The sequence below is a fragment of the Salvelinus namaycush genome, chromosome 2 (genome assembly GCF_016432855.1).
Source record: "Salvelinus namaycush isolate Seneca chromosome 2, SaNama_1.0, whole genome shotgun sequence".
Lineage (NCBI taxonomy): Eukaryota > Metazoa > Chordata > Actinopteri > Salmoniformes > Salmonidae > Salvelinus > Salvelinus namaycush.
The window spans coordinates 69,757,290-69,901,468 of NC_052308.1; the positions used below are offsets into that span (position 1 = coordinate 69,757,290).

At 43.3% G+C, this 144,179-nt stretch overlaps 4 protein-coding genes across 7 annotated transcripts; 3 read left to right on the plus strand and 1 right to left on the minus strand.

Moving 5' to 3' along the window:
• Positions 1-3,874: 3,874 nt before the first annotated feature.
• On the plus strand, positions 3,875-64,950 carry LOC120023152 (sodium/potassium/calcium exchanger 3-like). Its single transcript, XM_038967156.1, has 18 exons — positions 3,875-4,073; positions 11,123-11,257; positions 11,420-11,427; positions 48,033-48,179; positions 52,494-52,568; positions 53,507-53,591; positions 54,269-54,372; positions 56,243-56,317; positions 59,892-59,917; positions 60,147-60,200; positions 60,426-60,559; positions 62,427-62,587; positions 62,874-63,156; positions 63,692-63,858; positions 64,043-64,157; positions 64,299-64,411; positions 64,511-64,576; positions 64,798-64,950. The coding sequence occupies exons 1-18, from the start codon at positions 3,875-3,877 to the stop codon at positions 64,948-64,950; spliced, it is 2,100 nt and encodes a 699-aa protein (XP_038823084.1).
• Positions 64,951-69,809: 4,859 nt separating this feature from the next.
• On the plus strand, positions 69,810-116,573 carry LOC120066899 (ras and Rab interactor 2-like). The gene is made up of 14 exons (XM_039018284.1): positions 69,810-69,976; positions 83,799-83,961; positions 85,054-85,146; positions 90,199-90,299; positions 90,609-90,807; positions 91,012-91,132; positions 93,789-93,861; positions 98,343-98,434; positions 102,870-104,282; positions 109,640-109,722; positions 110,151-110,376; positions 111,003-111,134; positions 112,114-112,277; positions 113,058-116,573. The coding sequence occupies exons 2-14, from the start codon at positions 83,878-83,880 to the stop codon at positions 113,403-113,405; spliced, it is 3,129 nt and encodes a 1,042-aa protein (XP_038874212.1). The 5' UTR covers positions 69,810-69,976; positions 83,799-83,877; the 3' UTR covers positions 113,406-116,573.
• Positions 116,574-125,301: 8,728 nt separating this feature from the next.
• LOC120066915 (NACHT, LRR and PYD domains-containing protein 12-like) lies at positions 125,302-137,025 on the minus strand. Of its 4 annotated transcripts, none has more exons than XM_039018286.1 (10): positions 136,902-137,025; positions 136,128-136,312; positions 133,884-135,533; positions 132,751-133,098; positions 128,204-128,371; positions 127,924-128,094; positions 127,472-127,615; positions 127,223-127,396; positions 126,789-126,962; positions 125,302-126,578 (listed from the first exon to the last, which is right to left on the minus strand). In XM_039018286.1, exons 2-10 carry the CDS (start codon positions 136,166-136,168, stop codon positions 126,566-126,568), a joined length of 2,883 nt encoding a protein of 960 aa, XP_038874214.1. In that variant the 5' UTR covers positions 136,169-136,312; positions 136,902-137,025; the 3' UTR covers positions 125,302-126,565. The 4 variants fall into 4 exon arrangements, 3 of the variants coding, with proteins under 3 accessions (XP_038874214.1, XP_038874215.1, XP_038874213.1); XM_039018287.1 differs by having other exon boundaries at positions 136,885-137,025; XM_039018285.1 differs by having other exon boundaries at positions 136,128-137,025.
• A 419-nt stretch (positions 137,026-137,444) lies between these two features.
• Positions 137,445-139,073, plus strand: LOC120027769 (piggyBac transposable element-derived protein 4-like). The gene is made up of 2 exons (XM_038972793.1): positions 137,445-138,601; positions 138,692-139,073. Exons 1-2 carry the CDS (start codon positions 137,963-137,965, stop codon positions 138,791-138,793), a joined length of 741 nt encoding a protein of 246 aa, XP_038828721.1. The 5' UTR covers positions 137,445-137,962; the 3' UTR covers positions 138,794-139,073.
• The last annotated feature ends 5,106 nt before the right edge of the window (positions 139,074-144,179 follow it).

The window sequence follows — 144,179 nt, forward strand, 5'->3', positions numbered from 1 at the left end:
CGCAACAGGGAAAGTGACTGCTGGATTATGGATGTAGATACCAACCAAGACAGTACAGCAGAAGTGATGAAAGTCATTTTGATTTTAATGGTGCATAGTTGAGACTGTGTGGTTCCAAGTGTGTATTGGGGTCCCTACTGGCAATGACTCATTGATGGTGGAGGGGTGTATTCTACAGTTTGTGTGTGGGTTGTTCCGTCTTTGATAATGTTTCATTGTGGATCTCAGTACTGTACTAGAAGTGTGCACTTCCGTGTGTGTATCAACTTCCAGGCCTTTGGAGCCGTGTCTGGGCGCGGTGTCAGTTCAGTTGGACATGGGAAAGTGGGTTAAATTCCAGGCATTCTGCTACATCTGAGACTGCTACAGCGTTTGGGGTTGTCTGTTTCTTTCGGAGGCTTTATCTTGCCTCTCATGTGTGAGCCAGTCTCTTGCCAAACCCCACTGGCTATGGAAAAACAATTTAACTGGATTTAATTTGTTGCCCCCCCACTTCCCTCCCTCCTCCCCCTCTTTCTTTTCTTTTGTGCACCTCTGAGACTTTGGGAATTCATCTTATTTAGTATACTAAATAACTCCATGCCCGGGTTGAGTGCAGGATTCCTCTCTACAGGTTATAGGCAATCATTCATTTCAGGGATGGTTTTATGCATAAAACCACATCTGGGTCGCAACCGACAATTTGGTTGTGTGTGATGTCTGGCTCTTATTTCTCATGTATTTTCTCATGACAGTACAATGGCATACTTCCTTCTGTGGTCAGGTAGCTTATATGATACTAGTGTGAGAGGACAAACCTGAGACATAAAGCACTATCTTGTTTGTTGCGTTATTATGCTACTTTTTTCCCTTACATTTCTCTCTCACACCACCTTTTGCCATCTCTTTTGACTTTTTATCTCTCTTTCTCTGGTTCTCTCTCTTGTTTTTGGTTCTTTCTCTCGCTCTCGTTCCTTGACTCAAAGGGTTAAAGGAGGCACAATGAAACCTAGTTGCTAAGAGCCCTAACCACTTTTTCCACTCTTGCTGGAAACTTTCCAGTGCTATTTATAAGAAAACTCAAACAATCAAACTCACAATCAAGAGTGACTGTCAGAATTAAGTTATTATCCTAAAATTATAAATATCCTAGAAACCTATTATTTTTTTCATAATTCATGTGAATAGTCTAATATAATTTGTTTGGAGGAAAAGTTGCCTCATTTCATATCATTTACATTATGTGAAGCCTTTCACTGGGCTAGGCCTGTTTATTCAATGTCTAATGATAGTAGATAACGTCAAGATAGTTATATTTCCCACTGTAAAGTAATCACAGTCCATCTTATTTGATGACATAGATATAAATTAATGTAAAATTCATGAGCAATGCATTCATTGATCTATTATGTAACGTATGCATAATAGCCTATAGTCTACTCAAATATTCTATAAAGTGGCCTGGGCACAAACAACTTCTGAAGATACAGTTGAAGTCGGAAGTTTACATACACTTAGATTGGAGTCATTAAAACTCGTTTTTCAACCACTCCACGCATTTCTTGTCAACAAACTATAGTTTTGGCAAGTCAGTTAGGACATCTGCTTTGTGCATGACACAAGTCATTTTTCCAACAATTGTTTACAGACAGATTATTTCACTTATAATTCACTGTATCACAATTCCAGTGGGTCAGAGGTTAATGCACTAAGTTGACTGTGCCTTTAAACAGCTTAGAAAATTCCCAGAAATGATGTCATGGCTTTAGAAGCTTCTGATAGGCTAATTGACATCATTTGAGTCAATTGAAGGTGTACCTGTGGATGTATTTCAAGGACTACCTTCAAACTCAGTGCCTCTTTGCTTGACATCATGGGAAAATCAAAAGAAATCAGCTGTCATACCGCTCAGGAAGGAGATGCGTTCTGTCTCGTAGAGACTAACATACTTTGGTGCAAAAAGTGCAAATCAATCCCAGAACAACAGCAAAGGACCTTGTGAAGATGCTGGAGGAAACAGGTACAAAAGTATCTATATCCACAGTAAAACGAGTCCTATATCGACATAACCTGAAAGGCCGCTCAGCAAGGAAGAAGCCACTGCTCCAAAACCGCCATAAAAAAGCCAGACTACGGTTTGCAACTGCACATTGGGACAAAGATCGTACTTTTTGGAGAAATGTCCTCTGGTCTGATGAAACAAAAATAATGACTATCGTTATGTTTGGAGGGAAAAGGGGGAGGCTTGCAAGCCGAAGAACACCATCCCAACTGTGAAGCACGGGGGTGGCAGCATCATGTTGTGGGGGTGCTTTGCTGCAGGTGGGACTGGTGCACTTCACAAAATAGATGGCATGATGAGGAAGGGGGAGGAAAAGTATGTGGATAAATTGAAGCAACATCTCAAGACATCAGTCAGGATGTTGAAGCTTGGTCGCAAATGGGTCTTCCAAATGGACCCCAAGCATACTTCCAAAGTTGTGGAAAAATGGCTTAAGGACAACAAAGTCAAAGTATTGGAGTGGCCATCACAAAGCCCTGACCTCAATCCTATAGAAAATTTGTGGGCAGAACTGAAAATGTGTGTGCGAGCAAGGAAGTCTACAAACCTGACTCAGTTACACCAGCTCTGTCAGGAGGAATGGGCCAAAATTCACCCAACGTATTGTGGGAAGCTTGTGGAAGGCTACCCAAAACGTTTGACCCAAGTTAAACAATTTAAAGGCAATGCTACCAAATACTAAATGAGTGTATGTAAACTTCTGACCCACTGGGAATGTGATGGGACCCACTGGGAATGTGATGGGGTGGTAGGTAGCCTAGTGGTTAGAGTGTTGGACTAGTAACCGAAAGGTTGCAAGATCGAATCCCTGAGCTGACAAGGTAATAATCTGTCGTTCTGCCCCTGAACAAGGCAGTTAACACTTTTCCTAGGCTGTCATTGAAATTAATTATTTGTTCTTAACCGTCTTGCCCAGTTAAATAAAGGAAATGGTCTATGGTCCCGTGTGGCTCAGTTGGTAGAGCATGGCGCTTGCAACGCCAGGGTTGTGGGTTCAATTCCCACGGGGGGACCAGGATGAATATGTATGAACTTTCCAATTTGTAAGTCGCTCTGGATAAGAGCGTCTGCTAAATGACTTAAATGTAAATGTAAAAATAATATAAATAAATAATTCTCTCTACTATTATTCTGACATTTCACATTCTTAAAATAAAGTGGTGATCCTAACTGACCTAAAACAGGTAATTTTTACTAGGATGAAATGTCAGGAATTGTGAAAAACGGAGTTTAAATGTATTTGGCTAAGGTGTATGTAAACTTCCGACTTCAACTGTGTATTGATGTAAATGTATGTAATTCAGCTATCATGTATTAATGCCAACATCATGCAAAAAAAACTTTCCAAGAAGAGGGTAGTGATAGGCAGTGTACCGAGCCTCGAAAAAAAATTATGTTATACTCTCACTGTCTCTAGGCAATTTCTACGTCAAACAGCTTGCACATTTGATCAATCGTTCTCTCTCGCTCTCTCTCTCTTGTCGGACACAGCATCCTACAATCACATCACCATACACATCAGTGAGCAATCTCGCGTTGCGCGCCCGAGCCGCCACAGTCGCATCTATGGAGCGCTCCTGCAGCCTGTCCTACTATTGCATGGAATAAAAATGTAATATGACATAGAAGCAAGAAGCCCTGGCACTTCAAAAGGAAAACAAACCTTGCCGTCCACACCTCAACACTCGCGACTTTCCAACGATACCGACTTGAAACTTTTACCAGACCCCCCCCCCCCCCCCCCCCCCCCCCTCACACCGTTCCCCCACTTTATATCCGTTCGTGTAAAATTCTTTCAGAGGGCTTTGCTGCTCATTTCACTCCAGCGGCTACATGGACGAGGAAGAAGCCGCGGAAAGGATGCCTCCAGCCGGCGTCCGACCCCGGAATCGCCCGCCGCAAGTGATGCTGAACCAGAAAAAGATCAAAGCGAGACGGAAAAAGCGAAAGGAGTTGGTTTTGATCCAGATATGCTTGATGGGAGGGATGCTTCTCTTCGTCAAGGGGTTCTCCTACCTAGCAGAACATTCAGGTGAGGGTAGGCCTATCAACTTACCCCCCTGTTGAGGGATGGAATGCTGAAGTGGGAGTTCCATAATGGCTGTTATGTAGCCCATAGAGTCCATTGTTTTGTTACCATGTTTTGTAATAATACAGTGTTACATTGATTTTGCACATCATGCAAATTGTGTTTTAATTGTAGGCTACTTTTGAGCTGTTCTCGTTTTGCACAGTTCTGAACTGGACTTGAGTGTGGTCAGGGGTGTCATGCACCTCAAAAATCTGAGGGGGCACAAAGTATGTGTGTGTGTGGTCATTTGTCAAACAGCTGAACAGTTTTTTTTCCTGCAATGTTGAGCACGAGTTGGAACCAAATATATTTTCCAATGGTTTCGTTCTGAACAGAACCATTCTTTATTTCGTTCCATTCCACTGTTCTGACCAGCATAATAAAGTTCTGAACCAGTTCGAACCAAAATAACGTTATAGTTTATGGCGTTCCTTTCTATTCCTTTTTAAACCTCTGAAATATATATATTTTTTTACATTTAGCTCTACAATAAATGACTTCACCAATCAATGTGCATAGAGCAGTTTGCTGTGGAGCGAGTAAGCGATTTAATCTGTATAGGAAAGTTATTAAGAGCAAATTGTATTTTGACGCAACAGTATGGTTTAATCATAATAACACACACTGTGCTGCCCATCACAGTGTAGAGCGCAATATGCAACTCAAATTCTGAGGAGGAAGCTTGGCTTGAAGCGGTGGGCTTGTTGGTTTAAAGTTGGACCACCGCAAACGTCAGCTAGCTAGCTAACAAGCTTGTGTGTGCAGAGCAGCACTAGAATAAAAACACGTCTTACCTTTTTTGTAGTTAATAAATCCAATGTGACAACTATAGTATCCTTAGCTAGCGTTGAAATGTCCATCCATTGTTCTCTAATTAACCATCTCTCCCTAATTTCTGAATTACGCTTGTAACGTTGTCAGTAGACTACAGTAACCTATGTAACGCCGTCAGTAGGCTACAGTAACCTATGTAACGTCGTCAGTAGACTACAGTAACCTATGTAACGCTGTCAGTAGGCTACAGTAACCTATGTAATGTCGTCAGTAGGCTACAGTAACCTATGTAATGTTGTCAGTAGGCTATAGTAACCTATGTAACGCCGTCAGTAGGCTACAGTAACCTATGTAACGTTGTCAGTAGACTACAGTAACCTATGTAATGTTGTCAGTAGGCTACAGTAACCTATGTAACGTTGTCAGTAGACTACAGTAACCTATGTAATGTTGTCAGTAGGCTACAGTAACCTATGTAATGTTCTCAGTCGGCTACAGTAACCTATGTAATGTTGTCAGTAGGCTACAGTAACCTATGTAATGTTGTCAGTAGACTACAGTAACCTATGTAACGTTGTCAGTAGGCTACAGTAACCTATGTAACGTCGTCAGTAGGCTACAGTAACCTATGTAATGTTGTCAGTAGGCTACAGTAACCTATGTAATGTTGTCAGTAGGCTACAGTAACCTATGTAATGTTGTCAGTAGGCTACAGTAACCTATGTAACGTTGTCAGTAGACTACAGTAACCTATGTAATGTTGTCAGTAGGCTACAGTAACCTATGTAATGTTGTCAGTAGGCTACAGTAACCTATGTAATGTTGTCAGTAGGCCACAGTAACCTATGTAATGTTGTCAGTAGGCTTCAGTAACCTATGTAATGTTGTCAGTAGGCCACAGTAACCTATGTAATGTTGTCAGTAGGCCACAGTAACCTATGTAATGTTGTCAGTAGGCTACAGTAATGTTGTCAGTAGGATACAGTGACCTATGTAATGTTGTCAGTAGGCTTCAGTAACCTATGTAACGTTGTCAGTAGGCTATAGTAACCTATGTAACGTTGTCAGTAGGCATCAGTAACCTATGTAACGTTGTCAGTAGGCTACAGTAACCTCTGTAACGTTGACAGTAGGCTACAGTAATGTTGTCAGTAGCGTACAGTAACCTATGTAACGTTGTCAGTAGGCTACAGTAATGTTGTCAGTAGGCTACAGTAACCTATGTAATGTTGTCAGTAGGCTACAGTAACCTATGTAACGTCGTCAGTAGGCTACAGTAACCTATGTAACATTGTCAGTAGGCTACAGTAACCTATGTAACGTCATCAGTAGACTACAGTAACCTATGTAACGTTGTCAGTAGGCTACAGTAACCTATGTAACGTTGTCAGTAGGCTACAGTAACCTATGTAACGTCATCAGTAGACTACAGTAACCTATGTAACGTTGTCAGTAGGCTACAGTAACCTATGTAACGTTGTCAGTAGGCTACAGTAACCTATGTAACATCGTCAGTAGGCTACAGTAACCTATGTAACGTTGTCAGTAGGCTACAGTAACCTATGTAACGTTGTCAGTAGGCTACAGTAATGTTGTCAGTAGACTACAGTAACCTATGTAATGTTGTCAGTAGACTACAGTAACCTATGTAACATTGTCAGTAGGCTACAGTAATGTTGTCAGTAGGCTACAGTAACCTATGTAACATTGTCAGTAGGCTACAGTAATGTTGTCAGTAGGCTACAGTAACCTATGTAATGTTGTCAGTAGACTACAGTAACATATGTAACGTCGTCAGCAGGCTACAGTAACCTATGTAATGTTGTCAGTAGACTACAGTAACCTATGTAACGTTGTCAGTAGGCTACAGTAACCTATGTAATGTTGTCAGTAGGAAACAGTAACCTATGTAATGTTGTCAGTAGGCCACAGTAACCTATGTAATGTCATCAGTAGGCTACAGTAACCTATGTAACGTCGTCAGTAGGCTACAGTAACATATGTAACATTGTCAGTAGGCTACAGTAATGGCTACAGTAACCTATGTAATGTTGTCAGTGGGCTACAGTAATGTTGTCAGTAGGCTACAGTAACCTATGTAACGTTGTCAGTAGGCTACAGTAATGTTGTCAGTAGGCTACAGTAACCTATGTAATGTTGTCAGTAGGCTACAGTAACCTATGTAACGTTGTCAGTAGGCTACAGTAACCTATGTAACGTTGTCAGTAGACTACAGTAACCTATGTAACGTCGTCAGTAGGCTACAGTAACCTATGTAATGTTGTCAGTAGACTACAGTAACCTATGTAACGTCGTCAGTAGACTACAGTAACCTATGTAATGTTGTCAGTAGGCTACAGTAACCTATGTAATGTTGTCAGTAGACTACAGTAACCTATGTAATGTTGTCAGTAGGCCACAGTAACCTATGTAACGTCGTCAGTAGACTACAGTAACCTATGTAACGTTGTCAGTAGGCTACAATAACCTATGTAACGTCGTCGGTGGACTACAGTAACCTATGTAACGTTGTCAGTAGGCTACAGTAACCTATGTAATGTTGTCAGTAGGCCACAGTAACCTATGTAACGTCGTCAGTAGGCTACAGTAACCTATGTAATGTTGTCAGTAGACTACAGTAACCTATGTAATGTTGTCAGTAGGCCACAGTAACCTATGTAACGTCGTCAGTAGACTACAGTAACCTATGTAACGTTGTCAGTAGGCTACAGTAACCTATGTAACGTCGTCGGTAGACTACAGTAACCTATGTAACATCGTCAGTAGGCTACAGTATCCTATGTAACGCTGTCAGTATGCTACAGTAATGTTGTCAGTAGGCTACAGTAACCTATGCTTCAGAAGGGAGGGGCAGGTAGCCTACATACACACGCACACCCACTGGAAAAGATTTCCAGCTGGCAGGCAGACACTAGAATATGTTTCTGAGTGACAGAGTGAGGGTTTTGCGTAGGCACTTTGTTTGTTTGTTTTTGTGGGACTGGAAAAAAATGTCCGGAACATTTAAAGAACGTTATTAATCGGTTCCCATGCTTTTAAAATAACGGTTCTGTTCCGGAACAGTATAGATTACTTTCGGTTCTGTTCCTCAAATCATTTCGTTTATTTTTCAGGTTTTGGTTCTGTTCCCTGAATCGTTTCCAACCCCTGATCTAGAGCCATAATCATTACGCTTAATTCCATTTTTTTTCTGCATATCAAAGCATAGGGTACCTCTTGATCTGTCTGTATCCTCCTGACTGGTGTTTTTTTTTAATAGAAACTAAATCTTTTTTTTATAGAAACTAAAATCTGGCTAAAAGATAGGAAGGAATGTGAGTCTTTTTCAGTACATTTAGCAATTGCTTGTCTTTTTCAAGTCTACCAACCTTGCCAGCATGGCATGCCAGCTAAGATAGTTTGACCAGGTAGCTACTCCAACATCATTGATTGCTGAAATGGCTTCTTGGTAGCTAGTTATGCAGTTGGGCTAGCTAAAGCCAACTTCATAAAATTGCTACTAGGTGGCTAGTAGTATTACAGAGAAACAACAAAACATTTAAAACATATATATATATATTTACAGTACCAGTCAAAGGTTTGGACACACCTATTCATTCTATTTATAATTTTTATTTTATTTTCTACATTGTAGAATAATAGTGAAGACATCATAACTATTAAAAATGACATATGGAATCATGTAGTAACCAAAAAAGTGTTAAACGAATTCTTCAAAGTAGCCACCTTTGCCTTGATGACAGCTTTGCATACTCTTGGCATTCTCTCAACCCTATTCACGAGGATGCATGGAATGGAATGCATTTCAATTAACAGGTGTGCCTTGTTAAAAGTTAATTTGTGGAATTTCTTTCCTTCTAAATGCATTTGAGCCAATCAGTTGTGTTCTGACAATTTAGGGGTGGTATACAGAAGATAGCCCTATTTGGTTAAATACCAAGTCCATATTATGGCAAGAACAGCTCAAATAAGTAAAGAGAAACAAGAGTCCGTCATTACTTTAAGACATGAAGGTCAGTCATTCTGGAACATTTCAAGAACTTTGAAAGTTTCTGTAAGTGCAGTTTTAAAAGCCATCAAGCTCTATGATGAAACTGTCTCTCATGAGGACCGCCACAAGAAAGACCCAGAGTTACCTCTGCTGCAGAGGATAAGTTCATTAGAGTTACCAGCCTCAGAAATTGCAGCCCAAATAAATGCTTCACAGAGTTCAAGTAACAGACACATCTCAACATCAACTGTTCAGAGGAGACTGTGTGAATCAGGCCTTCATGGTCGAATTGCTTCAAAGAAACCAATACTAAAGGACACCAATAATAAGACGAGACTTGATTGGGCCAAGAAACATGAGCAATGGACATTAGACCGGTGGAAATCTGTCCTTTGGTATGATGAGTCCAAATTTTAGATTTTTGGTTCCAACCGCGGTGTGTTTGTGAGACGCGGAGTAGGTGAAATTATGATCTCCGCGTGTGTGGTTCCCACCGTGAAGCATGGAGGTGTGTTGGTGTGGGGGTGCTTTGCTGGTGACAGTGTCTTTGATTTATTTAGAATTCAAGACACACTTAACCAGCATGGCTACTACAGCATTCTGCAGTGATACACCATCCCATCTGGTTTCCACTTTTTCAACAGGACAATGACCCAAAACACACCTCCAGGCTATGTAAGGGCTATTTGACCAGTGAGAGTGATGGAGTACTGCATCAGATGACCTGGTCTCCATAATCACCTGACCTTGAGATGGTTTGGGATGAGTTGGACCGCAGAGTGAAGGAAAAGCAGCCAACAAGTGCTCAGCATATGTGGGAACTCTTTCAAGACTGTTGGAAAAGCATTCCTCATGAAGCTCAGGTGTTTTATACTGCAGCTAAGCTGAAATCAGGGCAGAGTACCCAGGGGTATACTAAAAACACTTCTCCAGGTTACAGAGAGAGACAAAAGCTGTCCACTCCTACTCTCTTCCTCTACTACTCTATACAAAGCACTTTAACTTTAAAACACACAGCTTGCTATTCGAGGTCGACGTTTACTTTTCGTGAGCTGTCACTTATATCCCATTGAATCTTCATTACAGAACAGGGACAGAAGGCTTGGTGCTTGTATATGAATATTCATATTTCATACTCATGATTTGTGCATCACTGTTATGTCAGTGTGCACATCCTTGTAACGGAACGACGCAATGCAACAGGGATACACAATACTGTGTGTGTGTGTGTGTGTGTGTGTGTGTGTGTGTGTGTGTGTGTGTGTGTGTGTGTGTGTGTGTGTGTGTGTGTGTGTGTGTGTGTGTTCAAACCAACAATGACACTCCAGCTAATGCATTTCTCCACTTCCCATTGTGTGCCTCTGTGAAACTGTTAAACAATGTGCCAAATATATATATATTAATTATGTTGATTATTTATGATCCACTTCATGAAGTGCGTGCGTGCGTGTGTGTTATGTTCTCTGAGCTTAGTGGAGAAGCACTCAACGCCTTGCAGGCATTGACACATTAATCACCGGTGCGATATGCTTGTTATTTCTGTGTGTGTGCGTGTAAGTATGTGTGTGTATGGATGGCCTGTGTGTGTGTGTGTCTGTGAGAGGAGGTAAATACACATTGAATGTTGGCACGCAATGCCTTGTGCCCGCTGCCTGCCTTGTGAGTACAGAATCAAAGGTGATGATGCCAGGTGGAAAGTTCAGCCATACCTCTAGGTCTGACTATAGGACATTTCAATACCTCTGTTTCTGATTTTGATTCAAAGCATTTCTCTTTTGTGTTGTCAGCCAGCTGAAAAGGTTAGAGTGGGTTTAGGGTTGTCCAAAGAAGAACATGAATCCTATACCCTGTTTTTGCCTCTAGATGTGTTCTTTATTCAGAGTGCACTCATGATTCAAGTGGCATTTTGTGTGATTCAATACAATGTATTCTGCCCCCAGTTCTTTCCCTTCGTTTCATTTCTCAGTGCATAATAACTTGATAAATATAACTTCAACACTGACAAAATAATCCTCCTCAGACTTTTTGTTGATTTCAAAGTAGATCATGGTCGTGTTAAGTAGGGACTAAACAGAATAAAACAGAGAAACCGGGAGGTATTACTGAACTGGTCCAAAAACAAATGATCATTTTCATTTTGTGTTGCAAAGAATTTTGATCAATGAGCCCTAATGAACATGCCCTGGTTACCTCTTTTCAAGCCTCCTCTACCTGTGTCTCGTAGGTTTTGACACATCCAGCCCCACCACGTATGATGATGAGCGATGGGGAGGCAGGAAGCTACTGCAGGAGGTGGACACATTGGACAGTAATAGCAGCATGGAAGAGGATGGGGAAAAGAAAAACTGCACCGAACCAGGTAACAAAATGAAAGAAAGAAATGAAACATCTCATATCCCTTCCTCTCTTGCCCCCGCTCCAGGTAAGAGAGAAAGAAAGAAGAAAGAGAGCACCCCGTATTCTCCCTCCCTCCCTCCGTTATTCCCATCTCTCCTTGTCTTCCCAATCTGGGGTAAAACAGACTGTCGGGTCAGATAGGCTCCCGTGAGCCTACAGTACATCACTCACACACACACACGGTAGTGTTCTTTCTGGGTGTTTCAGCACTTTTCACACTTATTCTCGGTCACATTCTGGGACCCTGTAGCTTTTCTGACAAGTGAAAGTCCCCAGTTTCCATGGCGACCTCTTATCTGATCATCAACGAGAGACTTGGGCTTGACTGTTCAAGCCGGCACTGTCGATGGGTGAATGGTGTGTAAGAATGCTTGAGTTACATGTTACACACTGCTAGATGAAATGGTGCTGTATAGAACCACAAAGGGTTAAATCCTTCAAATAGATACAACTGTATATATATAGTACCAGTCAAAAGTTTGGACACACCTACTCATTCAAGGATTTTTCTTTATTTTATATTTTATATTTGATACTCTTCAAAGTAGCTACCCTTTGCCTTGATGACAGCTTTGCACACTCTTGACATTCTCTCAACCAGCTTCATGAGGTTGTTACCTGGAATGTATATAGATTTTCTTTCCTTCTTAATGTGTTTGAGCCAATCAGTTGTGTTGTGACAAGGTAGGGGTACACATTATGGCAAGAACAGCTCAAATAAGCAAAGAGAAACGACAGTCCATCATTACTTTAAGACATGAAGGTCAGTCAATCCAGAAAATTTGAAGAACTTTGAAAGTTTCTTCAAGTGCAGTCGCAAAAACCATCAAGCGCTATGATGAAACTGCCTCTCAAGAGGACCGGCACAGGAAAGGAAGACCCAGAGTTACCTCTGCTGCAGAGAATAAGTTCATTAAAGTTAACTGCACCTCAGAAATTGCAGTCCAAATAAATGGTTCACGGAGTCACAGAGTTCAAGTAACAGACACATCTCAACATCAACTGTCCAGAGATGACTGCGTGAATCAGGCCTTCATGGTCGAATTGCTGCAAAGAATAACACCAATAATAATAAGAGACTTACTTAAGACTTAAGAGACTTACTTAAGAGACTTGGGCCAAGGAACATGAACAATGGACATTAGACCGGTGGAAATCTGTCCTTTGGTCTGATGAGTCCAAATTTGAGATTTTTGGTTCAAACCGCCGTGTCTTTGTGAGATGCAGAGAAGGTGGACGGATGATGTCCGCATGTGTGGTTCCCACCGTGAAGCATGGAGGAGGAGGTGTGGGTGTGGGGGTGCTTTGCTGGTGACACTGTCTGTGATTTATTTAGAATTCATGGCACACTTAACCAGCTTGGCTACCACAGCATTCTGCAGCGATACGCCATCCCATCTGGCTTACGCTTAGTGGGACTATCATTTGTTTTTCAACAGGACAATGACCCAAAACACTTCCAGGCTGTGTAAGGGCTATTTGCACAATTTGCACTATTTGCCTGCACAATCACCCGTCCTCAACCCAATTGAGATGGTTTGGGATGAGTTCGACCGCAGAGTGAAGGAAAAGCAGCCAACAAGTGCTCAGCATATGTGGGAACTCCTTTAAGACTGTTGAAAAGCATTCCCCATGAAGCTGGTTGAGAATGCCAAGAGTGTGCAAAGCTGTCATCAAGGCAAAAGGTGGCTACGTTGAAGAATCTAAAATGTAGTTTAACTCTTTTTTTGGTTACAACATGATTCCATATGTGTTATTTCATAGTTGTGTATGTCTTCACTATTATTCTACAATGTAGAAAAACCTTTGAATGAGTAGGTGTGTCCAAACTTTTGACTTGTTCTGTATATATACAGTTGAAGTCGGAAGTTTACATACACTTAGGTCGGAGTCATTAAAACTTGTTTTTCAACCAGATGTTTACATACGCTAAATTGACTGTGCCTTTAAACAGCTTGGAAAATTCCAGAAAATGATGTCATGGCTTTAGAAGATTCTGATAGGCTAATTGACATCATTTGAGTCAACTGGAGGTGTACCTGTGGATGTATTTCAAGGCCTACCTTTCAACTCAGTGCCTCTTTGCTTGACATCATAGGAAAATCAAAAGAAATCAGCCAAGATCTCAGAAAAACAATTGTAGACCTCCACAAGTCTGGTTCATCCTTGGGAGCAATTTACAAACGCCCGAAGGTACCACGTTCATCTGTACAAACAATAGTACGTAAGTATAAACACCATGGGACCACACAGCCATCATACCGCTCAGGAAGGAGACGCGTTCTGTCTCCTAGAGATTAACATACTTTGGTGCAAAAAGTGCAAATCAATCCCAGAACAACAGCAAAGGACCTTGTGAAGATGCTGGAGGAAACGGGTACAAAAGTATCTATATCCACAGTTAAACGAGTCCTATATCGACATAACCTGAAAGGCCACTCAGCAAGGAAGAAGCCACTGCTCCAAAACCGCCATAAAAAAGCCAGACTACGGTTTGCAACGGCACATGGGGACAAAGATTGTATTTTTTGGAGAAATATCCTCTGGTCTGAAGAAACAAAAACAGAACTGTTTGGCCATAATGACCATTGTTATGTTTGGAGTTAAAAGGGGGAGGCATGCAAGCTGAAGAACACCATCCCAACCGTGAAGAACGGGAGTGGCAGCATCATGTTGTGGGGTGCTTGCTGCAGGAGGGACTGGTGCACTTCACAAAATAGATGGCATCAGGAGGGAGGAAAATTATGTGGATATATTGAAGCAACATCTCAAAACATCAGTCAGGATGTTAAAGCATGGTCGCAAATGAGTCTTCCAAATGTACAATGACCCCAAGCATACTTCCAAAGTTGTGGAAAAATGGCTTAAGGACAACAAAGTCAAGATATTGGAGTGGCCATCACAAAGCCCTGACCTCAATCAATAAGAACATTTGTGGGCAGAACTGAAAAGCGTGTGCGAGCATGGAAGCCTACAAACCTGACTCAGTTACACCAGCTCTGTCAGGAGGAATGGGCCAAAATTCACCCAACTTATTGTGGGAAGCTTGTGGAAGGCTACTTGAAACGTTTGACCCAAGAAAAACAATTTAAAGGCAATGCTACGAAATACTAATTGAGTGTCTGTAAACCTCTGACCCACTGGGAATGTGATGAAAGAAATAAAAGCTGAAATAAGTAATTCTCTACTATTATTCTGACATTTCACATTCTTGAAATAAAGTGGTGATCATAATTGACCTCAGATAGGGAATTTGTACTAGGATTAAATGTCAGGAATTGTGAAAAATGTAGTTTAAATGTATTTGGCTAAAGTGTATGTAAACTTCCGACTTCAACTGTAACTGCTAAGCACCATTATTCTTAGCAGTGTACTTGACAGATTCCCCTACAGAGTTAATAAAGTGATTAAAATCTTAGGCTTTTTCTGAGTGAATTTGAAGCAGGTCTCTTATATGTTTTTCATCTTCAAAATCCCACATCCTTCCCCATATGAACCACATCACCAGCATCATCTTCCAGACCGGCCTATCCTGCATCATCTAGCCCAGTGTCTATTTATAGTCCCATATGGATGGTGGAAATCTGACATTCAACTCTGTTGTAATGATGGGTTGAACTGAAGCTTGGGAGAAGAGTGGATGGAGCGGGTTTCACTGAAGGATTGCATTTGAGTTTTGTTTTCTTACCTTGAGCTATGAGATAATGATGACACACACACACTGTCATATCCCCCCCCCCCCCCCCCCCCCCAACCACACACACACCCTTCACCGTTTACCTTACCCACCACATTCCCCCTCATTTCCCCCACTCTCTGGTGTGCTAATTAAGCAAAATGGCCACAATCCATCTCCCATCTCATCCTTCTCCCTCAAGGTCACCCTTGTGGTCTATAAAAGGGAGATAGGGGTCGGAGGTCAAGTTATTCTCCTTTCCCTGCTTATTATAGTTCACCTCTCCTTCTCCTTGTTAAAATGAAAGCGAGCGTTTAAGAGGCCAGGACTCTGGGGTGACTCCAGTGACGCGTGGTGTAAAGGTAGAGGTTGGACTAAATGATAACCTCTCCTTTAAATATGTACGCACACACACACAGTTTGGACTAATAACCTCTCTTAAAAGTGTACCTTCTTTCACCCCTTTTCGTGTTCCTGGTAAAGATAGATGTAGTGTGTGTTCGTGTTAAGAGTGAGTCATGTGTTGATTTGACCTTTTGAGAAAGTGCTTTTTGGGAGGGGAGGGGGAGGGGGGTGTATGATTGCGTTTATTATTGCGTGTGTCTGTGGGTGTGTTAGTGTACATTTAGAGTGTGTGCAAATTTGTGTGTCTGTGAGTGCGTATTTTGTCGTCTGTCTGTGTGTGTTTTTGTCTGTCTGTGTGTGTTTTTGTCTGTGTGAGAGAGAGCACCCTGTATGCGTGTCTATGTCTGAGTACCGGTACCCCTGCTGCCCCAGCAGTAGAGACGGACATGTGTACAGTACAGTGCAGTACCAGTACCCCTGCTGCCCCAGCAGTGGAGATGGACATGTGTACAGTACAGTGCAGTACCAGTACCCCTGCTGCCCCAGCAGTAGAGACGGACATGTGTACAGTACAGTGCGGTACCAGTACCCCTGCTGCCCCAGCAGTGGAGACGGACATGTGTACAGTACAGTGCGGTACCAGTACCCCTGCTGCCCCAGCAGTAGAGACGGACATGTGTACAGTACAGTGCGGTACCAGTACCCCTGCTGCCCCAGCAGTAGAGACGGACATGTGTACAGTACAGTGCGGTACCAGTACCCCTGCTGCCCCAGCAGTAGAGACGGACATGTGTACAGTACAGTGCGGTACCAGTACCCCTGCTGCCCCAGCAGTAGAGACGGACATGTGTACAGTACAGTGCGGTACCAGTACCCCTGCTGCCCCAGCAGTGGAGATGGACATGTGTACAGTACAGTGCAGTACCAGTACCCCTGCTGCCCCAGCAGTGGAGACGGACATGTGTACAGTACAGTGCAGTACCAGTACCCCTGCTGCCCCAGCAGTGGAGATGGACATGTGTACAGTACAGTGCAGTACCAGTACCCCTGCTGCCCCAGCAGTGGAGACGGACATGTGTACAGTACAGTGCAGTACCAGTACCCCTGCTGCCCCAGCAGTGGAGACGGACATGTGTACAGTACAGTGCAGTACCAGTACCCCTGCTGCCCCAGCAGTGGAGATGGACATGTGTACAGTACAGTGCGGTACCAGTACCCCTGCTGCCCCAGCAGTAGAGACGGACATGTGTACAGTACAGTGCGGTACCGGTACCCCTGCTGCCCCAGCAGTGGAGACGGACATGTGTACAGTACAGTGCAGTACCGGTACCCCTGCTGCCCCAGCAGTGGAGACGGACATGTGTACAGTACAGTGCAGTACCGGTACCCCTGCTGCCCCAGCAGTGGAGACGGACATGTGTACAGTACAGTGCAGTACCGGTACCCCTGCTGCCCCAGCAGTAGAGACAGACATGTGTACAGTACAGTGCAGTACCAGTACCCCTGCTGCCCCAGCAGTAGAGACGGACATGTTTACAGTACAGTGCAGTACCAGTACCCCTGCTGCCCCAGCAGTGGAGATGGACATGTGTACAGTACAGTGCAGTACCAGTACCCCTGCTGCCCCAGCAGTGGAGATGGACATGTGTACAGTACAGTGCAGTACCGGTACCCCTGCTGCCCCAGCAGTGGAGACGGACATGTGCACAGTACAGTGCAGTACCGGTACCCCTGCTGCCCCAGCAGTGGAGATGGACATGTGTACAGTACAGTGCAGTACCGGTACCCCTGCTGCCCCAGCAGTGGAGATGGACATGTGTACAGTACAGTGCAGTACCGGTACCCCTGCTGCCCCAGCAGTGGAGACGGACATGTGTACAGTACAGTGCAGTACCGGTACCCCTGCTGCCCCAGCAGTGGAGACGGACATGTGCACAGTACAGTGCAGTACCGGTACCCCTGCTGCCCCAGCAGTAGAGACGGACATGTGTACAGTACAGTGCAGTACCGGTACCCCTGCTGCCCCAGCAGTGGAGACGGACATGTGTACAGTACAGTGCAGTACCGGTACCCCTGCTGCCCCAGCAGTGGAGACGGACATGTGTACAGTACAGTGCAGTACCGGTACCCCTGCTGCCCCAGCAGTGGAGACGGACATGTGTACAGTACAGTGCAGTACCGGTACCCCTGCTGCCCCAGCAGTGGAGACGGACATGTGTACAGTACAGTGCAGTACCGGTACCCCTGCTGCCCCAGCAGTGGAGATGGACATGTGTACAGTACAGTGCAGTACCGGTACCCCTGCTGCCCCAGCAGTGGAGATGGACATGTGTACAGTACAGTGCAGTACCAGTACCCCTGCTGCCCCAGCAGTGGAGACGGACATGTGTACAGTACAGTGCAGTACCAGTACCCCTGCTGCCCCAGCAGTAGAGACGGACATGTGTACAGTACAGTGCAGTACCAGTACCCCTGCTGCCCCAGCAGTAGAGATGGACATGTGTACAGTACAGTGCAGTACCAGTACCCCTGCTGCCCCAGCAGTGGAGACGGACATGTGTACAGTACAGTGCAGTACCGGTACCCCTGCTGCCCCAGCAGTAGAGACAGACATGTGTACAGTACAGTGCAGTACCGGTACCCCTGCTGCCCCAGCAGTGGAGATGGACATGTGTACAGTACAGTGCGGTACCAGTACCCCTGCTGCCCCAGCAGTGGAGATGGACATGTGTACAGTACAGTGCGGTACCGGTACCCCTGCTGCCCCAGCAGTGGAGATGGACATGTGTACAGTACAGTGCAGTACCGGTACCCCTGCTGCCCCAGCAGTAGAGACAGACATGTGTACAGTACAGTGCAGTACCGGTACCCCTGCTGCCCCAGCAGTAGAGACGGACATGTGTACAGTACAGTGCAGTACCAGTACCCCTGCTGCCCCAGCAGTGGAGATGGACATGTGTACAGTACAGTGCAGTACCAGTACCCCTGCTGCCCCAGCAGTAGAGACAGACATGTGTACAGTACAGTGCAGTACCAGTACCCCTGCTGCCCCAGCAGTGGAGACGGACATGTGTACAGTACAGTGCAGTACCAGTACCCCTGCTGCCCCAGCAGTGGAGATGGACATGTGTACAGTACAGTGCAGTACCAGTACCCCTGCTGCCCCAGCAGTGGAGATGGACATGTGTACAGTACAGTGCAGTACCAGTACCCCTGCTGCCCCAGCAGTGGAGATGGACATGTGTACAGTACAGTGCAGTACCGGTACCCCTGCTGCCCCAGCAGTAGAGACAGACATGTGTACAGTACAGTGCAGTACCAGTACCCCTGCTGCCCCAGCAGTAGAGACGGATATGTGTACAGTACAGTGCAGTACCAGTACCCCTGCTGCCCCAGCAGTGGAGATGGACATGTGTACAGTACAGTGCAGTACCAGTACCCCTGCTGCCCCAGCAGTAGAGACAGACATGTGTACAGTACAGTGCAGTACCAGTACCCCTGCTGCCCCAGCAGTGGAGACGGACATGTGTACAGTACAGTGCAGTACCAGTACCCCTGCTGCCCCAGCAGTGGAGATGGACATGTGTACAGTACAGTGCAGTACCAGTACCCCTGCTGCCCCAGCAGTGGAGATGGACATGTGTACAGTACAGTGCAGTACCAGTACCCCTGCTGCCCCAGCAGTGGAGATGGACATGTGTACAGTACAGTGCAGTACCGGTACCCCTGCTGCCCCAGCAGTAGAGACAGACATGTGTACAGTACAGTGCAGTACCAGTACCACTGCTGCCCCAGCAGTGGAGATGGACATGTGTACAGTACAGTGCAGGCCTTGATGACGCTCGGCGTGAGCTCTCCTGAAGTACCTGCAGAAGGCTTCTCTGATTGTTCTGTTCCTTCCACCAACGTCCTGCTGCTCCTCCACTTCAGACGGAACCCCTCATTTCACTAACACACACACAAGAACACACACATTACACACACAAACACAAACAAACACACACACGCTGCCAGAAAGACATGAAATTACCCATAACCCATCACACCCGTCATTACGCACACCTTCGATGATTTTAATTGCAGGGACCCCGCTGGGTGAGTTGATTTCTGATGCTTGTTTTGGGGAATGGGGAGAAGAGAGCAGAGGAGGGGAGAAGATAGGAGAGAGGAGGGGAGAGGGAGGGAGGAGAGGAAAGGAGAGGGGGGAGGGGAAAGGAGAGAGGATAGGAGGAGAAAGGGGGGGAGGGGAGGGGAAAGGAGAGAGGAGAGGAGAGGAAAGGAGAGAGGAGGAAAGGAAGGGAGGGGAAAGGAGAGAGGAGAGGAAAGATGAGGAGCGAAAGGAGAGAGGAAAGGAGGGGAGGGGAAAGAGAGAGAGAGGAGCAGAGGGGAGAAAAGAGCGGGGGAGAGGAAAGGAGGGGAGGGGAAAGGAGGAGAGGGGAAAGGAGAGAGGAGAGGAGGGGAGAGGAGAGGAGAGGAGAGGAAAGGAGGGGAGGGAAAGGAGGGAGAAAAGAGCAGAGGAGGGGAGAGGAGAGGAGAGGAAAGGTGGGGAGGGGAGGGAAAGGAGGGAGAAAAGAGCAGAGGAGGGGAGAGGAAAGGAGGGGATGGGAAATGAGAGAGGAGAGGAAAGGAGAGAGGAGAGAGGAGAGGAAAGATGAGGAAAGGAGAAAGGAGAGGAAAGGAGGGGAGGGGAAAGGAGAGGAGAGGGGAGAAAAGAGCGGGGGAGAGGAGAGGAAAGGAGGGGAGGGGAGAGGGGAAATGAGAGATGAGGGGAGGGGAGAAAAGAGCAGAGGAGGGGAGAGGAGAGGATAGGAGAGGAGGGAGAAAAGAGCAGAGGAGGGGAGAGGAAAGGAGGGGAGGGGAAAGGAGAGAGGAGAGGAAAGGAGAGAGGAGGGGAGCAGAGGAGGGGAGAAAAGAGCGGGGGAGAGGAGGGGAGGGGAAATGAGAGATGAGGGGAGGGGAGAAAAGAGCAGAGGAGGGGAAAGGAGAGGATAGGAGAGGAGGGAGAAAAGAGCAGAGGAGAGGAAAGGAGGGGAGGGGAAAGGAGAGAGGAGAGGAAAGGAGAGAGGAGTAGAGGAGGGGAGAAAAGAGCAGGGGAGAGGAGGGGAGGGGAAATGAGAGATGAGGGGAGGGGAGAAAAGAGCAGAAGAGGGGAGAGGAGAGGAAAGGAGGGGAGGGGAAAGGAGAGAGGAGAAGAAAGGAGAGAGGATAGGAAAGGAAGGGAGGGGAAAGGAGAGAGGAGAGGAAAGATGAGGAAAGGAGAAAGGAGAGGAAAGGAGGGGAGGGGAAAGGAGAGAGGGGAGGGGTGAGGAGAGGAAAGGAGGGGAGGGGAAAGAGAGAGGAGGGAGGGGAGGGGAGGAGAGGGGAGAAAAGAGCAGAGAAGGGGAGGAAAGGAGAGAATGTATGGATGAGACTAGATAAAGGTATAGAATATGCCAGAAAATAAGAGAGGGAACAAGCCACAGGTATGGCTTCAGAGGCTTCTGGTAGTGTAGATAGATGGGTGTTCTCACTCTTCTGGTAGTGTAGGTAGATGGGTGTTCTCACTCTTCTTCTGGTAGTGTAGGTAGATGGGTGTTATCACTCTTCTTCTGGTAGTGTAGGTAGATGGGTGTTATGGAATGGAACGGAGTGGTTTCCATATGTTTGATACCGTTTCATACATTCCATTCCAGCCTTTACAATGAGCCCGTCCTCCTATTGCGCCTCCCACCAGCCTCCTCTGCTATGTGGGCTATTTTCACTCTGCATCTGGCCAGAAAAGGGAAGAGAAGAGGAGTGTGAGATTGCTGATAGGGCTATGCGATTGAAAAATAGGTGACAGACAAAGAGAGAGCGACCCAAAGGGTGTGTGGGTTTATAAGACGCTTTCATGGCCTTTGATTTCCTGCTGTGAGACTATTGGACATCAGACTTGTACAGTTTGTCATAAAACAACACAAAGGATGTTCTTAGAACTAGACCTTGTTCCCGTCATCGAAGATCACTGTTTTCATTAGCACTTGCTTTTTCAACTCATCCGTCGATTCTAAACATATTTTAAACATGATATGATTGAAAACGGCTTCTTTTTTTATCACGAATCCTTGTGTTCCTTAAGTTCTCCTGTCCTTCAGTAGGATACTGTAGACAATTCCACATGCGTTATCCACAACGTCTAGACTTAACCGATAACGTTCTTGACAACTGCGTGCCCGTATGATACAGTATGCCACGATAAAAGGAGAACACACACAGACTGCTGCTGTAGATGGGACCCCAGCCCGTGTATGAGGCTGCGACAGTGCACTGCTCTCTCCAGGGGTTTCCTGCCTTCCCAGAGGCATTCAGTCTTCAGCACACACTATCTGTTTTGGCCTTGACTTAATCAGGGTTCCCTCTGAACAGTGTGTGTGTGCCCATTGTGCGTGTGTGTGTGTGTGTGTGTGTGTGATACCCTTAGGAAGCTAGAAGGACCAACTGATTAATTGTAGTATGATGCCCCAGATGTCTGTAGAGGTGGGTGATAGCTAAGTAGGTAGGTATGTGTGTTTTCCTGCGTGCGTGTGTTTGTTTACCTGTGTGTGTGTGTGTGTGTGTGTGTGTGTGTGTGTGTGTGTGTGTGTGTGTGTGTGTGTGTGTGTGTGTGTGTGTGTGTGTGTGTGTGTGTGTGTGTGTGTGTGTGTGTGTGTGTGTGTGCGTGCATGAGTGCGTGCGTGAGTGCGTGCGTGCGTGCGTACGTGTGCGCGCGGGATGAGGACTCCTAGCACTTTGCCCCGTAGGCTCACTAGAAGAGATGAAGCCTTGTCTAACTCAATATACAGTTGATGAAATAAAATGAAAAAATCTTATGACTTACAACTGTCAGCTTTTACATCGTGATAAACATCAGATCTGGGTTCAACTACTATTCCAAAGCCTTCAAGTACTTTAAGTTTTTCCTCTAGCCTGCCTTGAGTTGCTATAGCCTGCCAGATGGGTGGGGTGGGCGGTTGCAGTTTCAATTCTATTTGAATCCAGGTTTGCTAATCATATTCATATTGGTGATGACCCGTCTATACCGAGAGAGATTTCCTTTGAGAAATCAACTGCTGAGTATTGTGATCCTTGAGGGGGGGGGGGGGGGGGGGGGGGGGTTGGGGTTTTCATAATAACGTAACAACAACAGCTACAGATGGTGTGTGTGTACTTTAGTGTGCAGATTGCAGACGCCATATAGTTATTGCATGAGGAGGAGATCGTTCCTCGTGGGAATAAGACCAATCTATCTCCGCAATTAGCTTAGCAAGTCTCCCCGAAACTGTCACTGGGGTCACCACCTCTTTCTTTGCTTTTATATATATATATATATAAAAATCTCTCTCTCTCCTTCGTTCTCCTTCCCTCTCTTAGCAGCTCACCATTGAATTATAGAACCAGGGATGTTGTCCTCCAGCGGAAGTCACTCCACACACCTTTAAAGATTCATCTGAAAGTGAATGAGATGGGAGATTGGGGGGGATGTTCAGCAGTCTTCCTGACTGCTAGGAACATCCTATTCCTTTAACTGTTTCTCCAGAGAGGTTTAAAGAAACCTATGTCTTTTTACATTTTTACACAGTCACACATTCCTCTTGAGTAGGTAAGGTAGGCGTAATGCTGTGGCTCAGTGCAGTACAATGAGCGTCCCTGAGTTAGATAGATGAGGTGAGGCCAGGGATTTCAGTAGAAGATGCTGTGTCACATCAGCACATACCTTTCACTCTGTGGCGTCGATAGTGTTTCCCCTAGTGATAGTGATGAGTCCTATCTTAGGTTAGCTTATTTCAGTTTCGGTTAAGATGATGGGCATTTAAAGTGATACAGATGTAGGCTCTTAATTTGATCACTCTTTTGTTGCTGAGGATTTTCCATGCCACCGTAGGTAATGCAGATTAGCTTTGTGATTTACATAAATTCACTGAAAACCTGCACTAACACACAGTTATATTAAGTGTTGCACTTGTCATGTAGCCTACTTTTGGCCAGCTTATAGCCTAACCACCGATCATGCAACATTATGGTCTCTAAACGTTCAAATCCTCTTGCTGCAGGATTATTTTGCTGTGACAATACTGGTCAATTGAAGCTCCCACATCTGTAGGTTTATGATGGCCTTAATGGTATCACTCGCTGTATATCACCTTGAACATCCATAGCTCTATCTGTATATTGGAGAGTGGTTACATTTCCCAACAATATACCTTCCCAAACAAATGACCCGAAGAGGGTTCTTTTAAGTTATTTTTAGTCTTTCTCATTGTCTCCCCAGGCGTGTGTCCAGCTTGGCACGCCATCCTAGTGCCTAACTGACACTTTCAACTGAGAAAACTCCTCCAAACGGTACGCAATCACACTCACACACACTCACACACACACACGCACGCACGCACGCACGCACGCACGCACGCACGCACGCACGCACGCACGCACGCACGCACACACACACACACACACACACACACACACACACACCTCCCTGTATAGCACTCAGGTCAGTTGTCCCTTAATCTCTGTTAACCCAGAAGTAAACACTTGCGTAATTTGGTCAGCTGCGTGATTAACTTCTGTGTTCGTACCTGTTAAAATGTTTGTCTCCACCCTCGCAAAAGGAAACTCTCAGCCAAAGCCCCCTTGTGAAAGAGATGCTACTTTACTGTCTCTCACACCTAGCTGTGCTCTTACTGTAACTCAAGTCAAAGCAGTTTAAGCACTGCCTTCACCCAATCCTGAAACGTCCAAATAACCAGTGACGAAAAGCCAAAAACCACGCTGCTCGTTAGATCATGCATCCCATTCAGTCTCGGCAGATCGGTCTACACACAGAATCTGCCCACGGGAGATTAGTTGTCACTTAGTGTGAATTCACTCATATGTCATTCGCTAGGGTGGATGTGATATGTCAGTTCGGAAGCCCGCTTTGACTTGTCATTGGCTGGAGGGGATTGGAGGGGAGGGGCCGGATGTCATCTCGCGTTCAAAGATTGTTGGTGTTAAATCAAGCAGACAGGTAACAAATAACATCAAATACTTGTTTATATTATTACCTATTATAATCTGTTCACTTTTACACTGGGAATTGGCCTATATGGATAGTGCTAAATTGAAATGTTTCTTACAGAAGAAATATGAAAAGCACATGCATAACCATGGTAGCAATTGAAAGGGAACAGTTTGAAGATAAAGTGAAAGTGATTAGACCAAAGGTGAGCACACAACAGTTCACCTGACACAAGACTGAATCCAAACATTACACTGTTGATTTTATGTGCATTTTATATTTACTGTGCTTTTCACCGCATTTGTTGATAACGAAATCTGAAAATAGTCTGGATACATTCAGTAACATGATAACAGTATTCCTGTAAAATGTGAGGTAGGTGCAACATAAGACAAAGAAATTACAAGGGTTTGAGTGAGAGGACTAACTGGTGTCTCCAAGTGGCTGCTGTGTAGCTGCGCCGTTGAGGAACTAGAGCGAGCACACTTGTAGTTGTTTCGTTTGGAACACAACCCTGCATCCCCGCCATCACACAATTACTTTGATTGTTTACGCAATCCAAAAACTGCCCATTATAAATCGCTATCCGGGTCAGGTGGGTATGATTTGAAAGCTTGTTCACTTCCCGACATGACTAGCTAAGTTATAAAATATGATCTTACAGTGTTGGGCTTTCACAAGGCAATTCAGAGAAACAGATTGTAATTTTGGTACGCGTAGAAAGGAATCGAGAGTGCATTCAGGTGTGTGTGCTGCAGCAAATGATCTTCACAATAAACAAACATCGGCTCATTCTGTTCAGAACAACCAGGGTATGACGCCATGTCATCTTGTAACATTATCCAGTTAGTATTTTAAAGTAGATTTTGACAACGATATGCTTCCATAAGATCATAGTAGGCAGCCTATTACATTGAACATTTTAAAGAATGGTCCTCTTAAGATACAGCAAATGTAATAAATACATTACAAATGTATAGGATAGTATAGGATAGAATAGGATAGTATACAGTCGTGGCCAAAAGTTTTGAGAATGACACAAATATACATTTTCACAAAGTTTGCTGCTTCAGTGTCTTTAGATATTTTTTGTCCGTTACTATGGAATACTGAAGTATAATTACAAGCATTTCATAAGTGTCAAAGGCTTTTATTGACAATTACATGAAGTTGATGCAAAGAGTCAATATTTGCAGTGTTGACCCTTCTTTTTCAAGACCTCTGCAATCCGCCCTGGCATGCTGTCAATTAACTTCTGGGCCACATCCTGACTGATGACAGCCCATTCTTGCATAATCAATGCTTGGAGTTTGTCAGAATATGTGGGTTTTTGTCTGTCCACCCGCCTCTTGAGGATTGACGACAGGTTCTCAATGGGATTAAGGTCTGGGGAGTTCCCTGGCCATGGACCCAACAAATTGATGTTTTGTTCCCTGAGCAACTTAGTTATCACTTTGCCTTATGGCAAGGTGCTCCATCATGCTGGAAAGGGCATTATCCATCACCAAACTGTTCCTGGATGGTTGGGCGAAGTTGCTCTCAGAGGATGTGTTGGTACCATTCTTTATTCATGGCTGTGTTCTTAGGCAAAATTGTGAGTGAGCCCACTCTCTTGGCTGAGAAGCAACTCCACACATGAATGGTCTCAGGATGCTTTACTGTTGACATGACACAGGACTGATGGTCGCGCTCACCTTGTCTTCTCCGGACAAGCTTTTTTCCAGATGCCCCAAACAATCGGAAAGGGGATTCATCAGAGAAAATGACTTTACCCCAGTCCTCAGCAGTCCAATCCCTTTACCTTTTGCAGAATATCAGTCTGTCCCTGATGTTATTCCTGGAGAGAAGTGGCTTCTTTGCTGCCCTTCTTGACACCAGGCCATCCTCCAAAAGTCTTCGCCTCACTGTGCGTGCAGATGCACTCACTCCTGCCTGCTGCCATTCCTGAGCTAGCTCTGTACTGGTGGTGCCCCGATCCCGCAGCTGAATCAACTTTAGGAGACGGTCCTGGCGCTTGCTGGACTTTCTTGGGCGCCCTGAAGCCTTCTTCACAACAATTGAACCGCTCTCCTTGATGATCTTGATGATCTGATAAATGGTTGATTTTGGTGCAATCTTACTGGCAGCAATATCCTTGCCTGTGAAGCCCTTTTTGTGCAAATCAGTGATGACGGCACGTGTTTCCTTGCAGGTAACCATGGTTGACAGAGGAAGAACAATGATTCCAAGCACCACCCTCCTTTTGAAGCTTCCAGTCTGTTATTCGAACTCAATCAGCATGACAGAGTGATCTCCAGCCTTGTCCTCGTCAACACTCACACCTGTGTTAACGAAAGAATCACTGACATGATGTCAGCTGGTCCTTTTGTGGCAGGGCTGAAATGCAGTGGAAATGTTTTTGGGGGATTCAGTTAATTTGCATGGCAAAGTGGGACTTTGCAATTAATTGCAATTCATCTGATCACTCTTCATAAAATTCTGGAGTATATGCAAATTGCCATCATACAAACTGAGGCAGCAGACTTTGTGAAAATTAATATTTGTGTCAATCGCAAAACTTCTGGCCACGATTGTAGTATAGGATAGGATAGGATAGGATAGGATAGGATAGGATAGTGCTGAGTGATTAGTGCTTTTTGAATCGGTTTCGGTAATTTTTTAAAACATCAAATGCACTATGCATTATGTGGGTTAAATGCTGTAACACACAATAAAACAATAAATTAAAGTCCCATGATGGTAGTGACTGTCCACTACTGCTTATCACCTATTAACCTTCATCACATTACTTTACTTTAATCAATATTTCAGTTGTGTATATTACATTAGTTTTATTTGATGACTTTATTATTTAATTCCAAGTCATCATCTCTATAGAGCTGATGCCTATGCTGTCTGAAAAAAACACTATTTTGTAGTTCTTCAAAGTAAATAAGGCATACGTTTATGGCTGTTAAATACCAATACCTTACGAAGCAACTGCTCTCTATATATCCCCTTGTCACGCCCTGACCTTAGAGAGCCTTTTTATTTCTCTATTAGGTTAGGTCAGGGTGTGATTAGGGTGGGCATTCTAGTTTTTCTATTTCTTTAGTGGCCGGGATATGGTTCCCAATCAGAGGCAGCTGTCTATCGTTGTCTCTGATTGGGGATCATACTTAGGCAGCCTTTTCCCACCTTTAGTTTGTGGGATCTTGTTTTTTTGTATCTGCCTGTGAGCAGCCCAGAACATCGCGTTTAGTTTGTGCTTGTTTGGTGAGTTTCGATTTATTAAAATATGTGGAACTCTACGCACGCTGCGCCTTGGTCCATTCATTTCGACGAGCGTCACACCCCTCTTCCTCGCGCATTCTTCTGTCTCTTACGTAGCAGGCGTAAAAGAAAAACAGCCCGGAAAAGAGCCTCGCAATGGATTATGGTCATTGTAGCTAATTATCACGTTTTCTGCGCTAAACTATGTGGAACATTGGCCATGTTGGAAACTACAACTCCCTATTACATTGCACAGTTCGGGCATGATCTGATTTATCTCTAGAGAAACTGCAGCGCAATGTGCGTATTGAGTTTTAAAAAATCAAATAATTGAATGGACATAGGTCAATTAGTTGTTTAAAAAACAAACAATAACCGACATTTTGGTTAATCATTCAGCACTACAAATGTAACATACAACTGCAGGAAAGCATTACTATGAGAAATAGTAGAGGATATGTGTTCAGAAGTAGAGGTTTCATGCTGTAGACAAAATGCGGTTTGGCACACACACGCATCTTGTTTTGCTCAGCACAGATTGTGTGTGTGCGATGCACCACAGCGAGCGAAAGCAGGAGACCTTAAATGTCACATTACTCAGCAAGGTAGCTACACTCACGACACGCAATGTGTCACCACGCGTCAGCGTCTGCTGAGCATGTGTTGAGAGGAGGCCCCTAACCCTCCACATGCACAACCAGGATGCACACAAGAGCGTCCGTGCACGGTGCACATGCATGAGCCTGGCTCCGGAGAGCGTGAAATAACAAGGTTAAGCGTCATTTTAATCCAAAACTGAAAACTTCTGTACAGACCCTAATGATGTTTTTGTTTTGTCATTGTTGTCCTCAATGTCCTCAAACCATACTAAATGTCAGGTGATGAGTGTACACGGGTAGGGTACGATGACTTTTGTCATGACACAATTCCGTTAACCCTCCGTTTTGTCGACCTATGCATGAGAGAGATATTGCACTGTACGTGCTATTCTATCACTTTTCCCTTGTCCTTGTTTTAACACCATCTCTCTTCTACAATGTTCTAGTTCCCCCACGCGTCAAGTCAATTCCCCAGAATGCTTTGCAACGCAGCCATATGGTGCATGGGGCTGAAGTTCAGTGTCTATTTTTATCCCGGTGATGTATGTCACATTTTAAGCAGCAGTGCTTTCGGGATGTATTTCCGTTTCTTTCTTTCTTTGACAATAGAAGACACAGGATGTGTCCCAAATGGAACCCTATTCTATTTGTAGTGCACTTCTTTTGACTAGAGCCGTATGGGCTTCCGGATCTCATCATCATTTTTTTCTCTTCCACAATAAAAGACAGTTGAAAAGTTAAAGACATAGGCCGCGTCCAAAATAACGCCCTATTGCCTACATAGTGCACTACTTTTGACCAGGGCCATATAGCTCTGGTGAGAAGTAGTGCACTGTGAAGGGAATAGGCTGTCGTTTGGGACGTTGCCATAGACCTTGTGTAGGAGTGCTCAACATCCAATCACCAACACCGTTGCTGCTCTGCTGTGATCCTATGGGATTCCGCAACGACGGATTTGAACAGCATGCCAACTGATTCAAGATCTCTGTCTCTTCGCGCCAGTCCCAGTGAAATGGATTTGGTGTGTGTGCGTGTGTAGGATAACACGTGCTGGATGGTTGGGTTGGATGGTTGGCCTACTTCAGGGTTATTTGAGGCTATTGTTAATCTACCAGGTGTACAGGGATACAGTACTGTAGGCTGGGCAATGTGCATCTGTGTTTTATCCATAGTGTTAGAGGATTGGAAGGAACAAGTGGCCTGAATGGTCTAGCAGTTTAGACCACAGCCTCCTGCATACATATGTAGATGTGTCGGCATAGGTTTGAATCAAGACTACTGCCTTGGGTCTCATTCTCTCTCTACCCTCCATATCTCTGTCATCCTCTCTGTCTCTTCAATAAATAAGAAAAAAGGAACGGAAAGAATTAGCGAAACAATGAATTTCTGGAGCGACTAGTTTGGATCATGCTCCAATCAACATATTCCCTTTGTTGAGGTTAGACAGGAGTAGGCCTATAGATGCTATGATGCCATATCATTTTCATTGGTTAGATTTCTGTTTTGATGATAGTGAATATGTAAGTCTAGATTTTAACATCCCTTCAAAGGCCAGAAGATGAATTTGATAACATTTTCAATTCACCTCAGGGTCAACTTAGCACGATTGAAGATCTTTCAACCAAATCTCCCTCGTCTCAAGTTCCAAAAATCGGAATCTGTTCCTTTCGAAGACCTTCTTCAAACAGACAGGCCTCAACCGCTACTCCTTTAAAAACTCTTCCTCTCTTCCCTCTCTTCTCCATCTTCCTTCCACCGTTCTCGTCGATAACGAACTGTCTTAGCCAAGCAATTAGCCAGTAGGATTAAAGGAAGTGGCTACACCAACCTCGTCACTTAGGGGTTGTTTTTAGCGTACTTTGTGTGTTTTTCCTTTCACACACAAAAACAAAATCTCTCACCGTGCATAATTATCCTGCAGTGTGAGATGCCGAAACATGTAAACGCAGGCACACACACACACACACACAATTATTCAGGACTGTGAGATGCCGAAACGCACAACTCATAATTGGCTGGATCACCTCCAGCAGCTGATGATGGTTGATAGGAGTGTGTGTGTGTGTGTGTGTGTGTGTGTGTGTGTGTGTGTGTGTGTGTGTGTGTGTGTGTGTGTGTGTGTGTGTGTGTGTGTGTGTGTGTGTGTGTGTGTGTGTGTGTGTGTCTAGTAAATCTATAGTACTTGATGTCCTGTTAAGAAGAGCTAGTTAGCGAAGAATTCATTAGCTCGGTTATTTATCATTATTATTTATCATTGCCATGACACCTATACATTAATGAGGCTTTACCGCAACAACAACTAATTATGTTACAATTTGATGCAATTATAATTAATGATATGGAGACTCAGTTAACACATTATACAGATATAGTATATGCCCAAAATGGTAATCAAGCTCACAATCCTGGTGCTATAAGAAACTTCTACTGGTTATCTCCTATTCGCCCATAGTATAATGTTAACATGGACTTTCATAGTGTTTCCCATCCCTGAACAGTTAGATGCCAGATGGGAAACCCTTTGTTTTACAGAGGGGAATGGTCAACCCCTGTTAGTGTCTGCTTCCCTTCAAATCTGTCTCTTTACTTTAGCGGAAGAAGATTCTCTCTCTCTCTCCTCTCTTTCTCTCTCCTCTCTTTCTCTTTTTCTCTTTCTCTCTCTCTCTTTCTTTTTCTCTCTCTCTTTCTTTTTCTCTCTCTCTCTTTCTCTCTCTCTTTCTCTTTCTCTCTCTTTCTCTTTCTTTCTCTCACTTTCTCTCTGTTGCTTCTTGGGCGGTTAACAGTAACACAGATTTTGTATTAAACTTTTCATTGACAAACGACTTAATGAATCAAAAGTGTAAAACAACGGAAGGCGGTGATTATATCTGACAAATGGAGCTGGCTATTACTGGTTTGGTAGAAGAGAAATGAGACATGAAATTCACGGAACAGGCACGGACAGTACATCTTGTCGTCTTCCCAAATGTTTTTAAATGTCTTTCTCCTTCTTTCCATCTCTATCTTTGTTACTTATTCCTTATCTCCATTCTCCTCTCTCTTTCCTCCACCCAATCAAAATGACTACACATAATCCCCCCCTTCCCCCAGCAGCTTGTCCGTCCGTTTCCATGACAACGGCCTAAAATAATTATATAATTGTTAGAGACCAGAGGAGATGGGGGAGAGCGAGAGAGAAAGGAGGGGAGGAGGAGCGGTAGCCCCCTGGAGCACACACACACACACACACACACACGCGCGCGCGCGAACAGAGCGTTGCTCACGTTACGTAACAAACCCAGGCCTCGGCTCAGGAGAGATGACATCACCAGGAAGAAGAGAGGAAAAAAAGGAGATAGGAGGAATATTTGGGGATTGCTTTTTCTGCTGTAACTGCTGCTCTGTTGCTTACACAGAGGAATGGGTCCCCTCTCTTCTCTCTGTCTCTCTCTATTTCCCTCTGTTATTCAGATTTCAGAGTGTTTGCACCAGGTTTATGGTATTTAATATATAATAATATGCCCGGTGTATCTATTCATTCATTATCTGTTAAGGGAAGGACTGTGTGTGTGTGTGGATGGACCAAGATTGTATGAGTGTGGTTGCATGTTTGGGATGTTTGTGTTAATACATTTGACATTTGCTTTATTTAATATCCCAGTTAATGCAATCAGGGTAGAGTTCTAATCAAAACGATAAAGACAGAGAACTGGACTTGGGTGTCATGCATAGGCCCCCGAGTTTGTCCTGATCAGGTCACATGGCGAAGAAAAATTCCTATCCCGAATGTATGCATATTTTAAACAATTGTATGCTCTAACCACAAAGTTTTGCTTAAATAGGAGAGCCCCTGGATAAATTGTTTCAATAATACCTGACAACTCACGTACTTCCGCTTTGCATAATTGAAATTGAGAACCTCATCATCAACATCGTTAATCACTTAATGAACTTAATGGAACGTTTAACAAGCATGTAGCGGTTACCACGGTAATTATACACATCACGTCTTTCTTTTAACGAACCCGAGAGAGCGATACAGCGCCCTACTGTGCTCGTACACGTTCAGATTGCAGCTGGTTTCTCTTGCAGCCAGCTAACTTGCTGTGACACATTCATTTTAGTGAGTGATTGCACACACACACACACACACACACACACACACACACACACACACACACACACACACACACACACACACACACACACACACACACACACACACCCACCCTCTCTCATTAGGTCCTGTTTGATGTACATGTGGAGATATTAGTTGTGGTGAACAATATGAAATATGCAGTAGTGGCATTAGTTTCATTGTGTTTCGTCTTCTCATTGAAGCAAGAGCGGGAGGAAGAAGGGAGAGAGAGAAAGGATGGATGGAGCGCTCTATATTTAAACTGCAGAGATTGCAGGATGGATGGATCTCCCTAAAGACTCTCAGAACGTCGCTCTCTTGCTCTCCAACTTTTCATCCCCTCGCTCCAACTATAAATAAATGAAGCAGAGAAGGACAGGAGGGATGGAGAGAATATGAAAGAGGTAGAGAGAGAGAGAGAGAGAGAGAGACAGAGAGAGAGAGAGAGAGAGAGAGAGAGAGAGAGAGAGAGAGAGAGAGAGAGAGAGAGAGAGAGGGAAAGAGTAAGGGATGAGATCTCCAGTGGGACGTATGGACATGTGAAGCTGTGGGATACACTGAGCCAACTTAATATCTTACCCACACACACAGTACCCACACACACAGTACCCACACACACAGTACCCACACACACAGTACCCACACACACAGTACCCACACATGCAGTACCCACACAAATAGTACCCACACACGTAGTACCCACACACACAGTACTTACACACAGTACCCACACATGTAGTACCCACACACGTAGTACCCACACATACAGTACCCACACACACAGTACCCACACACACAGTACTCACACACACAGTACTCACACACACAGTACCCACACACGTAGTACCCACACATACAGTACCCGCACACACACAATACCCACAAATGTAGTTACCACACATGTAGTATCCACACACATTTTACCCACACACGTAGTACCCACACAAATAGTACCCACACATACAGCACCAACACATACAGTACCCACACATACAGTACCCACACATACAGTACCCACACATACGGTACCCACACATACAGTACCTACACATACAGTACCCACACACGTAGTACCCACACACATGCAGTACCCACACACAAACAGTACCCACACACACACACAGTACCCACACACACACACAGTACCCACACATACAGTACCCACACACGTAGTACCAACACACATACAGTACCCACACATGTAGTACCCACACACACAGTACCCACACATACAGTACCCACACACGTAGTACCCACACACACGCAGTACCCAAAACAAACAGTAGCCACACAAATAGTACCCACACAAATAGTACCCACACATACAGTACCCACACATACAGTACCCACACACACAGTACCCACACAAACACAGTACCCACACACACACAGTACCCACACACACACAGTACCCACACACGCAGTACCCACACATACAGTACCCACACATCCAGTACCCACACACACAGTACCCACACACACAGTACCCGCACATACAGTACCCACACATACTGTACCCACACACGCAGTACCCACACACGTAGTACCCACACATACAGTACCCACACAAATAGTACCCACACACACAGTACCCACACATACAGTACCCACACACGTAGTTCCCACACACATAGTACCCACACATACAGTACCCACACATACAGTACCCACACACGTAGTACCCACACACATGCAGTACCCACACAAACAGTACCCACACAAATAGTACCCACACACGTAGTACCCACACACACAGTACCCACACACAGAGTACCCACACACACAGTACCCACACATGTAGTACCCACACATGCAGTACCCACACACGCAGTACCCACACACGTAGTACCCACACATACAGTACCCACACAAATAGTACCCACACATGCAGTACCCACACAAATAGTACCCACACATACAGTACCCACACAAATAGTACCCACACATACAGTACCCACACACACAGTACCCACACATACAGTACCCACACACAGTACTCACACACACAGTACACACACACGTAGTACCCACACACACGTAGTAACCACACACACAATACCCACACACGTAGTACCCACACATGTAGTTACCACACATACAGTATCCACACACGTAGTACCCACACACACAGTTCCCACACACACAGTACCCACACATACCGTACCCACACATACAGTACCCACACACAGTACCCACACATACAGTACCCACACATACTGTACCCACACAAACAGTACCCACACAAACATTACCCACACACGTAGTACCCACACACGTAGTACCCACACACGTAGTACCCACACACACAGTACCCACACATACAGTACCCACACATACAGTACCCACACACGTAGTACCCACACACGTAGTACCCACACACACGTAGTACCCACATACGTAGTACCCACACACACAGTACCCACACACACAGTACCCACACATACAGTACCCACACACACAGTACCCACACACACAGTACACACACATACAGTACCCACACACGCAGTACCCACACACGTAGTACCCACACAAATAGTACCCACACAAATAGTACCCACACAAACAGTGCCCACACAAATAGTACCCGCACATGTAGTACCCACACAAATAGTACCCACACATACAGTACCCACACATACAGTACCCACACAAATAGTACCCACACACACAGTACCCACACATACAGTACTCACACACACAGTACCCACACACACAGTACCGACACACACAGTACCGACGCATACAGTACCCACACACACAGTACCCACACACACAGTACTCACACACACAGTACCCACACACACAGTACCCACACAAATAGTACCCACACACACAGTACCCACACACACAGTACCGACGCATACAGTACCCACACACACAGTACCCACACACACAGTACTCACACACACAGTACCCACACACACAATACCCACACACATAGTACCCACACATGTAATTACCACACATACAGTATCCACACACACAGTACCCACACACACAGTACCCAAACATACAGTACCCACACATACAGTACCCACACATACAGTACCCACACACACAGTACCCACAAATAGTACCCACACACGTAATACCCACACACATGTAGTACCCACACAAATAGTACCCACACATACAGTACCCACGCACACAGTACCCACACACACAGTACCCACACACACAGTACCCACACAAATAGTACCCACACACACAGTACCCACACACGCAGTACCCACACACGCAGTACCCACACACGCAGTACCCACACACGTAGTACCCACACACATGCAGTACCCACACAAATACTACCCACACAAATAGTACCCACACACACATTACCCACATACACAGTACCCATACACACAGTACACACACAAATAGTACCCACATATACAGTACCCACACATACAGTACCCACACACACATTACCCACACACGTAGTACCCACACATACAGTACCCACACACGCAGTACCCACACATGCAGCACCCACACATACAGTACCCACACATACAGTACCCACACATACAGTACCCACACATACAGTACCCACACATACAGTACCCACACACGTAGTACCCACACACGTAGTACCCACACACGCAGTACCCACACACGCAGTACCCACACATGTAGTACCCACACACGATGTACCCACACACACAGTACCCACACACGTAGTACCCACACATACAGTACCCACACATACAGTACCCACACATACAGTATCCACACACGTAGTACCCACACACGCAGTACCCACACACGTAGTACCCACACACGCAGTACCCACACACAGCACATGGCATGTTTCCCAAAGTGATGAACTGTCCCTTACAATCTGTTGACATCTGACACTGTACATCTCTTCAGAGAGGAGAAACCAATAGTCATGATACTTGCAGTCTGTACTGTAAGAGACAGTGAAAGAGAGAATGGCTGAAAGAGGAAGCGGCATGACACACTGTATTAATCAAGAGAGAGAAAGAGGCAGAGTGAGGGTGGGGGGGGCAGTTAGATTGAGGGGGAGAGAGAGAGACCATTAGAGTGAGAGAGGGAGGGAGGGAGACAGACCATTAGAGTGAGAGAGGGAGGGAGAGAGAGGGGGGGCGGGGACAGTTGAAGAGAGAGGCGGGAAAGGGAGAGAAAGGGAGAAAGTGGGAGAGAGAGAGACCATTATAGTGAGGGTGGGACAGAGAGAGAGAGAGAGAGAGAGAGAGAGCAGCAGAGTGAGGGTGAAAGAGAGAGAGAGAGAGAGAGAGAGAGAGAGAGAGAGAGAGACCATTATAGTGAGGGTGGGACAGAGAGAGAGAGAGAGAGAGAGAGAGAGAGAGAGAGACCATTATAGTGAGGGTGGGACAGAGAGAGAGAGAGAGAGAGAGAGAGAGAGAGAGCAGCAGCAGAGTGAGGGTGGGAGAGAGAGAGAGAGAGAGAGAGCAGCAGAGTGAGGGTGGGAGAGAGAGAGAGAGCAGCAGCAGAGTGAGGGTGGGAGAGAGAGAGAGAGAGAGAGAGAGAGCAGCAGCAGAGTGAGGGTGGGAGAGAGAGAGAGAGAGAGAGAGAGAGAGAGCAGCAGCAGAGTGAGGGTGGGAGAGAGAGAGAGAGAGAGAGAGCAGCAGCAGAGTGAGGGTGGGAGAGAGAGAGAGTACAAGCTCACTGAAGTCTGATTCCTGATTGATGCATTGACTTCCTCTGATTGAGCTTTAGTGAGAAGTGAACTGGGAGACTGGCTTATGATTGCAGAGAGAATTGAGTGGAGTGGTGGCAGTGTGTGTGCACGTGTGCGTGTGTGTGTGTCCACTTGTGCATACATATGGAGCCAGTGTTATCTACCAGCTCTCACAGTCTCGCGTCAGAATTAGTCGTTCATCCATGTTTCTCAAATCTAACATTTGTAAGTTGTTCCAAGCTTCAAATTTCGAGGTGTTTAAGGTTTAGTTTAGACATTAACTCAGAATGTTTCAGGTTAGGTTTAAGTTTGGGCATTAAGTCCAAATGGTTAAGATAAGGGTATAAGTTTGGGAAGGCTTTAAACAAAAATATAAAAAATGCTCTATCGCTGGATTCAAACTTGCAACCTTTGGAATCAGAGGCTTACCGTAACCTACTTGAAGGTAACAATGCGCACTGTTGCCCCTAGTGGCCGGTTTCCACGTCATCTCCCGACATCCTCAGACATGGATGGACGTCGAATACTGACTTGTATCACAAATGACCTGGCTGAGTGTTATAGCCAACACAGAGTGCGTGTGTGTACTTATTATAGCCAGTAGGCAATAGAAGTCTAGAGCCACCTCAGTAAACCCAGCTAACCTCGTGCTAATTACCATGGTGTTCCAGGCCAGGCTCAGACAGCCTGGAGGAGGAGCTCTCTTGTCCTTTCTTGCCCTCCTTTTCTCTATATCTCTTTCTCTCCTATCTCTTTGATGTACACACTCTTGATGTGCACATTCTCTGTCTGTCTGTCTGTCTGTCTGTCTGTCTGTCTGTCTGTCTGTCTGTCTGTCTGTCTGTCTGTCTGTCTGTCTGTCTGTCTGTCTGTCTGTCTGTCTGTCTGTCTGTCTGGCTGGCTGGCTGGCTGGCTGGCTGGCTGGCTGGCTGGCTGGCTTTCTTTCTTTCTTTCTTTCTTTCTTTCTTTCTTTCTTTCTTTCTTTCTTTCTTTCTTTCTTTCTTTCTTTCTTTCTTTCTTTCTTTCTTTCTTTCTTTCTTTCTTTCTTTCTTTCTTTCTTGTAAGGCCATTAGCAAAGTGGAGAAGGTAGCCTGGAGAGAGAGATACATAGAGAGCTATGTCCACTCTGGAAAGTCAATACTGTGGGGGTTTTCAGTTGGGACCATAACACATTATAGACCATAGCACATACAGTGCCTTGCAAAAGTATTCATCCCCCTTGGCACTTTTCCAATTTTTGTTGAATTACAACCTGTAATTTACATGGATTTTTATTTGGATTTCATGTAATGAACATACACAAAATAGTCCATATTGGTGAAGTGAAATGAAAAAAATTACTTGTTTAAAACATAACAAATATATCAAAATGGAAAATTGGTGCGTGCATATGTATTCTTTGCTATGAAGCCCCTAAATAATATCTGGTGCAACCAATTACCTTCAGAAGTCACATAATTAGATAAATAAAGTCCACCTGTGTGCAATCTAAGTGTCACATGATCTGTCACATGATCTCAATATTTATACACCTGTTCTGAAAGGCCCCAGAATCTGCAACACAACTAAGCAAGGGGCATCACCAAGCAAGCGGCACCATTAAGACCAAGGAGCTCTCCAACAGGTCTGGGACAAAGTTGTGGAGAAGTACAGATCAGGGTTGGGCTGCAAACCAAAACTCATGGATCAGGCAAGGAGGGCATTAACCAGAGAGGCAACAAAGAGACCAAAAATAACCCTGAAGGAGCTGCAAAGCTCCACAGTGGAGATTGGAGTATCTGTCCATAGGACCACTTTAAGCCGTACACTCCACAGAGCTGGGCTTTACGGAAGAGTGACCAGAAAAAAGCCATTGCTTAAATAAAAAATATAAGCAAACACGTTTGGTGTTCGCCAACAGGCATGTTGGAGACTCCCCAAACATATGGAAGAAGGTACTCTGGTCAGATGAAACTAAAATTGAGCTTTTTGGCCATCAAGGGAAACGCTATGTCTGGCGCCAACCCAACCCCTCTCATCACCCTGAGAACACCATCCCCACAGTGAAGCATGGTGGTGGCAGCATCATGCTGTGGGGATGTTTTTCATCGGCAGGGGCTGGGAAACTGGTCAGAATTGAAGGAATGATGGATGGCGCACAGGGAAATTCTTGAGGGAAACCTGTTTCAGTCTTCCAGAGATTTGAGACTGGGACGGAGGTTCACCTTCCAGCAGGAAATTGACCCCAAGCATACTGCTAAAACAACACTTGAGTGTTTAAGGGGAAACATTTAAATGTCTTGGAATGGCCTAGTCAAAGCCCAGACCTCAATCCAACTAAGAATCTGTGGTATGACTTAAAGATTGCTGTACTCCAGCGGAACCCATCCAACTTGAAGGAGCTGGAGCAGTTTTGCCTTGAAGAATGGGCAAAAATCCCAGGGGCTAGATGTGCCAAACTTATAGAGACATACACCAAGAAACTTGCAGCTGTAAATGCTGCAAAAGGTGGCTCTACAAAGTATTGACTTTTGGAGGTTGAATAGTTATCCACGCTCAAGTTTTCTGTTTTCTTGTTTGTTTCACAAGAGAAAATATTTTGCATCTTCAAAGTGGTAGGAATTTTGTATAAATCAAATTATACAAACCTCCCAAAAAAATAATTTTAATTCCAGATGGTAAGGCAACAAAATAGGAAAAATGCCAAGGGGGTGAATACTTTCGCAAGCCACTGTATGACCGTATGCATTTTCTTACTGACGTTCAGGCCTAAACGCTTGCAGTACCACATTTTTCAATGTATTGTATTCCTCCACCATTCCCTTGCCATAATATACATCTGGATCTAGTAAAAATGGTAAGTCGTATCAATACAGACACACACTCCGCCAACCTTGTATCTATAGAGCACGTCAATGCTAATGGTCAATGTACCGTATGCTAGTGAGAGTCTGCCCCCCAGGTTAAAATTGTTTTTGTGCACCTCTCTCCCTCTGCCACTTAAACCCACTCACTCTGAAGAAGACACGGTTGCTATGGAGTGGGTTGCTGCCTCGGCTTGCACTTGGCTACGTCGCCAGCTAGCACTCACTCCGACACAAGTAGTGGAGTTGATTATATCAAATAGGAATGAGTGAAGAGATGTGAACTCCATTCAAGGCAGATTGAAGGGTGGAAGATTCTGTCCCTTAAATATTACATAGATATAAAGTAGCATAATGCTATGGTAACTTTATTTGACATGGCATTATGACATTATACCAATATTATAATTAACATGACATGATATCTGTCATTTAGATCTTAATTTCTGTCATTTAGATGTTGTCTGTCATTTAGATCTTAATATCTGTCATTTAGATCTTAATATCTGTCATTTAGATGTTGTCTGTCATTTAGATCTTAATATCTGTCATTTAGATCTTAATATCTGTCATTAAGATCTTAAGATCTGTCATTTAGATCTTAAGATCTTAATATCTGTCATTTAGATGTTGTCTGTCATTTGGATCTTAATATCTGTCATTTAGATCTTAATATCTGTCATTTAGATCTTAATATCTGTCATTTAGATGTTGTCTGTCATTTAGATCTAATATCTGTCATTTAGATCTTAATATCTGTCATTTAGATCTTAATATCTGTCATTTAGATGTTGTCTGTCATTTAGATGTTAATATCTGTCATTTAGATCTTAATATCTGTCATTAAGATCTTAAAATCTGTCATTTAGATCTTAAGATCTTAATATCTGTCATTTAGATGTTGTCTGTCATTTGGATCTTAATATCTGTCATTTAGATCTTAATATCTGTCATTTAGATGTTGTCTGTCATTTAGATCTTAATATCTGTCATTTAGATCTTAATATCTGTCATTTAGATCTTAAGATCTTAATATCTGTCATTTAGATCTTAATATCTGTCATTTAGATCTTAATATCTGTCGTTTAGATGTTGTCTGTCATTTAGATCTTAATATCTGTCGTTTAGATGTCGTCTGTCATTTAGATCTTAATATCTGTTGTTTAGATGTTGTCTATGTGTGACAGGAGTGGTCATGTGTTACTTACCTCTTTAAAAGCCAGTGGTAGAATCGGTGTGTGTGTGTGTGTGTGTGTGTGCTCGCGCGCACCTGCCTGCCTGTCTACAGAAATGACATGCACATGAGTGAGTACAAAACAGTACAGTACAAGGCAGTACAAACTCGTTTCATGAGTCTACTATCATTAATCCACCACATTACTGTATCTTTGTTGAGAGGATAACCTTCCTACTGCAACATAACACTTTATTCACGTCCCATTTCTACCTTTCTTTCTCTCTTTCTCTCTGACCTCCTTTGTCCTTATACTGCTTTCTCCTGACAAAAAAAACGCACACACACAACACACACACACTCAGTACATTCACCCTGTTTATGGACTATGGAGAAGCCAGCTGTACATTTTTTCTTCTAAAGCACAGGCATCTTTTGTGCTCTTGAAATGGCCCTCCTATTGCCTCACCGTTGTACACTGACTGAATAGAATCAGGTGACTCATATCTCAAATGCAACAATTACATAAAAGTCAGGAGTTGTTAGGCAGTACAGATGGATTGGCATCTGGAGGGGGGGGTTATATTCACTTCCTGCTTTTTGTTTGTAGTCCATTCAGAGTCAGACAAAGATGATAACTTTAGAAGAGATAATGTACCGTCTCTACATTTAGTGGTGCATCAGGGTTTTTTAGATTCTATTGGATGTACTGTAAGGGTGAAACTCTCTGCTTATGCTTAATGCTTTAGAGTGTTTGTGCCATTGGCGGGAGTGTGTGTGTGCGTGCATACTTGCTTGATTGTGTGTGCACACATTTCTCATACCTTGTGTGTGTGTGTGTGCGTGCATGCGCGCCTGCATGTGTGTGGAAGGGTATGTACTTGGCTGTGAGTTGGTATCTGGCATCGTAGTACTGTTCACAGTAGAGAGGGCCAGGGTGGTGGAGTGTTGGACATGGCTGGGCGCATCTGCTGCCTGTATCCCTCTGGCAATGGGCATTAGTCTGGGCACACTGACTCCATTACACTCTGCCATGCTACACACACACACACAAACACACACACACTCCGTTGTAGCACCCACTGCTGGGTTTTCAGTTTCACGCATAGAGATGTAATGGCCTCCTCTGTGACAGCAGGGGCCCATGATAAAAACAGGATTTGGGACAAGTGCTCACCCTCTATACAACTCTATGGTTTGACATTATTTGATGTTAACTTCTTACGGCTGAAATCCCGTTAATGGGATCGATTTGACAACAGCCAGTGGAAGTGCAGGGCGCCAAATTCAAACAACAGAAATCTAATAATTAAAATTCCTCAAACATACAAGTATTATACACCATTTAAAGATAAACTTGTTGTTAATCCCACCACAGTGTCCGATTTCAAAAAGGCTTTACGATGAAAGCATACCATGCGATTATGTTAGGTCAGCGCCTAGTCACAAAAACACAGCCATTTTCCAGCCAAAGACAGGAGTCACAAAAAGCAGAAATAGAGATAAAATCAATCACTAACCTTTGATGATCTTCATCAGATGGCACTCATAGGACTTCATGTTACACAATACATGTATGTTTTGTTCGATAAAGTTCATATTTATATCCAAAAATCTCAGTTTACATTGTGTGTGTGTGTGTGTGGCTACATTGGCTATGTTCAGTAATGTTCTCCAAAACATCCGATGATTTTGCAGAGAGCCACATCAATTTACAGGAGTACTCATCATAAACGTTGATGAAAGATACAAGTGTTATGCATAGAATTAAAGATATACTTCTCCTTAATTCAACCGCTGTGTCAGATTTCAAAAAAGCTTTACGGCAAAAGCACACCATTCGATAATCTGAGTACAGCGCTCAGCCACCAAACAGATACCCGCCATATTGTGGAGTCAACAAAAGTCAGAAATAGCATTATAAATATTCACTTACCTTTGATGATCATCATCGGAATGCACTCCCAGGAATCCCACTTCCACAATAAATGTTCGTTTTGTTCGATAAAGTCCATCATTTATGTCCAAATACCTCCTTTTTGTTTGCGTGTTTAGTCCAGTAATCCAAATGCACAAGGCGCAGGTACTAGGTCCAGACGAAAAGTCAAAAAAGTTATATTACAGTTCGTAGAAATATGTCAAACTATGTATAGAATCAATCTTTAGGATGTTTTTATCATAAATCTTCAATAATGTTTCAACCGGACAATTCCTTTGTCTTTAGAAATGAAAAGGAACAGAGCTCGTGCTCACGGCCGTGCGAGTGACGAAACTAATGGCTTTCTGCCAGACCCCTGATTCAAACAGCTCTTATTTGCTCCCCTTCACAGTAGAAGCCTGAAACAACTTTCTAAAGACTGTTGACATCTAGTGGAAGCCTTAGGAAGTGCAATCGGACCAAATTTTACACTGTATATTGGATAGGCATTCACTTGAAAAAATACAAACCTCAGATTTCCCACTTCCTGGTTGGATTTTTCTCAGGTTTTCGCCTGCCATATACGTTCTGTTATACTCACAGACATCATTCAAACAGTTTTAGAAACTTTAGAGTGTTTTCTATCAAAATCTACTAATAATATGCATATCTTAGCTTCTGGGCCTGAGTAGCAGGCAGTTTACTCTGGGCACGCTTTTCATCCGAACGTGAAAATAGTGCCCCCAGCCATAAGAAGTTAAAGATGAATGGGGATGGTGGAATTTTAGTACTTCAGTAGTAATGTACTCATGCATGAACTTAATGTATGTGTAATGTTCTTGTGTGTGTGCTGCCTGTCCCTATGGGAATTCTACAATAGGAATGAACAACTCTTCTTCATCTGAACAGTCATTAGAAGGTTTTATCTTCTGTGTCTGTGAAGACCTTCTCTCTCTTTCTTCCTTTTCTTTTGTTTTCTGTCTGTCTGTCTCTCTCTCTCTTTCTCTCATTCTCTCTTTCTCTCTCCTCTCTCCATTTCTCTCCCTGGTTCCTAGAGCAGATCCCTTCATCCTCTCTATAATGTTTATTTCCCATCATAATAATGTGTTTTCCTCAGCAAACAGAACAGAAAAGGCGTAGGCAGGGCAGGCGTCTTGGTCTGTGTGCATGTGTGTGTGTGTGTGTATGTGTGTGTGTGTGTGTGTGTGTGTGTGTGTGTGTGTGTGTGTGTGTGTGTGTGTGTGTGTGTGTGTGTGTGTGTGTGTGTGTGTGTGTGTGTGTGTGTGTGTGTGTGTGTGTATATGTGTGCGGCCGTGCGTGTAGCACTTGTAGCTGTAAAATTAAACACATCCAGCTGCCGACACACACACACACACACACACACACACACACACACACACACACACACACACACACACACACACCATGAGATGTCCGTGCTCCTCCTGCTCTCTACTCTCTGTGTTGTTTTACTGTGAGTTCTGTGTTGTTTTACTGTGAGTTCTGTGTTGTTTTACTGTGAGTTCTGTGTTGTTTTACGGTGAGTTCTGTGTTGTTTTACTGTGAGTTCTGTGTTGTTTTACGGTGAGTTCTGTGTTGTTTTACGGTGAGTTCTGTGTTGTTTTACTGTGAGTTCTGTGTTGTTTTACTGTGAGTTCTGTGTTGTTTTACGGTGAGCTCTGCGTTGTGTTAGACAGGTTTCCTAATATAACATAGGGACAGACCTGTGTTCAATCAAACACATACAGAATGTACGGCACACGGGTCACCAGAGAACTAGGCCCCTTTCACACTACTGAGCTGAGCAACCGCTGAGCTGTACTGTGCTGGCCTGGTTACTCTTCCACCGTCGTTGCTGGAAAGGACAACATCTGAGCCAGCACAGTATGTCTCAGGTCAGCAGGAGAGTGTGAAAAAAATAATAGAGTGCGTCCACTCAGGAACATGGAGGTGTTGAGAGGTTGAGTTAGTTTGCGTGTGAATGAGTCAGGGAATGGTAGAAGCTGAAAGGTTGGGAAGAGGTGAACTAAGTTTATGCAGGTGAGGAGGAAAATACATTTTAGAGTGTTGGGATTCAGCTGCTGTAGCTAGCTTCCTGGCTGGGCTTTTTCAGTGGAAACGTGTTCAAATAAACACAGAATGCTAGCTTAAGTTAGCAATAGCATCACATTGATGTATTAACCACTATATAGTTAGCCTAACTCTCTGGCTGGCCTTTCCAGTGAAAAGTGGTGAAATCGCATTTTAGTTAGCAGTAGTTAGCACTATTAGCATTGTCCCCCCCCAACCCCGCTTTTATGCTGCTGCTGCTACTCTCTGTTTATCATATATGCATAGTCACTTTAACTATACTTTCAAGTACATACTACCTCAATTAGTCCGACTAACCGGTGCCCCCGCACATTGGCTACCCGGACTATCTGCATTGTGTCCCGCCACCCACCACCCGCCAAGCCCTCTTTTACGCTACTGCTACTCTCTGTTTATCATATATGCATAGTCACTTCAACCATATCTACATGTACATACTACCTCAATTAGCCCGACTAACTGGTGCCTGTACATAGCCTCGCTACTGTATATAGCCTTGCTACTGTTATTTTTCACTGTCTTTTTACTGTTGTTTTTATTTCGTTACTTATCTATTGTTCACCTAATACCTATTTTTTACTTAGAAATTGCACTGTTGGTTAGGGCTTGTAAGTAAGCATTTCACTGTAAGGTCTACACCTGTTGGCGAAATTTGGCGCATGTGACAAATACACTTTGATTTGATTTGGAATAGCATCACTGTATTGGCAGCTATTAGCATTGGTGAAAGCAGTGGTTGTGCTAGCTACTAGCTATAGCTACTAGCTAGCACAACGTTGACCGTCTGGCTGGCCTTTCCAGTGGAAACGTGGTGAAATCCGGAGCAGATGTTAGCGGTGAATAGACTGTTGATTGGTGGACGAGGTGGGATGATGAAGGGAGAAAAGGAAGAGAGGAGGAGAAAGGAGCCTGGAGAATGAATGGAGGGAGAGGGAAGGAGAATGAATGAATGGAGGGAGAGGGAAGGAGAATGAATGAATGAATGGAGGGAGAGGGAAGGAGAATGAATGAATGAATGGAGGGAGAGAGAAGGAGAATGAATGAATGGAGGGAGAGGGAAGGAGAATGAATGAATGGAGGGAGAGGGAAGGAGAATGAATGAATGGAGGGAGAGGGAAGGATAATGAATGAATGAATGGAGGGAGAGAGAGAGGAGAATGAATGAATGGAGGGAGAGGGAAGGAGAATGAATGAATGGAGGGAGAGAGAAGGAGAATGAATGAATGGAGGGAGAAGGAAGGAGAATGAATGAATGGAGGGAGAGAGAAGGAGAATGAATGAATGGAGGGAGAGGGAAGGAGAATGAATGAATGGAGGGAGAGGGAAGGAGAATGAATGAATGGAGGGAGAGGGAAGGATAATGAATGAAGGGAGGGAGAGGGAAGGAGAATGAATGAATGGACGGAGAGGGAAGGAGAATGAATGAATGGAGGGAGAGGGAAGGATAATGAATGAATGGAGGGAGAGGGAAGGAGAATGAATGAATGAATGGAGGGAGAGGGAAGGAGAATGAATGAATGAATGGAGGGAGAGGGAAGGAGAATGAATGAATGGAGGGAGAGGGAAGGAGAATGAAGGGAGGGAGAGGGAAGGAGAATGAATGAAGGGAGGGAGAGGGAAGGAGAATGAATGAATGGAGGGAGAGGGAAGGAGAATGAATGAATGGAGGGAGAGAGAAGGAGAATGAATGAAGGGAGGGAGAGGGAAGGAGAATGAATGAATGGAGGGAGAGGGAAGGAGAATGAATGAATGGAGGGAGAGAGAAGGAGAATGAATGAATGGAGGGAAAGGGATGGAGAATGAATGAATGGAGGGAGAGAGAAGGAGAATGAATGAAGGGAGGGAGAGGGAAGGAGAATGAATGAATGAAGGGAGAGAGAGAGAAGGAGAGTGAATGAAGGGAGGGAGAGGGAAGGAGAATGAATGAATGGAGGGAGAGGGATGGAGAATGAATGAATGGAGGGAGAGAGAAGGAGAATGAAAGAATGGAGGGAGAAGGAAGGAGAATGAATGAATGGAGGGAGAGGGATGGAGAATGAATGAATGGAGGGAGAGAGAAGGAGAATGAATGAATGGAGGGAGAAGGAAGGAAAATGAATGAATGGAGGGAGAGGGATGGAGAATGAATGAATGGAGGGAGAGGGAAGGAAGGAAGTGTGGAGTGAGAGGATAACATAGGTATTTAAGCTCTTTTTCTTTCTATCTCTTATTTTTCTCTCACTTTTTCTTACTCTCTCTTTCTCCCTCTCTCTTTTCCCCTCTCTCTGTCCCCCTCTCTCTTTCCCCTCTCTCTCTTTCCCCTCTCTCTTTCTCCTCTCTCTTTTCCCCTCTCTTTCCCCCTCTCTCTTTCCCCTCTCTCTTTTCCCCTCTCTTTCCCCCTCTCTCTTTTCCCCTCTCTCTTTTCCCCTCTCTCTTTCTCTCTCTTACACACATTTTTATGCACAATAAGGAGTGATAGCTTTTTGTGCTTCTTGTACCCTTTCCCCTTGTAGCCCAACTCTCTTTTCATGCATAATTTCCCCCTCTCCTCATCCCCCTCTCCTCTCTCTCTCTTCCCCATCCCTCTCTCCTCCTCACCCTACATATCCTAATCCTGAGCTCTATTTTTACTCTCTCTCTCTCCTCTCTGCCCTCTCTTTGTCCTCTTCTTCGCTCTCACTTTTTCCATCTCTTTTTCTCTTCTCCTCTGGTGGGTCTTTCAGTTCTCAGAGGAGGCGTGCACGCACACACACACACACACTCACACTCACACTCACACACACACACACACACACACACACACACACACACACACACACACACACACACACACACACACTCACACTCACACTCACACTCACACTCACACTCACACACACACACTCACACACACACACACACAATCCTTGGCAGGATGCTGCAGGACTGTCATACAGACACACACTCACAGATGGATGGACACAGGCATACACACACACAAACACACACAAATACACCTTTAGGCAAGGTGCTGCAGGGCCAGCCCTTGTCAGTTCATATGAGTTCTGTGTTCTCCATTAGCTTGCTAGTAGCATTGACCTCATAGGACAGACGTCAGAACACACACACACACACAATCTCTTGCTTGTGTAACCCGAAATCTCTGTCTCTTCCAGCTTTGCACGAGTTCCCTACAGATCTGTTTACCCACAGGGAGAGGACAGAAGGAGCTGTGGCCCTACACGTCCTGTGTGTGAGTTCAGTCTTCTTCACTTTGATCTCACTCTGTCTGTCTGTCTGTCTGTCTGTCTGTCTGTCTGTCTGTCTGTCTGTCTGTCTGTCTGTCTGTCTGTCTGTCTGTCTGTCTGTCTGTCTGTCTGTCTGTCTGTCTGTCTGTCTGTCTGTCTGTCTGTCTGTCAACTTGTAGGTGTCCCGGGGGGGTGGCAGGTGGCCTGGCGGTTAAGAGTGTTGGGCCGGTAACCGAAAGGTTGCAAAGAAAAATCTGCCTTTCTGCTCTTGAGCAAGGCAGTTGACCCCCAACAACAACTGGATGCTGATTAAGGCAGCTCCCCACACCTCTCTGATTCAGACGCGTTGGGTTAAATGCAGAAGACACATTTTGATTGAATGCATTCAGTTGTGCAACTAAGCATCCCCTTTTCCACTAGGTATCCCCTTTAACACTAGGTATCCCCTTTTCCACTAGGTGTTCCCTTTTCCACTAGGTATCCCCTTTAACACTAGGTATCCCCTTTTCCACTAGGTGTTCCCTTTTCCACTAGGTATCCCCTTTAACACTAGGTATCCCCTTTTCCACTAGGTATCCCCTTTAACACTAGGTATCCCCTTTTCCACTAGGTGTTCCCTTTTCCACTAGGTATCCCCTTTAACACTAGGTATCCCCTTTTCCACTAGGTGTTCCCTTTTCCACTAGGTATCCCCTTTAACACTAGGCATCCCCTTTTCCACTAGGTATCCCCTTTTCCACTAGGTGTTCCCTTTTCCACTAGGTATCCCCTTTAACACTAGGTATCCCCTTTTCCACTAGGTGTTCCCTTTTCCACTAGGTATCCCCTTTAACACTAGGTATCCCCTTTTCCACTAGGTATCCCCTTTTCCACTAGGTATCCCCTTTAACACTAGGTGTTCCCTTTTCCACTAGGTATCCCCTTTAACACTAGGTATCCCCTTTCCCACTAGGTATCCCCTTTTCCACTAGGTGTTCCCTTTTCCACTAGGTATCCCCTTTCCCACTAGGTATCCCCTTTTCCACTAGGTGTTCCCTTTTCCACTAGGTATCCCCTTTAACACTAGGTGTTCCCTTTTCCACTAGGTATCCCCTTTAACACTAGGTATCCCCTTTTCCACTAGGTATCCCCTTTTCCACTAGGTGTTCCCTTTTCCACTAGGTATCCCCTTTAACACTAGGTATCCCCTTTCCCACTAGGTATCCCCATTTCCACTAGGTATCCCCTTTCCCATGTCTCTGTGTGTGTCTTTAATCAACCTTTCACATTCACAACACCTCAATAAACTATTTTAAGTTCCCATTAAAAAAAAATCACAACACAGTGGAAAACTAACAACTTCTCAGTCAGTTCCCTGTATTTCTCGGCTGGCTGGGTGTTTGTGCATAGTGCGAACCATGGGATAATTGTTAGCGGGCCGCCGTCCAAGGCTAAACAAATGGCCCCCGAGTCCAAACTACCCCGCTTGGAGGAACAGAACAGAACAGAACACAGCATCTGGTACCGAATGAGGCCTGCCAACTGTGTGTGTGTGTCTGTGTGTCTGTGTGTGTGTGTGTGTGTGTGTGTGTGTGTGTGTGTGTGTGTGTGTGTGTGTGTGTGTGTGTGTGTGTGTGTGTGTGTGTGTGTGTGTGTGTGTGTGTGCGTGCTCCCCACTCTAGCTGGGGTCCTGTCAGCACAGCCGGCATTTTATTTATTGCCGGTTGGAAGTACACACCCAATTACAACCAGATTTAGGTGTAGACTCTGAGCAGAGTGAGTGAGTGAGTGAGTGAGTGAGTGAGTGAGTGAGTGAGTGAGTGAGTGAGTGAGTGAGTGAGTGAGTGAGTGAGTGAGTGAGTGAGTGAGTGAGGAGTGAGTGAGTGAGTGAGTGAGTGAGTGAGTGAGTGAGTGAGTGAGTGAGTGAGTGAGTGAGTGAGTGAGTGAGTGAGTGAGTGAGTGAGTGAGTAGTGTGAGTGAGTGAGTGTGGAGAACTTCCATTTAATATAGTGGACTAGTTCTGGATGGAGGCCAGTGCTAGTTGAGTAGGTAGAGTTGGGGAATGTGTATGTTTGTAATGGTGTGTGTGGTGGGAGGATGAAGCGGAAGGCTGGGCATTTCTGTAGGCTGGGTGTTAAAGGTAGGGTGAGCAGGCAGGATGTGTGGAGGTGTGTAAGGGCAGAGGGTTCAACTGAGGTGTAGACTACAGAGGTAGCAGGGATGTGGAGGTGGCGAAGATAGAGGTGATACAGAGGATGGGTAGATGAAGGGAAGGAGAGGAACAAGTATGAGGGGAATAGAGCACATGTACCATTTCCATTCAGCCAGTGTGCCTAATGGCATACAGTTATCTGTAAGGTCCCTCAGTCGAGCAGTGAATTTTAGACACAGATTCAACCCCAACTAGTGGCCTAGTTACAGTTACGACTTAAATCGGCTTGAAAATCTATGACAAGACTTGAAAATGGCTGTCTAGCAATGATCAACAACCGACTTGACAGAGCTTGAAGAATATTTCAAAGAATAATGTTTAAAAAAATATTGTACAATCCAGGTGTGGAAAGCTCTTAGAGACTTACCCAGAAAGACTCACAGCTGTAAAGGCTGCCAACGGTGATTCTAACATGTAATGATTCAGGGGTGTGAATACTTATGTAAATGAGATATTTCTGTATTTCATTTTCAATACATTTTCAAAATTCTAACAACAAAAAATGAACTGTGTAGATGGGTGAAGATTATAATTTGTTGCTGTAGCACAACAAAATGTGTAATACGTCAATGGGTATGAATACTTTCTGAAGGCACTGTATCGCTCTCCCTCCAAAACCGCTATTATGCCTTGATGACCCCATTCACTCATGTAAGCATGAGAGGACTAGTCCGCTGTCAAAACATCATGTCATTTCTTGGAATTCCCTTGTTCCCCCCCCAAAAAACTCAACCAATCAAAAACTCTTACTCAACCAACCGGCAATGGCAACAGTGTCGTAAAACAGAGACAACACAGAGACGATGCTGTGTCTAAAAACAGAGACGATGCTGTGTCTAAAAACAGAGACAACACAGAGACGATGCTGTGTCTAAAAACAGAGACAACACAGAGACGATGCTGTGTCTAAAAACAGAGACAACACAGAGACGATGCTGTGTCTAAAAACAGAGACAACACAGAGACGATGCTGTGTCTAAAAACAGAGACAACACAGAGACGATGCTGTGTCTAAAAACACACCCACCCACATACACACACACACACAAACACACCCTGCCCAGTCATAACAGGACTTCATAGCTGGATAGAGAGAGAGACGGCTGCTATACTTTCACAGTATTACAACTCTGTTAGCTGCCATCTGTTGTTGTCTCTAACCTCTCAGCCCCATGTGATTCCACACCCAGATTCAAATCTCTAACAGGGATTGTACTTTACCTCTGTCCCCTGATTCACCAAATTCATGAATCCACCCCACCCCTCCTACCTGGTCAGGCCCATTGATGGAGACAGAGGCTAATGGCACTATGACGTAGAAGGGTTTACTTTACCTGTGTTTCTATACAACCACGGTGGGGTGTCTATGATCTCTTTCCCTCTCTGCCTGTCTGTTTCTCTCTTTTGCTCTCTTTCCCTCTCTGCCTGTCTGTTTCTCTCTTTTGCTCTCTTTCCCTCTCTGCCTGTCTGTTTCTCTCTTTTGCTCTCTTTCCCTCTCTCCTGTATTACCTCTCTCTCTCTCTTTCTCCCCTCTTGCTCCCTCTTTCTCTTTTTCTTTCTCTCTTCTTCTTTCTCTCTCTCTCTCTCTCTCTCTCTCTCTCTCTCTCTCTCTCTCTCTCTCTCTCTCTCTCTCTCTCTCTCTCTCTCTCTCTCTCTCTCTCTCTCTCTCTCTCCCTCTCCCTCTCCCTCTCCCTCTGTGTGGCTGTGGGGGTAAACTAATTCTGTGTCTTTTTGTTTTGAAGGATATTAGTGTACCAGTGATTTTTGTATTATAGTAAACCAGATTTGGATATTATGATTTGGCGGGATTTGCAGTTAGGTTGTTGGCTAGCCATCACCATGTATAAAGCCATGTTTAGTCCAATATCACTGACACGTCATCTACAGTGTGTTCTTATGAAATTCAGATGGTGGTTTCCATCCATGTGTCTCTAACATATTTACTCGGGTCTGTTCAGGAGAGTATACTGTTTACAGAATGTTACGCAATATTACAGAATGTTCAGATGGAAATGCAGTGGGAATAGATACAAAAGTCAAGAAGAATAGGAAATTGTCCACCCCAATTATTACTCAATGAACACCCCCCCCCCTGTTTTCTTTCCTCTCTGTGTCTATTTCCTTTCAGGCCATGTATATGTTCATTGCCCTGGCCTTGGTTTGTGACGATTACTTTGTCCCTTCGCTGGAGAAGATATGTGAGGTATGTATGGACAAAGACAGAGTCTGCATCCCAAAAGGCAGCCTATTCCATATGTAGTTTACTAACCTATGGGCCCTGGTCAAAGGTAGTGCACTATATAGGGAATAGGGTGCCATTTGGGATGCAGATTAACAAGATGTGGATAAGATGTGCTTATGTTGCTGTTTGTCCTTCTGTGTGTTAGGGTCGCAGTTCAGTTCAGGGTCAAGGGTTAGGCTGTGGTATTCTTCTCAATGACATGTTGGATCCCGTGCCACTTCCATCTTATTACAGTGTTAACACTGATATACTGTGAAGCTTCTCGTTCTTTCTCTTTATCTCTCTCTCTCGCTATCCCTCTCTTTCTCTTTCTCTCGTTTCTTCTCTCTCTCCCTCTCATTCTCTTTCTCTCTCTCTTTTCTTCTCTCTCTATCTCCCCCTCGTTCTCTTTCTAACTCTCTCCCTCTCCCTCTCTTTCTCTTTCTCTCGTTTCTTCTCTCTCTCTCCCTCTCATTCTCTTTCTCTCTCTCTTTTCTTCTCTCTCTCTATCTCCCCCTCGTTCTCTTTCTAACTCTCTCCCTCTCATTCTCTCTCTCTCTCTCTCTCTTTTCTTCTCTCTCTCTCTCTCTCATTCTCTTTCTCTCTTTTCTTCTCTCTCTTTTCTTCTATCTCTCTCCCTCTCATTCTCATTCTCTCTTTCTCTCTCTCTTTTCTTCTATCTCTCTCCCTCTCAATCTCATTCTCTCTTTCTCTCTCTTTTCTTCTCTCTCTCTCCCTCTCATTCTCTTTCTCTCTCTCTTTTCTTCTATCTCTCTCCCTCTCATTCTCATTCTCTCTTTCTCTCTCTCTTTTCTTCTATCTCTCTCCCTCTCATTCTCATTCTCTCTTTCTCTCTCTTTTCTTCTCTCTCTCTCCCTCTCATTCTCTTTCTCTCTCTCTTTTCTTCTCTCTCTCTCTAGCGTCTTCATCTCAGTGAGGATGTAGCAGGGGCAACCTTTATGGCCGCTGGAAGCTCCGCCCCTGAACTCTTCACCTCTGTCATAGGTAACACAAACACACACACACACACATGCAATACACATTCTTACACACACACACACACACACACACACACACACACACACACACACACACACACACACACACACACACACACACACACACACACACACACACACACACACACACACACACACACACACACACACAACCCAGTAGAAGAGGAACCTGTATAGGGATTAACAACATATTACATGTTAATCCAATTAATAGAGTGTAAATGAACATTGATGAGAAGCAATGCGCTGACGTCAGTATTTTAGATTGGCGCTTTTGATAACACTGTAGATTAGAAGCAGACTGTTGTACTCACTGTAAACAGAGAAGGTTTTTAGAACAAGACTCTGTAGTTGGTTGAACCCTTTGACGTGGCCGAGCTGTTTATATGTGTTGTGACGGCCGGGGGGCAGTTGTTTGATCCCATTGTCAATGTATCACATCCAGTCATCCTGGGCCACTCCACACACACACACTCGACACACACACACACACACACACACACACACACACACACACACACACACACACACACACACACACACACACACACACACACAGCACCGCTAAGACTAGAGACGTCAGAATCTGTCGGAGTAGACTGCATGTTACACAAGGACAAAGTGCCGTGTCATACTGCGTGTACATGTGTGTCCTCGCCGCAGGGGTCTTCATCACTAAAGGAGATGTGGGTGTGGGGACCATTGTGGGGTCAGCAGTCTTCAACATCCTCTGCATCATCGGAGTGTGTGGAATCTTTGCTGGCCAGGTATCATGTCAAACTGTTATATCATATTAGAAAACCGTGGATCCTGAATGAGTTCTTGGTATTTTGACTTGCTTGTATATCTCAGTACAGCACATCACATACATACAGTGGGGAGAACAAGTATTTGATACACTGCTGATTTTGCAGGTTTTCCTACTTACAAAGCATGTAGAGGTCTGTAATTTTTATCGTAGGTACACTATGATAAAAAGTGTGTGGCCCGAAACCTGAAGGATCTGGAGAAGGTCTGTATGGAGGAGTGGGCCAAAATCCCTGCTGCAGTGTGTGCAAACCTGGTCAAGAACTACAGGAAACGTATGATCTCTGTAATTGCAAACAAAGGTTTCTGTTAATTAATTACTTAGAAATCATACAATGTGATTTTCTGGATTTTTGTTTTAGATTCCGTCTCTCACAGTTGAAGTGTACCTATGATAAAAATGACAGACCTCTACATGCTTTGTAAGTAGGAAAACCTGCAAAATCGGCAGTGTATCAAATACTTGTTCTCCCCACTGTATATCTACAGAATACAGATTTATAGATATACATTTAAATCGAATCAAATTGTATTTGTCACATGCTCCGAATACAACAACCTCACAGTGAAATGCTTACTTACGAGACCTTAACCAACAATGCAGTTTTAAGAAAATACTATTTATTTTTTATTTTTTAAGTAAGAGATAAGAAGCCTCTTGGACCTAATGTAGGCTACATACAGTGTCCATATCTATTGTCCATATCTATTGTCCAAGAATATCCATAACAACAACATGTGTTCTCCATACTGTGTACAAAGTGAGTACATGTACATTTGCACGTACAGTACACCATATATAATGATTATGAACTGACCACAGTTACGGTATCACATCTGTAGCCTGCCTTACACTGGCCTACTGTAATATGTTTTCTCCCTGTCCAGATCCCTGCACCATGCCGTGCCAAGCCTGAATCCAACATGATATATTCCCTGATGACATAACATTTACATGATAGGGTGCAGCCATAGTGATTTGATCTCAGATTGTCCATTATGTAAGGAAGTAAAGGCCTACTGCCTGGAAACAGTGTATTACTGTAAAGTCATCTTAATACTGCCAGGAATACAGTGTGTTACTGTAAAGTCATCTTAATACTGCCAGGAAACAGTGTATTTACTGTAAAGTCATCTTAATACTGCCAGGAAATAGTGTATTACTGTAAAGTCATCTTAATACTCCTCACTATTGTTGATCTAGTAGAGATCAGTTTGTACCATCTTGCTAGCTCGTACGGTCTATTCTGGCTATACAGCAAAAACAGATCTGGGACCAGACTTTGGCTACGTGTTTCTCATAGGAAGACATGATGTGCTTTACAGTTTGGATAGCCTGATCCGAGATCTGTTGGTGCTGTCTAGCGGGACATGACTGTAGGAGTTTTCTCTACAGCACAAACAGATCTGGGACCAGGCTAGGGCTTGACTGTGTTTCTCTAAGGAAGATATGTGTTTCACTGTAGTAGTGTGTGTGGGTTGATTTGCATGCTAAATACAGGCTCTATAACGCATTAGTCACTGTGTGGTAGGCTGCCTGTGCTGCATATCATTATGTAAAATCAATGAATACACCGACACCTTTTTGGAGTAGGTGAGCACTGCCTGCTTGTCCTTTGTAAGTAGCGGGATCTATTCAGGTCAACTCAAGAGCTCTTCGTGTATCTCGATATGCTTGTGAGGGAGCTGGAGCTATAATCGTTATTGTTGCGCCGAACCGCCGGCAATATAAAGCGCTATCATGAGGGTATGCTTGACTGCAGTTAATCAGTGTGATAATGCTGTGTCTTTTGTTTGTGTCCTGTTTGTCTTCTCTCCATCTGTCTCTAGGCTGTGAAGCTCTCCCATTGGACACTACTCAGAGACTCCGCCTACTACACGCTCTCTATCGCAGCCCTCATTGCAGTAAGTGGCCAAACACACACACACACGCGCGCACACACACACACACACACACACACACATGCACGGATACACACACAAGCAGCGTGCCAACACCTGAGTTCTCCCTGCGTTACAAAGAGCGAGAGAGAGAAAGAGACAGAGAGAGGAAGAGGAAGAAAGAGCGAGAGAGAGAGAGAGAGAGAGAGCGAGAGAGAGAGAGAGATAGACATACAGACGGGTAAAGACAAGAGAGAGAGAGAGGCAGATAGAGACAGAACATCAGCTGGACCAGTCTGTCTGATAGAGAGAGTTTAGCTCGAGACAGAACATCAGCTGGACCAGGCTGTCTGATAGAGAGAGTTTTGCTCGAGACAGAACATCAGCTGGACCAGTCTGTTTGATAGAGAGAGTTTAGCTCGAGACAGAACATCAGCTGGACCAGTCTGTCTGAGAACCCTGCTCTGATGTGCAGACAGACTCATCACGCATCACTCCTCCCAATTAAACAGAACACTGGGTCTGACTGACATAGATAAACGACAACTGCACTGAACTGACCCTCCATACACGGTATTATTATAATGCAGGTTGACGTTTTTTGTCATGAATTTTGCCCTGGAGGCAGAACTGAGCGATGTCCGCTAGGGACAGATGGACATTTACCGGGGGGATGGGTGGTCCAAAATCATTTAACTTTTCGGAGGGTAGTGTTTTTTTCCCCCTGGTTTACATTCCCTCTTCTGCTCGTATTTTCCCTATAAACAATGGCTTGAGGTACTTTTGACATTAACCTAATAAAGTTTAAAAGCATTTGTGAAGGTTTGGTGTGGCTATTATTAAGCTTTAGCTACTGCCGGCCTATGATATGAAGGCAGTGTGCCACATCACTACTAACTGACTTGAGCTGAGGAAGTCTGTTTCAGGCCTACCAGAGTTTCTCCTATAATCTAATGCTTATCTAATAGTCTGATCTAAAATGTACGAATTAGCCCCCTTCTGTACGCCTATATCTGAATAGCAGACGCAGTAGTCATCTGACATGAAGAAATGCAGGCTACGGCATATCTCTATCTCTCTGGGTCTAGGCCTAAGCTTCTCTTCCTTTATATAGGCTATATATATTTATTTATTAAGGTATTTATATCATACAGTGGACACCTAAGTCTAAAGGCCTATGCATGCAATGCCCTGATACATTTTGAGCTCAAATCTCTGACCATGAGGTGGACAATTATTCTTTTAGGAATTAGCCTAAAAACCAATAAATAAATAGGCTCTAAAGTTTTGCATAAGCTGCACATCGAAACACGAGGAATAGTGTTTTTTGTCATTTGTTATTGCTGTTTTTTTTGGCCAACATTCCTTGTTTATTGATGGCGCTGACGGCGCCAGGTCGGATCTGAAAATCTTCTCTGTCATGTTGTCCGGCGCCAAATTTTCCCAAAGGAAACTGAAATGGTGTATTGTTTTTATGAATATTTTAGAATATTTGCATGAAAATCTGTCACCAATTGGATGGAAACCTAGCTACAGACACCCACTGCATGGTGCAGGGATATGGACAGGGAGAATACATGTTACAGTAGGCCAGTGAGGCAGGCTATGGCTGTACAGATGTTCGCTAGTCCAGTGTCACTTTGATTATGCCTGCACATCATGGTTCACCAGCAGCCCCAAACATCTAAAGAATAAGCTAACAGCCAAACAAGCTTGTAAGAATTGTACTTAAACTCCCCCCTCATACTAATCTGGAGGTTGATCATTTTTCGTCTCTATCTATTTAATTGTATATGTATTTATGTAAAAATAGGGACCATAATGGAAATAAGTCCCCGACTTTATTGTGCAATCCCGCTCACTTTAAAAAATATTTGTGTATATACAGTTGAAGTCGGAAGTTTACATACACTTGGGTTGGAGTCATTAAAACTTGTTTTTCAAAGTTGTGGCAAAATGGCTTTAGGACAACAAAGTCAAGGTATTGGAGTGGCCATCACAAAGCCCTGACCTCAATCCTATAGAACATTTGTGGGCAGAACTGAAAAAGCGTGTGCGAGCAATGAGGCCTACAAACCTGACTCAGTTACACCAGCTTTGTCAGGCGGAATGGACCAAAATTCACCCGAACTTATTGTGGGAAGCTTGTGGAAGGGCTACTTTTTACGTTCATCTCTAGGAGACAGAAGGCGTCTCCTTCCTGAGCGGTATGACGTCTGCTTGGTCCCGTGGTGTTTATACTTGCGTACTATTGTTTGTTCAGATGAACGTGGTACCTTCAGGTGTTTGGAAATTGCTCCCAAGGATGAACCAGACTTGTGGAGGTTTACAATTTGTCTTGGTCTTGGCTGATTTCTTTTGATTTTCCCATGATGTCAAGCATTGAAATACATTAAAAGGTACACCTCCAATTGACTCAAATGATGTCAATTAGCCTATCAGAAGCTTCTAAAGCCATGACATCGTTTTCTGGAATTTCCCAAGCTGTTTAAAGGCACAGTCAATTTAGTGTATGTTAACTTCTGATCCACTGAAATTGTGATACAGTGAATTCTAAGTGAAATAATCTGTCTGTAAACAATTGTTGGAAAAATGACTTGTGTCATGCACAAAGTAGATGTCCTAACCGGCTTGCCATAACTATAGTTTGCTAACAAGAAATTTGTGGAGTGGTGGAAAAACAAGTTTTAATGACACCAACCTAAGTGTATGTAAACTTCCGACTTCAACTGTATTTATTTAATTATAAATATGGCATAAAAATGTTGAAAATCTGATTTCCCTTTAGCTGATCATTGTCTGCAGCCATCTCTGATCGTGGTGTAATGAAACAAGCAGGGAGAGTGAGCTCGTCTATGGTGGTCGGCGAACCCTCAACCTTCTGGCCCGTAGCCCTGCATGGCATTGACTGTGCCACAAAAGCTTAAGTGGCAAAGTCGATATCCAGGTTTATAAACACACGGCCGCTACAGTTATTGTTATCTTTGGTTGTACACATTATTTTGAGTTAATTCTATGAGGGGGGAGGGTGTTCAATTTATTTTACAGTACAATGAGAGGGTCTTAATTTAAGGTTAGGGATTAGCAATGTGGTTAGGGTTAGGTTTAAAATCAGATTTTATGACTTTGTGACTGTGCCAGCTAGTGACCACTCTGCATAGCTGCCTCCAGGGCAAGATTCATGACAATAAATGCCAACCTGGAATTATAACATGCCTTTGACTCTACAGACTGGATAATAGTAGTATGAAATGCCAATGACTCACTGGATAATCTTCAGTTCTGGGTATATGTTAGCCTTTTAGCATGAAGCATAATGGCACAGCACATACATCCACACGAGTCATTGCAGAAAGAGAAGTACTGTATTTTTCCACTTGACATTGGCTAAGTTAGACTGTAATGAATCAGATGTTGAATAACAGGTCTATTTGTCCTGGTTCTGTCATGGAGGAAAGTTCTGGAGTTGGCATACCCTCTGGTGGTCAAGATAGACATAGCATTGCTTTAATAATCAGCACTGGAAATGCAGGGAGATTGTGTTATTACCTCTCTCCCTTTACCTAAATATTATCAATCCCTCTTTTTCTCCTCACAGTTTATCTACGACGGGGAGGTTACATGGTATGTAAAAATGTGTTTCTCTTGATATTCAGTTTGTTGATAATCAGTTGATAAGTCTCTCCGCTGGTGTATTTTGAATAGATTCTCCCCTGCTCGTCTTAACTGTATGTGTGATGTGTGCTGGGGGTGGGGGGGGGGGGGGCTGCTCTGCCAACAGAGCGGAAGACACACTTCCGTTGTTCGCATGGACAATAAAGTTGGATTCATTCTATTCTATATTGTATTCAAGGTGGGAGTCTCTAGTCCTGAACGTGATGTACCTCTTCTACATTCTAATCATGAAGTAAGTATGAGCATCATCTGGCAGGTCACATCATCACACACCAGGAACACACACAATTCCCATCTGGACCAAGAGCTATTCAGTCATTTAGATACTGTACAGTCAGAGGCTAGTGTATTACACTGTTTACTCACAGGAAAGTCTGCATACTTCTGTAAACTCTTGTATACTTTCTACTCAATTCTCATTGTCTCTGAGCTGAGTTTTCATCACTTGTGTGTGTAGGTTTAACGGCAGAGCGAGGCGCTACTTTGACCGGCGGAAGAAGAGCTCCGTGAGTCTGGCCAACGGTCTGACGGGCAGCACTGACCTGGAGGACAATGTCACCTGTGACGCCACCGCCGTCCTGCTCAAGAAAGGTACCTACCCTGGTGGCACACAGATATGACATCACATTATCCGGCTTCTGTGGGGCAACACTTTATTTGGATAGTACATCTACAGACTATCACTAACTGTTCAACTAACTATCTACTAACCTTAACCCTTTACCCTAACTCTTATTCTAACCCTAACCCTAACCTTAGCAAGCGGCTGCTTATCAACAGATAGTTTGTTGATGGTATGAGTATCTGAACTATCCAAATAAACTGTGACCTTCTGTGGTACAATACAGAGAAATACAGTTTACCTCAAAATTATTATTATTATTTTGATAGTTGTGGTGGTTCCACTGAAAAGGAACTATTGTAGAATCTCAGTTTCAGTTACTTCGAGATTTTGGCGAGGCCCTTTATCTACTTCCCCTGAGTCAGGTGAATTCATGGATACCATTTTTATGTCTCTGTCCAGTTTGAAGGAAGTTGCTAACTACTGTTAGCTCATTGCACTAACGCTAGTTAGCATTGGCTCGTGAAACTACCTCCAACTTCTTTCATACTGGACACAGTTCATCTGACTCTGAATAAAGTGTCGATAAAGTGCTTCATTGCCCAAATCCTGAAGAATCCCTTTAAAACTTCTTGACGCACGGATCCCTTTAGCGGGATCATTTTCATCAACAACCGCTGAATTGCAGAGCGCCAAATTCAAAACAAATTTGCAAAAAATATTTATATTCATGAAATCACAAGTGCAATATAGCAAAACACAGCTTAGCTTGTTGTTAATCCACCTGTCGTGTCAGATTTTGAAAATATGCTTTACAGCGAAAGCAATCCAAGCGTTTGTGTGAGTTTATCGATCACTAGACAAAACATTACAAACACCTAGCAGCAATGTAGATTGGTCACGAAAGTCAGAACAGCAATAAAATGAATCGCTTACCTTTGATGATCTTTGGATGTTTGCACTCACGAGACTCCCAGTTACACAATAAATGTTCCTTTTGTTCGATAAAGATTATTTTTATATCAAAAAACCTCCATTTGTTTGGCGCGTTATGTTCAGTATTCCACAGCCTTAGGCAGGTCATCAAGGGTTGACGAAAATTCCAAATAGTATCCGTAAAGTTCGTAGAAACATGTCAAACGTTTTTAATAATCAATCCTCAGGTTGTTTTTAACATAAATAATCGATAATATTTCAACCGGACGGTAAACTATTCAATAACAGAGATAAAGAAAATGTTGAGCTACAACTTTCGCGCGCATGAACTAATGGAAGGACATTCAGCTATCCACAGACGCGATTTGATAAATCTCGCTAATTTTTCAGAATAAAAGCTTGAAACTATGTCTAAAGACTGTTCACACCCTGAGGAAGCCATAGGAAAAGGAATCTGGTTGATATCCCTCTAAATGGACGAAAGGCAGGCAATGGAACAATGATATTTCAAAATAAGAGGCACTTCCGGGTTGGATTCCTGCAAATTCAGTTCTGTAATACTCACAGACAATATTTTGACAGTTTTGGAAACTTTAGAGTGTTTTCTATCCTACTCTGTCAATGTTATGCATATTCTAGCATCTGGACCTGAGAAATAGGCAGCTTACATTGGGAACGTTATTTTTCCAAACATAAAAATTCTGCCCCCTAGCTTCAAGAGGTTGTTAAGGCACTCAGTGGAAGGTACACACGTGTATGTATGAGTTTCTTGTGTCACCAGTCTGTTATTGATAACAGTAGCCATTTTGTGACTGTACCCATAGCTAACTTCCAGTGTAAGCCAAGTGTGCTGATGGTGAATGAGCTACTGTCAGCCTACCCCCACCAGCTGTCCTTCTCTCATTGATAAACTATTGGAGAAGAAGTAACCAGGCGGCCATTTTGTGTCTGTCCCCATAGCTAACTTCCAGTGTAAGCCCAGTGTGCTGATGGTGGATGAGCTACTGTCAGCCTACCCCCACCAGCTGTCCTTCTCTGAGGCTGGCATGAGGATCATGATCACCAGTCACTTCTCCCCCAGGACACGATTAGCCATGGCTTCACGCATGCTCATCAATGAGGTAAGATTAGGGTAACACAGACACTCACACACACACGTACACATGTACTGTATGAATTTGACATTTACACCCCACCCTCCACACACACAAGTCTGTACACACACACACACACACACACACACACACACACACACACACACACACACAGACACACACACACACACACACACACACACACACACACACACACACACACACACACACACACACACACACACACACACACACACACACACACACACACTCTATCTCTCTCTGTGACTCAGTATTGTGTGTGTGTGTGCAGAGACAGAGGGTGATCAACACCAGTGAGACCAGGGTCAACCAACACATCACCAATGGAGACTCAGACTCTGCAGCTGCCAGGGCTCCAGAGAGGCGGGGTCTGGAGAACGGCAGGACGGGCGGGGCCGAGAGAGGGCTGAACGGGAGATGCCTAGGTCAGGGGGTCCTGGAGTCGGGGAATGAGACGGAAAACGAGAACGAGGATAATGAGAATAATGAGAACGACGGAGGAGAGGAGGAAGAGGACGAGAACGAAGGACCTCTGGTCCCTCACAGACCACCAGGTGTGAGATCATGTTATATGTCTATTTTCTTTATTCTATGTTTTACATATTTCAATTCACTGACGCTCATTTTCTCTCTTCCAATCCTTTTCTCTTTCTCTCTCTCTCTCTCTCTCTCTCTCTGTTTCTGTCTCGTTCTCTCTCTCTCAATTCAATGATAAAAAATATTTTTTTAATTATCTCTCTCTGTCCCTCTCCCTTTCTCCCTTTCTCTCTCTCTCTCTCTCTCTCTCTCTCTCTCTCTCTCTCTCTCTCTCTCTCTCTCTCTCTCTCTCTCTCTCTCTCTCTCTCTCTGACCCTCTCCCTTTCCCTCTCTCTCTCTCTCTCTCTCTCTCTCGCTCTCTCTCTCTCTCTCTCTCTCTCTCTCTCTCTCTCTCTCTCTCTCTCTCTCTCTCTCTCTCTCTCTCTCTCTCTCTCTCTGAACCTCTCCCTTTCCCTCTCTCTCTCTCTCTCTCTCTCTCTCGCTCTCTCTCTCTCTCTCTCTCTCTCTCTCTCTCTCTCTCTCTCTCTCTCTCTCTCTCTCTCTCTCCTCCAGCGGGTGTGTGTAACAAGATGAAGTGGCTGCTGTGCTGGCCTCTGTGCCTGCTCCTCTTCTTCACCATCCCTAACTGTGCCAAGCCACCCTGGGAGAGATGGTTCATGGTCTCCTTCGTCACCTCCACCATGTGGATAGCTGGCTTCTCCTACATTATGGTCTGGATGGTGAGTTCTTATTTAACCTTTATTTACTAAATGTCATATTAGCCTTGGCTCCAGCTGTCCTCTCAAACGGGAATACAGTGTTGAGGTCTGGTAATTGTCTTGCAGAAAAATGCTGTGTGACGGTTCCATTCTAGCCTTGGTTACTATTCTAATGGTACGACTGCCATGTTGTCATTGACTATAGGTGACTGTGATTGGGTACACGCTCGGCATCCCTGATGTCATCATGGGCATCACGTTCCTGGCGGCGGGGACTAGTGTTCCAGACTGCATGGCCAGCCTCATCGTGGCACGCCAAGGTACTGTAGGGAGAGAGACACACAGAGAGCACTCCATCAAAATCAACTCCACAACACAGAGCTGTTGAACTACGGTACTGCACACGCGAAGTACAGTGTTATAATACAATGTATTACGATAGATTTTTCTCTTCTGTCTAGGTCTGGGAGACATGGCCATCTCTAACTCTATTGGCAGCAATGTGTTTGATATTCTGGTGGGCCTTGGCCTGCCCTGGCTTTTACAGACCCTCTGCATTGACTATGGATCAACTGTGAGTATTCCTGCTATTACCCATGTTATTTTTTTCTTACTATTTCCCAACATTGTAGACAGGCTTAGAGCTGATCATGTGTTTCTGGGTCCTCTTCAGATCTCTCTGAACAGTAGAGGATTGATCTTCTCTGTTGCGCTGCTCTTGGCCTCAGTGTTCCTCACAGTGAGTACAGGGTGTACTCAGAGCAGCCTAACCCCAATACTAGCTTCAACTTTATTTTAAAACAACTGTCTATAAACCAGTGTGTTGTGCTAATGTTTTCACCTGTAACCTACCTAGAATACCTCCAACAACCTATCACTCTCTATGGTCTATCTATGAAACACACAGAAATGTAGTGTACTATGTTAACTCAAAATCTCAAACTCTTCCTCTGTCCTCAGGTGCTGGGCGTCCACTTAAACAAATGGACTCTGGACCGTCGACTGGGTCTGACCTGTCTCCTCATGTACGCAGTCTTCGTCTGTTTCTCCGTCCTCATCGAGTTCAACGTCTTCATCTTCGTCAACCTGCCCATGTGCCGCGAGATCCTCTGATCCTCGTACTCTTCCTCCTCCTCTTCCTCCTGCTTTCGCTCCCGGAGGATGTCTTTGCCACAGGTCTTTGCTCCCTGTCCGCTCGCCCCACCCTCGTGTGGATTTTTATCTTGAAATAATAGTTGTTTAATTTATCTTTGGTGCAATACAAGCGAAAGATGAACGGAGATTTTGTGTTGGTCTGGTTTTGGCTGGAGAAGAGAAGTCGTAAGAGAAAGTCCCATTGGAACATGGTCAAAGGTCAACCGAACAGGAAGTAGTAGTGACTGCTTCCTGTTAGCTTTCTGTTGCCAGGTAAACTGAAGACATTGGTTTGGATAAACTAAACTGTATTATCATCGACGTCGATGTATAAGCTGCTAACTGACTGAGAGAAAATGATTGGCTAACGGCGATTGATAGCCAATAGGATTGTGTTATTTTCTTACTCTTTGTACATGTTTGGATTTAAATATTATACATATTGTTTAAGGTGTTTTAAGTTAAGATGGATGTGCGACAGGATTCCATTTGTGCTGGCTGTAAATATTTGAAGAGAATATTGACATGGAGAAGTTTATTGACATATCGCTCTCACTTAGACTGGTCCGGTTCTTCAACCATTCGGTGAAGCGGCAAGAATCAAAGAAGAGGAGGAGGATATTTTTGTTTAAGCTGAGTGCACTGTAGTGACTTGCCCAAACAGTGATGCTCTCATGCCAGCCATTTCTTCTCGCAAAGTGTAAGATAGCATGACATGCTAATCGCGAGTCTATTCCTTTAGTTTTGTGCTGTCAGGGAGAGTTCATATTAATCTATTCTATTTGCAGTAAGAAATATTTATGTACAGTACAGTTTCTTTTGAGTTATTTTCTCTCCAAATATATGTGGGATATAGAGTACCAGTCAAAAGTTTGGACACAGCTGCTCGTTCCAGGGTTTTTCTTTATTTTTACTGTTTTATACATTGTAGAATAAAAGTGAAGACATCAAAACTATGAAAAAGCACATGTGGAATCATGTAGTAACCAAAACTAGTGTTAAACAAATCAAAATATATTTTATATTTGAGATACTTCAAATAGCCACCCTTTGCCTTAATGACAGCTTTGCACAGTCTTGGAATTCTCTCAACCAGCTTCATGAAGTAGTCAGCTGGAATGCATTACAATTAACAGTTGTGCCTTGTTAAAAGTTCATTTGTGGAATTTCTTTCCTTCCTAATGCGTTTGAGCCAATCAATTGTGTTGTGACAAGGTAGGAGTGGTATACAGAAGATAGCCTTATTTGGTAAAAGACCAAGTCCATATTATGGCAAGAGCAGCTCAAATAAGCAAAGAGAAACAACAGTCCATCATTACTTTAAGACATAAAGGTCAGTCAATCCGGAAAATGTCAAGAACTTTGAAAGTTTCTTCAAGTGCAGTCGCAACAACCGTCAAGCGCTATGATGAAACTGGCTCTCATGAGGACCGCCACAGGAAAGGAAGACCCAGAGTTACCTCTGCTGCAGAGGATAAGTTCATTAGAGTTACCAGCCTCAGAAATTGCAGCCCAAATAAATCCTTCACAGAGTTCAAGTAACAGATACGTCTCAACATCAACTGTTCAGAGAAGACTGCATGAATCAGGCCTTCATGGTCGAATTGCTGCAAAGAAACCACTAACTAAGGACACCAATAAGAAGAAGAGACTTGCTTGGGCCAAGAAACACAAGCAATGGACATCAGAACGGTAGAAATCTGTCCTTTGGTCTGATGAGTCCAAATTTTAGATTTTTGGTTCAAACCGCCGTGTCTTTGTGAGACGCAGAATAGGTGAACGGATGATCTCTGCATGTGTGGTTCCCACCCTGAAGCATGGAGGAGGAGGTGTGGGGGTGCTTTGCTGGTGACACTGTCTGTGATTTATTTAGAATTCAAGGCACACTTAACCAGCATGGCTACCACAACATCCTGCAGCGATACGCCATCCCATCTGGTTTACGCTTAGTGGGACTATAATTTGTTTTTCAACAGGACAATGACCGAAAACCCACCTCCAGGCTGTGTAAGGGCTATTTGACCAAGAAGGAGTGTGATGGAGTGCTGCATCAGATGATCTGGACTCCACAATCACCCGACCTCAAACCAATTGAGATGGTTTGGGATGAGTTGGACCGCAGAGTGAAGGAAAAGCAGCCAACAAGTGCTCAGCATATGTGGGAACACCTTCAAGGCTGTTGGAAAAGCATTCCTCATGAAGCTGGTTGAGAGAATGCCAAGCGTGTGCAAAGCCGTCATCAAGGCAAAGGGTGGCTACTTTGAAGAATCTAAAATATATTTTGGTTGCTACATGATTCCATATGTGTTATTTGATAGTTTTGATATCTTCACTATTATTCTACAATGTAGAAAATAGTGAAAATAAAGAAAAACCCTTGAATGAGTAGTTGTGTCCAAACCTTTGACTGGTACTGTATATTTTTCCTAATATTTCCCAAAATTATTGTAAATAAGGGATATCCCTGGAGTTGAAATCCAGCACCGTCACTTTATTGAACAGAGATACGTTATATAATACGTTATATAATATGTTTCTGTTGTACAGCATCTAGTTGTATGCAACTGTAACTACTGAACTTTAGGACCCTTTTAGGCTATAGAATCTTGTACAATAGCAGTATACCTTCTACGCAATAGTAGAATATGTTCTACCCAGTTGAGTACAACATTTCTACTTAAGGAAAATAAGTATTTTTAGAATAGTAGGTGATGTAAGAAAGTACACTGTTGAGTTAAAGATGGATTGAAGTGTGTGTGTGTGTGTGTTTGTGTCTGCACCACGCATGCGTGCAAGTATGTTTTTGTCTGTGTCTGTGGGTGGGGGTGGGGGAGGACCATGGAAATCTTGTTAATGAGCAGACATAATCATGATTTATTTATTTATGGATTCATTTATTCACAGATCGTGTCTGCTCTATCGGTATCAGAAAAGAATGTGGATCCAGTTGTAAGTGGAATGCTTTATGTTCTTCTTTCTATGTTATTGAGATTCAGTGTACCAATTATATAATCAAAATACTGGAAATCTGGCTATGTTGTTTATATTTAAGAATATAGAACTTTATCATTTATAAGTTTTGTATAGCTCTTATTTCAGATATAGTATATATTGCATCATTTGAATATTGTAAAAATGAACAGTTTGGCAGATGCAGTACATGGCACATTAACTAGACTGGTTTAGCCACCAGAGGGCGTTCAAGTAAGTTTCATTTGGGAGCCATTGAATTAGATTTGATATCTCGGTGTCAGTTTCTACAGTTTCTAGCAAGCAAACCTTTCGCACTCGCACAACACATGTATTCTCAAAACAGTGCTTCTTAAACTCTTGTAATATCCCAGGCCCCGTATTCACAGAGTCTCAGAGTAGAAGTGCTAATCTAGGATCAGGTTCCAGCTGTCCAAATAATCTTATTCATTATGAGCTAACAGACCCACCTGATCCTAGATCAGAACCCATGAAACATTTTATGAATACAGGTTCAGGTATTCAGTTAAGGCCTCAAACCAACAACAAGTGTGGATGTGTTAATGTATTTGAGCCAAAGCAGTAACATATTTTGTCAACAACAGTATTGCCACTTTGTATCAGTGCTTTGTATCCACAGCATGTGTTCAGACCAAAAGTGGAGATGTGCTAACAGCAATGTCTACTATGACTTACTTTTATAAGGATTACCATGGTTACCAGATTAAAGGACCAGTCCGCTATCTTTGTGATGCTTTGTAGCCACACGAATGGTCCTCAGACTCAGTGTGTTGTGTAAGTATTTGTACATTTTCAATTAGGGCCAGTAAAACAATAAGATTGTTGATTTTGGCACATAGAAAACAGTTTGGGTACGTTTAAGTGAATGGAAGAGGAATTTTGTGTTAGTCTGCATGTCTCTTCATAATAAGTCTGATTATTTTCCTGTGTACATTTGAATTAAGGTATTTCATGATCAAAAGGCTCTGTTTTGATTCTGTTATTATACTGTTCATACCAAAAGGGAATATAGGCTATTATAAACCATGGTTAAATAACTTATGACGAGCATATTTATTTGAAAAAAAATACAGTATTTAGAATGTAGGCCTACTTCCCTAATTGGTTTCAACAAGAACCAATGTCATTTTACAGTCATGTCTTTGGAATTGTTTGTAAATCCTCATTTTCTTTCCTGAGGGCCTCTGGTTAACGTAGCCTCTCTTAGTACTCTGTGTTTAGGAGGGATTCGGTCGTATTTGGCTCCCAGGGGCTTTCTTGCAATAAACAGATTTACATACAGTACAATAGTTTCTACATTGTTATTATTGTGATTATGTATTTTTTTATTTAAGCTTTATTTATCCAGGAAAGACCCATTGAGGTCAGACGACCTCTTTTACACCTGACAAGTGTTAATTGGAAAATCAGCAGGATGAGAACACCAAAGGAAGGAATTGACGTGGACAAAGGTTGAATAAGGTTTATGGACATAGGTTAGATGAGTTATAAATTGTACTGATTGTCATGTATTCGGCACAGTAGGCTACTTTTGATTGAAAGTCTTTGTTTGTTTCAGCATTTTACACCAATGTCCTGCAGATGTTCTAATCTCCTTATATTGAAAAATGAATCAGTCGAAACAACTGTTGAATAAGTGTATGTTTATAGGCCTACAGTACATGAAGAATAAAAAGTCGGTCTGAGAAATAGTCGTCCAACATCCCCATCAGCGCATGAAGACGTTCCAGAACTGGTCATGTGATCTAGAGGTTAGCACTCGCTCGAGCCTTGCACTCGCTCTGCTGTGTTTTGCCGGGAGAGGGTTGAGCCTGAGCGAGGTGTACAGAACTGAACTGGAGTTGTGCAATGGAGACGTTTTGGCAAGAATGAAACTTCAAAAGAATGAAACTATACAATATGATGCAAAACTATATGAAACAAAAGTAAAACTTTATGAGTTCGCGTTGCACCACGCATTAACCACTTGGAATTGTGTGGTTTCTGCCACAAGAAGACTGGACTTTGTCTTTAGGTAAGCACTTTACGCCTTCTTTATCCATAAGTGTTTACAAACATTGGTTTCTTACTAATGCAGTTTTAACAATATTGTCGTTATGGCCAATTGAGATATGAACTGTAAAAGAATGATTACTTATTATTTTGATATTGTCATAAATACAGGTTTTAGTTTACTTAAAAATATATAGTTTATCGGAGACTTGGTCTTTCTGGTTGAATAAAGTCTAACAAAAGAATGCACGTTAAAGGGGCAATCAGCTGTTGCTACATCCAATTTTGGACTTCAATTTCTGATATGTACCCATTGATACTTGAAGAATATAACTTGTAAATGCCTCATGAGCTGTCATACCACATCAGAACCCAAAATATACGCTTGTTTTACTCCAATGTTTGTAAACAAAGTAAAAGTAAACAAAAACTATACAGCCTAAAAACATGGTTAAAAGTATAATGTTTACATCCTGAATGGTCAGTCCTTGCATCCATAGCTCTGTCTATACATTTGGGAGTGATTTCATTTCTCCAGCCCCATCCCTCAGCTTTTTACCAAAACAGGGGCATGGATCACCTTTGTTATTATTTCAACAGCTGATTGCCACTTTAAATAGTGTTAAAATGATGAGGGTGTAACTCATAGCTGACAAAGTAATGTCCATATAGACAAACCCTTTCCACTCAGTGATATGCAAGTCTGGATGTGAGTTTTTATGGGGGGCCTGTAGTATCAAGTCAGACATACTTGGAAAGTCCAAAGTGAAGGATAATTCATATTAATTCATTTGTACACATCAAGCAGTAGTCTTAGTCTAATGCTTTTCCAGTCTAAGAGTAATAACACTTGCGCCAATTTCTCCTGGCACAAATAGGAATTCCTTCTGTCCAATGTGCTGTATTTGACGAGGTCTTATCTATAGACTTAACTCCACTTCTGAGTACAGTACACTTAGCCAACTTTAGTCATTCAGGGGTATGCTACTTGTTTGTCCAAGAGATTTGGAACAAGTTCAAAAGAAGCAGGAATATGTCTGGAACAGACATCAAAAGGGGATTTCAGACCATGTATTAGTCTGCTACGGTCATGTTCAGAGGTGTAGCTACTCTGACCGCGTTTGACCTGACCTGGTTCAGTTTGATGTGTTCAGATATGCAGTACTTGCCCCTATACAAACATATCATCATATATCACTATCATATCCTCAAGTAAAAGTATGGAGGCGGTGTGCTCTCTCTCTCTCTCTCTCTCTCTCTCTCTCTCTCTCTCTTTCTATCTCTTTCCCCTTGCTACTCTGTGAAGCGATAGTGGGCTTTCTTCCCATAGCTGTCCATTCAACTTTCCGTCTTTCCATCCAAGAATAGCGCATGGAAAACATTGGAGGACACATTGGCACAGACCTGTCTAGAGCTGAACATACAGAAAACATACCACAATCGACTGCATCCCCTGCAACCCCATTGGCCAGCAATTGTTACCAGATGTTTGTCAATAATCATTTTTGGATCTTTTTCCTGGGTAATGTTCAAGGGAGAGAGATTTTGGCGGCCGGTGGGTTACGAGGATATGAATCAGCAGACAGGATTTTTTTTTACAAATGGACAACAGGTTTTGACCATGGCTTGATTTTGTTACTATGGTAGGAGTCCCTTGTTTCCCATAGCCAGGCCCAGACCATGTCCTCATTGTAAGTTAAGCCAGATACTGTCTGTATCTCGTTCCAGGTGTTTTTTTCCTTTGGAGGGGAGCATGGAAGGTTATTTTAGTAGCCTGGAGTCTTTGTTTTCTACTGTATAAACTACCTTGAGGCTGAGACTTAAGTCTGATAACTGTTGGTCCAACAACCTCTAGCTCCCTGACCCAAACAGGGCCGGCTACTGTAGTGTACGAAGGGCCCTCAAATATGATGAGCCGCTGAGCGTGGGCCCCATACTAAATAAATTATATTTTTGCGAGCCGCCAATTAAGTTCCTGAAAGCCACATGCAGCTCTCAAGCTTCGCAGTGACTATCACTGGTGCAGAGTGAGACAGGCAGGTGCAAAGGCTATTTGCATATTGATGGAAAAATATAGGAAATACAGGATAGGAAAGAAAGAGAGACTGATCAAATTTTAACCCAACATGTTCTGTAGGTATAATAAAACCAATATTTAATTTAGTAAAAAATAAATGGGTAAAAATACAAATATCTATATATATTTTAAGGCTGACCCCATTTAGTTGTTTGGTCGATAGCCTGTTGGTCGACCAAGATTTTTTTAGTCGAGCAGATGGCAAATATATACAAAAAATGTATGGCACACAAGACACCTGTCTGATTCGTACCTGTCTGAGTGGACTAATCCATTGTGGAGGCAGCGGGGATGGCACACCAGTATCACCAGTAGTACATTTACAATGAATACCATAATATCTCATCTACAATGTGTGTTTGGTTACGGTAATTTCTGTTAATGCATTTAATATATCATTATTACTGTCTTACCGTTGTCATTGTAGGAGTGGACACGCTGTTTGCAGAGCACACAACCTAGGCTACACTTGTGAGAATGTTTGGGGGGTTCATTTCATTCCATTTACGAGTTGTCAATTTATTAATTGTCTTTTGTTTGGAATACTCCTGTCAATATTGAGTAAGGACGTGCACCTGATTACGCATATAGAAGTAGGCCTAGGCTACCTGGCCTGCGCACAAAATGAGGCTTATAAATGTGCCCATTTGGGGATCTGATAGTATTTAGAATTGTCTTAACTCACAACTCTCGGTCGACCAACAGCCTATCAACCAAACAATCGACCAGACGACTAAATAGGGTCAGCCCTAATATATATAAGGGCTATATAAGCTCTGCGCCTCAAACAGCAAGTAAACAAAGTCTGTTTTTACATCCATCCAAGATTTATTTTATTCAGGGACAGCCCTACTATATATATATTTTTTTCCCACTGCCCCATTGCGGACCACTGGGGGTCCCTGGACCTCAGTTTGAGAACCCCGGAACTAGAGCATTGGCTAAGTCAGAGGTTGCAAATGCGGTCTAGACACATTTCTCTGCCTTGTGAGGCGACACTGGAATATCCACGGTTTTGTAGTGGGTGATGTCATCAGGAAGCAGGCACTCAAGTTACAGCCGTGAGGATTGCACCGTTTTGTTCCCCAAAGACATATCCCACTGAACGCTTTCACAGGACCAGACTGTACCGGTGGCGTTACTCCTGCACGGCATAGAAACACACACACACACACACACACACACACACACACACTTTCTGTCTAGGTTCAAACATCTTCAATATCACTGGTTTTCCTATTATGGCTTGAGGAAATGATTCTGTAACTGTATATTTAAGATTTGTATAGCTGAATATACCCTGCCAGTTTTAAATTCAAATTTACTCTCACTGTAGCCTACATAACTTTATACCTTTTATTTGATTTACCGTTTATTTAACCAGGCAAGTCAATTAAGAACACATTCTTATTTACAATGACGGCCTGGCAAGAGGAAAAGTACCTTCCGTTCGGGACAGGCTGGGATACTACTGTGGATGTGTTGGTTCCACTTTTCTGGCCTTCGTTATTTACTTAACAAATAAGAAACACTCAAAATGTGCACTTATAAATCAGCACAATTTTAATCAAAATTATAGCTGTAGACAGAAGTCAAAGATCAAACATCAGACATACAACTGATGTCTCTCCTGAGTTATATACCTGAGATCACACCTTATCCTATGTCAAACCTTGCATGTGCAGCTAAAATAACAAGTTATTCTTAACACAAGGTTTCTGAGAACCTGTCTCAGCGGTATGCACATCTGCCCTTGTTTCAGAGAAAAACAGATGCTGTCTCTCTGCGTCTCGCTATCACCCTCAGTCCCTTTTCTCACTGACGCGGGGCTGCGAGTTTTGGCAGAGAGCTAGACACAGACCGAGGCCTCAATATTCAGCTATACAGTGAGCATGAGTACAATGGCACGTAAGCAAATGAATAACAACATCATCAATGGTGGGGGTCTTTAGAAGACCCCCAAAATCAACTTTAACCCTACAGATGTCCCAAAACTGGAGTTTTTGAATAATCTTTCCTTCATTTTCAAGCCGAACTAAAGTCATTGGAATTCAGAATATGCCAGACAGAGAGAGTATTGGAGCGCTCAGCAGACCCTGAACTACTGAAATGCTACTATATATTATGGCCTACTTTGGTTTCCTTTCAACACCACAGAGTGCTGGTGGGTTCAATTTGAGGCCTAGTGGAAGGGTTTGGGTGGAGTCGCCATAACTAACCAATAACCATCCCTCTTGGTTTCTTGGCCTTGCTCCCTCCTTTTGTCTTTATCCATCTCTCTTTCCTCTCCCTCCCCCCATCTCTCTTTCTCTGCCCCGTCCTTCCTGGTCTCCTAATATCTGCTTCCCAGTGGCTAAGACATCTGAAGAGAGAGAGAGACATTACACATACTTCTTCTAAGTGGAGAACTACATCCTCGGTCTTCACCCTTATTTCTGGTTCTCGTTTAGTGGGGAGTGGCCCAGTGCTTTGAGTCATGTGACTCAATTCAGAATGTGCTAAAACAACTCCCGACTTTTCCGCTTGGTCTTGACCATAGTGCAGAAATCACAGAGTGGAAAGTAAGTTTTGATAGGACGGTGGTGGCGGTGCCTGGTGCTTGCTGTAACAACAGATTAAGTTGAGGTGGTTGTGTTTATTTTGACCTTGTGTTCTCTCCATGCGTTTCTCTAGAGACCTCTGTTAATGCTGGTCATTGGAATTACAGAGTTTATCCTTCTAGTCACTGTAAACAACTACTACTATAACAAGCAACATGCCTACTTGGTGGGCTATGTACTGCTATGCAATGTTGATTATAGTGTTTCTATGATACCAATGTCGCGATACCAGGAAGTAAGGACGCAAAGGAAACAAAACATGAAGAGGAGTACATTTCCTGAGGAAAACAGTCCTCATGTTGGAATCAAACAGCTTTATGTTGTCACCCAGAGTCATATTTGTTTCTTCTCCAAGCTATAGCACACAATATTTCCTTTTTTTGCCAAGGAAAATCTGGTATCGTCATGGCGATACTGGTATCATGACAACACTAGTTCATGACTCTTTATAAGCTCCTATGCTCAGTCACTACATACCCCTCTGAGAGTAATATGGGTCTACAAAGCATCTCAGAGTAGGAACGCTGATCTAGGATCTGTCCATATAATCTAGGATCTGTCCATATAATGTGATTCATTATGATCTAAAGGAAAAAAGGGATCTTAGCTAGCGAACGTCTCAGCTGTCTTGGTGTAACTCAACATGTGTTCGGCGTTCGTCCAAACCCACCGCGTGTCTCCTTCAAGCAGAAAGTTGGCCGGCACAACAGAGTGACGACGCCTGGCGCTTAACGACACTTGTTTGTTTCCGTGGAAGACTGAAGTGTTTTTTTTTATGCAATTACTCAACTTCTTTTAAATAGTGCCAGGTTCTTCTTCCGTCCCCTTCAGGCCAAAGTCATCGTTCTTCTAGGTAGATTGTCTGGGTAGTTTATGGAACAAGTATCTCTTTCTTTTTGTCTTTGTCTCTCCTTTCGTTGTTCTCTCTCCATTACAAAGCAATGGAATGCTCTGTAGCTACGGTATCTGTTGTTTAGCTTCAGTGTCTGTGTTTCATCTTTCTCTTCCTCCCCAACGTACAGTCGGTGTTTTAGGTGGTTCGTGCTTGTCATAGCTGCACGTAAAGGTTCTATTAGGCTAAGTCTTCATAGTTCGTAAGGTGTGAACCTTCAAGCCATGTAGGGCCTCAAGCTTTTTCTTGGGACTACAGTTAGTTATATTACATAACCAACAGAGCTTGGGGACTTATAGGGCATCAACTAGGAACCTGTGACTCTAGTGTGAATCTCATTCCACTCTGATGCCTCCAGGTCTCTCACCCTATCCAGTATTACTCCTGGGTCATGTTCAGTAGGGAGAACATGTTGTGAAACGATAAATTCCCCCTCTGTCTCCCCTCTGTCCACCCAGATGATAAAGCACTGAAGTGCAAGGGCCTCTTGTTGCTGTGAGAGCAAGAGAGAGAAATATCAACAAAGAGAGACGGAACAGGGCAGATTCAGAGAGAGAAATATCAACAAAGAGAGGCGAAACAGGGCAGATTCAGAGAGAGAAATATCAACAAAGAGAAGCGGAACAGGGCGGATTCAGAGAGAGAAATATCAACAAAGAGAGGTGGAACAGGGCAGATTCAGAGAGAGAAATATCAACAAAGAGAGGCGGAACAGGGCAGATTCAGAGAGAGAAATATCAACAAAGAGAGGCGGAACAGGGCAGATTCAGAGAGAGAAATATCAACAAAGAGAGGCGGAACAGGGCAGATTCAGAGAGAGAAATATCAACAAAGAGAGGCGGAACAGGGCGGATTCAGAGAGAGAAATATCAACAAAGAGAGGAGGAACAGGGCAGATTCAGAGAGAGAAATATCAACAAAGAGAGGAGGAACAGGGCAGATTCAGAGAGAGAAATATCAACAAAGAGAGGCGGAACAGGGCGGATTCAGAGAGAAAAATATCAACAAAGAGAGGAGGAACAGGGCAGATTCAGAGAGAGAAATATCAACAAAGAGAGGCGGAACAGGGCAGATTCAGAGAGAGAAATATCAACAAAGAGAGGCGGAACAGGGCAGATTCAGAGAGAGAAATATCAACAAAGAGAGGCGGAACAGGGCAGATTCAGAGAGAGAAATATCAACAAAGAGAGGCGGAACAGGGCAGATTCAGAGAGAGAAATATCAACAAAGAGAGGCGGAACAGGGCAGATTCAGAGAGAGAAATATCAACAAAGAGAGGCGGAACAGGGCAGATTCAGAGAGAGAAATATCAACAAAGAGAGGCGGAACAGGGCGGATTCAGAGAGAGAAATATCAACAAAGAGAGGCGGAACAGGGCGGATTCAGAGAGAAAAATATCAACAAAGAGAGGAGGAACAGGGCAGATTCAGAGAGAGAAATATCAACAAAGAGAGGCGGAACAGGGCAGATTCAGAGAGAGAAATATCAACAAAGAGAGGCGGAACAGGGCAGATTCAGAGAGAGAAATATCAACAAAGAGAGGCGGAACAGGGCAGATTCAGAGAGAGAAATATCAACAAAGAGAGGCGGAACAGGGCAGATTCAGAGAGAGAAATATCAACAAAGAGAGGCGGAACAGGGCGGATTCAGAGAGAGAAGCAACATAAGAGGTGGTGCCTGTTGAACACCACCTCTTATGTTGTCACCCAGAGGGGGAATTTATCGTCTGTGACTAAGTAAGGCCTTGAAGGTTCTTGGTCAATCTGCTGTCTGAGTAGCAGAGTATGAATCAAAATAGGAGGAGAAGAAGGGGAAAGGTAATCTTCATGGTATGTCTCAGACAGCTCTGACATTTCCCAGATCTCCCTTTAATTGCACGCTAATGTTTCAGCACCAAACATATGGGTCGCTTAGCCTGATCCCAGATCTGTTTGAGCTGTCTTGTCGACCTATGGACATTGTAACACTAAAGAGGGTGCAGATCTGGGACCAGGCTATGGGCCGCTTGGTTCATCTGGTCCTGCAACAACTCCTCCTGAACCAGACACTGACCCACATACAGAACAGAAAAGCTATCGTGCCATACACAGACAGGATAGTCCGGATAGTTCTTCCTGCCCGTCTCTGCTATGGGATCAGCTCTGATTCAACTACTGTAACTGTACCTCTGCAGCTGAGGAATCCTCTTCAAGCTGCAGCCAAGCATGCCTTAAGTAAATAAACTCACTCTTATAATCTGTTGATCTTTGTCTCTCTCCCCCTCTCTCTCAAATGCACATACACACTGTCACACACACACTCCCTCCACTAAGGTTGCCTATTGTCTGAGCAATAACAGGACCCCACCCCCCACATGGGAGCTATGTTCTGTCAGTGTGTTTATCCAGCTGCCTGCTACCCCTCTTTATCTGTTATTACAGCAGGACCACTGCACAAGTCATTTCACGCAGGATTTCACCCAGGCAGTACGATGGGCTACTCGGTAAGGACACAAGCAGTTTTAAGCAGTACTCTGTGTGTGTGTGTGTGTGTGTGTGTGTGTGCGTGCGTGCGTGCTTTCACGTGCGTGTGCGTTATAAAGTTGAGGTGATAGCTTCAAAAGGTCCCCATAAACCACAGAAGTGTCTTGAGAGTGACAACAGATTGAGTCTAGACCTTAACAGAAGGGTTGTCCAAATGTGTTGTGTGAGGACTATTGTTTCTGTCTGTTTCTGTTGAGTTACTTTCTGCTTGGTATTGCTGCTATGTGCTGCTTGCTGTTGTCACGCACCCAATATGACATACTTTGTGCATTAGGCTGCCTGGGTTGGCTCTAATAAAAACAAGTTGTTTCCCCATAGGTCTTGGGCTGGCAATGATAGAGGATGGCAATTTTCTTTAAATTAGTGTAGGAGCTGGCAGATGTTGGCAGACGTTGTGTCATGCCAATCCTTTGTGATAATGTAAACCATGGCCTGCTACACATGCACACACACACACACACACACACACACACACACACACACACACACACACACACACACACACGGATAACATGTCATAATAATGACTGATTACGCTACTAGCTAGTCTTTAAACCTCTATGAAAATTACAGTTTTGTAGGAGGAACAGGGTATGTAGAAGGGAGTGCTTCTCTAGTTGTGCATTTCTACATTCTCAAACCTCAATTAATGAAAGGTTACTTGACACAGATGCGCACGCACAAACACACACAAACAGCCACAGACACACACACACACACAGAGAGAAAGAGAGATTGGTCCTGTCTGTGGAACAGTGTGTCTCTGTGTTGCTGGATTGCAGTGCCAGGGGCCTGTCTGTGTTCCTGTGTGGAGAAACTCAGTCAGATGGGTCTTTGTTAGTCTGCAGCTGAGGCGCACACACACTCACACACACACACTCACAGACACGGCCAATAACAACATTTCTCTGATTTGTGTGAATATCCTCTCTCTTTGATGACTATGATTATAAGCATGCATCACTTTGATATGCTCTCTCTGAACTGGATGTCAACATTCTTGCCATTGGATAGAGTAGAGGCGATAGTCTAATAGTTTCCATCACCTGGATTCTCTCTGTTATTACTGTGCTCCAAATGAAAGTATATCTCTGTTATTAACACTTCTGATGTGGTGAGGTTTTCTCTTCCAGAGCTGGGTGTTGCCAGGTACCTCACCATGAGATATTATCACGATACTTAGATGCCGATATGATATGTATTGCGTTTCTGTATGTATTGCGATTTACAACAATTCTATATGTGTTGCGATTCGATATTGCGTTGATCCAAACCAATTACTCATTACACTATCTGTCTGCTATAGAGGGACAAGAGAGAGCCATGATAAGAATGAGTACTGATCAGTCATGGAAATAAACGTGCTGAAAACATGTTGTCTCACCAGTTTAAAAAAAATAATATTGTGGCCAAGCTAAAGGAGGAGAAATACTTGTGGTGCAGGTACAGCCGACTAGTCCTAGCTAATGTTAATTACCTTTTTTTAGAGAATCGGTTCTTGGAGTCATAGAATCGATATAATATAGTCCAAATAATTTTGTGATACTCTACCGTATCGATTTTCCCCCCAACCCTATGGTCTTGTTTGTCTACACTCTCGTCTAGTCTCTACCAAACTGAGCCAGTGGAGTGAACATAATGACATTTCCACAGTTCATTCTGCCTGAGCTGAACTGCCACTGTACTCCGCACGGCTCCGGGGCTGTCTTCCTGTTAATCCCAATACCCAGCATGCACTGTGTGTCTCATGTTATGGTTTGTGACAGAGTGTTAACCCCAGATAGTTAGATTCAATGCATTTTAATGAGAGGTATGCGTACATAGTAGCCTACACACAGCAGTGCTACTGAGTTATTAGACTGTAGGAACACACATAAGAGGATATGAGAGTTGCTATAGGAACTAGAATCTTCATAAAATCAGACTGTTCCCAGAACAGGGAAAAGGGATATGTGGTGCAGTCATTTGTTAGAGATACAGTCAGAACAGAAAGGAGTGTTGTCCGGGAAATGTCCTCTGCAGCAGGTACTTAGTTGCTGCTTTGTTTCCTCTTCTGCTAGTCGACGGCTCTCATATCAAACCAGACTTCCCCCTTGTTAAAGACAGGATATATTTATATCGTACCTTTATTAAACCAGGTAGTCCCATTGAGGTCAGGAGACTTTTCTGCTGACAAGACAACAGATGGAACTTACGGTTACAACGTTTTCCCAGTTGGGTTTTACAACGCACCATGGTTGGATTTATAGAGTCATTTCCTGAGAAACTCCCATGACAATGACCTGGCAGGGTGAAGGAGCATGTGTTCCTCCGTTATCACTGTGTTCCCCAGCCAAAATAAAACAGCCATGCAGAACTGGAGATAACCCCAATGTCTCTGGGAGCCAGTCAGGAAACAGCAGGCCTGTACAACGACAGGCTTCCAGCCACAGACAGACGGACCAGCTGGGGATAGGGATGGACTGAAAGCGCCTTTCACTTCAGGTCCATGGTCAGGTTTCTTTAGAGTCTTTCACAATGGTAGCGATAATCTCTGTATTCTAGTGTGGGAGGCTCATTCGAGAACAAATAGAAGACATGGTTTCTGTTTGGAACGGGAGAACGCGGTGGAATGTTGAACGATGAGGACACACTTAAAAGCCTCCGTTACCCTGCACACAACACCGTGCTGAACTGATGAACAAGTCCCCAATTAATTCTGCTGAACTCCAGCTGAGAATGTCTTAGCACAGAGACTCCTGCCAGTACTGCGTTATCTGACAGGAAACTAGGCCGTTCCATTCCTCTCCTCTGTTTCTTTTATTCTCTTTTCTGGGGGATCACTTCCTTCCTGTTGGAGATGAAAGTGAATAGAACATCTCACTGAACTGCTGCCAGAGAGGGAAGAGAGAGGAGAGACAGGAGAGAGGGCAGGGGTCCTGCTATTGGCTTCAGCCTGGAATGGAGAGAGATCAGAGGAGAGAGAGGGGTGCACAACTGTCCCCTTTCATCTACAGCCTCCAATAACACCCCTCCACTATGCATACACATTTTGTGTGTACACATACATACTTTCATTCTCCCACATAAACAAACACACACACACACACACACACACACACACACACACACACACACACACACACACACACACACACACACACACACACACACACACACACACACACACACACACACACACACACACACACACACACACACACACACACACACACACACACAGAAGAATAGTGTCTTGCAGCCCTAGGTGTGAGCATGCCTGGGGATGCATTTATTAACATTTATTGGGAAGAATTTGATCCTGGAGGCAGAACTGGGCTATTTCCACTAGATGGGACAGCTGCAATGTCAAAATTGGCTATATTGTAAAAATTCTTAAATTAGCTTTTTGGTTTTCATTTTAGATTAGGGTTAAGCATTAAGGTTAGCAGTGGTGTACATCCATTTGAATTAAATCACTTTTTGACAGCACCCCTTTTGATTTGAACGAAACCTTCCATACATATTTGCCCATTGTGGAAGTGCTCAGAAAGTTTCGGTTGAGATTTATATAATTTAAATCATAGATTATGGGTGTCATGATCATTGTTGTCATTTCAATCATAGAAATATATTTAATAGAATGGACCTATCCCTTCAGACCACTGCAGTTTAGCTGGTACACCATTGACATTTAAATTTAATTGACATTTGAACTTCTAATTCAAATCAAATGTTATTTGTCACATACACATGGTTAGCAGATGTATATACGAGTGTAGTGAAATGCTTGTGCTTCTAGTACCGACAGTGCAGTAATATCGAATAAGTAAACTAACAATTCCCCAACAACAACCTAATACACACAAATCTAAAGGGGTGAATGAGAATATGTACATATAAGTATATGGATGAGCGATGGCCGAACGGCATAGGCAAGGTGCAATAGATGCTATAAAATACAGTATATACATGTGATATGAGTAATGTAAGATATGTAAACATTATTAAAGTGCCATTATTTAGAGTGGCATTGTATAAAGTGACTAATGATTATTAAAGTGGCCAGTGATTGGTTCTCAAAGTAGGCAGCAGCCTTTCTGAGTTAGTGATTGCTGTTTAACAGTCTGATGGCCTTGAGATAGAAGCTGTTTTTCAGTCTCTCGGTCCCAGCTTTGATGCACCTGTACTGACCTCGCCTTCTGGATGGTAGCGGGGTGAACAGGTAGTGGCTCGGGTGGTTGATGTCCTTGATGATCTTTTTGTCCTTCCTGTGACATCAGGTGCTGTAGCCGTCATGGAGGGCAGGTAGTTTGTCCCGGTGATGCGTTGTGCAGACCGCACCACCCTCTGGAGAGCCTTGCAGTTGAGGGAGGTGTAGTTGCTGTACCAGGCCGTGATACAGTCCGACAGGATGCTTTCGATTGTGCATCTGTAAAAATTTGTCAGGGTTTTGGGTGACAAGACAAATTTCTTCAGACTCCTGGGGTTGAAGAGGCGCTGTTGCGCCTTCTTCACCACACTGTCTGTGTGGGTGGATCATTTCAGTTTGTCTATGATGTGTGCGCCTAGGAACTTAAAACTTTCCACCTTCTCCACTGCTGTCCCTTCGATGTGGATAGGGGGGTGCTCCCTCTGCTGTTTCCTGAAGTCCACAATCATCTCCTTTGTTTTGTTGACGTTGATTGAGAGGTTGTTTTCCTGACACCACACTCCGAGTGCCCTCACCTCCTCCCTGTAGGCTGTCCTGTTGGTAATAAAGCCCACTACTGTTCTGTCGTCTGCTAACTTGATGATTGAGTTACTAATTACTACCACAAAGATGACCGCCGGTCCACCCACTGTCAAATGTCAACTTAAATGGTCATATCTATTCTATTGTCTATATTTCTATGATTTCAAAAGGTTTCCTATGGAATATTTACAGTATAATAATAATAGCAGATATTCCCTTTCAAGACAACATTACCTGATGTGTGGACCTCCAACCATCTTTGTGGTACTATTTGAAAGGTGAGATTTTTATTTTAATCCCATTTTAATACATTTATCAGCCAAAATGTGACACCATCCCTGTATTAAAGAGCATGTTGTGTCTCAACTGATGGCAGGCATGACACAAAAACCTCAGATGGTGTAAAATACGGTCTAAGCTACAACATATGCGAATATGAAAAAAATCGGAGTTAACAAATATTTTGATAATTGAGGTAAAACAAAATGACATACAAAGTTTAGTTTAAATCAAAAGGCATGCTGTCAAAAAGTGATTGAATTCAAATGTCTTTACCCAGTGTGGTTAAGTGCAGGGTTAAGGTTAAGTTTAAAATCAGACTTTATGACTTTATAGCTGTGCCAGCTAGTGACCATTCTGCAGAGCTGCCTCCAGAACAAGATTCATGACAAAACGCTAACCTGCGCAGATAAAATTGTTGATGAATGCCCTTGTTTGGTCTATGGGAGAGGAAATTAAAAGTTATTGTAACATCAAGGGTACATCAAGGTTCACTGGAAGACTGAAACAGGCCAAACAGCCTGTATTAACTTACTATGGGAAAAAGGAGAGGAATAACAATGTTGGAACCATGGCTGTAATTGCTGGAAAATAGATTAAATGAAAGGACATGGGAAAGAAGCTAGCTAGAGGGACAGAGAGAGGGAAGGAGTTTGATACTATCCTACTAGCCTCTGCAATTTGTTGACTTGCTGTGGCCATAGATGGAATTTTCTCCAGTCTCGCCACAGCTAATCTGTCTGTCTGTTTGACCCCATAGGACTCCGGCCAACGTCAACACAGACGTCTAGACCTAAACACAGACGTCTAGACCTAAACACAGACGTCTAGAACAAGGCATGGCTGCTACGCTGCCATCTACACTGCACTCTACGCTGCCCAGACCAGACTGTCATATGGACAGGAGCTGGAGTTTCTTTAAGGTAAGTTAAGCTTACTCTTGTTAGAGAGAGTACAAAGACGAGAGAGAAAGGGACGAGATAAGACGAGGGGATGTAGGTGATGATATTACATTAGAGACAGAGAGAGTTTCATACTGTCCTCGTAGAGCCTATAAGAAGAACAACAACGACAATTCCCTGTCTGCTCTCTCAATGTGGCCAGACATTTCCATCAGCCACACCACCAACTGTATGTGTTTGTGTTTGACTCCATATACTCTCTCAGGAAAAAAAAGTATTGAATTGTACTTAAAGTGTACAAACGCTTGTCACTGTAGTGGTACCCTGTAAGGTATGTCCATTGTTCCATTATTTGTAGGTATGTAATTGTAGTCTTGTAGTTTGTATCTTAAAAGAGCCAAAATATACAAATCTGCCTTTTTAGGGTACCACCACAGTGGCAAAGCCGTTTGTTCCTTTTAAGTGGCAAAAATGTACCACTTCTCTATACTAAGGCCCTCATGTGTACACGCCTCTCCGCCATCCTACTTCTGACACCAATTTAGCGAATTCGGTGGGTTGTTCCGACCGGGATTCAAACCTGCGTCCAGCAACTGCAAAGCCAACACCTTAACCAGTACGCCAAGAGGGACCTATTGACAAGGTCGCTCAGTGTTTGGTTAAGGTTGCTACAAAATTAATTACAGCTCTTTATTGTCGCATGCGTTTATGTTGCCTTTATAAAGACTTCAGAACTGGCAGCGGACATGATCACACTTGAACTAACATACCCACAGACCACTTAAACTGGTACAACATTTCCAATCACGGGTGGCCAAAAATAACTAACTGAAAGCCACGCCCCCACTAAGACATACCTCCGATGATTGATTAAAATGTACCATTATACTAGATTATCCACACATGTACTCTAAAAGGTACCACTAGACTATATTATCCACACATGTACCCTAAAAATGTACCATTATACTAGATTATCCACACATTATCCACCCATTATCCACACATGTACACATGTGAGCTCATATGTGTACCTCTGAAGGTACATTGTGTATTTTTGTACCCCAGTGAAAATACTGTACCCTAACCGTACCCTTTTCTCCGAGAGTGTAGGTCTCAGATGGACTCACAGACTCAGACCTAAGCATGTCTGCTACGCTGCCCAGACCAGACTGTCATACGGACAGGAGAGGAAGCTTCTTTAAGGTAAGTTAGGTTTACTCTTCAGTTTATTCGTTAGCTTACTTTTGTTCCAAGGTTTATCTTATGTTGCCACATAGTGTAATAGCGCTCAAGTTGAGGACAGATGGAGAGTGTGAGGATGGAACAATGCCTGCTGCAGTCATTGGAATCATGACAAATGCACACACAGCAACCATAAAATACAAAGACGCACGCACGCACGCACGCACGCACGCACGCACGCACGCACGCACGCACGCACGCACACACACACACACACACACACACACACCATGGAGTAGTTGTCAGCCCTTTATGCAGCCTCTGGTTAAACCCTTTCATGACGTTGTGTTAGGAACACGGTCTATTCCTAGAGACGTAATGAGCACGGTCCGTTCCGCTGTGTCTTAGTTTCATGCTGCTGTTTCTTCCATCAGTATCCTCTCCCTTCATCTCCCCCTCTTTAGTCAGACCACACTAACTGCCTCTGAGAGTTATCCAATCGTCCTGTCATAATCGTTCTGTTATCCAATCTTCATGACTGCAGTGTGCTATCCGCTATATATCCGGTAATAGAAGGACGCCTTCTACTGTAACTGTTGTATATTTAGCCATATACTGTTGCTTAAGTTGATAACGTTTACACAAGGTGTCTACAGTAAATAGAGAATTGAGACGAGGTTATGGATGTGTGCAATGTAAAGCGTTACGGAGGCTTACGGAGTGAATGGATAAACTGACAGAGAGACGTGAGATTGTACTGTCTCTTCTTATCTCTTTTCTCCCTCTGTCTCTCCATCCCCTCTCTCTCTCTCTCTTTCTCCCTCTGTCTCTCCATCCCCTCTCTCTCTCTCTCTCTCTCTTTCTCCCTCTGTCTCTCCATCCCCTCTCTCTCTCTCTTTCTCCCTCTGTCTCTCCATCCCCTCTCTCTCTCTCTTTCTCCCTCTCTCTCCATCCCCTCTCTCTCTCTCTTTCTCCCTCTGTCTCTCCATCCCCTCTCTCTCTCTCTCTCTTTCTCCCTCTGTCTCTCCATCCCCTCTCTCTCTCTCTCTTTCTCCCTCTGTCTCTCCATCCCCTCTCTCTCTCTCTCTCTCTTTCTCCCTCTCTCCACTCTCCCTAGCCCCAGTGAAAGCGCTCTCTGTAGGTCAAAACCGCATAGTTTCCCATTGACTCCATCATCATGGCTTTAACTTCAGCCCATGCAGAGAATCGCTTCCCTCCGAACCTGCACTCATTAAAGAGCTAGAATTCATGACGACATTGTTGTTGGACACAGCCCTCCTGAGAGAGAGGAAGACGGTGTGGAGAGAGAGAGAGAGAGAGGTGGAAAGAGAGAGCGAGTGAGAGAGGGGAAAAAGCATTGTATCCAATGTGATGTGATTGGGGGAAAAAAGAGAAAGGAAGAGGTGGGTGAAGGGTAAGAGAGAAAGATAGAATAAAGAGAGATAAGAAAGGATATGTGTTATTTCTCCTCAGCCTTTTCCACCAGTAGTTTCAACCTCCCCAGGAAGGAGTGGTCCACCCTCAACAGGTTCAGGACTGTCCAATGCCCATGCCTCGCCAAATCAAATCAAATGTTATTAGTCACATGCGCCGAATACAACAGGTGTAGACCTTACATTGAAATGCTTGCTTATAAGCCCTTAACCAACAATGCAGTTTAAAAAATATGAATAAGAATGAAAAGGAACAAGTAACTAAAGAGCAGCAGTAATATAACAATAGCAAGACTATATAAAGGGCGTACTGGTACAGAGTCAATGTGCGGGGGCACTGGTTAGTCGAGGTAGTTGAGGTAATATGTACATGTAGGTAGAGTTATTAAAGTGACTATGCAGAGATAATGACAGAGAGTAGCAGCGGTGTAAAAGAGGGGGCGGGAGGGGGGGGGGCAATGCAAATAGTCTGGGTAGCCATTTGATTAGATGTTCAGGAGTCTTATGGCTTGGGGGTAGAAGCTGTTTAGAAGCCTCTTGGACCTAGACTTGGAGCTCCGGTACCGCTTACCGTGTGGTAGCAGAGAGAACAGTCTATGACTAGGGTGGCTGGAGTCTTTGAAAATGTTTAGGTCCTTCCTCTGTCACCGCCTGATATAGAGGTCCTGGATGGCAGGAAGCTTGGCCCCAGTGATGTACTGGGCCGTTCGCACTACCCTCTGTAGAGCCTTGCGGTCGGAGGCCGAGCAGTTGCCATACCAGGCAGTGATGCAACCCGTCAGGATGCTCTAGATGGTGCAGCTGTAGAAACTTTTGAGGATCTGAGGACCCATGGCAAATCTTTTTAGTTTCCTGAGGGGGAATAGGCTTTGTCATGCCCTCTTCACGACTGTCTTGGTTTGCTTGGACCATGTTAGTTTGTTGGTGATGTGGACACCATGGAACTTGAAGCTCTCAACCTGCTCCACTACAGCCCCGTTGATGAGAATGGGGGCGTGCTCTGTCCTCCTTTTCCTGTAGTCCACAATCATCTCCTTTGTCTTGATCACGTTGAGGGAGAGGTTTTTGTTCTGGCACCACATGGCCAGGTCTCTGACCTCCTCCATATAGGCTTTCTCATCGTTGTCGGTGATCAGGCCTACCACTGTTGTGTCATCGGCAAATGTAATGATTGTGTTGGAGTCGTGCCTGGCCGTGCAGTCATGGGTGAACAGGGAGTACAGGAGGTGACTGAGTACGCACCCTTGATGGGCCCCCGTGTTGAGGATCAGCATGGCAGATGTGTTGTTACCTACCCTTACCACCTGGGGGCGGCCCGTCAGGAAGTTCAGGATCCAGTTGCAGAGGGAGGTGTTTAGTCCCAGGATCCTTAGCTTATTGATGAGCTTTGAGGGCACTATGGTGTTGTACGCTGAGCTGTAGTCAATGAATAGCATTCTCACATAGATGTTCCTTGTGTCCAAGTGGGAAAGGGCAGTGTGGAGTGCAATAGAGATTGCATCATCTGTGGATCTGTTAGGGCGGTATGCAAATTGTAGTGGGTCTAGGGTTTCTGGGATAATGGTATTGATGTGAGCCATGAAAGCACTTGATGGCTACAGGGGCATTAAAACTAGCCCCCATGTGCCTGTGGGGTGGAGCAAAACATGCACCACATTTTTGAAGTCTGTCCAATCTACAAACTCAGTGGAGGCCTACTCACCCTCAACACAGCAGGACCGGAAGCAATCGCTTGGCTAAATAAAATATATAAGTGGTTCCTCTATAAAACTCATTGGGCTGAAACAGGGCCTGTATTTATGCTGCCATTTAGTTCCATAGCAGGGCACTATGCCCAGAGTAGACAATTGAAGACCTTTCATAATAAATGTGTTAATTTTACCTCATTTTCTCTCACCCTCTCTCCCTGTTTAATTTTCTTTCAGACTCTCTTGTTCTTTCTCTGTCTCTCTCTCTTTCCCTCTTTCTTTTTCTCTCCCTCTCTCTTTCTCTCTTTCTTTTTCTCTCCTTCTCTCTTTCTCTCTTTCTTTTTCTCTCCCTTTCTCTGTCTCTCTCTCTTTCAGACACTGTCATTCTTTGTCTTTCTTTGTTTCTCTCGCTCTCTGTTTGTCTCTCTTCAGTTTAGAACTATACTGAGCTCTGTCTTTGCCGACTAACGTTTTAAAAGAAGTCAGACCACCAGAGACAGAGACAGAGCTGGCTCCACATAGTCCCTGTTGTAGTGTAGTAACAGCGGGAACCAGTGGTCTGTGGTTAGTGGTTACAGTGGTCTGGACTGTGCAGCAATGGGGAGTGCAATAGATTAGCTGATCTAAGGTCAGTTTTGTGTTTTCCCCACCAATCGTTCATGATAGGATTGGGAAACAGTAAGCTGATCCTAGATCTGTGACTATTGGCGACTTCTACTCAGAACAAACGATTAGGGGGTCTGGGGTGTGGGGGAAAAATCCACCTAGTGGTCAGATTATGTAACACAGTCGGTAAGAACCTACAGGCTTCTCTTCTTTCCTTGTCTCCTTACCTTTATATTCACTAATGTAGAAACACAAACTAGTGAGAGAAACACCTTAAAAGCCTACTTGTCCTGAAAGAGGAATTGAGACAAGGAGAGAAAGCCTCTTAAGACTATTGATATGCACCCATGGTGTTAAACCCTAGAAATATATTTTGACAAGCAACAACATATTTACTTTTGATATCATCGTAGTCCAATGCGGGGGGGGGGGGGGGGGGGGGGGGGGGGGCAGATTTATCTTCACTATGGAAATAGCCTGTCAGATAAGATGGAGGTTTATCCATCAAACACTGTTGGCCTGAGTCACTTCCTCCTTCCTCTTTGTCCCTCTCCTTGATTACATCCCAAATGGCACCCTATTCCCTATGTAGTGGGAAAAAGAGTCCATAGGACTCTGGTCAAAAGTAGTACACTACATAGGGAATAGGGTGTCAATTTGGGATGCACATTGTGTTAGCATAGCTAGCTATCATCCAGATGTTTACGCTTCCCTAGATAAGAATTAGATTAGGAGACGTTTAGCCTTGTTAACTAACGTGTTTATTGTATCTGTGAGAGATAGAGAGATGTGTGTGTGTGTGTGTGTGTGTGTGTGTGTGTGTGTGTGTGTGTGTGTGTGTGTGTGTGTGTGTGTGCTCGTGTGTGTGTGTGTGTGCTCGTGTGTGTGTGTGTGTGCGCGCGCGTGTGTGCGAGTGCGCGTGTTTACTGTCAGTAGTATGCGTGTGTGTGTGTGTGTGTGGGGGGGGGGGGGTTGTCGCTGTGTTTCCTGCCCCAAGGAGGGAAGTGAGGTATACACAGGAAAAGTGACTAACCATTTCCCTGCTCCTGGCTTTTTCATGTTGTGCCTCCCTATCTGTTTGTGAGGGACACTTCTCCATTTGCTCTCTCTCTCTCTACCTCTCTCTTTTCCTTCTACTTTCAACCTTTCTCAATATCTGTTTTCATTCTTTACCTTTACTTTGATCACTCTCTATCTCTCTCTCCATCTTACTCACAAAATCTGTTTCGTTTGCTCTCACTTTCTCACCCTCTCCTCCTTCTCTCCCTTTGTCTCTGACCTAGTCCCTCTCTCCTTCTCTCCCATGTACACTCGTTCACTCCCTCTCTTTCTCTCCTCCTCTGTAGCTGATAGACACGTTTGCGTTGGAGATAGGGGAGCTGAAGCAAGAGATGGTCCAGACCTCCCCAATAGAGGACAGAGACCCATACCCTATGGTTCTACAGGGGTAAGTCCAATCCTCCTCTCCTCCTTTCTTCCTCTTCTTCTTGCTTATTTATCTTATTAGGACTCTTAGTACACATTTTTGTCAATGTTTGAATATAAGACAGTTAGTGATGGGGAGCCTTGAGTGAGGCAAATGAAAGGGATAGTAGACTACATGTTATTTGCGTCACTATTCACATCCTAGATGGTTCTTTGTGGGACACTGCATCATGTACTCTTTCACCAGAAGATGGAGACAGTGCCTTATTTTCTCTTCTCTCTCTCTCTCACACACATATTCTCTCTCTCTCTCTCTTTCTTTCTCTATCAGGTTGGAGGGGGAGGTGAGCGGGGTTTACCTCCAGTCCTCGCCCTGCGCTGGCGCCAGTGGTGAAAGGGATTCTGGGTACGACTCCCTGCGTAGGAGGATGAGCGTGCTGGACAGACTGAGGCATACGCACCCTGTGTGGCTACTGCTCACGCTCAGTGACACGGAGGCCACACGTATACTGCTGCAGCAGCCTCCAGGGGTGAGAGGGTCAAGGTTCAAGAGTCATGAGGTCACAGTATGACCTTTGTTATTGTCGGGCTTGTATATTTTCATTTTCGAATACGAACAGAAAAGGTGATTAAAGCTGGTGGACAGGTGTGAACATGTGGATTAGGGATGTCACTGATGTGACTCTTTGAAGGTCAACCCTTAATGAACCTGTCTGTCTCTCTCTTCTGTCCAGGTATTCCTGGTGAGGAAGTCATGCACTCTTCAGAGGAAAGTTCTGTCTCTAAGGGTCAGGGATGATGACGCCTCTGGAGGAGCCAGCATCTGTGACTTTCCTGTCAGAGAGAGTCAGTACAGTGAGTGTCATAATGGAACAGCGCGCAGACTATTTATTTTGTTTACTAAACCTCTATTCATCCAGCAGTGACGTCCCAAAGCTCAGCTAACACTCCTGATTGGCTATAGTACAACACACAGCCTAGTCAATAAATTCAATTAATTTAACCTTTATTTATGCTAACATTTCAGTTAAGAAAAAAATCTTATTTACAATGACGACCCAGGCTAGTACCTAAACCAAATGATGAATTGTCTTTTGCAAAAGGAGCGTTTACTTATAGCACATTCAGCTACTGTGCATAGTTTATCAACAGATGCATGACTCAGCATGATTTCAATTCACCCAGCTGTGCATTTCTCAGACAACAAGCAGCCTATACAATGAATCATACCATGACTGTACTCATAGGTCACCTACACTACCGTTCAAAAGTTTGGGGTCACTTAGAAATGTCCTTGTTTTTGAAAGAAAAGCACATTTTTTGTCCATTAAAATAACATCAAATTGATCAGAAATACAGTGTAGACATTGTTAATGTTGTAAATTACTATTCTAGCTGGAAACGGCTGATTTTTTATGAAATATCTACATAGGCGTACAGAGCCCCATTATCAGCAACCATCACTCCTGTGTTCCAATGGCACGTTGTGTTAGCTAATCCAAGTTTATCATTTTAAAAGGCTAATTGATCATTAGAAAACCCTTTTGCAATTATGTTAGCACAGCTGAAAACTGTCGTTCTTATTAAAGAAGCAATAAAACTGGCCTTCTTTAGACTAGTTGAGTATCTGGAGCATCAGCATTTGTGGGTTCGATTACAGGCTCAAAATGGCCAGAAACAAAAAACTTTCTTCTGAAACTCGTCAGTCTATTCTTGTTCTGAGAAATGAAGGCTATTCCTTGCGAGAAATTGCCAAGAAACTGAAGATCTCGTACAACGCTGTGTACTACTCCCTTCACAGAACAGCGCAAACTGTCTCTAACCAGAATAGAAAGAGGAGTGGGAGGCCCCGGTGCACAACTGAGTAAGAGGACAAGTACATTAGAGTGTCTAGTTTGAGAAACAGATGCCTCACAAGTCATCAACTGGCAGCTTCATTAAATATTACCCGCAAAACACCAGTCTCAATGTCAACAGTGAAGAGGCGACTCCGGGATGCTGGCCTTCTAGGCCTCAGACTGGCCAATAAAAATAAAAGATTAAGATGGGCAAAAGAACACAGACACTGGACAGAGGAAGATTGGATAAAAGTGTTATGGACATACCAGTCTAAGTTTGAGGTGTTCGGATCACAAAGAAGAACATTCATGAGATGCACAAAAAATTTAAAGATGCTGGAGGAGTGCTTGACACCATCTGTCAAGCATGGTGGAGGCAATGTGATGGTCTGGGGGTGCTTTGGTTGTGTTAAAGTGGAAGATTTGTACAGGGTAAAAGGGATCTTGAAGAAGGAAGGCTATCACTCCATTTTGCAACGCCATGCCATACCCTGTGGACGGCGCATAATTGGAGCCAATTTCCTCCTACAACAGGACAATGACCCAAAGCACAGCTCCAAACTATGCAATAACTATTTAGGGAAGAAGCAGTCAGCTGGTATTCTGTCTATAATGGAGTGGCAGAGCAGTCACCGGATCTCAACCCTATTGAGCTGTTGTTGGAGCAGCTTGACCGTATGGTACGTAAGAAGTGCCCATCAAGCCAATCCAATGTGTGGGAGGTGCTTCAGGAAGCATGGGGTGAAATCTCTTCAGATTACCTCAATAAATTGACAACAAGAACGCCAAAGGCCTGCAGGGCTGTAATTGCTGCAAATGGACGATTCTTTGACGAAAGCAAAGTTTGAAGGACACAATTATTATTTCAATTAAAAATAATTATTTATAACCTTGTCAACGTCTTGACTATATTTCCTATTCATTTTGCAACTCATTTCATATATTTATTTTATGGAAAACAAGGACATTTCTAAGTGAACTCAAACTTTTGAACGGTAGTGTACCTTTAACCATGTCACATCCTGCCTTTACCCTCAAAACTCACACACACACACACACACACACAAACACACACACACACACACACACACACACACACACACACACACACACACACACACACACACACACACACACACACACACACACACACACACACACTGTATTTATTGCATGGAAAATGTAGCATTTGGCTATTATCTATTGGGTGTGTTCTCTTTCGAGAGACATGTACAGTTCTGGTACTTTACTGTGCCGTTGGGGTTACAACTAAACAACTTCATGAGTAATGGGATAGTAATAGTGCCAGGGAATGATGACATTCCAGATGAATGATGACATACCAGATGTGCAAGTTGGATGTCTAGGAATTTTCCCCTTTTGAATGTCAACATAAAGTGTCTTCCCTGGCCTGGTTTGGCCTTTTGAATGTGGGTTGGATTTCGCCTCAAATGTTTCAATGTCCAAACTAGCATATCCAACTACTTAGAATGAAATGTAATGGGCGTGCCTGCTAAGTAGTATAATAGAATGGACATTAACCTAACAGAACTATTGGGAGAAATTCCTCATATATTTCAAGATGGAAGCTAACCAAGACTAGATGTGGCTCTACCTCGTAATAAAGTCTGAACAGTTTTGATGTATTCTTTGTGTTTTTCCTCTGGTTGCAGCCTTTTCTCTGGAAGGATCTGGGATCAGTTTTGCAGACCTGTTTCGCCTGGTGGCCTTCTACTGTATCAGCAGGTACAGTCATGTTCTCAAAGTTCTCTCTCTCTCTCTCTCTCTCTCTCTCTGTCTTTCTCTCTCTCTCCCTTTCTCTCTTTCTTTCTCTCTCTCCTCCCTCCGTCCCCCTCTCCCTCCGTCGCACCCTATCCCCACTCCCTCCGTCCCTCCGTCATTCCTCCCTCTGTTGCCATTCCACTGCAGTGACAGCTACAGTAACTGCATGGAAATGGATGGAAATAACATTGTGTTTAATTTTTTTATTTTGATCTCTTTTAGTCCTCATTTGGACGAATCTTCCAAGAGTCCTTAAACATTAAAATACAATTTATATTACGAACACATTTTCACATATAATACACTGTTACAAACAGACATAATACACTAACATATTGACCCAATAAATACTCAGTCTAAAAAGATATATTGATTCTTCATCTACCACAGTCCAGCACAACTTTCCTATGTATGATATTTAAATGGTTTTAAAGTATTGTTAAAATGTATATATTGAAAGGTTTCTGGTTTGCTCAGTTAAATTGTTCAATTTCTTTATTGCTCTAAATCGAAATGTTATTTTGCCTATTTCTCTTTTCTGTCTGGATAACACATAGATGGTGGACAATCTATTTCTAGTATTTACTGAATGTCTGTCTCTTACCAACTGAAAACTGTTGTGAATAGAGTTTGGCCGTTTTAAATGGTGTGTATTATGAAATAAAATAAGCATGTTTTTTTCAATTATCTTGTTGATTAATGACCAACCAAGAGCATTGCGCATGACAACAACAGAAGAACCATATCTCCACCTTAAAACACCTCTTTGGGCTAGGTGTCCCGCTAGCGTCCCACCACGACAACATCCGGTGAAATTGCAGAGCTCGAAATTCAAAATACAAAAATTGTAATATTAAACATTCATGAATATACAAGTGTCTTACATCGTTTAAAAGCTTAACTTCTTGTTAATCCAACCACATTGTGAGATTTCAAAAAGGCTTTACGGCAAACGCATACCATGTGATTATCTGAGGACAGTGCCCCACATCAAAATACTTTTCCAAACCAGCACAGATGTCACAAGAATCACAAATAGCGATAAAATAAATCACTTACCTTTGAAGATCTTCCTCTGTTTGTAATCCCAAGGGTCCCAGCTACACAACAAATGGTTGTTTTGTTCGATAAAGTCCTTCTTTATATCCCAAAAATGTCAGTTTAGTTGGCGCGCTTGATTCAGTAATCCACTCATTCAACATGCATAGAAACGAATCCAAAAAGTTACCGGTAAAGTTCGTCCAAACAAGTCAAACGATGTTTCTAATTAATCCTCAGTTATTCTAATATCTAAATAAACGATAACATTTAAGACAGAGAATAGTATGTTCAATAGGGAAGATAAATAACGAAGAGCGCAAACCTCATTCACGCGCGCAACAAGACTACTTTTCTAATGAGAAACACCTTGGAAAAACTACAACTACTCGTTCTTTAAAAAAAAAACAAGCCTGAAACCATTTCTAAAGACTGTTGACATCTAGTGGAAGCCATAGGAACTGCAATCTGGGAGAGATGTATTTGTATATCCCATAGACTAGCATTGAAATGGCCTGTGACCTCAAAAATACATTTTCCGGATGGATATTCCTCAGGTTTTTGCCTGCCATATCAGTTCTGTTATACTCACAGACATTGTTCTAACAGTTTTAGAAACTTCAGTGTGTTTCCTATCCAATGCTACCAATTATATGCATATCCTAGCTTCTGGGCCTGAGTAACAGGCAGTTTACTTTGGGCACATCGTTCATCCGAATTTCCAAATACTGCCCCCTAGCCCTAAAGAAGTTAAAACAATCCTTGATGCTTTGTTATGTGCAATCTGCAGCCTCCTAATTTCACTTGCTGATGCATTTCCCCAGACCACAGAACAGCAGTTCACCTGACTCTCAATTAATGCTTGTGTTATTTGCTTAAGAATCTTTCCTGGTAAATATTTAGCTATCCTTCTGATCATGCTTGCTGTTTTAATATTTTTTTTTTTACATAGATTAGTTATTTGAGACGACCATGATAAGCAGTTGTCTAGCTGCACTCCCAGTAGTTTGGTTTCTGCTACTTCCTCAATTTGTACTCCCTTTTCCTAGTGGAACAGACCAACATAACTTGGTGTTGAAAACAAGTTTGTTCCGGCAAACCCACTCCCTGATATTCTCCAAATCTCCTTGTAAAGCTCGCTGTACCTGTTGAACAGATTGTCTTGCTGCATAAATTGTAGTATCATCTGCAAATATAGTAGCTTGAGTTTCAGATAAGGCATAAGGAAGGTCGTTGGTATATATTAAATAAAGAAGTGCCCCAAGGCAGCTGCCCTGCGGTATTCCACAGTTTAAAGCATGGGGGGAAGAAAATGAACCATTGATATAAGTGGACTGTTTCCTGTCAGTTAGATATTACTATAGCCAATTCAATGCTACCTCCTTAAAACAATAATGCATTAATTTTGTCAAAGTTATTTCATGATCCACTAAATTAAAGGCTGCACTAAAATCTAAAAATAGTACACCCACAAACCTGCCATTATCCATAGCATTGAGCCACTGGTCAGTCATGTCAACCAATGCAGTGGTAGTGGAATGGTTTTTGCGATAAGCATGCTGATTGGCTGTAATCAGATCATTCTTTTCCATGTACTCCCATATTTGTCTACTCACAATACCCTCCAATATCTTACAGAGTGAAGGGAGTAGACTAATTGGTCAACTATTGGCAGGAATAATGGGTTCTTTACTGTCTTTCGGAATAGGACACAGTTTAGCATGCTTCCATACATTTGCAAACATTCCTTCTTCCAGTGACAAATTAAATATGTATTTCAGTGGAGCTGCAATCTGGAGAGCAGCATAGCGAAGTAAAAAATTGTCCATAAGATCATAACCTGTAGATTTACTATCGGGTACCATGTGTTAAGTAAGCAGTAAGCACTCAGGACATAGCTTGTCTCAACTGCCGACTTCTCACTTCTGGTTTTAGACCAGCTTCATGCCAGCTGGGCAGACAGACAGCTCAGAGCGAAAGACACGTCAGAACTTTGTTTCAACTGAGAAATAGAAACCGAAACATTAAACAACTGTAATGTCAGTAATGTCCAATAATGACAAAACACCAACTTACAGTAAACATACAACAATACCCCACAAGTGGAATGACGTAAAACCCCTGTGGTCAGGGAAGTAGATGAAAGGAAAGTAGTGCCACTGTGCCACTGTGCCAGTAATGTCCAGTAATATCCAGTAATGTCCAGTAATATCCAGTAATATCCAGTAATGTCCAGTAATGTCCAGTAATATCCAGTAATGTCCAGTAATATCCAGTAATATCCAGTAATGTCCAGTAATGTCCAGTAATATCCAGTAATGTCCAGTAATATCCAGTAATATCCAGTAATGTCCAGTAATATCCAGTAATATCCAGTAATGTCCAGTAATGTCCAGTAATGTCCAGTAATATCCAGTAATATCCAGTAATGTCCAGTAATATCCAGTAATGTCCAGTAATGTCCAGTAATGTCCAGTAATGTCCAGTAATATCCAGTAATATCCAGTAATGTCCAGTAATGTCCAGTAATGTCCAGTAATGTCCAGTAATATCCAGTAATGTCCAGTAATATCCAGTAATATCCAGTAATGTCCAGTAATGTCCAGTAATATCCAGTAATATCCAGTAATATCCAGTAATCTCCAGTAATGCCCAGTAATATCCAGTAATTTCCAGTAATATCCAGTAATATCCAGTAATTTCCAGTAATGTCCAGTAATGCCCAGTAATGCCCAGTAATGCCCAGTAATATCCAGTAATCTCCAGTAATCTCCAGTAATATCCAGTAATATCCAGTAATATCCAGTAATTTCCAGTAATCTCCAGTAATATCCAGTAATATCCAGTAATATCCAGTAATCTCCAGTAATGCCCAACACAGCACAACACAGTTTCAATCTTGGAAAAATACAGAATATAATGATATACTTTACTATCATTAGCGGCAGGAGTTTTTCTTATTCACTTGACGTGACTAGGAAAAAACTCCAGGCCCGAGTTAAAGTTCATTAATAACAAGGGACCTAGTAGGGAAAATATCCTCAATAACTTGCATATTAAATTTGACAGTAAAAGGAATGTTTTAGTCAGCATATTGTGATTGCTAGTGAAGAGATTCACCAGCTGAGGCCTCAAGGCTCTGTTAGTTGGCATTGAGTTGACTGTAACAACACAGTGATGTCATTCTCTTCATCATCTCTCTGCTCCGGTCGCTCTGGTGTTCAGGCTGTTGTGTTTGCTTTGACAAACCACTTCTATTACCCTGTGACATCACCCACCCTGAGGACAGAACACAGGTCCAGCTAGCAGGAGGAGATACAGACTGGGAAAGTCCACTCTCGTAACCTCCAGATTATCTGTTGGACATTATAGACATAGTTGGATCATTCTCTCTCTTCTCTTTTCAGGGACGTCCTTCCCTTCACCCTGAATCTCCCAGAAGCCATTGCAGCTTCCAAGACTCAGAAAGACCTGGAGGAGGTGGCCCAACTAGGAGCAGGTACTACAGTAATAGATGGGTAGAATGTGATCAACTCTATTTTCTTCTCTGCTTAAAGGGATAGTTTGGGATTCTGGCAATGAGGCTCTTTATCTACTTCCCCAGAGTCAGATTAACTTGTGGATACCATTTATATGTATCTGCGTCCGGTATCAAGGAAGTTAGAGGTAGTTTCGCAAGCCAATGCTAACTAGCGTTAGCACAATAACTGGAAGTCTAGAAAAACAGCTAGCATGCTGTTCCCATAGACTTCCAGTCATTGCGCTAATTCTAGTTAGCAATTGCGTTAACTCTAATTAGCATTAGCTAGTGAAACTACCTCTTCCTTCATACTGGACACAGAGACATACAAATGGTATCCACGAGTTCATCTGACTCTGGGGAAGTCCCAGACTAAACTATCCCTTTAAACCCCTTTAAACCTGGCGCTGGAGATAATGAATATGATGTTGAAAAGTGGAGAATGTCCCCAAAAGGGGGCTATAAGCCAATGAATTATCCGATAGTAAATTGATATGGAAGGAAACAGCATAATTGTATTTATTTATAAATGTATTTCATATTGTTGAAGGCAGTATATCCAAATGGGCTGTGTCTCCTTGAGTACATACATGCATAATGTAAAAAAGCCCCTCATTCCACAGAGTGACACTTCTATGTGTACAGGTGCTGCGGCTACTGATACCGTCTATTAGTTTTATATGTTAGTTAGCTCATGCTGACCGGTGTGGTCTGGTTTCATGGCAGGTTTAGTTAGTCACTCTGTCATGATATTCTTAGTTTCCCTCTGTTGTAACTCCAGTGTGTGAGTCAGTTTCCTCCAGGCAGGCTGCATAACTCAGGGCTGAGGAGGAGGAGGAGGGTGTGGTGACTGGAGTATTATACACACAGGCACGAACACACACACAGGCACACACACCAGTCACAGGCTTACTCTGACCCCTCGTGTATGCATGGTTACACTAGGAGAGGGAGAGAGAGAGAGACAGAGAGAGAGACAGAGAGACAGAGAGACAGAGAGACAGAGACAGAGAGAGAGAGAGAGAGAGAGAGAGAGAGAGAGAGAGAGAGAGAGAGAGAGAGAGAGAGAGAGAGAGAGAAAAAAAAATACAAAATAAATTTAGGACAAAAAATGTAGGACAAAAATAAGTATCAGTACCAATAATTACAGGAGTTTACTTGAATATTGAACAAAATAAAGCACTGTTACATAACTGAATTATCTGATGTGCAAACTTGACTCAATCAAAAAGGCCTTAAAGAGAATAAGGCTCCCACTGAGCACAAACGTCACTTCATCGTCTACTGTTGTTTTTATTTACATGTGGTTGAATTGTCAAGGTGAATTCAATGTGAAATCAACAAAAAATGTCACAATGTCATTAGATTTAGGTAAAAAATTGTGTGAAAAAAACCCGAAATGCTCTGGCTTTGCAAATCCAATCAGTTTTCCATGTTGATTCACATTTTTGGTGTTGAAATAATGTGGAAACAACTTTGATTCAACCCGTCTTTGCCTAGTAGGCTCACTTATCTGCCTCTCCTCTGTAGCAGTACAGTCAAGTACCGCTATCCTGGTTTTCTTTCGCTTATGGCTACATGTTGGAGTGCGAGCTGTCAAACGTAACCCCGGCGGCTGAACGACGACGGGTAAAACCCAAGCGCTCGGCGCTGTCAACACTTCTGTTTGTTTACCGTCAGAGTGCCCCCGTTATAAATTGACAAGTGACGTGCTAAATAAGAAAAGAGCATTGCGGAGTAGCAGCGCAGTATGTAGCGTGATTCTACATGAGGATCTTTTCTTAGTATGCTGACACAATCATTTAGGGAAACTCTCTTCTCCAATGGACAGGTTCTATTTCAAATGGATATTTGTGTCTATGTTATGGAATCTTTGCAGACACGTCTCAGGACATCTATGTTATTGTGTGAAACACGTGAATGAAATACATGCTGTCCGTCTAGGGTACCAAGAAAGCAAATCATATCATCTTGAAGCCTCTCAAATATGACTTTTCTGGTGCCGCATCTCCATGGAGACTTAAACCCACACCAGTGTGTCGCCAGTGTTTTACAAAAAAGGCTGAGCTAAAACAGTCTGTAGCTAAAACACTGGGGTAAATCCTGTACAGAAATGCATAATGGGTATTTTCTCTCTCAGGGGGCACAAAGGATATTGTTTTGCGGCACCAAGATTTTTATCAAAGGTTTTTCCAAGGGCAGCAGACTTTGGCTCGGCTAAGTCATTTCAACGTAGTTCATTAATTATTCATATTAACTTCGAGGTCATGAAGGGAATAGCGGACATGGTTCCCCCTACTGAATTGAGTTTGTTCACTCACTACAGACACACTTTGTTGCAGTATACTCCATTACTGAAGGTTATGAATACATTATTGACATGCAATTTAGCTCTGGGTACAGTCTGTCCAAGGCTCAGAAAGTAGTGGAGGAAGAAATGTCCTTTGAACTATCAGTAAAGCTCTCTGCAGGAGATCCATCCAGACTATTCCCCGAGAGGGGGGGGGGGGTCACTGCTAAACCCAGCCCAGGATGAGTGCACTCTGGGTAGGGTAAAGAGCAGGGAGAAGTTGCCTGTCTCAGTCTAGCTCCAGAGGTCATGTTTCTCAAGTGGGCATTTCATCAATAGCACCGAGTTTTTTCCATCCCTAGACTAGAGAGGTGTGAAAAGACCTTTGAAGCGGTGCCCGACATAGCTCCGTCGCTCTCTACCGTCCCAGGTGCGTTGCTGTGCAGAGGGTGTGTGTGTGCTTGTGGAATTCAATGCATACAGAACGTCCTTCGCAGTCCTCTAAAGTAACTTATGGAATCATTTATAACAGTCTGTAGATTCTATTACATGAATGCCATTATTCTGTAAAAGTATTTCTTAGTGTGTGATTGTTTGTCTGGATGAGTTAGCACAGAGACTTGTGTACCAAATGCCAGCAAACAATAGACTGATTCAGTCGATACAAGTGAAAAAACAGAAGAGACGATCGTAACGGAAACCAATGTCCTGCATTGCAGCAGGAAACTCGGTCAAAGAGAAGGGAGGTAGAGGGCGATCAGGAAAGAGGAGGGCCTATACACTACTGTAGGCCTGTCCAGTGTATAGACTCCTCCCACCACCCCTGTGGAATTTGCATGTGTGACTCCCTGTCCGTCTCGCTGTCTCTCTGGGTGTGTGTCTGTCAGGACAGCATTCTTGAATCAGTGCTGGGCGATGCAGGGCTGAGCTCACCACGTTCTCCGCTGCCTCAGAAGAGCGTAGGATCACAGAGGAAAAGAGAGAAAGAAAGAGAGGGATATTAAAAGGTTGACTGCCTAACTACAGTGCTACTTGCACTATATTGTGGATGTGTCAGTGAACTGGAGGATAAAGTAAGTGGGAAAGGGGTGTTGATGGTAGTTCCTGTGGGTGTTTATGCATTTTTTGTGTGTGTTTGGGTCAAGGTTAGGGCTAGGAGGTTTGTAGGTTTCTGTGTATGAAGGTATCTATGTGTCTGTGTATGAGGGTATGTATGTGTCTGTGTATGAGGGGAAATATCTGTCTGTTTATGAGGGTAAATATGTGTCTGTTTATGAGGGGAAATATGTGTCTGTTTATGAGGGTATGTATGTCTGTGTATGAAGGTATGCATGTGTCTGTTTTTGAGGGTATGTATGTCTGTTTATGAGGGTATGTATGTCTGTGTATGAGGGTATGTATGTGTCTGTTTATGAGGGTATGTATGTCTGTGTATGAGGGTATGTATGTCTGTGTATGAGGGTATGTATGTCTGTGTATGAAGGTATGTGTCTGTTTATGAGGGTATGTATGTCTGTGTATGCAGGTATGTATGTGTCTGTTTTTGAGGGTATGTCTGTATGAGGGTATGTGTCTGTGTATGAAGGTATGTATGTGTCTGTGTATGAGGGTATGTATGTGTCTGTGTATGAGGGTATGTGTCTGTGTATGAGGGTATGTATGTGTCTGTGTATGAGGGTATGTATGTGTCTGTGTATGAAGGTATGTATGTCTGTGTATGAGGGTATGTATGTGTCTGTTTATGAGGGTATGTGTCTGTGTATGAGGGTATGTATGTGTCTGTTTATGAGGGTATGTATGTCTGTGTATGAGGGTATGTATGTGTCTGTGTATGAGGGTATGTATGTGTCTGTGTATGAAGGTATGTATGTGTCTGTGTATGAGGGTATGTATGTGTCTGTTTATGAGGGTATGTATGTCTGTGTATGAGGGTATGTATGTGTCTGTGTATGAGGGTATGTGTCTGTGCATGAAGGTATGAAGGTGTCTGTCTGTCTGTTTGAATGATTATCATGACGTTGAGTGTTATTGGGTCAGGTTGTGGTTAGGCAGCTCTTGGAGGTTTTTCAATGTATACAGTGTGTGGACTCTGTTAATGATTCCTAATCTCTTCTCTCCTGTTAGGATTCTGGCACTCTGCTCTAGGCAGCCTGCGAAGGACAACCTCTCCCTCTCGCCCTCCACCACAGCGCCCTGACAGAGACGGTGACAACCAGGGTGCAGAGAGGACACAAGAGAAACAGAGTGTGACTCGCCACAGCAGCATTCCTCCAGCTCTTCCCCCTTCCTCCTCCTCCTCTCGCCTGGAGAGAAGCCAGTCCAACGGGGCTCTTTGCTTCGTCAACCCCCTCTTCCTCCAGACTCACCGGCGGCTTGAGGAAGACCCTCCATCCTCATCCTCCTCTCCTTCCCCCTACGTCACACACTCCACCCCCAGCCCAGGAACTACCGGTGGGACGTCTTCGGCCCCTGTCACGGACCCCAACGTGAACAGGAAGTCACGCCCACCTCGGCCCCCGCCTCCCCATTCCCTCTTATTCCCGCCCCCCCGTTCCCTCTCCCAGCGCCGCCAAGCTCCCCCTCCCCCCACCCCTCTATCCCAGAAGCCCAAGAGCAGCATGCCCGAAACACCTGCAGCCATTGTTGTCACCAGGCAACCACTGCAGCCTTCATCCAATCAGAACCTTCGCCCCACCCCTCGCCCTCCCATGGGTGCCAGGCACAGCAGCCATTCCAAAAAGATGACGAGCAGCACCGCCATCCCTGTGCCCCACCATCACCCTCAACACCCTCCTCCCCCACACTCCAAAAAACCTGACATCGACGCCCACCGGTGCCACATCGCTCTTGATGACGAGACTATCGCCAAGGCTCTGTCCCGTGCCAAGCTTCCCTCGTGCCAGGCACCGGCCATACCCGCTCCCTCCATAGTGGGAAATGGTGCTGGTAGCCCCCCCAGCCCTCCGGGTAAGACCCCCAGGCGAGAGGGACAAGAGGGGAGGCTGAGCGACATGTCAATCTCCACCTCTTCCTCAGATTCTCTGGACTACTCCCACCCTCCCCTCTCCCTCCCCGCCAGCCCCCCTCTTAGATTACGGCATCACCTTGGCAACAACAAGGACAGCAGCGACGACGAAGACCTCTGTGACGAAGAAGAGGAAGACTACGGCGTCAGCCTGGAGAACGACCTGGACCAGGGCCTCCGTCCTCCCTTCAAAGCCCACCGGAGAGGGGTCGGAGTCGGGGTCAAAGTTGCGCTGAGCTTCCGAAAAGTTTCTGGAGTCTTCAGCACGTTCATGACCCCAGAAAGGCGAGCCGTGAGGAGGATAGCAGAGCTCTCCAGGGACAAGAGTTCCTACTTTGGATGCCTGGTTCAGGATTATATCAGTTTTGTACAGGAGAATAAGGGGTGTCATACGTCAGGCTTAGACCTCCTGCAGACCCTCAGACAGTTCATGACCCAGATGAAGGCCTACCTGACGCAGAGCTCCGAACTGGACCCACCCATCGAATCACTCATACCCGAGGATCAGATAGGTGAGTGTGTGTGTGTGTGTGTGTGTGTGTGTGTGTGTGTGTGTGGGGTAGGGGGGCAGTTGTCCTTATAGCCTCCTGTACATATCATTGAAACTCAGCCTACAAGGAAGCTGGTGTGTGCGTAGATACATATGTACTTCACATGAACGTCTGTATGAGTGTGTGGGTGTTTCTCATATCACAATTATGTGCTCATTTTGGCTCTCTCTCCGACCACTTCAGCTCTAATAGGGAAGTAACACCTAAAAACTAGTTTCACAGTGACCTAATCCACTTACAACATATTTACAGTGATAAACTGTCAAGACTTAACCTATATACATGATGAAAATTAGCCCAGCTATTCGAAGAGCTCCCTATTAGTCCATGTTAAGACAGACTGGTTATAGAAACCAGTGTTGGATTACGGAGATGCCAGTGAGATGCCAGTGAGATGCCAGTGTACCCTCCCTTCCCTACAGTCAACTATTCCTGGCCTCTCCAGCTTGGCACAAATTCACACAGTTCTGCCAAATGCCAAGCTTCTTTCGTGGTTCAATTGGAATGGCAAAAATGACAATTATCTCCCAACCAAAATCCCTAAATGTCAGGGATTCTTTTAATGTGGGACCAAATATGGTATGAACTTACTAATGACAGACAATAGGCCTAGTTAGAGGAGGCTACAAAATCCTCATTTTGACAACACGGAGCTGAAGCAAGCAAGTGCTAATGTTTGATAGTGAAATTGTGATGGAGGCTGACTTAGCCAATGTTGTCAAAGAGGGTTTTCATTGAGTTTGTGCTGAATAAGTATTTGCATGAATATGTAGCCATAATTTTACACTCGTCTCTTTTCCCTTGTTCTTTGTAAACAACAACAGCCAAGCATTGTTCAGAGAAGAAGTGGTTGTTGGAGTGGTAGCTGACTAGTAACACAAATGGGATTCCTGTATAGACAGACAGACTGACGTAATGGTAAAAGCCGCAGGCTATGGAAGGCTTTCAGGAATAGAGAAGTGAAGTTTGGACTGTGCTCTCCTACACTCACTGTTGACATAGTATGTCAGTGTAGACTGTATGTATAAGATGCATTAGGGAGAAATGGGTGTAGATCCTCGTAATGTCACTTAAAAGCCCAAACTGGATCAATTTACTAGTAATTGAGGTAAGGGGGGGGCGGGTAAAATTGATAGTTTTACTGGTAATTGAGGTAAAGAGTGAGCATGGAGGTAGAGTAACCAAGTGTGTGTTTATAAAGGGAACCAGAGGACTGTCAACACACACAGACACCCACCGACACACATACACATACACACACAGGTTGGTTTTACTATCCAAGTGGGGACCAAAAAATGTATTCACATTCAAAATCCTATTTTCCCTAACCTTAACCCCAAACCCCTAACCCTAAAACCAAACCTAACCCTAAAACCAAACCTAACCCTAAAACCAAACCTAAACCTAAAACCAAACCTAACCCTAATTCTATAGCCAGTTTGCGCTGTTCTGTGAAGAGAGTAGTACACAGCATTGTACCAGATCTTCAGTTTCTTGGCAATTTCTCACATGGAATAGCCTTCATTTCTCAGAACAAGAATAGACTGACGAGATTCAGAAGAAAGTTCTTTGTTTCCGGCCATTTTGAGCCTGTAATCGAACCCACAAATGCTGATGCTCCAGATACTCAACTAGTCTAAAGAAGGCCAGTTTTATTGCTTCTTTAATCAGTACAACAGTTTTCAGCTGTGCTAACATAATTTCAAAAGGGTTTTCTAATGATCAATTAGCCTTTCAAAATTATAAACTTGGATTAGCTAACACAACGTGCCATTCGAACACAGGAGTGATGGTTGCTGATAATGGGCCTCTATACACCTATGTAGATATTTGTTTAATAAATCAGCCGTTTCCAGCTTCAATAGACATTTACAACATTAACAATGTCTACACTGTATTTCTGATCAATTTGATGTTATTTTAATGGACAAAAAATGTGCTTTTCTTTCAAAACAAGGACATTTCTAAGTGATCCCAAACTTTTGAACGGTAGTGTAGGTGACCTATGAGTAGTCATGGTATGATTCATTGTATAGGCTGATCCCAAACTTTTGAACGGTAGTGTATATCATAAGGCCTTTCCACAAATAGAACAATGAGTCAGATATTTCACCGGATGTATAAATGTGAAGCATCCGGTTGCCGTTTCCACTCACTACCAAATATGGTGATCAGAGGAAGCCCAGTGGCCGGCAGTGGGAGAAGATAAAGCGAGATGGATTTTGGCCGACATTCTGCAAATTTTCTCATTGATGAAACATTTGATCTCCATACAGTTTTCTGTTTCCAAAACTGGAATCTGGAACGAACAGAGTGGACTGCATTTTGTAGACTTTACCATTTGCTAAAGTTGTAAAATATGTTGTTGTTTAGAAGGAGTGCAAAGGTGAATGGCGTTATTGCACACACGCACTTCACGGAGTAGGCGTTCCCTAACGGAAATATGCAAATGAATGCTAGAACGCACCAATAGGATCTCACTAGCTCATGCTTGGCTCTGCCCACCTCCTTGCTTGTTTCTGCCCATTATGATTAATTTGCTCCTATTGGAAACGACAGTCTCTAGTCTATCTTGGGTTAGTTCTAGAAGTCTTTGGCTTTTCTTTGAGGGCCTAGTTATACCCTAACACAGTGGTGTTAATAATCACCTGGTTCACAGGCCTGCAAGTCACATTATGCTGACTTGCAAAGTGATCTTTAATTTCTATTGGAATCCAGTCAGAGTTAGGATATCCAACAAGTGGAATGATTAATCCCCAGTGACCTGCATTCAGAATGACTGCTAGGGTAGGGAAGATTGAATACGGAGAGTACCAAAATCATCTAAACTGGAACAACCATCTCAGTATCGGGTACAGTTTGGATGTTTAAAAAACGATATGTTATTTATCTTTGTGTAGCATAAAATGTATCAACCAATCATTGTACATGCAAAAACACAGATATTACAGTAAAACGAACTATTCTGAAAATCTCCCTGCAATAGAGCATGCTGGGAAATAGTATATTATTATTTATTGTATTTTTTGTATTTGTTTTTACCTTTATTTTGACAGTCAATGCTGAGACCAAGGTCTCTTTTCCAGATGAGCCATGTAGAGCACCACAATACACATCAAAATACAATAAACACATTAAACCACATATTCATATACACAATAATATATGCGTTATTATACACGACAATACACCAAAAGCAAATCATAAAAAACTAGACACATTCTTCAGTATAAAGGTCCCCTAACAGTGATGAAGGACGGCTGGTTCTATGAAGAACCCTTCTTGCCTTCCAAAGAAACATCAAAGAACCCTTTCTTCCAAAAACAATTTAGGATGTTAAAGGTTGTAGGTAGAACCATTTGGCTTACAAAGGACCCTTGTCTTCCAAAAATGGTTCTTCTGATCAAACTGGTTCTTGGTAGAACCCTATCTCTCCATAAAGAACCCTTTTGGAACCCTTTTTTCTAAGGAGTGTAGCCCATTGTAGCCCAAGGCTTACAGTGTAGCCCAAGGCTTACAGTGTAGCCCAAGGCTTACAGTGTAGCCCAAGGCTTACAGAGGAGGTATAGCAACATAACAAACATTGCCCAACATACCAAGGAGCCAATGCCAGTCCTGAGAGGAGACAGGAAACCAGCAGTAAGGAAGTGTAGAGGGACGTGTGTGTGTGTTTACTTCATGTGTATGAACTATTAACCAGTGTGTGTTTATCCAGCTCTCGAGTCCATGTTAATAATCTACCGACCTCTCCATGTATTCAGAATCAGATTTATTTTATTAGAGGTAGCCGACAGTAAAACGCTACACAGTTTTTACCTTGGTTGACATTGCTTTGCTAAACTGGCTCCTTTACGTATAAGAATACAGTGCTGTGTAGTCTGTAGGGAGTGGGGAGTTTTCTAACCTTACACTTCCCCAAACCTCCCTCTTTTCTTTTTCTTTTTTTTTTCTTTCTTTCTTTCTTTCTTTCTTTCTTTCTTTCTTTCTTTCTTTCTTTCTTTCTTTCTTTCTTTCTTTCTTTCTTTCTTTCTTTCTTTCTTTCTTTCTTTCTTTCTTTCTTTCTTTCTCTCTCTCTGTACACCCTCTCTCTCTCTCTCTCTGTACACTCCCCCTCTCTCTCTCTCTGTACACCCTCTCTCTCTCTCTGTACACTCCCCCTCTCTCTCTGTACACTCCCCCCCTCTCTCTCTCTCTCTCTCTCTCTCAAGCTCTCTCTCTCTCTCAAGCTCTCTGTACCTCTCTCTGTACTCCCCTCTCTCTCTCTCTTTCTCTCAAGCTCTCTCTCTCTCTCAAGCTCTCTGTGCCTCTCTCTCTCTCTCTTTCTCTTTCTCTTTCTCTTTCTCTTTCTCCCAGCTCTGTTTTCCTGGAAAACCCAGCATTGCTCATGTCAAACACCATAAAGCAGTCCTTCTGTCTAGACTTCTGCTACTCTCAGGCTTTCCACACAACAGGCCACTAGATTAATTTGGATGAAGGCTTTGCATGATAAAGTGGCGTGAACAAATGCAAATGTATACACACGTTAATGAGGTTATAACATAAGAATAGCCTGTTGAAATAATCGATAAAAACTATGGTTCAGTTCCCAGCTGCCGGCTACGGTTCATGGGCTCTGTCACCGCTAGTTAATCAGCAGCAATGAACGAGAAACAGTTATTTGCTTGAAAACAGGCTGCACCGCTTCGCTGACACTGATTTTATACAGTTTGAGGTCAGATGAAAAATAATAGAATAGCCTACGTGATGGATGTAGGCTATTGTTTTATCAAACGGTGTGGTTTGTGTTCAAGGACGTATTCTTTATTCTCCTGAGGATCTTGAGGCTTTTGATGTCTGTTAGTGTGCAAGTTCAGCTATGTTTATGGCTGGGTTATGTTTTAGGGCACGGCAGTGGAAGTAGCTCTTCACAGCGTACGCTCCATTGCACAATAAAATGCCATTGCACGGTCAAACTGCATCTGGGTCAGTTGAGGTTAATGGTTATGGATGGTATTTATTTTACTGCATGACGTTTTGCAGCGTTCACGTTTACCGTTTTATTGCGGAAACGCGTTTGCAGATGCATGAGATTTATCCCTGTAAAACGTTTAAATGTGAAGCTCTTATGTAACGGGGAGTTTTACCACATCCTCCTAATTGTGTGAAACATTGATTGAACTCCAGAAAGAAGAAGAAAGCCCTGCACACAGCAGTGTGTCTTGATCCAGTTTAGATTGATTGAACTCAGTTGACTACACAATATGGGCTAGTGGGTGCACTTGCAAGCCAGTGTGGGGAAGCGGTCACTAACTCCCAATGTGTCTGTGTTTTATCTCTAGACACTGTCCTGGAGAAGGCCATGCACAAATGTGTGTTGAAGCCGCTGAAGGGCGTAGTGGAGGTGGCCCTGCACGACTTCCAGGTGAGCTTGGTTTTCCATTGCAGCACCTGTTAGAATCATGGTTGATTCTGAAAGTTAGTAGAACGTTAGTCAAGGAGCTCATGTCTTTTAACAGGATATATTTTATATGCAGTGTTTACACTGAGGAGAATCCTGAAGTTGATGTCATCGTAACCACAGGTCTGAGAGGTTTTCTCCCCTTCTAGTAATTACATTTCTATGATAGAAATAGAATAAATAGAAGGAACAATGATCATATAAATATAATTAATAGATGACGATCATGACCATGATGATGATTCATAACCTTGTTTGTCTAGTAATTCTATATCTATAACCATAACCTTGACCTTCCTCTCTCTCCTCTCCCATTTAAGCATTGCGGCTTTGTCACTTCTAATAGCTAAATATCTACGCTCAAAACCTTCTCCTCCTTCCTCTCCTCCTAGGTGAGCAGTGGAGGCTGGCAGCAGCTGAGGGAGAACCTGGCCCTGGCTAAGACCCGGAGGCCCCAGGACCTGGGTGTGGACGGGGCCGTGCCCCCTGACCCCATGGCCATCGAGAAGATCCGCCACAAGTTCCACAACATGAGGAAGATGTACTCCCCGGATAAGAAGGTGTCGCTGCTGCTCCGAGTGTGTAAACTCATCTACACCATCATGCAGGATAACTCAGGTAGGTGGGATTGGGGGGAGGATGTGTTTTGGGAGGGAGGGTGCATGTGCAGAGAGTGTGAATAAGTTCTACATATTTGTCTATAGTGTACCTGGTTGTCTATTACGCAAGATTGGGATCAATTCCATTTAAATTCAGTAAATTTAGGAAGGAAACTAAAAAGCACTTTTTCTTAATTCTTCTGTTTGATAAAACATTTTTTTTATATTGAAATTCTATTGTGTGTTTGTGTGTTCATGTGTGTGTTTGTGTGTTCATGTGTGTGTTTGTGTGTTCATGTGTGTGTTTTCATCTGACCACACCTTTCCTATACCACACCTTGCCTTTCCCCGCTGTGTAACTCTCTCTCAGGCAGGATGTACAGGGAGGATGACTTCCAGCCCATGCTGGCCTACGTCCTGGCCCATTGTGACATGCCTCTCTCTCTCTCTCTCTCTCTCTCTCTCTCTCTCTTTCTCTCGCTCTCTCTTCTCTCTCTCCTCTCTCTCCACTCTCTCTCTCTCAATTCCCTTCAATTCAATTTGCTTTATTGGCATGACGTAAGAATGTACATATTGCCAAAGCTTACTTTGGAGATGTACAATATTAACATAAAAATAATAATAATCTCTCTCTCTCTCTCTCAGGGAGGATGTACGGAGCAGATGACTTCCTACCGATGCTGACCTATGTCCTGGCCCAGTGTGACATGCCTCAGCTGGACACTGAGATCCTCTACATGATGGAGCTGCTGGACCCCTCACTGCTGCATGGAGAGGGTAGGTCTACCATCACATAATGACACTGGATTCAATGCCACGGTATACAGTTTACCTGGACTGATCATTGAAGAGGGGAGGTCTACCTGTCTGTCTCGCCTCCAACTGATCTATCTCTACATTGATCTATCAGAATGAGTCAAGCTCGTGTTGTGTCGTGCTGCTAAGCGACCCAGTGAACTAGCCGTCTTGCAAGGTTTTGTGGTGACAGATTTCACCTTCACACAAGCACAGGAGGCAGTGTCTGGACTGACAATAGATCTGCCTGGCCCAATCATAGTCCAACTTCAGGAACTTGGGTCAGGACAACACAATCTTGTCAGTTCTCCTGTGTGTCCGTATCATAAACCACAGTAAAAACGCAGCCCTACCTCACTTTAACTCACAGTAATATTAGATCTAGACAGGTCTATAATAAATGAAATCTAGAATCTTGGTACACTCTACCTAACATCGTTGTTTTCTGCAATAAACAGGCAATTTATCTCAAAATCAAGTTCATAACCATGCATATGTGTTAGTTCAGGTCGTGCAGGGTGACTACAGGTCAAGTTCAAGCCCAGACTGGAAGGCAGGCTTGGTAGGAAACAAGTTTGTTCCACAGGAAGACAATGTGAATTGGAATGTTCATAAGGTGTGGGTGGGTTCCCTTGGAAAAGGTATTGTCCCTCTAGTTAGTGGCTTCCTGATGATTATCTTACCAGGGCACTTCCTCTAGTCCAGTGTCCTGTTCTCAGTCCCAAACCCACTGTAGGAGTGCAATGCGATATACTCACGTATACACCAGAATGTATTCTTCACCAACATATAAACCGTATATGTCATTTTCCACCTCGTATAGCCTCGTTGACACATTAACACGTCCACAGTCAAACTACAGCATGCCCATATTGACATGTATTATATTTTTCTTCCTGGGTCTCCTCCTTCCCTGCCTGCTTTCCCCTTCTCCCCTTCTCCCCAACCTTCCCTCTCCCAGGTGGCTACTACCTGACCAGTGCGTACGGGGCCATGGCTCTCATCAAGAACTTCCAGGAGGAACAGGCAGCCAGGGTCCTCAGCTCCGAGGCCAGAGACACCCTGCACCAGTGGCACCGCCGACGCACCGCCCAGCGCACGGCACCCTCCGTGGACGACTTCCAGGTATCGCCCTGAACCCCATCTGACCCCCAGGCAGTGAGTTTTAAAGAACGCCCCCCTAAAACGCCGGGGGAGACTGAATCTGCATGGCTCCGATGTGAAGTTTCCCTTAAGTACAGATCTAGGATCAGCTTTCTTTCCCCCAATCCTAACCTTAACCATTAGTGGGGGGAAATGCAAAACTGACCCAAGATTAGCGTCAAGGGGCAACTTCACTCAACACCAATCTGCATGAGAAGCGCCGGTGGTGACATGCGGAGACTATCCCTCTGTATCTGGATCTGTATTCAAAAATGATCTGGAACTCTGAAGACAATTTTGGAAGAAAAATATGTGTTTGACTTCCGGGTTAGGGATGGTCAAGAAGGGAGTGATATTGAGAAGGAAGCTGATAGGTAGATGAGATAGGACTAATCTAATGCATGTGATTGTGCACTAATGACATGTTGTCTTGGTTTTCTCTGTTCGCTCTGAAATGGCTGTGTCTTTCTGTAAACGCCATACAAATAATAGAGGCTATAGAGTTGTATTAGAGCTATTTCATCTTTCTCCCTGTGTGTCTTACAAAAAAAAACATTCCTGTGTATTTGTGTCTCAGTTCTGATCCTGCATGAGCACCTGCATATAACTGATATCCGTGTTATGTTCTCTGTCTCTCTTTGTGTCATTTTCTACGATGTATTTTTGCATATGTATATTTTATATCTGTTTTGCATGTTTGCATACATGTATATTTGTATCAATGATACCTGTATCACATTCCTTGTATCCCTTCTCCTTCAGAACTACCTGCGAGTCGCCTTACAAGAAGTCAACAGTGGCTGCACAGCCAAAACCCTCCTAGTCCACCCGTACTCCACCACCGAAGAAGTATGCTCGCTCTGCGCCTACAAGTTCAAAGTTCATGACCCCGAGAACCACGCCCTCTTTCTCATCACTGAGGCAACCAGTCAGCAGCTTGCCCCGGACACACACCCCCAGCGAATCAAAGCAGAGATACACAGCCACCCAAACTCGCAACCCTTCCATTTTGTCTACCGCAGAGTGCCCAACCTTAACCTGTGTATACCAGCTATCCCAGCTAACCAGCACAATGGCAACTGCCTACTGCCTAGCCAATTGGATGAATGAAACTTAATTGAAATTAAATTAAACGTTATTGATCCCTAGAGGGGACATTGGATTTTTCACTAGTGTACAAATACATACAGGGACAATTCAGACTCATACATCAGAACACATAGACCTGAGAGAACACTGATGGATGATGGAACAAGTACAATAGCTGACTGCTGAGACTGAGGCAGTCCTAATATGGACACCACACGGTTATGATGGAATGATATTGAATGGTGATACTGAGGATGTCCTAATATGGACAACGCACACGTGTATCCATAGAATGGTAGTGAATGGCGGAAATTGAAAAAATGCACTGTATATTTCAACTATAGGGTCAGAGAATGTTGCTGTGTGTTGTGAAGGGATCCTAGACTACTCAATGGAAAAAGTAGTTCCTATTCTTCTAAAAGTAGACAGAAAGAGGAAGCAGGTGTGGAGAGAAGTGTCTGGTGTCTGCATTGCATTTCACTCTCTTTTTAGGGATACGGCACGTGAGTGTCAGGAGTTGGTTGGTCAAGTCCAGTGTCGGGTCAGCTTGGACTTTGTGTTTCCTAAAGAAGGAGCACAAAATGGCCGCCGCAGAGCCCTCCATACTCTGATACGTGTGCTCTGAGAACTGACGGAAGTTTCTAGTAGTATGACTGGGGCCTGAAGTCTACTTTTTAAGAAACACCCTTGTCCAGACTCTTTTGTGAGGTCATCGGACCAGGAAGTTCTCTTACATCACATCCTCACTGTCTGTTTTCGTTATAAGGACAAATGTACATGCATGCTCCTCTTGCAGAAGTCAATGTATCTGACTGTGTCTTCTTCTAACACTATGACCTGGTTAGAGAACGCAGAACTTCTGCTCCTTTGCGGTGCTTGACTTGGGCAGGAGCTCATCGGAGCTGAGTACCGGCACCTCAAATGTTCTGCTGCTTGAGCTCCTGTTCCTCTTATAGAATATTAGCTCAAAGGTATTGTGGAGCCCCTGCACCAGAATTTAAACAGTACCGGCACCTAGAATCAAATCCAGAGCTACTTCTTTCTATCTATGTCAACACATAGAATGGGATGTCTTTTACATTACTTCAGTTGTCTTTTACATTACTTCTGGGGCTCGATTCAATCCGTATCGCTGAAATTCAGCGCTATAGCGGAAGGTTGACGTTTATTGTCATGAGTCTTGCCCTGGGGGCAGCAGTGAGTGATTTCCGATAGATGGGCCAGCTGCAAAGCCAAAATTGTCTATTTCGTAAAAATTCATGAAAACTAAATGTAGCTTTTTGGTCTTAATTTAAGGTTAGGGTTAGGCATTCGTATTAGCAGTGTGTTTAAATTTAGAGGTAAGGTTAGGGTTAGGTTTTTATGACTTTGTGGCTGTGCCAGCTAGTGACCACTCTGCAGAGCTGACTCCATGGCAAGATTCATGACAATAAATGCCAACCTGCATTTAGCATGCTTGAAATTTAAAGGCAATTTCTGATTGAACCGACAAATGCAGTTTACCATGAATGCAGTCTCCATAAACGTGGGAACATTAAATGTAAATCGCGCTATAACTTTGAACTACAGCGATATGGATTGAATCGAGCCACCCCACTGGTCACAAACTGGTTGAATCAACGTTGTTTCCACGTCATTTAAAAAAAAAAATACGTTGAAGCAACGTGGATAGACATTGAATTGACGTCTGTGCCCAGTTGTCCTGGTGTGATGTGTGAAGAAGCTAAACAGATGCTTTGCGATGGTTGGCTGGACCTTCATGTGGATTTGGCGACCCCTATAAGATAATTGAAGAATGGCTTGCAGCAGTATGGACATCATATCAACATGCATACTCTTGCGTCTACAACCTAACTGCCATTTGCAATGCCATTATATTCAAACAAAAGAGAAACCCGCACACTGCTCTTGCTGGTATTACTTATTTTGAAATATTATGCTTTAATAAGAGCAAGAGCAATGTGCAGGTTTCTCTTTTCTTTGAGGTTATCATATTCCCTCGCACCTGCAACCAGATAACTCAGATGTGCGAGTGCTTTTTTGAAATAAGAAATACAATTATATCAAATTATATAAGTGAATATATTTTTATGTAGCATTTTGTATTATTATTTTGCTGCAGTTGCTGGTCAACTGTAGACAATGTAAAAGTGTAGATTGTGTTTTTAAAGGAAAACTCTATTTTATTTGGATTGAAAACGTAACCAGTGTGTTCCTGAGATCATTTCCCCCACATGCCGTTCGATTTCATGTCAATAAATTAAGCCAATAAATATTTTGGAGACAGAATCTGAATTGACTCAACTAAACGTTTGTTTATACCAACTGCCTCAGCAAATGGAAAAGACTGTATTCAAAGTTGTACTAGAAAGTTGATATTGTATTGGTTGACGAGAATATACTATTTTTGTTTCTGTCTGTTATCTATAGGGGTCACTGGCTGATTCCTTATCAGCTATTGAGAAGAGATTACAATCCAAACTAATTTCCCCTTGAGGATGAATAAAGTACAATCTCATCTCAGTCAGTATTAGTGTGTACTCTAAGGTTGGTTGGCGATCTCTAAGAAGAGAACGGTCAACAGTTTTATAGAGAAGTATTGTACAGTCAGTTGATATAATGGTAATCATTCGGTTATGACATAACCATTTCTAACCATTTCAATACTGCACATACTGAAATTCTCCTCACACTCTGTGATTGCTAACACCTGTATGATTTTTTTTCCATCACTGTTTTGCTGTATTCAAATCTGACAAGTAGAAACGGATAAGTAGTGTGTTCGATGAATATTATGACACTTAATGCAATGTTTAAAACACTACTGCTAAACCAACCAAACTGTATATTTGATCTTCTATATGTTCTGGGGGATTTTTTTATTTATTTTCCGAATTGTAATGCAAAGAAAGTTGATGAAATGGGGGGGGGGGGGGTTAACATATGCGAGATGGTATTTGGGTGTCCTCTCCCAAAAGCCCTGTAGCCTTTCTTTGACTGTTGCACCCATTAAAACTAAAACTCCCTATTATGTTGTTCTTTTGTTGACCTCAGTGACCATTTCCTGCCATGTTGGACTAAAGTAGGAAGGAATATACTTTAATAAGAAATACAATGCATTTTCAAATGTTACTCCAGGAAACAGTTACTGTCGTTTGTCTTTGAATAAAAACACCACAATGTAATCCATTTGAACAGTTTTGTTTGTCGATTACATTTAGCAAATCACAAATGTGAAACATGAAATGCAGAAATTAGTATTTGTGAAAATATATCCATGATATAAAATAGAGTCGTTAAAGCTAGATCGGACACAGTGTTATCCTCCTCGGTGCATTCAGTGGGGTATGCGCCTTTACGCATGAATCAATCTCTTCTTATCCCCTCTCCTTTCTTTTGCATGTTTTTGATCTGCCGTTGTTTGCCATAAGAATGTGGTGGCCAAAACTTCAACTGTCTCTTGACTTTAGACTGGAGCCTTTTCACACTCCAATGTGTGATTACAGTTTTTTTCTGAATGCTTAAACACTAACAGCGATTCTTGAAGCACTATCTCTGAAACCATTAACACGTGTAGCCGATGCATTTACCAAGTATGCCAAACTGAATGCACGTTCTCTGCTTTACACTGAGTTTGTAATTTTATAACACACTTTTTGCAAAATTGTTAACACCACCCACTGCTTTACACTCAGTTTGCAATTTAATAACACACTTCTAGCAAAACTGTAAACATTGGTCTCTACATTGTTACACTATTTCGCCAATTGCCTTTCCACGTTGACACATGGGAAAACACTTTTAGATAATGAGTTCACACAAATCAGAGCTTGAGCACTATAAATAGGCCACAGGTAAACATTTGGTTTGGACAACAATGGAGGCCAATATTTCACAGAGAGTAAGAGGGGTGAGAACTGGAGGAGTACGAGGAGGACGAGGAGGTGAAGAAGTAAGAGGAGGAGGAGGAGGAAGAGGTGAAGGAGAGGACGGGGAAGGGGAAGAGGAAGGGGAGTCAGGAACACAATAACTGATGAAATCATGTTGTCAGCCATGGGATGAGCATGGGGGAGCCTGGGCAACGGGTTCAACCAAATCTGAGTCGCTATACTGTTGCAGGTATCATCCGGGTATTTCGAAAGGAGAACCGGTCAGTAACTGTAAGTGCTGTAATCTTACTGGTACAGTAATATGTACTGAACTTTCATAATGAGAAGGATCTATCACTAAAACCACTCAATTGTTTTTACAGAACTGCAAGAAAACCAGTATCTGGTGGAAGAGGTGGACTGTTCACCCCAGAGCAGGAGACCCACATTGTGGTCATTGCAAATAACTGCATCAGACTCAGAGACCTGCAGGACCACATAATGGTAGATAACACCATATTCCAAAACGTCAACAGAGTGAATCTCTCTGCACTGTCTTCTACTGAAACGCAATAGAATTAGGATGAAGCAGTCCCTTTCGAAATAAACTCAGACCATGTAAAAGAGATATGAAACTAAGATATGAATATGTGCAGGTAGACTATACTATCCTATCATTGGTACTGGATCTGGAAGTGTATGGTGCTACATCATATTGACTGATCCCTGTCTTTTCATACTGTGCTACATTGTCTTGTCTTGTCTCTTTCAGAGAGTCACGGAGCTAGAAGCAGATGCAGTGCATCATGAGCTAATACATGTGGATGAGGCAGGTTTCAACCTTGCAAAAACAAGGGGCCGCGACAGAAATATAATCGGACACAGTGCCATCATCCACGTATCGGGACAACGTGGTGGCAACATAACAATGTGTGCGGCTATTAGTCAAAACGGCGTCCTTCACCATCATGTAATCATAGGCACATACAACACTGCACACATTATCACATTTCTGGAAACCCTCCACAACAGACTAATCCCTAATGGCCAGGGGCCAGAGTAGCCCAGGTAAGTTATCATCTGGGACAATGTTAGTTTCCACTGGGCTGTCGTGGTCCGCAATTGGTTCACAGGTCACCCACCCACTTTTCATCGCACTCAATACTCTCCGTTCTTGAATCCTATTGGAGAATTGTTCTCTGCATGGCGTTGGAAAGTGTATGATCGCCAGCCGCACCAACGCATAGCCCTTCTACAGGCATTGGAGGAGGCTTGTGGAGACATGGATCAGGGGTCACGCCAGGCCTGGGTACGGCACTCCAGGCGATACTTTCCATGCGGCCTAGCTCAAGACAACATCGCGTGTGATGTGGATGAAGTCTCATGGCCCGACCCACAAAGAAGGCGAGATGTAGCCTCATATTTTTATGTTCTTTTTTTCCCTAGCACAAATGTTTTTGTTTTCTTCTACTGCGCTTTTGTTGTTTGAGGACCGTTAGAATATTTAGAGAACATTTTTTAAACATTTTCCTCCTTATTTGTATTGATAGTTATGTTCGGAATACACATCCATACTTTACACATTTGGATACCTGTGTGTGTGTTTACAACATGTATGACAAAACGTTATTGCAAACTGCTATACCCTGCACACAGAAAAAGCAAAAGCCACAAGTGTTTTTCATTTATACCATCAGTGCGTAGTTGGTGCTTCGTGTGCTTCTTGAAATGATGGTTTGTGTGTACTGTATTGATGCAAAAACACATTTCTTTTAAAGAGTTTGAAGAGTTTTGCAAGAATTGTTTGCTTTTGCAAAAGATTTATAACGTCTTGCTGGTTTGGTGTAAGGTTTTGTGGTTAGTGTGTAGAGTTCAGCAAAAATAGCCTATGGTTTCAAAGATGGTGCCTAAGCAATCAGAAAAAACTGCAATGCGATAGCCTGGCAAACTCCATCGCAAGTGATCCATATAAAAGCCCTCTCGCATGAGTTCATCGAAATCCTTTATTTAACTAAGCAAGTAAGTTAAGATTTTTATTTTTTTACAATGACGGCCTACTCCGGTCAAACCCTCCCCTAACCCGGACGACGGCGGGCCAATTGTGCGCCGCCTTATGGGACTCCCGATCACGGCCGCTTGTGATACAGTTCGGGATCGAACCAGGGTCTGTAGTGCTGCATCTAACACTGAGATGCAGTGCCTTAGACTGCTGCATCACTCGGGAGCAGCGGTCTAAGATGTGTTGGCTTTCCAACTCCTCATGGATGTCCTCAGTGGCTATATCGAGGGATCTCTGGTCTGAGTAAATGGCCGGTCAGCGCACTGACGTCCAAGTGTATATAGCAAATCATTAAATCGTATCTCGATTAAAAATAGGGTGCAAGGTGGGCGTTTCTTCCCTGTGAGAAGGACCACAGTGATCCCGGCATGATGTCATAGCCGCGGGAGGTAGGGATGTTGAGGGTGTTGCATCACCAGTATTAATAATGCTCAAACATACAAAAAATATAAATACCTGTGTTTGGTTTGCTAGACATGTTTGATGTAGCAATGTAAGTTGATTTTTGTATTATGAATAAAATACATTTATTTTATTTTTAAATTAAAAAGAGGGTGTTGCATCACCCCCTGGCAAATTAGAATGTTTTTTGTATTAATAAACAACAATTATTTTCACAAAAGTAGTGCAGTGGGCCTTTACTAGTCCTGTATTAGTGGACTGATATGGCCATCTGAAGCACACGCAACATTTTCATTTGATGAGTGATAATTTACCATGGATTGATTATTCAACGTTGCTCATATCTCTCACCCATAATCGTCCATCAAACTACGTGACACGAGTTTCGATGTGTTGTTATCAGCTGGGGGAAGACAGGCCGATGTGTGCAGGGGGGAATGAAAAATAGACCGACCAACATCAGAAAGCTGTCCTTGGTGTAAGAGTAATGGTGTCATTTTATTTCCCGTTTGTGATATTGAAGTTCGTGTGTTAAACACATAGGTCTATTTAGATAAAGGAAAATATGTTTCCAAATGGCTAGTTCATATTTTTTTTTCATTAGTTAATTATATTCACTATAGGGTAGATGGCTCATTCATTCAATCAATCCCACTAACGATGACACTTCCCAAACTGTGGCAAAGTCAATGCCACATGTCTAACCTATGCAGAGTTCTTCCCCCTGACACTAATGTCATCACTGTACAATTGAACCGTGATGTCAACATATAGGCCTGTTTAAAACGTCAAGCAGCTCCTGCATCAGTGGTTTGGTTATACTTCTATTATTTAGAGATTGATGTTCCTCGTGGAGCGTCATAAGGAAATGTTCGAACTTAGTATGCCCTCAGACTTCTAGGACCTATGAGATAAAGTAATATATAACCTGCACTACTAAAGGAGTTATTGATATGTTAGTGTTCTTGCAATAAGATTTATATTGGGAAAGTATCTTTGGAGAACATTAAACCACTATTAGACATCAGGATACAGTATCACCTCGTCAGTGGCGAGACACTTTATACAACAAAATCATTTTATTAGTTAATTGCGTTGCGATCAAAGAAGTTAATCCACCAAGCAGAGTAGGAGACTACGACAACAAATTACTCAAAAGAGATGCCATGTGGATATATGCATTAAATTCTGTTTCTACACACGGTTTAAACTAATAATTATATTTCACCTCCTTCCTATTGGCCAAATTTAGACTGTTACAAGAACACTGAACTTACAGATTTTGCATATCGTTTATGAGTTAGCCCCACATATTTATGGACGGCTGAGCTTGATATCCTTTGTGGAAAGGTATCTCGTGAATTGATATCATGTATTCAACTGAGCAGACACCTACGGCAATTGAATTGTCCTTGGTGCCCGCTCTCATACCTTATAATTCTGTATTTCTTTGTGACTAACTTGTTAATATACAGGTAGACCAGAAAAGACACATCCCTGATTAAAAGCACCTGCTACTCATCAGTTGTTCCCTGAAAAAAAGCTGTTTTGAATTCAAATAAAACTGTACCTACACACTGAAGAAGGCTGTAAAGCAAAAAGTCTGTGTACGCTATTCTTAATGCAGTTAAAATAATAAAAAAAAATATTAAGAGGCCTAATCTTTATGCTACACCTTTTTGTTTGTCTGAATTCACGGCGTTTACGCACCAGCCAAGCTTCTGGGACAGCGCGATGGTTCCCTTTAGATTCATATTATTCCAACCTCATTGGTTATAAATATATATAAAACACAGGAAAATTACATGTTGACTGCACTGGCTCTTTAAATTCTTAGTGGCCTGGCCTCTTGCTTTCTGTCTGATACTTTTAGTTAAATTCACAAATACAATTGATTAAATTGTGCGGGGTTAATAAATAATGTCTAGGATTGGAAAAGCATGAGTAAAACAAAAATAACCATAGAGGACCAGATCAATGATAAGAATGATACGATTAAGGTTTTCCCCTACTAGTAATGTTTGGTGTGACAAAACATTTTGTGACTATTTTACATGAACTCTCAATAGACCTATTCAGTCTTTAGACTGGAACAAATTTAACGCCGTAGAGCTAGAGGAACTCACACATTTTTTTTTTTTTTAAATCTTTATTTTAACAGGGAAAACAGACTGAGACCTGGATCTCTTTTACGGCTGTGCCCTGTGTAAACATGTTGACATGTACAGTTTTAGACATACAGACAAGAACATTTCAAAACATACACAATTCAACAGAAACAATCACAGACAACATCATATTGATCCTCCATAAACATTTTAAAATGGGCAAGGGACACCAGAGTGTCTAACTTAAGTTGGATCTGCAGTTTGTTCCATAAATAAGGTGCAAAGGAACTGAAGGCAGTCCTACCCAACTCTGTGGAGACCGCAGGAGTCTCTAATGTAATCCACATCTGTGATCTGGTTTTAAAATTAGTACATCTTGTGGAAATTAATGATGATATATATGGAGGTAGTTTTAAAAGAAGTGCTTTATAAATAAACAAGAGAGCATGTTGCTCTCGCCTCACAGATAGAGAGACCCAACCCACATGTTGATATAGGATACAGTGATGAGTTCTGTAACTATCACCCGTGATAAACCTGAGTGCACAATGGTAAATAGCATCCAGTGGTTTTAATGTGTTTGCTGATGCATGCATATAGATAATATCACCATAATCTAAAACGGACATAAAAGTAGCCTGCACAATTTTTTTCCTATTTACAGAGGACAGACAAGCCCTGTTTCTGTAAAGGAATCCTATCTTGAATTTGAGCTTTTTTCCCAATTCAGTAACATGTTTTTTAAAAGAAAGCCTATCATCTAACCATACCCCTAAGTATTTATATGCAGAGACCTTATTGATTTGAGTACCATCCAAGCTAGTGATTACAAATTACAACACATAGGGGGTAAAACTAAAGTAAAGTCATTTTACCTAACTTTTTCTATTGTGAATATCATTTACCTACCCCAGATAGTAAGCCTGTGTTAAGGTTCACCTACCCATTACTACTACATGCATAATTCCACAGGCCTCTAAAACATATTTGTGTTTTTCTTGGAATAAAAACACAGCATTTAACCAACTTTATTTGCATAGTAGATTGAGCTAAAAGTATCACAGAGAAATAATCAAATGATCTCCCTCAGGACAAGCACGGTCAACTGATTTGTATTTAACTAGGCAAGTCAGTTAAGAGCAAATTCTTATTTACAATGACAGCCTACCCCAACCAAATCCGGACAACGCTGGGCCAATTGTGGTGCCTTAGACCGCTGTGCCACTCGGGATGTATGTATTCACAGAAGCGCCAATTTATATAAAGAGTGCAAAACACACGTGAACCATTAAATACATATGGTAATATTCGTTGAAAATATCCATGACATGAAACAAGTCATTTGTTCATTAGATTGGAGTTGAACACGGTATTGTGCCCTCGCCTTCAGTGGGATGCCTTTTATGCATTAATCAGTCTCTTCCTCCTCTCCTCTACTGCTCTGACCCACAGTCCACGCACAGCTTCAGACCTTTGTGGGTGCAAGACCCACAAACAAATCGGTGGCACTGTGCACAGCTTTCATGGGCCTGGTTCCGTGCACACTGCGGCTTCACCTGGCACTGTGTTCTGTTCCCAGCTGGGAGCTGGATGGGTGCCCGGGAAGGAGGCGGTGCGGCCTTGGCTGCTTCCTTGGCGCTTGCAGCTGCCTTCGTCTTGGCTCTCATGTGGTTCTCACGAAGATCCCATGCCAGATCCATGATGAAATCTCGCCGCGGCGTTGTCTTGCCGGTACACAGGGTGAACAAAACGTGCGCGTTGATAGCAGCCAGCTCGAGCAGGTTGTAGAATATGACAACAGGCCAGCGGAGAGTACCCCCTTTCCCCGTGAACTGTCTGGCCATCTTATCCACACCAACCTGCAATAAAAAGTATTAAACATTAGCAAATAGGACAAAAATACAATTTGTTACAGAAGAGCACAGTGCATGAAATATGGCAAGGTGCCTCTAAATGTGTAGCCTAAATGTATAGGACTAATAGCCTACATTTCTTCTGTTATAGTGCGTCAGGGTCTCTGGTTTTCTCTTTGTGTCACCGCCAATGGCAACCGTCAGATGCATAGTACTCAGGATACAGACGCTTTTTCTAGGCTTCTTTCTGTAAACCGTAAGTGTTGCTTTGTCGTGTTTCAGCACTGGTGTGGAGAACAGCTCTACTTGTGACTGGTTACATGCAGATGGAGGCAGGTCTCGTCTTATTCACCGCACCGACCAGGCTTGTGTTCTTGTCAATCAACTTGTTAACAAATGGCAGTGAGGTGAAGACATCGTCCATGTTGACATTTCTCCCCTCACCGAGGTAAGGTTCGACGAGTCGTATAACCACATGTTCAGGCTGCTGAGATTCACCTTTCCCCAAATACGGAAAGACATTCAGCACGTACTTGCTGTCGATGTCAGCTGCCAACCGAAACTTCATGCCCCACTTGTCTTGCTTGTAGGGGATGTACTGCGTAAAGCGACATTTCGTTTTCGTGGGGAACCATTCCTCCTCGACGGTGACGTTCACTCCTGGCTTGTAAGAGGTAACACATCTCTGTACAAACGCGTTCCAAACTTCTGATACTAAGGCGAATTTGTCAGTTTCCAGTCGCATGCGTCTGGTCTCTCTTGCATCAAAACGCAGGTATCGCATGATTTCTCTGAAGCGGTTCCGTGGCATGGTTTCTCGGAAGAAAGTGATCCCATACCTGTCTGACTAGAGGCTCTCCAAACGCGTGTTCCTTCCTCCGTACAGTCCTCGGACATACAGGAGCGCAATGAACGCTTCCAGCTCATTCACGTTTAGTCTCCCTTTGCTCTATGCGCCTCGGCTACAGTTCAGTGCCTGTTTTGCTGCAACATCTCCATGTCACATAAACAATGGAAGCTGTCGAACGCTCTGTCGATTCTGTATTTTGCTAAGGCGAGGGCCTGACTACACTGGGATTCCATTATGTGCTGATAATCGACTCGGAGCATTGTCAGCAGGCTCTTTTATCCAAACCGCGCCGTCCTTCCCCGTCTCCTCTCTCTCCATCTCAGTTAGTGACGCCTGCACAGTGGGCATCATTCGGGCTCTCTTGCGCCAAGGCAGATCAGGCTCCTAATCAGAATCGCAGTCAGAATCAGAATGTAATGAAGAATTCCCCTATTGGTCATCTGAGTCGATCTCAGCATCAAGTTCCTCCCCTCCACCGGACTCCATCTCATTCAAATCTCAGAGTTATCAGCGCTTCTCGCACCTCCATTCTCGGTCTTGCTATCGTATGAACGACTTCCGCTTCCAGGCCACCCCTCTCTCGTTTCTCCATCTTCTTCTTCTATGATAATGGCGGTCAACAAACAAACGTTAAAGGTGCATGCCACCACCTACTGTGCAGGAGTTTGTGGACAATCACGGTTTACAACATCACATTTCTAAATCCTCCTACCCATCTCAGTATTTCTGAGTAAATGAAAGAGCCCTACTAACTTCTAACAGTAAAGTTTATTTTAATGAATTTTACATTTTTCTTGTGAACGTTTTAATACTTATTCATCAGCAATACATGTACAATATATAAAATAAACATTTTATTAATGCATGTTTTCATTAATTTTAGAACGTTTTAATGAGTTTAAAAAACACAAAACGCCCCAAAAAACTGTCCCCTGTGCTTGTAGTGGTATATACAGTAACTTATAACATTTGTTGAATCGTGCAAGGCTGATATTCAGTGATGTGGTGGTAAATGCATAAATCACTAACGCAAAAAATAAAAAATCGTGTTTTTACTTATCTGGAGTTAAAGTTGGTCAACCCTATTCACTAAATACAAAAGGTAGGGAAGATGATTTAGATGTTTTTTTTTAAAGTATTTTTTATTTAACCAGGCAGGTCAGTTAAGAACAAATTCTTATTTACAATGACTACCTACGCCGGCCAAACCCGGACGACGCTGGGCCAATCACGGCCGGTTGTGATACAGCCTGGAATCGAACCAGGGTGCCTGTAGTGATGCCTCAAACACTGAGATGCACTGACGCTTTGCACTGTAGACCGCTGCGCCAATCAGGAGCCCATAGATTTAACCATAGAGATCCTCATTTTATTAAGTTAAACCCTTCTATATGGACTTTTGTCTAAATGTATATATGCTGTCTGGAATAGAATTCTGTTCATTAGCATGTTCATACCACACCAATCTAAGGGTTCTATTCAACCTGTATCGTTGAAGACTGAGCGAGTAGTCTGGGGGGGATTGGTAAAGGTGAAAATGTCTTCAAGTGGATTATTCATTTATTCAGTCCCACTATAGGCCCCCAATGATGACACATCCTTGGTTAAACAAGAAAACACAATAAGGTCATTATGTAAAACATAGCATCACCCGTCTCTTCAGTAAAGGCTACATCGTATACTGCAACGTCTTGACTTGACATTGATGTGCAAAGAAATACTGCATGGACTTCGAGGTTACTGAGCATGATTGGGGCTAAAGGTACTGAGTAACATCCTTTAGTTTAGTACACAGGCACTGTGGTTACACCCTGAAGGGCATCCTACTCTATAAAACTATATATAATTATCTTTTTCAAGTTTAGGCACTTCTTTAATAAGTCTGTACAACGATCAATTCAGTCGTCTGAATGCAAATCCCAGTCTGCTCCAGAGAAAGCGTCCTGTTCCCGTTACAGTGAACCACTTCACCAGAGTACAGAACTTGAAGATCAAGCCGAGACGCCAAGGAGAACCCCATCAAGCGAGTCAAGACCTCTCTCAATCGTTGATTCTAGAACAAAGAATAGTGTTACCACCATAGACGCATCATCCTACAAAATAATGTTCTCATTCCATCCCTATTCTAACAGAATTGTCCACTGAGGGGCCACACAATCCAATTATGAAAAGTTGACACACACACACAGGGATCTACAGCCACAAAAGTCATTATAAATAAATTACTAACATCATTGTAAGCTTTGATGGCATCAGTACTTACTCTAGAGTCTGTAGATTGTAGCGTTGGTTGTCCCTGATGTCGGAGAGAATTCTCAGTCCTTCTTCTCCCGTGTCATTTCCCATCAGACCTAGTTCTGTGATGCTGGAGTGGCTGGACTTCAGGGCTAAGGCTAGGGAGGAGCAGCCCTTCACTGTGATCCCACAGCATCTCAGACTGAAGGGGGGGGGGGGGGGGTGAATGTGGGGAGAGAGATGGGGATGGAGAGAAAGAGTGGAGAAGGTCACCAGAGAGGGAGAAACTCTCTTCAATTTGTTTTGGTCAACAAGACTACATAAATTGTACGAGTGATTTATAAGTTATTATACCAAGTCATCTTGTGAATATGCTTATAATAATTCATTGTTTGAAGAGCGTGCAGTGTGATATCATAGACCAAGCCGTGAGCTTTATAACTCTATAATGAGGTTACTTACAACAATCTCTCCAGTGTACAACACCTGGACGTCAGTCCCAGGTAGAGAGCCTTCACACCGCGGTCTCCCAGGTCATTTCCAGAGAGATCCAGCTCTTTCAGGTTGGTGAGGTTGGAGCTGAGAGCTTTGACCAGCTCCCCACACCATTTCTCTGTCAGTTTACAGTCACTCAGCCTAGGTGGGGAGAGGTAATTACATTGAGAAAGTTGCCCCCCTCACACACACACGTGCTAGGTTTGCAGAACTCACCTGAGGGTCTCAAGTGAAGACAAGCAGAAAAAGACATCGGCCCAGTCATCCGAGTCGCCCAGATGGTTCCTGCTGATGTCCAGCTCTTTGAGGACAGAGTTGAAATGAAACCCTCTGACTTGGGTGATGCCACAGCTCGCCACACTGGAGAGACAAGAGTAAAGACAAAGAAACTCTTCTATATTCAGCTCCAGACCAAGGTTCAAAATACTGGCTTTCAGAGACTTTAAGTATTCGCTTTAGACTGCCTGGAGAGCTAGATGGGAGGACAGGGTTTGCACTTTTGCGACTATTCTATTGGTTCCATTGTGCCAGGCAAGCTCAATCAACCCAAGTCTGACAAGTATTTGAACTAATTTCAAATAGTATTTGAACCAAAGTCTGTCAGCTTACATGGAGTAGGGGCTAGGGGAGAGTGGCCCGTACACTCTTGGTGGGGTAAGCTAGCTTACATGAGTTTCTCCAGTTGACAGAAGGGCAGTCCGAAGGCTTTACAGAGCATCTTGACCCCCTCGTCCTTCAGGTTGTTGTTGCTCAGGTTGAGCTCCCTCAGACTGGGGATGTTCACCAGAAATCCAAACATGTTCTCACAGCATTTCTCAGTGAGCTGACAACAGTACAACCTGGTGGTGGAGGGAAAATGTATGGTACATTTACTACAGTGAACATTCCACTTTAGAATCAGGGAGGTGGAATGTGTGAGTGTACTACAATACTCCAGACAGTACTCACTCCAGTTTGTATATCTGGGTTGACTTCAGTATGTCCATAAGCAGCTCCACCCCCGCGTCTCCCAGATCATTCATGCTGACGTCCAGCTCTCGCAGGTGTTCGGGGTTGTCTATCAGCAACACCGCCAGAGCGTGACTCAGCTCCAGGCCCAGCTTGCAGTTTGAGAGCCTAACGAAGATTATAATACTTTAGAAGATGCGGCCTATGTGGTCCAGAGGTTAGTGTTGCAAATCCCAGCACAGATGTACAGCCTAGGCTACCAGTGTCAGCATGAGTTCAAAATCTGACCCATGCCATTCTGACTCGCAAACTCTCCTAACTCTCCTCTTCACTCTCCTATCTCAATGAAAATAAATATATTCTTTAAGGGTATAATGTATGTCAAATAGTTTAGAAGATAAACTGTATTTCCTTATGAGGAGAACTTCATTTGCATTAAACCACAGGATAAACCCATAGGGGAACTGAATTATGTGGTAGAACGTCACCGAAGAGGATGGCTGACGTTTCAGTGCTCCTAACCAACTGTGTTATTTTGTTTGTTTTTTAGCTGTGGACCACACTATCTACCTAGAGAGTTGTCATCTGTATTTTTCATAGCTGTCTACCTACCACCACAGACCGATACTGGCACTAAGACCGCACTCAATGAGCTGTATACGGCCATAAGCAAACAGGAAAACGCTCATCCAGAGGCGGCTCTTCTAGTGGCCGGGGGTTTTAATGCAGGGAAACTTAAATCCATTTGACCAAATTTCTACCAGCATGTTAAATGTGCAACCAGAGGGGGGGGACAACTCTAGACCCGCTTTACTCCACACACAGAGACGCATACAAAGCTCTCCCTCACCCTCCATTTGGCAAATCTGACCATAATTCTATCCTCCTGATTCCTGCTTACAAGCTAAAATTAAAGCAGGAAGCACCAGTGACTCGGTCAATAAAAAAAGTGGTCAGATGAAGCAGATGCTAAGCTACAGGACTGTTTTGCTAGCACAGACTGGAATATGTTCCGGGATTCTTCCTGTGGCATTGAGGAGTACACATCAGTCACTGGCTTTATCAAAAAGTGCATCCATGACGTCATACCCACAGTGACCGTATGTACTGTACATACCCCAACCAGAAGCCATGGATTACAGGCAACATCCGCACTGAGCTTAAGGGTAGAGCTGCCGCTTTCAAGGAGTGGGCCTCTAACTCGGAAGCTTATTAGAAATCCTGCTATTTCCTCCAACGAACCATCAAACAGGCAAAGCGTCAATACAGGACTAATATTGAATCGTACTACACCGGCTCAGACGCTCGTCGGATGTGGCAGGGCTTGCAAACTTTACAGACTGTTACGTCCCCCAGTTTCTGTTTTGTGGGTTTGTATTAGAGGTCGATGGGCCGATTTCAAGTTTTCATAACAATCGGTAATCGGCATTTTTCGACACCGATTATTTGCCAGCAGCTCTTCGCTGTGCTTCAAGCATTGCACTGTTTATGACTTCAAGCCTATCAACTCCCAAGATTAGGCTGGCAATACTAAAGTACCTATAAAAACATCCAATAGTCAAAGGTATATGAAATACAAATGGTATAGGGAGAAATAGTCCTATAATAACTACAACCTAAAACTTCTTACCTGGTAATATTGAAGACTCATGTTAAAAGGAACCACCAGCTTTCATATGTTCTCATGTTCTGAGCAAGGAACTTAAACGCTAGCTTTTTTACATGGCACATATTGCACTTTTACTTTCTTCTCCAACACTTTGTTTTTGCATTATTTAAACCAAATTGAACATGTTTCATTATTTATTTGAGGCCAAATTGATATTATTGATGTATTATATAAAGTTTAACAAAAGTGTTCATTCAGTATTGTTGTAATTGTCATTATTATATATATATATACAAAAATCGGCAGATTTAATCGGTATCGGCTTTTTTTGGTCCTCCAATTATCAGTATCGGCGTTGAAAAAACCTAATCGGTCGACCTCTAATTTGTATGTGTGTATTTCAGGAAATGGCTTCCTGGATTCCAAGCAGCTGATTGGTCGGCCCCATTGCAGATTGGAGCTCTGACCCCGCCCTCTCGGCAGGGGATACAGCTGTCTGTAATTAACGACTCCTTCTGCAGCTTGAAAAGCCAGTGTTCCTTTGTTAGGATACAGAGATTCTTTGTATGTGCTGCGTTGGGCTGATAAAATTGTTGTAAAGTATTTTGTAGCCGGTCCTGCAGAGGTATGTGTATGCCAAAAGGACTCAGTGTTTTTGATTATTGATATTGTTCACTTTACATTAGTAATTATTCTGTTTATGTTCCCAGGGGGAAGGGGAAGGCACCTTGGGAGTGTTTAGACAAGAGGCCTGCGGCCATACATATACCAGTAGTATGTACTCTGTCTATGCACACTAAGTAAGACCTGGGCAGACCAACCCCTGTATTTTGGTTAGCGTGCCAGGTAGAGTTAAGAATAAGTAAGTAGTGGGTAGGTAGGAGAGGGGACTCTAACTTTCTTTGCTTTGGTTCCATTCAGCCCCTTTTCCACAAATTACCGTGTGAAGGAAAAATAAATTCCCTGTAAACGGTAATATGGTGTCCTCCAAGAGGTGTGTGTAACACAGACTACAAAGGGAAGCACAGACGTGAGTTTCCCAGTGACACGAGCCTACTGGACGAGCTAAATTACTTCTATGCTCTCTTCGAGGCAAGTAAACACTGAAACATGCATGAGAGCATCAGCTGTTCCGGATGACTGATCACGCTCTCCGCAGCCGATGTGAGTAAGACCTTTAAACAGGTTAACATTCACAAGGCCGCAGGGCCAGACAGATTACCAGGAGGTGTACTCACAGCATGCACTGCCCAACTGGCAAGTGTCTTCACTGACATTTTCAACTTCTCCCTGTCTGAGTCTGTAATACCAACATGTTTCAAGCAGACCAGCATAGTCCCTGTGCCCAAGAACACTAAGGTAACCTGCCCAAATGACTACCGACCTGTAGCACTCAAGTCTGTAGACATGTAGCGCTTTGAAAGGTTGACGGCTCACATCAATACCAGTATCCCAAGAAACCCTAGACCCACTCCAATTTGCATATCTTCCAACAGATCCACAGATGATGCAATCTCTATTGCACTCCACACTGCCCTTTCCCACCTTGACAAAAGGAACACCTATGTGAGAATGCCATTCATTGACTACTGCTCAGTGTACAATACCATAGTGCCCTCAAAGCTCATTACTATGCTAAGGACCCTGGGACTAAACACCTCCCTCTGCAACTGGATCCTGGACTTCCTGACGGGCCGCCCCCAGGTGGTAAGGGTAGGTAACAACACATCTGCCACGCTGATCCTCAACACAGGGGCCCATCAAGGGTGCGTACTCAGTCACCTCCTGTACTCCCTGTTCACTCATGACTGCACGGCCAGGCACGACTCCAACACCATCATTAAGTCTGCCCGATGACACAACAGTGGTAGGCCTGATCATCGACAATGACGAGACAGCCTATAGGGAGGAGGTCAGAGACCTGGCTGTGTGGTGTCAGGACAACTCTCCCTCAACATGATCAAGACAAAGGAGATGATTGTGGACTACAGAAAAAGGAGGACCCGAGCACGCCCGCATTCTCATTGATGGGGCTGCAGTGGAGCAGGTTGAGAGCTTCAAGTTCCTTGGTGTCCACGTCACCAACAAACTAACATGGTCCAAGCACACCAAGACAGTCATGAAGAGGGCACGAAAAAACCTATTCCCCATCAGGAGACTGAAAAAATGTGGCATGGGTCCTCAGATCCTCAAAAGGTTCTACAGCTGCACCATCGAGAGCATTCTGACTGGGTGCATCACTGCCTGGTATGGCCACTGCTCGGCCTCCAACCGCAAGGCACTACAGAGGGTAGTGCGTACGGCCCAGTACATCACTGGGGCCAAGCTTCCTGCCATCCAGGACTTCTATACCAGACGGTGTCAGAGCAAGTAAAAAAAATTCTCAGACTCCAGCCACCCTAGTCAGACTGTTCTCTCTGCTAGTGGTACCGGAGTGCCAAGTCTAGGTACAGGAGGCTTCTAAACAGCTTCTACCCCCAAGCCATAAGAGTCCTTAACATCTAATCAAATGGCTACCCAGACTATTTGTATAGCCCCCCCCCCCCCCCCCCTTTACACTGCTGCTACTCTGTTATTATCTATGCATAGTCACTTTAATAACTCTACCTACATGTACATATTACCACAATTACCTCGACTAACTGGTGCCGCCGCACATTGACTCTGCACCGCCCGGTACCCCTGTATATAGCCTCGCTATTGTCATTTTACTGTTGCTCTTAAATTATTTAGTTACTTTTATTTCTTATTCTTGTTTTTTTTAAACTGCATTGTTGGTTAAGGGCTTGTAAGTAAGCATTTCACTGTAAGGTCTACAACTGCTGTATTCAGCACGTGACAAAAAATGATTTGAATACAATGACGTTACAAGTGGGGGTACACATGATCAGAACGGGTTTCCTAGCCATTGATTTTCTACCCATTGATCAAAACTCACTTCAGGATCTGCAGTTTGCAATAAACAACCTTCAGCCCGTCAACGAGATGAAACACGCCGGCTTCTCCCGGTTCATTGCCGCTCAGATCCAGCTCTCGCAGGTGCAAGGGGTTGGATTTGAGAGCTTTGGCCAGAGCGTTGAAGCCATCCTGTTTCACCCTGCAGCCGGACAGTTTCAGTCTCTCCATTCGGCAATGTGGCTGGGCCAGGCCGGCCGCCAGCAGCTGCACTCCTGAGTCTTTCAGCGTGTTGAAACTCAGGTCCAGCGCTTTCAGATGGCACACATTTGAGGTGAGCGCCAAGCCCAGATCTTTACAGAATATCTCAGTCAGATTGTGATATGACAGCCTGGTGGGAAGGGGGGTTAGGGAATCAAAAAGAACATAGCCATATTAGCAGACATTAAACCAACATAACTGTGTAATGATCATAAGACAGGTCCAACAAACCTGAATTACCTGTGACGACAATTATCTTGTGCGTTACAGACATTTCATATCGATATATACAGTGAGCGCCAAACGTATTGAGTTTGACACCTTTTTGGTTTGTTTTGTACTTCAACACTACGGATTTAAAATGATACAATGACTATGAGTCTAAAGTGCAGACTGTCAGCTTTTGAGGTATTTTCATCCATATCGGGTGAACCGTTTAGATATTACAGCACTTTTTGTACATAGTCCCGCCATTTTAGGGGACCAAAAGTATTGTGCCAAATTCACTTGTGTATTAAAGTAGTAAAAAGTTAAGTATTTGGTCCCATATTCATCGCACATAACTACATAAAGTTTGTGACTCTACAAATTGGTTGGATGCATTTGCTGTTTAGGTTGTTTCAGATTATTTTGTGTCCCAATAGAAATGAATGGTAAATAATATATTGTGTCATTTTGGAGTCACTTTAAATGTAAATAAGAATAGAATATGTTTCTAAACACAATAGTTTTGGTCGTATAAAATGGGGGGAATAGCCTATGTACAAAAAGTGATTTCTAAACGGTTCACCTGATATGGATGAAAATGTTATTATATCACATCCAAAGCGCCAAAACTACAACAAATGTGTCACTTTCCCAATACCTTTGGAGCTCACTGTAATAGCTGGTATTGTTAAATGACCAAGTACTTACGTGGCTGTCTGGGAAGCTTTTATCACTGGCAGCATCCTCAGAAGTTCCTGGTCTCCTCTCTTCTTTACTTCCAACCCAAGCATGTCTATCGGCCCCGTCCCCGATGCCACTAACAGAGTGGCCAGGTCGGACCAATGTGCACGTGGGTATTTGGCATCTGGGGGGATTCCCGTATTGAGAAAGCTCATGCCATCCGTTTCTAAAGAGCTGTCACCCAGTTCCCTCAGGCAGTTCAGCAAGTTGAGTGTCCTCCGTGAAGCGGGATTCTCCATGACCTTCTTCTTGATGTACTCTACCGTTTCCGTCAGTGTCTCTGACGAGTTGTAGCCGGACTCTGCGACTGACTGGATGGAGTTCTGCGAGAAGCCGAGGAGGAACCGGAGGAAGAGGTCCAGCTTTCCGTTTCTGCTCTGCAAGGCCATGTCCACTGCATTCCTCAGGCTGTTGCAGGATTGAAGAAACCACATTGCGGCAAAGAACTCCTGAATGGTGGTATGCCCAAAGTAGTAGATCTTCTTTTGCTGCAGCCCAATATCCTCCCTGAAGATGGGTATGTTCACTTTTGCGTACACAGCTGCCACTTGGACATCAATGTTGCACTCTCTTAGGTCTTCCTCGTAGAAAACCGCGTTGCCTTTCACCAACTGCTTAAAGGCTAGTTCCCCCAATTTATTAGCCATCTCCTGTGTATTCTGATTCTGTGTTTGCAACCGGGCGAGTAGGTCAGTATACACTGGAGTCAGAGCTCTGCGGTTACATTCTTTATAGAATAGAAATGTCTGTCTCCTGAGGAATGACGCACAAATCGAACAGATAATAGGTATCTGGCACAAGACGTAGAGGCTTTTTGAGTACTTCAAGTAGGCAATAATTGCATTGGCCCGGTCCGTGTCATTGATTGCTTTCCTGAGGAACTCCTCTTTCTGGTAATCTGTGAAGCCTTCGATTTCTGACTCTTCATTGATGTACTGAAAAGGGATGCGACTGATTGCTTCAGGTCTGGAGGTAATCCATATGTAAGCAGTGGAGGGAAGAAGATTACCGTTAATTAGGTTTGTAAGCAGTGTCGGCACGGAGGAGGCCTCTGTGACATTGGTCACTATCGGGCTGTTCTTGAAGTCAAGAAGATGTCGGAATTCATCCAGCCCATCAAAGATGAGCCAAATTCTGATGTTCTCCAAGTTGGAAATTCCAGGTTCTTTCAATTCTGGGAAAAACTTGTGAATAAGTTCAATTAGACTCAGTCTCTCCTTCAGCAAATTCAGCTCCCGGAAAGGAAGAGGAAATAAGAGAGGACAGTCCTGGTTTCCGTTTCCCTCTGCCCAGTTAAGAATAACCATCCGCACCTGGCTAGTTTTGCCAATACCAGAGACACCCTTGGTCAGTGCTATTCTGACTCGTTCGTAGCCTAGTTCAGAATCAAAGTATAAGCCTATGGTTGAGCACGTCCCTTGGTGTCTCTTCCTGTAGGTTGGCTCAATTAGAATATACTCATGTTGGTTCTCTCCACTTTCATCAGGTGGATACTGGAGATCACAATGTATATAAAATGGATGCTCAGTTTTCCCCCCTGGCGGACTCTGATACTTTTTCTTCAGGATGGCTTTGAGCTTATTGCTGAGTTTTGCCAGATTGGAGGCAGAGACTTCCCTGTTGAATTGGCCCAAAAAAGTATGTCATTTCTATACAGAGCAGGCATACCTGTGAACAGTTTCAACCATATTGTCTGTTAACTATATATATAGTCTATTCTTGTGAGAGCCCACCCGTTGACCCTCTTGAGCCGAATTGTCTCCCTTGCAGATGAATGACAAGACCGTAGGAGCCTTTGAGACCATTCCTATATGGTATGGTCCAGCTTGTTATCTCAATAAAAGTCAGTGCTAGGAACCTCTTGGTGCTAAAATAACATCTCTTTAACATGAATTTTGGTTGGTCCAATGTGATTTACAATTGTATATGCATTCCACAGGAAGTCGGGAGGCAGAGACGCCCCTCTTCATCACTTTAAATACTGTTGTGGAAGAGTAAACTCCTTCCCGGTCGGTAATGCATATCCTATATTGAATTCAAGTCTGACGTTTCGTTCTCCACTATCTTCATACCATCAATTCTTAGAACTTTACAGATGGAATAAACAAATGTTTATATGAACATAATAGGCCTACATTGTATTCTAAATTGCACATACATTTCCCACAGACTCATGTTGATCTTGTCCTGTCATGAATGTAGTTGTCTTACCCTGGTTCAGTCTGATGTTTTTTTCTCCCAAGGTGAAACATTTTCCTCAAATCAGGAGAGGCGGATTTCCTATAACCAAGGTTAGTTTCCCTCCAAGGCGGAGGTATCTGTGAAGAGGGCAGTAAGGCAGGCTATCGCGTCCCTCATGTAATGAAGAAAATAAGATCCCACTACCAACCATAGACCTGTAACACAGTTTCTGGATATTATCTTCCTAACTGTATTAGCAAAAGTGCTGTGTGTATGGGGCTACAGTAATGCACTGGCAATACTGCCTCAATTCAAAGTCTGCTCACAGATTATAAATGATTTGCTAATAAATTAATTCAGTTAAATAGGCTACCTAAAGAAGACAAACTGACAAAAACACGGAGGACCTATCCATTTAGGCCCTATTTTTTTTCTCCAATAAATTCGCTTAGGATCAGCCCAAAAACACTGCAAACAAAAACGGTGAGCTCTAACGGTGCACGAATGCAGTGTAATCCCAGGCCTTCAAAACTAACAAATGGATTATGCAAGGGGGCGGGGGGGGGTCATCCCAAATGATTTATAAATGCAAAAATACATCTGACTACATCGTCTAAACACTGAACTCGCTTCCGCGTTTCTTTACTTTCTTTCTTTACTTATTTTCTTGGTGCTAGGCTAGCCCACGACCAGGAAATAACTAGCTAAAATACGGCATGCAGTCATCCCATTGCAACTTTATCAACTCTCATTTAATAGCAAACACATAATGCAATTCCATAGTTACTTGTTGGATTTTCTCACTTGATTCTAGTCCATCACTGCGTCTCAGTAAATGTACGTGTTTTAAATTAGGTCGAGGAGGCAGCGTCAAACTTTCAAAACAAGGTACCCGCTAAAGTGCTAAAAATCAAGAACAGGGGCGCGTTCAGCAGGATACAACGTTTTGGAACGTCCAGATAGCATATTTCTATGTAGAACAAACATGCCTCTTCGATTTGTTCAATAATGAATGGCGTTAATGTTCAAGAACGTTTTGCAAATGAACGTGACCCTGTTCACACCCAGTACACATTTGAGAGGTTAGATCATTTTTGTCCACCATCAATTAGGTTAAATTTGATCTCAAACCAAATATAGCCTAAACATAATATGGCCATAGAAGTGTTGTAAAATAAAATGGTGAGATCCTGCTGGAGAAGAGAATGAGGTGACCTGGAAGCGGAAGTGTGCGTAATTCATAGGCTATAACGGCAAGACCGCGAATTGAGGTGATAGAAGCGTTGACAATGCTACGAGATTTGGAAGAAATAGAGTCAGGGGGGGGGGGGGGGGACTTGATGCTGAGATCGACTATGATGATGAATTGGGGAATTCTTCAATAGATTCCGATGCTGGCTGCGATTCTGATTATGAGCCTGATCTGCCTCAGCGTCGGCGCAAGAGAGTACGAACGATGCCCACCGTGCAGGTGTCAACAACTCAGATGGAGGGAGAGGAGAAGGACGGCACGGTTTTGGATAAAACAGCCAGTGGACAACGCTGCAGGTCGGTTATGAGCACAGAATGGCACCCCATTGGAATCGGGCCCTACACCTTACGCCAAAGGCAGAATCGACAGAGCATTCGGCAGCTTCCATTGTTTGTGACATGCAGATGTTGCAGCACATCAAGGACTGTACTGTAGCTGAAGGGGACGTGGGGCATGTCTGTGGATGAGCTGGAAGCGTTCATTGCGCTCCTGTATGTCCGAGGACTGTACGTAGGAATGAACACGCCTTTGGAGAGCTTCTGAAACGAAAAATGTGGGGTGATTTTTTTCCCCCCCCGAGACACTATGCCCACGGAACCGCTTCAGAGAGATCATGCGATACCTGCGTTTTGATGCAAGAGAGACCAGACGCATGCACTTGGAAACGGACAAATTCGCCCTGGTATCAGAAGTTTGGGACGCGTTTTTACAGAACTGTGTTTCCTCTTATAAGCCAGGAGTGAAGATTACCGTTGAGGTGCAATGGTTCCCCTCAAAAGCTAAGTGCACCTTTACGCAGTACATCCCCTACAAGCAAGACAAGTGGGGCATGAAGCTTTTGTTGGCAGCTGACATCGACAGCAAGTACGTGCTGAATGTCTTTCCGTATCTGGGGAAAGGTGAATCCCAGCTTCCTGAAAATGTGGTGATGAGGCTTGTAGAACCTTACCTTGGCGAGGGTAGGAATGTAAACACAGACGAGATCTTCACATCACTGCCATTGGCAAATAAGTTGATTGACAAGAACACAAGCTTAGTCGGGGTTATGAAAGTGAGCCGGGGGCTGCCTCTCTCTGTGAGCAACCAGGCACAGGCAGAGCTGTTCTCCACAACGGCACGACAAAGCAACACGGTTTACAGACGTAAGCCAAGAGAGAACGTCTGTATCCTGAGTAATAAGCTTCCGACAGTTGCTATTGGCGGTGACACAAATAGAAAACCAGAGACCCTGACGCACTATAACAACACAAAGGTATGTTATAACGTTAATACAGCTGCCATGCACGGTGCTCCTCTGTTGTAGCAAAATAATTCTAAGGTATTGTACTGTATTCTATTCCAGGTTGGTGTGGATAAGATGGCCAGACAGTTCAGGGTGAAAGCAGCTACCCACCGCTGGCCTGTTGCCGTATTCTACAACCTGCTTGACCTGGCTGCTGGGTGATTATGCAACTACGGGCACTTCTATGTCCTCGGGTCAATTTTGGGGATTTTATAAAAAATAAAACAAATAGAAATTTGTATGTTAAGTTCACACTGGAATCACCCCATACGTTTTTAAACACCTCTCTATCATCAAGTCTTTTAGCTACTTTTCAGATGCATTTTATACCTCAATTTCACTATTTTGCCCTTGTCCCTGACCCAGGCTTTTAAGCTTCTATGTTTTTCTATGAGAAAACATGAATAATTACACATTATATAATGTTATATACGACAGAAATAGTCAATTAAATAAAATCTATATCAATATTTATTGTGAGTATGCCCTTTATATTTTTTACACATAATATACCTGTCCTTTGGGAGTGGTGTCATTTCCACCACTGAGGACAAATTCCTCATTAATATTTTTTTTTCAAGAGAATATTAATTTTGTTACCATGGAAACGTATTGTGACACTGAAGCACATGGCTGCAGCAGACAGTTGTTCGAGATGTGATGTCCAGAAGTTAAAGAAAAATTTAGGTAAATATTGGTTGTGTAGAGAATATTTTAATTGTCAGTCATTTCGTAACAGGCTATAATTTCTTTAATTTGTGGTAGAACTTTATATATTTTTTATATATTTTATGTATTGAGTGTTAACAATATGCTAGCTGTAATACTAACCAAAGCATGCCAAACAGTCTGTCAATTTTCTCCAGAAACTGTAGAAGTGTCATTTCCATCACAGTCATTTCCATCACAAACTTAAGTGTGGTGGAAATGACAGAAAGTGGTGGAAATGACACAACCCATTATCTTATTCGTTTTTACTTTTATTTTATTTTAATTTAGGCTTATTTAATCATGTTTTAAATTAATTGAATCTAGAAAATGCTCCAAGGTGAAAACTAAGTAGTATTTGTCTTTATTTTTTGAAGATGCCACATAAAACAGCACAGAGGTCACAGACATAGAAACTAAATAAAAAAGTATCCTATACGATACCAGGAACAACTAAAAAAAAGACAGGGAGAGATAATGGAAGAAAAAAGAGAAGGAAGAAGTGATATCTATCTCTGAGCTTACAAAGCGACAACAAAGTAAGAGATGGAAATGGAACCAACGGAATAGAAGACAGACTTTAAAGTGAACGGTTGCAATGGAGACCTACCTATCGGGCACCACACCACCTCAGTCACCAGATGACTTGCAGCCAGAACATGAGGGTAACATACCTGCCCCTAACTTACCTGCCCTTGATGCACACCCTGATACCCCTTCCTCATCGTCTGCAACAGGAATGAGAAGTCGAATACTTGCTGGACGGAGAAAGGTTGGAAGAGGTCGCTCAAAAGCATACAGAGATCTTAGTATGACAAATGTCAAACTTGATAATGCTTGATGGAAAGCTGCGAAATACCCAAAAAATGTATGATCGACTGATGAACAAAATGGAGAGACAAGATTCCCCAAAGACAAAACAGCAAATGAAGGGAGCTCCAAAGAACTTGAAGGATTTTATTGTTTCAAAATGCCATCATTGCAGAGTTAAAACAGAAGTATAAAAAAATGTGCAGTGCCAAGGACAAACAAGTGGCTTCAAAAATGCTCAGAGGCAACATCCTGAGAAAGTATGGCCTGGTCAAAGCCGCAAACAGAGAATTTTGATTTTCAGCAAAAGCAATGAGGGCAAATAAACAGGTCAACAAGTCTTCAATACTCCAGGAAAAAGCAGTGGAACAATTAGCACAGCCACAGAAGAGAATCTCTAGATTCTATGAACGTGATGACAACAGCAGAGCAACAACAGGGGAAAAGGACACACTAACGAGGAACAAGAACAAAAAACAGAAGTGCTTCTTGAATGGCACAATTCAGAACCTTTATCAGAAGTTTAAGAGGGAATATTCAGAAATTCAAATTTCCTACTGTGAATTCTGCAAAATATGTCCTTTTTTGGGTTGTCATGCCAACAGTCCAGGATAGGGACACATGTCTCTGCAAAACCCACGCCAACATCCAGTTCATGGCTGACAAACTACAGCATCACAAAGTGATCAGCTGCAGCAACATTGAGAACCTTATTGAGTCTTTGTGCTGTGAGAACCTTATTGAGTCTTTGTGCTGTGAGAACCTTATTGAGTCTTTGTGCTGTGAGAACCTTATTGAGTCTTTGTGAGTCTTTGTGCTGTGAGAACCTTATTGAGTCTTTGTGCTGTGAGAACCTTATTGAGTCTTTGTGAGTCTTTGTGCTGTGAGAACCTTATTGAGTCTTTGTGCTGTGAGAACCTGAAGAAGGAGTGCATGTACCCAGAGTGCTCCCTTTGTCAAGCAAAAGAGCTTAAAACATCTGACTTTGATGCTGGTGAGCAGACATGGTGGTTTGAGTGGAAAAACAAAGCTGAAGAGAGAGAAGAAAAACAAAGAGAGAAACATGGAGAAGTTCACTGTACATTTGACAGTAAAAGAAAAGGTGGACCAAGATGGAAAATTCAACTCATCTCAAAGCACCGTCCAGCCCATTGAAGATCTAAGTGAAGCATTGATTGGAAAGTGGTGTGTGGTGGAGTATGATCACGACGTTTACCCTGGTATCGTGCAAGATGTTCACGCAGATTAGTGCTCTTGTGAAACCCATGAGTCGCTTTGGTCCCCAACCGTTTTATTTTGGCCAATGAGAGACGACATCATATGGTACAGACCACAGCATGTGCTTGGACTAGTCCCTGAGCCCCATCCAGTGACCAAAAAGCACATGGAGCTGGATGCCTTGATCTGGGAGGAACTTAGCTCTCTTTCTAAGAATTAGATTCCCTTGGAAACTCACTATACAGTACATACAAAGCAGGGCATAAAATCATACATTAAACAAAACATGTGTAGCTCTCAATTAACTCTTCCCTCTATATATGTGCTAGAATTTCTATTTGCAGCATCTCAAGTGCTAGTTCCACTGTTTTGGAATCTTACTTTGTCTTATATTAATGAAATGTTTAACAATGGTTGTTGTTCAAAATGTTTGCATTAAAATATTGTTTTCATACGTTTTCTTTACATAGATGTCATTTCCACCACACCTTGTCATGTCCACCACACCTTGTCATGTCCACCACACCTTGTCATGTCCACCACACCTTGTCATGTCCACCACACCATGTCATGTCCACCACACCATGTCATGTCCACCACACCATGTCATGTCCACCACACCATGTCATGTCCACCACACCATGTCATGTCCACCACACCATGTCATGTCCACCACACCTTGTCATGTCCACCACACCTTGTCATGTCCACCACACCATGTCATGTCCACCACACCTTGTCATGTCCACCACACCTTGTCATGTCCACCACACCATGTCATGTCCACCACACCTTGTCATGTCCACCACACCTTGTCATGTCCACCACAACCCATATTTTGAGGTAAATTAGTATATTATGTATAATTTACATACATTTATTTGTTTTAGATATGGAAATTATATGGTTGTTATCATAATCTCACAAAAAGGTTGGGTGTAAATATCTTACTTTTCATGATAAATGTTTTCAGCTGTCACCAAGGCAAGTTTATACATTCAGACGTCATGTTGAATTATTAACATTAGGACAACCTTAAAAATCACTTTAAATAATATTCAATACAAGTTCATGTACAAATGTATAAGAAATCCTTTATAAATCAATTGTATGATCTTTCATTTTCAACTAAAATGGATGTTTAATGACCTGATGGAAATGACATCTATGGCTGTCTGGGAAAAATGACAAAAATATATAAATTCCTGAATAGTACGATCGTAGCCATTATCAGATATAGTTTCTAGACAAATCAAAGACAAGTACAATACTGGTAAAATGGTGTTTGAATAAGTTTACATTTCTGAAAGTTTGCACGGCCTAAGTACCCGAAGTTGCATAATCCCCCTGCTATCAACTCGCACGTTTTGTTCACCCTGTGCACAGGTAAGACAATCCCGAGGAGAGATTTCATCATGTAGTTGGCATTGGAGCTTTGTGAGAACCACATGAGCGCCAGGGGTAAGGCAGCAGCGCACGATGTCCCAAATGACGCACCACCGCTCTCCGAGAAGAAGAGACAGTGCCAGGTGCACGGATGCATGCGGAACAAAAACTGCGACTTCTGCGGGACCTGTAAGCGATTTGTCTGCGGAAAGTGCTCATTCCAGAATAAAGATTTGTCGAAGATTTGTGTTGACTGTCATGACATGTTACTGTAAGAGTCTTCTGCTTAAAGGAATAACTCCTGCTATGCATAAAGGCGCACATGCCCAAGAGAGGCCACAACGAGTTCATTAATGACTGACACCAGTATAGGCTGTTTATACGACTGACGCTTGTTATATGCTTGTTATGTTATTTTATAATACCGTTATTGGTTTACATTTGCTCGATGTACACTTTTTTGAGCTGACTAGGCCCGTTTAGCCCTATTGACAGTGCGTATTTTGGATACACCTATAGCCTACTAGGTAGACTACTTAGACTAACCTCGGAAAGGCTGGTATAAAAATAAGATGCTTCTAAATCAAATGACTGTGAATGTGATTTCTTTATTGTTCTTTTCGTTAAAATCTACAAATACAATGGAATTACCATTTACATTTTGGTGTTTCTTTCCCTCGATGAAAACAGAACAACCTAGGCTATTATAAAGGTCTAGAACTCTATATGCAGTCACGCAGCATGACCTATGACAGGGTCACCGGAAAACGTGTGGCGACATTTGCCGCAGCACATTTCAATCTTTTGGTTTAGTTTATTAAAATGCAGTATACTCCATTTTGTTTGTGAGAAAATGTGAATGGGATCAAATAGGGTTTATATTCTTGGGCCACAAAGACTTTTTCAATCCAAAATGATTAACTTGAATGAATCAATAGACACGATAGTTGACAGACTGAGTACATTTTTTTATAAGGCCTGCAGTTGCATTGGGCAGAACTATAGGATGCATAGGAAGCAAGGAAGCAAGCTCAGCCCTGTGCGTTTGATTGTCCATCAAGTTGCTTTCTCTGTGTTTAGGAAACCCCCCAATCCTTATTTAAAATATAATTCATATGAAGTACACGTTTGCTGGACTTTGACAGGGGTTTCATCCCCCCCAAGTCCAGGAGTTTTTCCAGGAGTAAAAAAACAATACGTGACCTATTAGAAAAACTCAGGTCCCATCATAGCCCATATTAAACCTTTTTAGATTCATCACGTCAGACGTTCCAGAATTGTACCTGGTTAGGTTCGCAAATCAGGAAAAACTATGGGTCCCAGATGTTTTTTTTTCCACCATCCCACTCTTTGTCCTGCGGTGATGCCTCTGGTATAGGCTACACAGCCTAAGCTTTTAGAATGCCTACCTAAAATCACATCATCA

Bases quoted from the DNA above. Each gene is read 5' to 3' on its own strand.
- LOC120023152 (XM_038967156.1), top strand. From the start codon at position 3,875: ATGGACGAGGAAGAAGCCGCGGAAAGGATGCCTCCAGCCGGCGTCCGA. The intron at 56,318-59,891 runs GTAAGTGGCCAA...TTCTCCTCACAG, and splicing joins CTATCGCAGCCCTCATTGCA to TTTATCTACGACGGGGAGGT. The intron at 60,201-60,425 runs GTAAGTATGAGC...TTGTGTGTGTAG, and splicing joins TTCTACATTCTAATCATGAA to GTTTAACGGCAGAGCGAGGC.
- LOC120066899 (XM_039018284.1), top strand. From the start codon at position 83,878: ATGGCTGCTACGCTGCCATCTACACTGCACTCTACGCTGCCCAGACCA. The intron at 90,300-90,608 runs GTAAGTCCAATC...TTTCTCTATCAG, and splicing joins TACCCTATGGTTCTACAGGG to GTTGGAGGGGGAGGTGAGCG. The intron at 109,723-110,150 runs GTGAGCTTGGTT...CTCTCCTCCTAG, and splicing joins TGGCCCTGCACGACTTCCAG to GTGAGCAGTGGAGGCTGGCA.
- LOC120066915 (XM_039018286.1), bottom strand. From the start codon at position 136,168: ATGTTTCACCTTGGGAGAAAAAAACATCAGACTGAACCAGG. The intron at 135,534-136,127 runs GTAAGACAACTA...CCAATTCAACAG, and splicing joins AAACATCAGACTGAACCAGG to GGAAGTCTCTGCCTCCAATC. The intron at 127,616-127,923 runs GTAAGCTAGCTT...TTGTCTCTCCAG, and splicing joins TGTCAACTGGAGAAACTCAT to TGTGGCGAGCTGTGGCATCA.
- LOC120027769 (XM_038972793.1), top strand. From the start codon at position 137,963: ATGCGATACCTGCGTTTTGATGCAAGAGAGACCAGACGCATGCACTTG. The intron at 138,602-138,691 runs GTATGTTATAAC...ATTCTATTCCAG, and splicing joins CGCACTATAACAACACAAAG to GTTGGTGTGGATAAGATGGC.